At 48.3% G+C, this 144,179-nt stretch overlaps 1 protein-coding gene across 1 annotated transcript; it reads left to right on the forward strand.

Moving 5' to 3' along the window:
• Positions 1 to 42,969: 42,969 nt before the first annotated feature.
• On the forward strand, positions 42,970 to 107,450 carry LOC115395480 (polypeptide N-acetylgalactosaminyltransferase 10). The gene is made up of 12 exons (XM_030101047.1): positions 42,970 to 43,128; positions 71,729 to 71,831; positions 73,089 to 73,227; positions 77,152 to 77,318; positions 87,437 to 87,622; positions 88,512 to 88,695; positions 94,326 to 94,443; positions 96,929 to 97,036; positions 100,932 to 101,153; positions 101,270 to 101,386; positions 102,955 to 103,104; positions 103,350 to 107,450. Exons 1-12 carry the CDS (start codon positions 42,970 to 42,972, stop codon positions 103,512 to 103,514), a joined length of 1,818 nt encoding a protein of 605 aa, XP_029956907.1. The 3' UTR covers positions 103,515 to 107,450.
• The last annotated feature ends 36,729 nt before the right edge of the window (positions 107,451 to 144,179 follow it).

The raw sequence follows: 144,179 nt of genomic DNA on the forward strand, positions 1-144,179 counted from the left end.
GCTCAAAGTTGCTGAAAACACCAGTTTTTTTTTTGATAAATGGATGTTGAGGTGGAACTCCGTCACTGTAAACATGGATGCAGTGGAGTTCAGGAGCAGCAGAGAGCTGGAGGAGGAGGAGGAGGGATGGAGGGAAGGCTCATCAGGGACAAACTACTGGAGACGTCACCGTCACAAGTTTTCCGCCCTGATACGATTTTTCAGATTTGCGTATCAGCTGATCCCGACACTTCATTTATTTAACCAGATAAGTTAACTGAGAACTGATTCCATTTTGCATAATGACCCGATCAAGAGGCAAGGGAAGCAAGATGAGGGTTCTATCACTGCTGTTGCTATAGGTTAGGGTTAACCCTCATGGTCAGGGTTCCTCTGGCTTGGCTCACTGGTTGCCTCGCAATCAAGTTTTCGGTTTGATTCCACATGTTGAAGTGTCCTTGACGAAGACACTGAGCTCCACACTGCCCCCCAGTGGATGGATTGAGAGCCTTGCATGGCAATGTGATTCGCAGTGGTAAAGCGCTATATAAGTGAAGTCCATTTTGCATTGAGTTTTATTTTGAAAAATACCTCAGATTTCTCTCCTGAAGTTACCTCGATCACAGCTTGTTTTTCATCCATCGTTCAGCTCTTCGTCAGGCCTCTTCACACCCCGTCCCGCCGGCTGGTGGACACATTCTGCAGCTTAGAACTGGTCTTAGAACTTAGAACGGCTCCTGCACTCTCAAGGTAGCACGGGGAATTAAAACGGGGAGCACTCTCAAGAAGAAAAAAAACAAACTACAGCACCACCTGGTGGCCCGGCATGTTAACTACACCCTGCCCATTGTTACTGACGCCATGTGAACCGTCGCCTGGGGGATCGGCTCCACCGACACGTGACTCAGAACTGAATCAGCTGCTTTTCTGTCAAAGAACTTTAAAAAACTCTGCTCCCAAATTTGCCATAAAAACAAAGTTGTGTTTATTATCACCGCGCTCCAGCTGGCCTGTTGTTCACCGTCGAACAGCAGCGAAGCCAGCGACCATCAGCCCAGCAGTCATTTCACATTTCCACTTGGAGAAGAAGAAAAGGAAAAGGAGAGGGAGAAAGCCAGCAGGAGGGTGATCCAAGAGTATTAAGTGCTCATGAATAACTGTCTGTGCCAACGGGCAAAGATTAGCAGATAATGTTTTCATGTAGCAGCAGGGAGACGCTCGCTCTCATTGAGCGCACGGCTCAGCCTTGACAAAGCGCCGGCGTCGAGGCTTTCGGGCAAATTTCTCCGCTGATGTACAGTTTGGAGCTGTTTTACCCACAGAAACTCTCTCTTCTAATTGTTTAGAGCTGCTGCAGCAACAGAGCACTGTGAAGACACACAATGAGAAAAATAGAGGAAAAACAAGAACTTGAACTTCAAATTTGACTGATTTCAGGGATTTGCACTTTCATTTTTGCACTTTTTACACTTTTATTTTGTGACGAATGTCCACCCACGTGCAAGCCTGAATATTCCCGACCTGACTGGAACAATGCCGTCGACGCACGTGTGCCATCAAAGCCCCGAGTGCGGCGCCGCCGATCGCTCCTGCCACCTTTACAAAGAACACCGTGTGTGAACTACAAAACCAGCTGCATGAAAGAAGCTTTTCTCGGAAGTCCCGGCGCTCACACAGCCGCTGAAAGATAATTGAACCCTTACATAAAGACCGTGTCTTCTTTCTTTTTTTTTTTGTCAGGTATTATTTATTCATATGTGACGACAAAATATACATGAATTTACATGTCAGGTACCCGTAATGACGACTACATGAAAACGGCATTAGGAGAGCAGGGCGCGAACCCGTCAGAGGTAAATCCAACGCCGTGAATAAAACATCAGCAGTTTCACTTTGTTGTTCAAAGGTCGCGTCTCGGCAGAGTTACGGGTGAATACGCTGAAAGCTCTCTTTAGGCTGTCACTTCTCCATCAGCGCCGTTATTCTCGACTCAAGTCACAATCACAACTTTTCTCTCCTGCTTTTCCTGCTCGCTTCTTTGAGGCCCCGTTCCACAATAATCCCTCGGAGGTGTTGTGGCTTCAAAATGCACCCGCGCTTGAAGTTTGTCTTTTTAATTAATTCAGAAGGAAATACCTGAAAAATATGAGCAACCTCGAGGAACCTAATAACGACGAATTCAATGTTTAATTAATCCCAACCTTCACGAGATAATACAAAGCCAAGAGAGGAGGGAAGAGGTGACATTACATGACATTAATTATACAAAACAGGATTCGCACCATTTCCATTTGGTTGCAGATGATAAATCCTTTGAAATAAGAAGGAAGCATGGCCTTTTTAATTTAATATTATGAACATTTGTTAATGAAAAGTCCTCGTATTGTCTGTAATTTCCTTCAGAAATGTAAAATAATGCTGCAGTTGTTTATTTCCTCTTATGTAAAATTCATTCAAAGATGATAGAGAAACATTTAAAATTCTTCTCACGTTGGCCGCCTCAATCACGGCATCTATCCCGAACGCCGAGGCCATCGTCATTTCGCCGTCAGCGGCCATCTCCAGCCGCGCAGCGGGCGGACAGTTCGGCCGTTCGATAATCACACTCCCGGATCTGCTGGCCAGACCCTCCATCCTCCGGGATTAGCGCTGACGACCCAACGGGGAGTGGAGCAGATAAAGCAGCTCTGAGTCTGAGTCTCTGTGGGCGGAATCAAGGGATCGGACGGGAATTGGCTTGGCTTGGACAGTTTTCTGTTTGTTTTTTGGTTTTGTTTTTTTTTTTTCAACCCTAAGTTTTCTTTATGGTTCAGTAACAGTAATTAACATGGATCTGAGTTTGACCAGAACCAAAACCTGCAGCTGTAGCTTACTGGATGTTGCCAGACCGGAGACAATATCAGACAGGAAGCATCAGTAAGAGACTGGCTGTGAGGGGGTCGGGGTCTCAAGGTGAACTCAGTCTGAACAGGGTCCAGCAGAGTCACAGGGAGATCCAGCTGATCCCAGATGACTGGAGGACCAAGATAAACCTCACTCTGGATGGGTCGAGCATCCATCTCAGGCCGAAAAGACAGAATAAATCATTGTTTGGAATTAACTGAGGAGCATCATTATGCTGGGGACCAACTTCATGCTCAGTGTGGCTATCGGTAACAATGGATGATTATTAAAGACAGCTCATAATTTTTAAAAGAATTATGATCTGATATACATCAGATAACCTCAGGGCAGCACCTGTTATGTGGAAATGATAGTCAGTTGATATTAGTCTCATAAAATAGGTTAAATTACTAATTTGGGATTTAGATTAACGACTAGATTATTCACAGTTGTCAAATTTAATAGCAAAACCTGAAGGATTTTGGAGTTCTTGACACAGAAGTCGACACTTCATTCATAACGGCCTGTTCTGAGTCTTCCTTGCTTTACGCTGGATGCTAGCCTGCTCTCTGTTCGCTGTAAGCTAGCTTCTATGTCCTGTGGTTTGAGGATTAAGCCTGCTCTCTGTTGTTAGCTCTCTGTTGGCCGTTAGCTCTCTATTAGCTGTTAGCTAGCTTCTATGTCCTGTGGTTTGAGGATCAGGCCTGCTCTCCGTTAGCTGTTAGCTCTCTGTTGGCCGTTAGCTCTCTGTTAGCTGTTAGCTAGCTTCTATGTCCTGTGGTTTGAGGATCAGGCCTGCTCTCTGTTAGCTGTTAGCTCTCTGTTGGCCGTTAGCTCTCTGTTAGCTGTTAGCTAGCTTCTATGGCCTGTGGTTTGAGGATCAGGCCTGCTCTCTGTTAGCTGTTAGCTCTCTGTTGGCCGTTAGCTCTCTGTTAGCTGTTAGCTCGCTTGTATGGCCTGTGGTTTGAGGATTAGGCCTGCTCTCTGTTAGCCTGAGCCATTAGCTGTTCTGGCTAACTGGCTGTGTGGAGGCTCTGTGCTTCCTGAACACCCACCAGACTTCAGGAAGCCGAGACAGAATAGAACCCAGGAACCGAAGCCACGTGCTGGAACAGAAGACACCATGACGGGGCGGGGGGGAGCAGGGGTGCGTCCTGTGGAGGGCCAATCAGCCTTCAGTCAGTCTTGAGGGTCTGGTTTGCGGTTTCTGGCCCCCCAGCTGTGAGCTTCTGCAGCCAGGCTGGAAGGTGCTCTCAGATGTTCTGGTTAAAATCGTGGCAGATGAAAAGCTTCTTTCCTCCATGAATCCTAACATCACTCTTACGGCCTCAGTATGCTCCCCCGTCACCGCGACAGCGTTCCTGCGACGGGCTACGCCGGGGCTTGACGTGCACCTCCCGAAAATCATGACTTCGCGTCAAGGTGACGCGTGGTGACGTGAACTTCGAGGGCTGTGATTGGTTCGCTTTCGCGTTGTTTATAGAATAAAGTAGAACTCACCCGGAATGCCTTTCTGATCCGAACAGTGCTTTGGGAGAAATTTAGATCCAAAATTGAGCGGCGCACATCATCCCTATACTGTTAGCAGTGTTAGCACTGTTAGCAGACGGGGCTATGTGTCGAGCCGCTTCTAAAACGGCTTTAATCGTCCAAAAGCTCATTAGTTTCACCAATATTTCATCACGGTCCGCTCAGCCTCTCCTCCACCACAGCCCAGTGTCCAGATATGTCATATATGCAGATATATGTTCGGTAAATGCACGCGTGTCTAGATACGTACATCTAGAAATCTATGTCTATAGATCTATGTCTAGGTAAAGTCGGAGCTACGGAAGCCGCATTGTTGTTGTGACTGCTAGCGGCTTGGCAGAGGAGGGTGTTCCCTTGACGCAGAAGCAAGATATGTTCAGTGGCGGCGTAGGGTTGCCGGCTTAGGAACGCCGTGGCGGCGACGGGGGAGTATACTGAGGCCTTTAAGCATGTTCTCCGTTCACACTGCAGGCAAATGTGACCTAATTCTGATTTCCAGCAATATCTGAAGATGAAAAGGCTGAGAAAATGGTGAATTTAGTTCACCTTTCAGTTCACATAACCCCTTAGCCCCCCTTAACACCAGTAAGTCCACAGCTGTCTGTGTCCACGGCCGCGTGATGAGGACATCGTCCCTGTTTTCCTCGTATCTCTGATCTGTAATCACAACTTTGATCTTTTATCAGAAGCCCAAAATAACTCCCCAAACTCTTGTTTTGCTGCAGCCTGTGTTTTCCGGGACTCCGGCGCTGGGCTGTGTTCACCGTGACTCCTGCCTCTAATCACACGTTGCTTCCAGCGGTTTCCAGCTCCCTCATTAGCATTCGAGGCACCGCCGGCCCTTCCCGCTCCTACTCGCACTGCTGTCGTCTTCACTGTAGGATATGATACATAATGTATGCACTCTACGACTCCCCTCTTACCCCCTCTCTACCCCGTCTATCTCCCCTTCCTGAGGTCCAGTGAGAATAATCAGGTAAAGGACTCAGCATTAACACAGAGAGAGAGCAAATCCTTTCTGCTCCCGACCGCTGAAGTACCCACAAGTGGCAAAACGGCCCTTAATCAAATGTTGTTTATGTCAACAGGAAGAGCGCCGCGGCGACGTGCCGGGGATGAAACCACAAGACCAAATAATGAGGAACACAGCAGGCGGTCATCAGAGACATGGAGGCAAACCCAGAGTGCTGGGAGAGGGAAAAAGAACTCACCCAACCATGAGAGGAACGTGTCGACATGTCACTTCCTGAAACACTCTGAACTTTGACCTGTCAGGTGAAAGACCATAACTTCAGAAAATGTTAACATTGAAACAGCAAGGATTTGAAAACGAAGAAGTGAGCAATTTGAAATTAAAGGGGCTGTATCCTGCTTTTTTAGCTAGTCCAAACCCTAGAAATGGCATTAACATGGTAATAGTTTATTTTTGGCGCTAAGGAAAAGTAATTTTGTGTGAAATAAAAGATTTTCTGGGGCTAATTCTGAAACCCGGAAGAGAAAACGCTCCGTTTCACTGAAAATCCCGCCTCTCCCCCTGTGGACTTTGACTGACAGCTACTTCAACCAGTCAGTGCTTCAAAACAAATACACTAGCTAGCTTTAGCTCTTTAGCTCTGGCTTCTCCACACGCAAAAACGTCTTTTCCTGTGAGAAACTCACCAAGCGCAGACCCTCCAGACCCTTCAGACCCTTCAGACCCTCCAGACCCTTCAGACCCTTCAGACCCTTCAGACCCTTCCGACTCTTGCTCTTGCTGGACTGTTGCTTTCAGACGATGGTCAAAGTTTATCCTCGAAATCGGAGTTACAAAAAGCAGCAACGCTGATTGCCGAGGGCCTGCAGGAGGGAGGCTCAGGGGAGCCATCTTCACCGTGTGACGTGAACGTGGGAAAACAGAGCGTTTTCACGGTGCGGGAGGGGCTGCCTCTCTGAGCAGCACAAACACTGGGAAAGCTTAAACACGCAGGCACGGAGGGAAAAAAACGCTTTGGGGGAGTTTTAGGTGAGTACATAACTATATAACAAGGTTAAAACATACAAAAAGTGAATTTTGCATGATACAGCCCCTTTAATGGCAGAAGAAAATGTTTTCATCACTATTAATTCATGTGTTTATTGTCAGGCTAAAGTTCCGTTCAGTTCTGACTGCAGCTCCAGAACATTCCATACGTTCTGTTACGTCCTGCTGTGGAGTCAGATGAGATGTTCTGGTGTGGCTACGGTTCACATTGAGCAGTTTGTTTCCTTTTTGAAAGAGTTTTCAGTTTGAAGACAGTTCCTGCTTTCAGCCCTGATCGAGATTCAGCAGAACAGATAACAAACCTCTGTGTGGAAAGTAATTAAACAATGAGATGAGAAGATGAAGGCTGATATAATCTTCTGATTTCACCCAAATTAATAACAGTGTCAATATCTGATTCAGAATGGAAAGTTCAGTCTGAAGATGAGGCCTAAAAAAACACGTGGTGCATCTATAAAACAGAGCAATGTTGAGTTTTGAAGAACTTGTGGCACTAAAACTCGTCTCACATCTGTCTCCTCTGCCTGAGATGTACCTCAAAGACAATTAAAAGAAATAATGTTCCAAATTATCCTCAATTCAAGTCTCAGTGCTCCCTCCTCTTCTGTGCCCACTGATCCTCATCCTTAACTCCGTGTTCTGGAAAGAATGCGGTGCAGGATGACTTCAGCTGCACTCTGAGTCTCTGTCAGACCTTAAAGAGCGACGCTGCCGTTTGTTTCGGGGGACGTTCAGCAAGTCCTTGACTTTCAGTCCGGTCTGTCACGTCAGATTTTTCTTCTTTCTTCTCTTCGCCTCGACTCCATTCAGCTGAGGAGGAATTCCGACTGCTTCGAGTGTTTCAACCACTGCAATTGTTAATGTCATTAGTTTAGTTTCCTAGCAACAATGAAAAGACGCCGCTGGTGCTTCTGCTCGGCAGGTTCGTCAGAATAAACACAGAGCGGTGCGACTTCGCCTCAGATCGAAAAATCCATTCTTGGTTTTCCTCATTCCTCCGCTGTCTCTGACTCCATGCTTCCCCACTTTCACTCGGCTCCTCTGTAAACAAGCCTCATCACTTCACCGCAGCAGCAACAACAAAGCCGCACAGTCTGCAGAGATGAAGGAATCTGGGTTTAAGAGCAAAACGTGAGCAGTTTGAAAACGTCCCCAGGGCGTCTTTACACTGGATTCTGAATCAAACAAACACAATCGAAGGTTCCTCCAAAGATCGATTCTGTCAACAAGCTGACCGTTGATTTAGATGGAAAAAAGAAAACGGAATATAAACTTTTATCTTCTAAACACTCTGCTCCCATTTTCGATTTGAAAGGAAAAGTTGCAGGAAAACAGTTTGAAAATTAGAAATATGTATTTTCATGGATCTGTTCCCAAACTAAGGGGCATCCCACTGAGGTTCCTCTGAGGCATAGCTCAAGCTCAGCGTCAGACACGCTACTGAAAACTGATAATGGAGCTGCTTGATTTGTGATCACAGCTGATTTGTGAGTTGGTTCAGTCTCAGGCCTGGTTTAAAACATGCTTTCAGGTGAAACTGGAAAAGTTTTAATGTGTTTTTGGTGTCTGTTTACACGACAATGATGCTCGAAGCCACTGAAAATGCAGATTTTTGAAAACATGCTCAGTAGATGACAGTAACAACAATGGCGGCCTCCAGAAAGTCTTGACTCCCAATCCAACTACATCAATTTGAGCATTTCTGCTGTTTCCATGTACATATCTGTCGTTTTCATGTGACACTTTTCTGAAACAAAAACCAAAAACGATGCTTTTTAACTTGAGAACAGTCCCAAACGACAGAACTACGGCAGCACAGCAGCAACCGGTGAGCCAGCTTCACGGCGGCACCGCAGTCTTCCTGTGGACGTTTCAGCACTTCTAAGTCACCGAGTGTTTTCAGATTTATTCACTCTGGGAACTGGCATCAAAAAGTTGCAGCTTGTGAAATATGGATCTGATGAAAAACTTGTGATTGTGTGTGTGTGTGTGTGTGTGTGTGTGTGTGTGTGTGTGTGTGTGTGTGTGTGTGTGTGTAGCAGCTTCACAAAACCTGGAACCACGTCGGGGAAACAGACGATCTGGGGAGGAATGGAGGAGGAGCTGGATACTTTCTGGAGGAAACGACGAGGACGGTCTCCAGGTGTGCCGCTCCACCCGACACGCTGACTCCGCCCACACAGAGACTGAACAGAGAGGGAGGGGAAACAGGGAAGAAAACGCCACAGCATGCAGAGCAGCAGACTGACAAAGGTTTCTGGTTTCAAACTGTCTGCTGGTGAAGAGTTTTAAGAGGCTTTAGCATGTTTTTGTTTTGTTTTGATGGATGGATGCATGATCGATTGATGGATGGGTGGTTGGATGGTAGGCATAGGCGGATCTAGGGGGGGGCTACTTGGGCTCAAGCCCCGGATGTTTTGTCAGGAGCCCCGGATCGCTGATCCGAGCTGGTCTGAGTATTATGTGCAGTACTGGAATTCACCAGAGAGTGGCAGCATGCGCTGGAGAGCAGCCGGCAGTCTGCCGCCTGTCCAGAAGAAGAAGCCTTCACGTCTATGCGCGCCAGTCGCTGCTCCTTGATTCTACTGCTGACCAGAGTCGACTCATAATGGATGTCTAAAGCTTTTTTCTAAAAAGCAGACCTCGCCACCAGCAGCAGCAGCAGCAGCAGCAGCAGCTGCTACACGGGTTGATGTTCCCGGTTTGTGAAACTCTGACTGATTTTGCTCGCTGGCTATCAGTATTATCAGCTAATAGGGCTTGGGATCACGCTTTGCATTGTGGGGAGTGGCAGACATGTTGGCCGCTCACGAGTGTAAACAAACACATAACAAACCCAGACATGAGCAGGAGAAGACGTACGATTAGAGCTGCAGAAAGCAAGAAAAATGCTGAAATGCCGAAAAGGGTCGGCTATATATCAACTTACGCTTAATAAGGAAGCCAGGAGCCGTTATCTTGAAAAAATCGCAGTTATTAACGGTTTGAACGGTTATCAACTTACTGTATTTTCTTCGGTTGTGTTGTTAGCTGAGGTCATTTCGTTCATTTTGACAGAACTGCAGGCTGCATGTGTTACGAGACACTTCATTTCAATAAACACCAAAAAAAAACAAAAAAAAACCCCCAAACAACTGAAATACATTTCAGTGTGTTTATTTAAAGAAATAGTGGGTAAGGATACCACAGACATTTATAGCTCCAGTTAACAGGTATTTATTTCAGCACACTTGGGCTCATGTTTGTCAGCGAGCAACATACAGTAATTATCTTATCAAGGAAAGTCAGATCCTCATCCTTGCAGGGCAAAACCATGTGAATTGTTGCTTTCACAGATAGCATAGTGTGTTTGTTGCGGATGGTTCCGGTTACCCTTCCGACGTGAATGAGGAGGTGGGCAATTTTTCTGGTGCTCTCCATCTGTTGCATCCAGCTGACAGCGGAATTTTGTGAAGACAGGAATCTTTACCTCCGCGCATAGAAGTCCCACATTGGAATGCAATGAAAGGTTAAGTTTGGTCGTCTTACAGCCGCAATCCAAGCGAGACGGCGAGATGTAGTCAGAAACTTGTTCTCCTTGATGGCCCTTCCAAGCAGGAAAGTGATAAACACAAAGTCCGTTTTGGATCTTTTTAACCTGGCGATCTTGTGTGACAACACAACAACGTCTGGGCAGGGTTGGAATTGTAGATTGAAAAAAAATAGCGAACGTGTCCGCACGAGCGATGACAGCACGTCTGTACACACTGCGCTCGCGGTCCAAGTAAACAACGGGAGAGAGCGGCCAACATGGCCGCGACTCCAAGTGATGACGTCACGATCCCAGGCCCTATACCAACAACAACACAACCGCACTGAAAATGAAAGACAGCAAGATCAATGTTACATTCCAGGATCATGAAATATGAATGAAAAGTATTACTAGCAAAATGATTAAAGTATTCATTGTGCAGAAAAGTGCTCCCTGTCACTGCTTTGCCATTATATAGGATGTTTTTGGATTATTATACTGTATATTACTACTGCAGATGTTTAAGCTTGTTCTAATTTTAGCTAATATGTACACTTCTGGGTGGTTCAATCAACAGTTAATCATGATGTATTTTCCAGCTAATCCAAGGGAGTTTAAAACAGTTCATTTATTTAAAGAAGAGGGAGAATTTTCTAATCTCATCAAGAAACATTTCAAACATTTAAGCTCAATATATCAGTATGTTTCATAGGTTTTATTTCTAAACATTTTTATTTATTTTGGTTCATGTGTGAGTGAAGAGGAAAAGACAGGAGATGATCCTCTTTTAACATTCAAAAAAAGACATGACAAGACATGAAATTCTTGAAAAAAACTCTGAAATATTGTATTTAAAGAGTAACAGAGACAGAAGAGAGGAAGGAGTGAAAGAGTGAGGGGGAAAATGAACAGGAAATCATAGAAAATGTGCAGAGAAAGCAAAAGAGAAGAGACAGGAGGATTGAAGACAGGATTTGAGGACAGGATTGAAGAACAGAGCAGTAAAGGACAGCAGAGGTGCCAGCCAGGATCACAGGGAGCCTGCAGTAAGGAAATAAGGTATTTTATTTCTTTAGTTTATGATCAGTCTGAATAACTTTTGTATTTTAGATTTTTTTTCTTTCAGTGGACATGAGGCATAAAACAATGACTTCAAGGCTGCTGGTGGTCAGACATTTGCAGGGTCTGATTTTTAAGTGTTCTCTGTGCCTTTCTCAGCTTTCAATTGGTGGTAAGTTGATGTAAAAAAATAAATAAATAAATAAATAAAATAAAGACAGTTTAGTATGCGTGGCACAAAAAATGCCGGAAAAAATGGATCGGCATCTGCACCCTCAGGGCTAAGCCCCTGATCTCCTAGAATCCTAGATCCGCCCCTGGTGGTAGGAGAGATGGACGGGTGATTGAATGGATGCTTGAGGGATGGATGGACAGTTGATGGATGATGGATGGTTGATGGATGGATGACAGATGGATGTTGGATGGATGTACAAATGGAACTAGACGACAGTGTTACTACAGAGTATTTTGTATCGGGTCCAGATGGGAATAAAAACCTGCCCTTGTGTGCAGAGTCAGCATGTTCTCCCTGGGCGTCGGGTGGTTTTACTTCCTCCCAGTAATCCAGGAAGTTTGAATATGTGACAGATGAATTACTCGTCCGCTGATCCTAAACACTGATACGAGGATGATGGATGGATGGATGGATGGATGGATGGATGGATGGAAGTGGAGGACGTGTCTCTCAACATGTCCGTCTTCTGCCGGGTAAACCGAGTCCAGCGCTCAGGAATCATCTGCTTCTCTTTCCTGTGGCTGTTGCTCATGGAAGCCGCAGACAGACTGAACATGTCGTCTCCGTCACCGTTTCCTCCACTGATCGTCCCTCCAGCAGCCACATGGGAAGAAGGAAATAAAACCTGCAAGAAGCACCGGTTTTATTGTGCAGCCGTGTCCAGAACACACTTTCTCCATCTATTTCTTCAGTATTTGATTTTTCCACATCACGGAGGATGATCAAAGGAAGAATAAAAGGAGAGTAAAACGTGGGCCGCTCGGCCGCTCGCTGATGAGAGGCTGCTCTGCAGATGCGCCGGGCTGTACTGTAAGTCGAGACCGGCTGTGAATAATGTTGCATTTATTATGACCGAACGCGCAAAGCAGCAACAAAGACAAAGAAATAAATCTTTCATGAGGATGCGAGCCGGTATTTGTGGCTGCAGTTTGAATGAAAAGACCGAGGAAATAGGTGCGTCCGCATTTAATTCACTTTATGTCACTTTAAGTGTTGGAAAGTGTTGAAAAATGCACATTCTGAACTTCTGGTTTCCACATGGAAACTTCATCAGGATTTCCTCTGGATAAGATTTATTATGACATGGAATCATTTTCCTAAACACACATTTTCTGACTTTGTGTTTTGTGTTGTTTTGTTTCTTTGACTCGACGATGCGGGACCGAACCTGAATCCTCCCTCTCTCTAAATTTATGTTTTGAAAAATGTCCTGTTGTAAATTCACGCTGCATGACCGGAGTTCTCTAATCTAATCTCCCCTCCGAACGTTATAATTCAGCCCCAGACTCCCAACACTGTGCGATTCATGGCCGAGATAACCACAACAACAATAACAACGACGGCAACAACAACGACAACAACAACAACAACAACAACCGCCACAAAGAAGTGTATCGTCTCACAGATCTGCTCGCTCCGCTCTTGGTTTATTTAGCTAAATAAAACATCCTGTCTTTATTTTGCTGTGAAGTCAGAGCGAAATGCCGCTAATGGCAGCGGCGCCGCCCACGCAGCCGATGGCCTCTGCGACGCTCATTAGCATTCAGTCCACGGCGACGAAAGAGAGATGGGGAGGGGGGGGGGGGGCAGAGAGCATCAACAAAGACTGAGTGAAAAGGCAAATTGGAGGCAGAATAGTTTAGCAAATGAGACGACGATGAGCGTCTCAGCCGTGGCCAGGCCTGCAGCCTCGGAGAGATCCTGCGGTTCGCTCGCTGCCGTTCAGGAGGAAAGCGCGCGCGGTAATGACCGTCAGCGGGACGAGGACGCCGCCGCGCCGCCGTCTCGGCAGCCTCCGCCGGGCATCAGTCACTTCCAGGTAATGGAAGGGAGCAGAGGAGAGAGACGTGAGTCTGAGGCAGTCGTCAGAAGACACTAATTTCCACACTAATACTTGGAAAAGCCTATTTAGACGACGTCGTGAGCAAAGTTTCAGCAGCTGTTGTCTCCACATATCCACGCTTCCAGCTCTGGATCAGGTTTTACATCTCGGTGCGTTCCCATTGATTCAGGCCTTGTTTACTCCATCAGGCCCCGAACCGTTCTACACCACAGACCAGCAGGACGGCGGACAGAAAAACCTGAACCAGAGCTTAACTATGCATGGCTGGGGATTCTCGGTTGGAGCAATCAGACTCTGAGGGCGGAGGCCCGCCGTGTCGTCGCTGATGGAGCGTCCTCCAAGGTGGGAATGCTGACTTCGGTCTGCCTCGGTGCCGCCAGAATGCAAAAACCTCGTCTCTGCTCAGGCTAATCTTTAACTCGCTGCTTCGCCCTGCTCCACCCTCAGCGGGAGCCCTGTGGCAGCGTGGAGGGATAAGGAAGCACAGAAAGAGAGAAGGAAGCTCCGCGGTGGTCGGAGAAGCTGGATATTGTCACTCAGTGTGCAGCAGAGCTTTGCTTTCAAACTCAGCCTGCGTGGAAATTTCTTTTTCTAAATACCCGATCCCACCAGAAGGGGATAAAGACAGTCTGCCATCGTCTGAATTCCAAAGTTTTCAAACTTTCATATGTAGAAAAACTCCTTGAAGAGGATGAGGTGAGGAGGTTTAAGAGAATTCTGCTCTGTGTTTGATTTTAAAGCTCAGCCTGTCTGTTTATTCATCTTCTGCAGCAGTTTTTATGTAAACGAGGGTCACAGAAACTGAATAATGAAGCATCTAAAACACTTCCTGAATCAATTCATGGAAAAAAAAGAAACACATTTTCCTCTTCAACTTAACATGCCAGCTCTGCCTGGTGATGATGAAGCATTCAGTTCAGGGTTTTCGTCAGTGAAAAGCATCAGCATCGCCAGGGTTCAAAAGGAAAACTTCCTGGCATTCACTTAATTAACTCAGGTATTTAAAGCCGGCGGTGCGGTCGTTAACCTGTAAACTCAGCTGCTCTCCGGCGGCTCCGCCTCCACACACTCAGCCTCCGCTCCACTGATCGGGAATACAGAACGATGTGTGGAACGAGCCTCGCTGTCATTTGCATGTCCAGGTTGGACCTGCGCCGGACCGTCTGTCCTGCTGCTCCGCTCTGGGCGAACCACGAAGACCTCCCCTCTGTCCACAGCGGAGGGACGGACGGAGACTCTTACTCTCCTAACCCATCAGTGTGATATCGCAGTAGTTTGATTATAAACAAAGTGTTATTGGAGGAGTTTACCTGAATCTGTGGATCTCTTTCACCTCTCACTCCACTGCGAGCAAAGCACCAAAACACCTGCAGTCCCGGATGGTCCCGGGGGGCCTGGGAGCGATGGAACCGAATGATGGAAACAACAACAGGAAGAGACATCCCACTTTAGCTAAACTAGTGTTTGGCCGAGCCGTGCCTGCTCTCTCGCCGCCAGGAAGATTGCAACAAATGTAAAGTGGGAGAAGATGAGGCTGAGCTTTGCTTTTCCCTCCGCCTTGTTTCTCCAGAGTTTTCTGAAGCCTGGCTGCAGCAGCAGGCTGCTGGCGGCAGTGAGCCGCAGCTGAAGGTCAGACGCTCCTCTGCTTTTACCTGTCCATCAACTCTTTCAGCTGCAGTCACTCAGGAAAAATGCAAAGTCAATTATCTGACCTGGTGAGATCCAGACGCCATCACACAGTGAACGGCTTCCACAGACTGGGAGAGCTGCTCCAGGGCCCGTGACACAACGCTCCAGGTAAAAATGGAGTTCTCATTTCTGTTTCAGAAAATCTTTGTTTCTGGAAATGATGTCGGGCCACTAGTTGGTGCTGTTGGTTGTCTTTTGTAACAAAATCACGCACACAGAAAACAAGACGTATCAAATCTCAACAGTGGAAAACAATAAGAAGGAAGTCATGTCAGCCTCCAGCCGATGAAAATCAGTCACCACGGCGTCCAGGATGTCAGCGTGTCGTCAGCCTCGTTTCACAATAAGATACAGTCATTTTCTCTGGGCTGTCAAGAAGAGTTGATTAAAAACCTGCCATACAGTTATAGCTCGTTTTAAACCTGGATCCTGGACTGGATCATTGGTCCTGGACTGGATCGGGGTCCTGGACTGCAGACTGCGGTTTTCAAGGCCCAGCTTAACAGCCTAAACCTGTTTGATGTACAAAGTTTTCTGTGGAGTATTTTGATAAAATGGTGCAATATTTGGGTCTGTTGTGTAAAAACCGTGTTCCAGCTGACAGAACAAAGGTGTGAAATAGAGAATATCATCTGCACTGCTACATCCTGATGAAACATCTCAGCCTCTTTTCTTGTTTTTCCTTGTTAGAAACTCGAATTGTGAATCGCTGAAATATTGTAAAACCATTAGGAGAGAGCGCGTTGCATCACGAGCCCTCCAGCTACAGCTGTTACCACCAATTTCACAAAGAAAGCAGCGTACGCTCCCACCCAATTTAAACCGCGGCAGACTCACCTCACAAGGCCAAAATTACTCATCCAAACGTTTGAAAAGGAGGCCGGCGGTCCTGCTCTCACCTGAGCTGAAGGGCTTGTTGGAGGCACCAGGAAGTGCAGCACTCGTGCAGCTCTGATTGAAACATCAAGCCCGACACACTCCGCTTGGAATTGCTTCCTCCTTCGGGCTAATAATGCGGATCAGCCTCCCAGCTAAGGAAGAACCCCTCAAGGCCTGTGATTTACTGTTTCCATTAGCTGCAGCGCTGCTGCGTCCTCACCGGAGATTCACGTGGCTTCAGCTCAGCTCGGCTCGTTGTTCGGAAACATCAGGCATCTTACGTTCATTTTCTTTTGTTTTCTTGAATAGTTCTCTCATCAAGCTCCAAACTTCCATCATTGAATCAAATTTTACTTCCTGACCTTGGGTGATTTTGATTTATTTCATGCAGAGAACAGGAAGAAGCCTGATAAAAGAAAATCCTAATTAAAGCATTATAACCAAACTCCATACAGGCGACCTCTGACCGAGTCAAACCGCTGAAAGAGGAAGACAAAACAGGACGAACCTCCAGAAAGACCTCCAGAGAGTCCTGGGACAGTTTACATGTAGACATGAGGAGACGGCAATGTTCTAATGTTCGACTGTTATGTTAAAAAAAAAAAAAAAAAAAAAAAAAAAAAAAGGCAGAGAATGTGTGTAATATTTTTGCTGCCTTGTATTGTATTGCCACTTAAAAAAGATTAATAATAAAAAAAAAAAAGACATGAGGAGACGGAGATTAGCATCACGGTGTGTGACATAAACGCCATTAGCATTCTGACTCTCTCGCTAGCTGCTGAAGCTAGCTAACAGTTAAGGCCCGTCCATGCTTCACATGTCCGCGTGGGTGCGCGTTGTCCGCGTTGGTCCGCGTGACGTAAAAATCGTCATGAATTCCTGTCCGCTAGGGTCCGCGCGGACCGGTCCGCACACGTCCGCGCAGCAGCCAGAATTTGAGACCGCGTTGCGCATTGCGCGCAGGTCGCGGAAGTGTACGCATGCGCCAGAGCGCCATAGCAAACAAAACATGATGGTAAAAGTGAAAGTAGACGGAGCTCCAGCCTGATGGCTCCACTTAAAGACACGGAAAGAGTGAAAAACTCGTGGAAAGAGAGAGAGACTGTCTGGAGGGAGGAGGAGGTCTGCAGACAGAAGTGAAAAAGTAACTAATCGCTCCGGCGCTGCCCCGCGATTCAGAAACAGAAAAAAAAAAGGCTAAATAAACTTTAATACTTAAAGATAATATACTGACAATGTATGTGCTTAATTTTCTCTAAATAATCCGTAATAAAGGAGCAGATAAACAGTCTGTAGTGCGGGAAAAGCTTGTCGAGGTTGCGTGGATCACCGCGCCTGCATGAGACGCGCACAGCTGAGCTCAAAATGTAGCATGGGACAAAGCGCGTCCGCATCGGTGATGCGCGGACCTTCCAAAGCGGACGCGGAAACGCGTACATGTGAAGCATGGACGGGCCTTTACCCAAACATCCCCTGGAGGCCGTCATGAAGTGAAGTTGGTTTAAATCTGTGAAACTGAAAACTAGACAGAATATTCTCATATACTGATAAACAAACAGTAACATCGTAGCATTAGCATGTTGGTGCTAGCTTTAGTCCTGCTAGCATCATGTGTGCAACCTGTGTTGTTTTTTCCAGGATTCAGATTGGCGAGCCTGGATTTCCGTTTGTTGTTATACTGCCCCCTACAGGTTCATCAGGCTCACTGCAGCTCTTTCAAGGATTTATGCAGGTCTGTGTGAGTTGATTTTTATTTCAAACATAGAAGGAGAAATATCTACTTTTGTAGATACCCAGCTACTTGTAAATGCAGGAAAGATCTGAGGAAGATCCCAGAACAAGAACAGTCTCAAAGTCACTGTTTCAACATATAATCCACCGAGTCCCTGACAGCAGCTCAAGGAAACTCAACGAATGATATCAGTCTGGAACTGATCGAGCGGTTTCTTTCCTCTGTATGTTCAGACTGTTCTGTGTTGACTCCATCTGCAGGCTCTCTACCTCCACCCTCCTCCCCTCTACCTCCACCCTCCCGCTCTCTACCTCCACCCTCCTCCCCTCTACCTCCACCCTCCTGCTCTCTACCTCCACCCTCCTGCTCTCTACCTCCACCCTCCTCCCCTCTACCTCCACCCTCCTGCTCTCTACCTCCACCCTCCTCCCCTCTACCTCCACCCTCCTGCTCTCTACCTCCACCCCCCTCCTCTCTACCTCCACCCTCCTCCTCTCTACCTCCACCCTCCTCCCCTCTACCTCCACCCTCCCGCTCTCTACCTCCACCCTCCTGCTCTCTACCTCCACCCTCCTGCTCTCTACCTCCACCCTCCTGCTCTCTACCTCCACCCTCCTCCCCTCTACCTCCACCCTCCTGCTCTCTACCTCCACCCTCCTCCCCTCTACCTCCACCCTCCTGCTCTCTACCTCCACCCCCCTCCTCTCTACCTCCACCCTCCTCCTCTCTACCTCCACCCTCCTCCCCTCTACCTCCACCCTCCTGCTCTCTACCTCCACCCTCCTGCTCTCTACCTCCACCCCCCTCCTCTCTACCTCCACCCTCCTCCTCTCTACCTCCACCCTCCTCCCCTCTACCTCCACCCTCCTGCTCTCTACCTCCACCCTCCTGCTCTCTACCTCCACCCTCCTCCCCTCTACCTCCACCCTCCTGCTCTCTACCTCCACCTTCCTGCTCTCTACCTCCACCCTCCTCCTCTCTACCTCCACCTTCCTGCTCTCTTCCTCCACCCTCCTCCCCTCTACCTCCACCCTCCTGCTCTCTACCTCCACCCTCCTGCTCTCTACCTCCACCCTCCTGCTCTCTACCTCCACCCTCCTCCCCTCTACCTCCACCCTCCTGCTCTCTACCTCCACCCTCCTCCCCTCTACCTCCACCCTCCTGCTCTCTACCTCCACCTTCCTGCTCTCTACCTCCACCCTCCTCCTCTCTACCTCCACCTTCCTGCTCTCTACCTCCACCCTCCTCCTCTCTACCTCCACCTTCCTGCTCTCTTCCTCCACCCTCCTCCTCTCTACCTCCACCCTCCTCCCTCTACCTCCACCCTCCTCTCTACCTCCACCCTCCTGCTCTCTACCTCCACCCTCCTCCCCTCTACCTCCACCCTCCTGCTCTCTACCTCCACCCTCCTGCTCTCTACCTCCACCCTCCTCCCCTCTACCTCCACCCTCCTCTCTACCTCCACCCCCCTCCTCTCTACCTCCACCCCCCTCCTCTCTACCTCCACCCCCCTCCTCTCTACCTCCACCCTCCTGCTCTCTACCTCCACCCTCCTGCTCTCTACCTCCACCCTCCTCCCCACCTCCACCCTCCTCCTCTCTACCTCCACCCCCCTCCTCTCTACCTCCACCCTCCTCCTCTCTACCTCCACCCTCCTGCTCTCTACCTCCACCCTCCTGCTCTCTACCTCCACCCTCCTCCCCTCTACCTCCACCCTCCTCTCTACCTCCACCCTCCTCCTCTCTTCCTCCACCCTCCTCCCCTCTACCTCCACCCTCCTCCTCTCTACCTCCACCCTCCTCCTCTCTACCTCCACCCGCCTCCTCTCTTCCTCCACCCTCCTGCTCTCTACCTCCATCTCTTTGGTACAGTGGTGTGTGCTGAAGCTCTCACAGACCCTCCAGTTTCCTCTTATCAGTCCTTTGCGATCTAATCTCTCCATCGGCAGCAGCCCAGCTCTGGGTCCATGAGGCCGAGACGTGAGGTGGGAGCTGGACCTTTATCACCGCTCACAAGCTGGACGGACGACACACAACTCCAACACTGGAATGGCGGGATGTACTCTGGGTTTGCATGTTTAAAATGGGCTTAAACTTCACTGTTGAACATCTTCTGCTGTCTTTTCAGACTCTTCTCCGTCACTCTACTTTTTCTCAAAGTTTTGATTTTGGTGACTGAGCATTCACATCTTTTGCTTCAATATGTATGCAAACCGATAGGGATGAGTGATTGCTGAGCATATTAGCATGGTTTATACAGAATCTGAGCGAAAGGATCAACGTACAAGAAGATTGAATGAACTAAAGACTCAAGACTATATTGTATCAACACAACTGGGTTTCAAATGTTTAAAGTTCCAGTCCACGACATCAGTGTGTCGGCGTTCGCCAGACTTCCCTCAGTAGGTAAATCCAGTTTAATTCAGTTTTATTTATTTAGCTCCAAATACAAAACAGTCAATCCAAATCTCTTTTACAGAGCAAGAAAAACGACAACTCTGCATGAGCAAGCCGAGGAGAAGCAGGAGGGAAAAAAATGAGACTTTCTGCAGAACCAGACTCGAATGGGTCCTGATACCTCAGGTTGGAAACCATCTGTTCGAACCAAAAAGCTTAGCTTTAGCACTGAGAGAACAAATCACTGTTTTGTCTGCTGGTTAAAGCTAAATGTTTGGGCATTCAGTCTTTCTTTCACAGACCCACATTGTCTCCGTACACTGCTCACTATGCACAATTGTGTAGACAAATCCTTTCTAAGTCAAGCATCAGTGTCCATTGTGCCTGAGTGCTATTGTCAGCCTCGACAAGCGATGAAATGAGTATTACACCAGTGAAAGGGAGAGGACCTCCGCGACAATAACTGCTGCTGCTGTGTGACAATAATGAGGGATAATGGCCGGTCCAGCTCATCCAGCTCATCCTGCCTGCTGCGTTCTGGCCCGAGCAGCAGGTCCAGAGGGATGGAGACCAAAAACCATGATGGGGAAACACAGAGAAAGCCTAATAACTGTTAATGCCTCTCCTTGTTCTGGACAGGAGCTAAACAGGCTAACAGACCGACCTGAGCCAAGTCCGGGCATAAACACACAGCAGAGGGAGCGCAGAGACAATTACTGCCTCGCTCACAACAGAGTCACATTGGAAACCCGGCTGCTGCGCAGGAGCTGCAACACGGACCGACACAGACACGTGGTGTAAAGATGGAGTTTCTGAAGCTGTTCTGACCCGCTGTGCAGCTGACAGACATGCCTGGAGTGTTATGCAGACTACTGGAAATTAGGGATTGTTCAGAGTGACTGGTTGTGTTTCCTTTGTCAACCTTTATTCGCCAAGTTCCCATCATGGCGGCCTTTATCTTGGCCTCTTGAGGTCTTCTCTGTGGAAGATACTGGGACTTAAATACCGTCTCCGTCTCCGAGCTCGGCAGAGAGAGGGAGAGAGACGGAGGTGCAGGGGGAGACGATTGCTCTCAGGTGTGAGTAGTTAATCATCTCTCCCTCCTCCCTCTCCCGGGGCTTAAAGGAGTGCTCCAGAAAGGGAGTGAAGAGAGCCCAGAGAGAGAGAGAGTGTCATGGACGGACGGCCGGAGACGTAGCTGAGACGACGGTCCGAATCGCGTGGTGCTGCCGGCAGCCAGCTGTTCTGGTTGCAGCCTGGAGGGGAGGCTCTCCAAGGCTGAATCCCATTTCACCCCTTAGCCCTTCCCCTTGGCCCTTCCCCTTAGCCCTCCGCCTATGAAACGGAGTGCTAAGGGGTAGGGGAGAAAGTCAACCCCTCCGAATTGGGACACCCCTCCGACAATCGCGTACGTCATCAGTAGTCGCCGCTGCCGATGACGTAGGCAGATGCGACAATTATCTGCCGAAGAAGAATGTTTTTCTTACATTTTAAAACTTTATTAATTGACAAAATACTGACATTTATGAACGTCTTTCGTTGCGGACGCCGCCATCTTGCCGATCTTGGAAGGCTTTCTGAGAAATCTGTCATCCAGTGGCGATGGTGGCGAGGGGCGCTTGTTTTGTTCGCCTGGACCGTGGGGTTAGTTCACTTCCGCATTGGCGGGGGCGCTCGTTTCCCACCCGCGCATTCCAGGCGGGCCGTGTTGAAGAAACCAGTTTATTGAAAATAATCGTCTATCTGTTGTGTTTGGAATGCGCCTGGAATGCGCGGGTGTGGAAACGATCACTCCAGTCAATGCGGAAGTGAATTAACCCCGCCCGCAAGGCATGATCTAGGCTGAAAGAACAAGCGCCCCTCGCCATCGGCCGATACCCCTCCGTTTGGAGTGTGCCTCTCGAGAATCTCCTTTTGGAGGGGTGACTGGCCCTCTTTCTTGGCCCTACCCCTCCGTCATAATGACAATTGGGACACTCCTACCCCTCCACGTGAACGCGCAAAACGAGGGGTAGGGCCAAGGGGAAGGGCTAAGGGGTGAAATGGGATTCAGCCTAAATGTTGTTGTGACGAATATGAAATAAGGTCCAGATTGTAAAAACGACCGTTCCCCTTTAAGGCACTTTCACACCAGCAGTCGAGGCCGGCTTTACGCAGGGGCAAGAGGGGGCAGTGCCTCCTCAAATAAATGTTTTGCCCCCTCAAACCAAAATTGTAGAGGTTGAGAATTTTTAATCGACTCACAGAATTAATACATTACAAGTTGACAAAACTATCTGCAGCAGAGAAAAATCCACCGAAAACGAGAGACAGGCAGTATAGTATCAGTGCGCACACACACACACACACACACACCTCCTCGCAGCCCTCAGTAAACATCCAATCACCGTTGGGATGAAAATGAGCCAAGATGTAGTGGGACAGTGTGATATCAAGCTTCAGCCACGGAGCGCTGACTTGGAAGAAGCAGCTGCGTTTCTCAGTCACAGCAAGCACAGAGCTGAGTCCACGTCCACTGAACGTGACAGACTGAAGACAAATGGACGGTGTTTGACAGACACCTATTAAAGCCCCGCCCCAGGCTGGACCTCTGCACTGCTTGGTTTCATTTAATCACAGCGGATTTTACAACGCCAGCTTACTCACTTTCCAGTCCAGCTTCCTGCAGCTCACAAGAGAAAGTTGATGCTGTGTAATGCCTCCGTTTTTCAGAGCGTTTAAAGTGTAGCGCTGCTGCTGCCTGTCGCACCATGTTCCACAAGAGAAAGAGGAATTTGGAGATCTTGACCCACGAGAAATCCATAACAAACAACTTGGACATGGATGAGTTTGTGGGAGTTTTTGCAAAGGGAAATAGGAGACTGTGGAGAGAAATGACAGAGTCGTGGTGGGAAGAGATTTTTTTTAACTGTTCAGTTGCAAACAAAAAAAGCCAAAAAAAAAAAAATACAAAAAGAAAGAAAATATGAAATGTTCTGTTCTATATCTGTTGTTTTTTATCAATTAGACTGGGAAGTATTTCTTGTTAATTATTCATAAGACTACCTTTCAGTTTTGTAAATATTGATTATAGTGCCCCCTTCGCATTTCTGACCACCCCCTCTTATATGCCAGCTTAGAAGCGGCCCTGCCAGCAGTGTGTGAACCAGGGTTTGTTTCGCTGACAGTCTGCTTCCTTTGGGCAGGTTTATTAAAGCTATTCTGAACTCTGGACCAAAGAAGTAAACTCTGAGCCACCTGAAAGGGGGAGGGATCTTTGCTTTTGGTCCAGACCAATCAATCAGCTGGGTTTTTACTTCACCAAGTTTTTTTTCCTCTCTGTTAAGTGTTTGTTTTGGCCCACTGGAGCAGATGTGTCGTCCAGGTGGGTTGGTCCTTTCTCAGAGGTGCAGTGTGAATGCAAACTGAACCAAAGGAGTGAGTTCTGTCAGTGAGGAGTCAAGCAGGACGGAGACCGACCACTCTTTTCGTGACGTCACCATCACTGTTCTGTCACACTCACCCCTTTACACCAAGCTGGCTCCAGGTCTCGTTCAGATCCAGAGCCTGATTAGCACCACTTCTCTGTGTTTCCAACTCCAGGCCCCCGAAACTGGTGCTTAGCGAGCATCCACTCTGCTGCGCTCGAGCGAAGTACCCGGTACGTCAGGGCCCAGGGGCGGGGCTATCAAGACCAGTCAGACCGGCGGAAACGCAGTCTTTTAACGTCCTTGTTTCCATGGAGCCGGCATCGATGGGTGAGCCGCTCCGTATGCGGTGACGTACTGACGTTTTATGATGACGCAGTGGAAAAGCAACCGATTCTCAGCAGGTTCCAGATTTGAACCACATAAAGCCCTGGCACCAGCGCTGAACCAGCACCAGGATGTAGATTCTTCCAGATGTTTCCTGGTTCCTGCTCTTGACTCACTCTCTAATCAAATATTTGATGGCATCATTCTGAGGTTTGCACGTCTTTGCTTATGGATCCATTTTGAATGTAAACATGCTTTAAACAGACGGAGGAAATATCAGCGATGTCAGTAAAAAAAGAAAAATCTCATGAATAAGACATGTTTTCTCCCCGAGTGCGTCTTCCTTTCTTTGTTTTTGTTTTTGAAGTCGGTGTGCAATAATCAGATAGCTGCAGTGGGTGTTTGACATTCAAGTGTAATCACAGCAAACAGTGAATTGTTCCTTTGAAAAGCTTCATTTCACAGCGAGATATTCACCTTCTGAAAACGAGACGCTCGCTCCAACAAAATCTTTTTTGGCAGGAAAGCAGAGCTCTCCGTGGCAGCGATGCTGAAGTGATTTGGAAAGTGGGACACTTTCCTCACAGAGTAGTAACACTTTCAAAGTCGCCGTGCTGAACTGTGGCGTCTGGAGCGGCGTTCGCTGCTGAAGCTCATCACTGATTCAGAGCGGGGTTAATTTTCACCTCTGCAGGAAATCTCAATTCATCTTTCAGATGTTTAGGAAAGTCATGAAAAAAATAACATCAAAACTAGATAATAATTTGTTATATGTTGCTGGATCAGGCTTTTTTTAAACTAAGGCCATATTTAAAGCAGCTGTGTGCAAACATCAGTAAGAACACTATGAAATATGACCGAAACCCAACCGGAACAACAAAGGCTAATCTGAATCTGGTTCTACTGAAAGTGTCCTGTGTGTCTGTTTCTTCAGGTTTCTTCATGTTGCTCATGTGGAATTGTTGTTTTTTCTCTATAAAAGTGGTTTGAAATGATCGTGTTGTATTTTGTGTTTTGAAAATTACATATTTTGGATTTTGTTTCTAACATCTCCACTTCGTTCTCATCGTTCCGTGGAAACATTATCTGGAGGTGGAACTGTTGACTTTTCTAATTCTCTTTACGTTTCACTTCATCAGGGGCGTCTGGTCATCAGAGGCAGGTAGCTCACGGCGCCACCCGGAGTCACCCGGAAGGACTGCCAGCAAACTGTGTTAGAACTTACAACTACTCACGTTGCTGTCATTAAGTAGATTTTATGGCTCATTATTAGGGTGACCATACGTCCTCTTTTCCCCGGACATGTCCTCTTTTTACGTCCTGTCCGGGGCGTCCGGGCGGGTTTTTTAAATTCAAGGAAATGTCCGGGTTTTACTGTTTCTCAGCACGTGAACGTAAACTGACCAGCGCTTTGCACACGGCACTATGATACTTTGTTGCGCGACGTCATTACCGAGAGGCGTCTTGTGAGCCGATCTGCGCCGCGCGCACACACACACACACACACACACACACACACACACACACACACACACACACAGACGGAGCGGAGAAGACAGGGCTTCAGACAGCGGAGCGCTTCTTCTTCTGTGGTGTTTAACGGCGGATGGCACCATTTCAACAGGCGCATTAGCGCCTCCTATCGCTATAGAGTGGGATCAGAGAACTATCTAAATTCTATTTATTAACCCCGTTAATACAAAGTATGAGATCAATGCATTCCGACTGTTTACTACACTATTTATGGAGAACTGATGAATTCCTTCTCTACTTAATTCAACAGCGGAGCAGGAAAAAGACAAAGCTTCAGAGCAGCTTCTCAGATGAACCGCAAAAAAATTTCCAACATACCGAGATGAAAAATAGAATGTAGAAGAAAAGCAAGATGAAGAAAACAATTACAGATTAAAAGTATATATCTTTTTTGTTTGTTAAGTTAGTATTTTGTTGAGACTCTTATATTCTTCTATCTTATTACAGTTATTAAGAAATATATTGTTGAAGCTGGATTTTCTAACAGAAGATTCATATTTAGAACATTATTTAATATTTGTAAAGAGTCTAAGAGAGCTATTATTTTGTTACAAGTTTTTACATTTCACTTTATTTTGTTAAAGCTAGGGTAGGCGATCTTGGAAAACTAGCATGTAGCATGAACGTAGCATCTCCCCAAGGCTCCGCCCAGCTCCCACCCCATTGGAGGAGCTCCCGTTGGGAGCGAACGCACTAGCGCGCGCGTGAAAGTGCCACGCACACGGAGGTTGTGATCGCCTCCAATGTTATTAACCTTTCTGACTGCTGCACACAACGCGCACAGGAGCGCAGCGCGCCGCTCCGCTTCCTTCTATTTTTCACGCGAGCCGCGAGCGGCGAGAGCGCCTTGGCAACGCGCTCTGAACCAGGGCCAGTGCACGCCATTGAAATGTACGCGCAGGGGGCTGGTAGAACGGCGAAGGGATTTGATTGGTTTCTTAAGAGCGGTCCGCGCCTTACGATTGGTCGGAGTTTTTACTGTCCTTTGGCCACTACAGTTGTCAGTTTTTTTCTGCACCTTTTTCCGTCCACATAATGTATTGACTTCTCCCAGGGGGCGAGGAGCATTTCACTCAGTATGACAAGAAGTGCTTTTGGACAACATCGTCTACCCTAGCTTTAAAGAAGTTAGTTTCGCATCATTTTAGCTTAATAAATCATGTTCATCAACCTCCGAGAAGCCTATCTGAATTTGTGCCTCCAAGCCCCCCCCCCCCCCCCCCCCCCCGGTCCTCTTTTTCGAAATTCAAAATATTCATTTCATGAGTACTTTTTAAGTTTTTAATTTAACTCATACTTGAGCACAAGTTACATCATATGATCTACAGAGTTGGGTATGTAACGACAAGTAACGAGCGTTACAAGTAGTTAAATTACTTTTGATGGGAACGAGTAGTGTAACGGCACTACTCCTTCTAGATTGGCAGTTAAACTAGTGTTACAAATAAAATGCTACGATCGTTACTTCTACAATGACTGCAAATAGAGCAACCAAAATATTATTACTTAAGCGGAGCTCTTTTTTATCTCTTCCGGGTCAGGGCTGATGGAACCGTCAAAGTAAATCTGTGCCCCACTGACAACACTGCACCCCCTCCGACTGTAAATGCCCCTTTTAAAGCAATACTCTAAAGATTAGGGACCCACGCCCTTTCCCTATCATTGACAAAGTTAGACAAGCTCATAAAAACCTTTTTTGTCGCTGGTCCAGGCTGGTTCAGCTGTTAGCATCGTAGTTAGCTTAGCTCAAAGCTTAGCCGGAAGTCAATCAGAGCCAGACTGACGAAAGTGGACAAAATCCTCCTTCCAGTGGTCCAGGGGACGGCGTGTTAGCACGTGAAGTAAATCCCAATGGCTATAAAACATTTTAAAAGACGTGTTTTCTTTTCAATCAATTAAAATAACGTTTTGATACACAGACCTGCGCATGCGCAGTGCTCTGCAGAAGGATGTACCAGAGCACAGCTCCACGGAGCACTATGCAGTAACGAGTAGTGTAACTTCGTTACTGTTTCCATGGAGTAATCAAGTAGTGTAAGGCACTACTTTTTTCAAAAGTAACGAGTAACTGGTAACTCTTTACATTTTGAGTAACGGACCCCAACTCTGATGATCTATGCTATCTACTAACTTTTAAAATCAAAACTCGCTACTGAATACAGTCGCAATTTGAATTTATGTTCAAACCTTTTCAGCTGCATCTTTGCAGCGAATAAGTCCGTCTGATCAGGCTAACTGATCCGTGATGTACAGAAAGGAAGCTCCGGTTTCTGGAGCTAGCTTAGCCTGTAGAGACGTTCTCTCTGAAAGCAGCATGCTGTTAGCTTCACGACCACGTCAGTCAGCTGTTAGCTTAGCTGTTCGCCATCATTGTAATTAGTGAAAGAAACTGTATCAGCAGACCGGAGTAGCGCTATCGACCCTCTGCGGAGATTAAAGGAGCCCTGGACACATCTGGTGACATGCTAGTTCATTTAGTTTAGCCGCTACTCAACTTTCTTTCTTGCTTCCAGACGTGCACGGCTTTGTTCTCATTGGTCGAACACATCGTCTCAGCTCCAAAAACTCCTCGCTGTGTTTTCCACTGGCTGAGCAGGCCAGGGGGCGGGTTTGTGTTTCCATCTCCACGCCTCCTTCATCTCCTCCCATATTTTTATTTTTACCCCACCAACACCTTCCTCTTCCTCCACCAGGCATAATTAATGTCTCCCACCGCCTGCTGCTTGCACAGTCTGATGGTTTGAGCCGGAGCGAGCGGCGCCGAGGCCCGACTCAAACTCCCTGCCTCAGCAGAATGAGATGGAAGGCGAGGAGTCGGGCGGGAGTTTGTAGCTCCGCTTTCTGGAGATTTTGCTCCGTGCTTTGTTTTCGTTGAAGTCAAGCAGATCATTCGTTCACTTTCATTTGCTGATAAAAGAAAAACAACATCATTAAAGCCGTTCTGGTGAGTTTATGAGACGATCGTCTGCATTTATGGGACCATTAAAGGTAGAGCGTGAAAAATAACAGAGGAAGAATCAAAAAATGATCAAGGTCTACAAAAGTTGATTTTATCGTGTCTTACAAAGGATATCTTTAGTTTTGTTCTCCCCAGCAAAGGCCTCATTTTATTACCCTTCAGGCAAGACAAGGCTAATTTATTTCTATAGCGCCATTCAGACCCGAGGTAATTCACAGCTTTGCAGGGAAATAAAGGAAATACATTCAAACACGGCGACGAACAGTTTAATCTCACACAATTCACAGAAAAAACCCATAACACTGATTCTGTGAGGATTAAAAACACCGTGTAAGCTGGAAAAATGACACAATTAACAGTTAAAATAAGACTAGCAGGTACTTTAATAATGATAATTGATGGAACATGCAGGATTTGAAGTCTCTCTTTCACAAACAGAACACACATTTCAGGTGAGAACGCATCGTTTTTGCATTTTGTTTCAGGAAATTTTCTTGTTTCTAAAAATGGTGTGGATAGCAGGTTGTTGTGGTGTAAAGGGGGCCTGATGTACCCAGATCCAGATGTGTAAACAGCTGTGAAGTCAGCGGCTGTTTGTCGACTTGTTGATAACGTGTGTTTTCCTCTTGTGGGCTGAATTAACGACTCCAATTAATTCCACTGCTGTACTTCAAGCGGTAAACGATTATTTTTGACGTCGCTAAAACCACCAACCTCAGATGACTCGGACTGAAGCGCGGCGTAAATAATTCGGACGCCTCGCTGCCGGTCCCACTCTCCTCCGCTCATTCATCAAATCTCATTATTTGATCAGATTTACAGACGAGCCCCGTCTTCAGATTCCCACATTTGCAGCCAGAAACGGCTTCAAAGTTTAATTCCGACCAGACAGAAGTTTGTACAGCGCTGCTCAATTATGTTTATCTGCCCCTTTAATCTCTGTTTGTGTTTTACTCCGCAGCAGGCCGATCAATTCTGCATGATTTCTTTCATGTGGATCCCTTTTTACTCAAACCCAACAACTGCATTAATGCGCCGAGCTGCTGTGGAAATCTTCCTGCTTGAGAGGGAATTATTAATCGGACGGCGGCTCCTCCTGTCAGACGTTAACTGTGCTGTTTGTGGACGGGCTGGGTTTGCCTCGGCGGCGCCGGGCGGACGGCAGAGGGAGGAGGAGCGCTCCTCAGACCGGCTCTGGACGTGTCCACAGAGGACGGACGGCGTCTCCGCCTCTGCAGCGTTTTGGAAACAGCAGCCTGGAGAAACGTGAGCGGCATGGTGCGCTCGTCTTTCTAACCCTCCTGAAACCTCCTGCAGAGCCCATCCAGGTGTCTGGCTTCAGCAACCACACGTCAGCAAACGTCTGAACCCAAGCTGGGAAACACCAGGCCCGTGGACCAAACCCGGCCCGTAAGAGGCTCCGATCAGGCCCAACAGCACAGCCATGGAAGCTAGCAACCTAGCATTAGCATCAAAGCCATGCTGTGACACAGCGAGTTTGTCAAAACACCCATAATGCAACAGCTGGAGGAGAGGGTTTGATTAAAATTGGTTTTATGTTGAGATTGGAGTCAATTTCTGCTGCACTTGTTTGATTTTTGTCAAAATATTGTGTCAGACCACAGCTTGTTTCTGCTGTTTCCATGGAAACAGGCGTCATTTTCGAAGACTTCAATGTAAACATTTCCACATGAAACGTTCTCCTGTAAACGGCGCCTCAGATGTTTCCCCTGGCTGTTTCCTTGTGTGGGTCCTGGTGCTGGACGCTCAGCTGAGTTATCGGCGGTCCTACCGTCCGGAGAGAGATTCAAACGGACAGGAAGCGGACAGACGTGACTTTCTGCTCATTTATTTCATCCAGTCTCTGATCACGAACCATCTCCTTCTCCCCGCAGAGCTTCATTTCTTTTTTCATGAATTTATGTCTTCAGAAATGTAGGCAGAGGATAAAACAAATATTTATTCATTATTTTCGTGAACTTACATCAGCTGTTTAGAACTCAAGATTCTGGTTTTTTTTTTTAGTTAAAAAAAAAATCATATCTCTAAGAGCAGCTCACATCAAAACCCTTAATTATGGCAAAAAGCCACAGAGACGCTTCACTTCTGCCGATCAGCGCTGGAAATGAGAGCGCTCGCTTTAGATTCATCTCAGAAATCCACAAACATGGGTTGAAAGACAGGATCTCCGTCCTGAGTGGCCTCCTCCGCTCCAAACCCGGCAGGAGTGTTTAAAACCTGAGCTGATCCTTCAGTCATGTGGCGCTCGTCTGTAAGTGCCTTGTAAAAGTTTCAGGAGCAGCAGCTGGAGGGGAGCGGCGATAACACCGAGAAGGGCGACGATTATTGAGTCCTCCGTCAGCCGTTTTCCCTGCCTCAGCAGCTCGCCGCGAAGCGCCGCGCTGAGGCGTTGTTTCCATCGATCGCCCGGCGGACTCCCTCGCTCGCTCCCGGGCGGCTGCTCCGTCTCTGCCGCCGCCGTCGCACCGCTGGGCGAATCTCAGCAGATGCTCCAGGATGCTGGTGAGGTTGCGAGATCATCCTGTATTTGGTAAAATGATGTGAGCCTTCACTTCCAGCGCTGTGCCTTCATGCTCGGACATGGCTCTCGCCGCCTGACGATCCTGTGGTGAATCCCGGAACCTCGAGTGTGGAGCCTGAGGACAGCGTCCACAGTCGCTGCTGAGTCAACCCGTCCTCGTCTGAGTTCGGCTAAACTTTTACAGCTTTCATATGTAGATGAAAAACTCTTTCGTGGTGGAGGGTCAGACTCCTCATTATTGTCTAAAGAGTTGGGAAGTGGAGGATGCTAGGAACATGTTTTCTCGGAGATGCTGCTGGAGCGAGGACTGAAGAGACTGAAGCTAATGGCTGAGCTGACATTTCCTCGGAACGCCGAGACGCACCAGACCTGACAAACAACCAGACGCCAAATGAGCCCCGACCAATGAAGAGAGTGAACACACAAAACACACTCAGCCTGGCTGAGCGGAGTGTGTGTTGCTGTCATGTGGAAACCACATTCAGACGTCACAGTCCTCTGTTGCCTGGCTCTCCAGTCGGGGTAAATGACCGTCCAGATGATGAATGCTGTTGTCATTCCTCCACAACACTGCAATTGTGCTCAGAATCGATGTGGAATCCCCCGGAGGCGTGTCCCGCTCTCAATATCACCGCCACGCACGCCGCGTGCACGGCGACCACGGCCCGGCCATCCCTGCGACGCCTCGTTCATCATTGCACGCCGCCGTGAAAGACGGCGGGGGGACGGCGACTTTTTCTCACCTTGAATTACATGTGTGCCGCAGGTTTTCTCACGCCTGAGGGTTGGGAGTGAGTCAGCACATCACTCCGGGTGTGAAGGATGTTCCGGCTTCTGCAAAGCTCCTTAACGTCACATCAGAGACGCATGGCGTCCTGCAGCGTCCTGCAGCGTCCTGCAGCGTCCTGCAGCGCACGGCGTCCTGCAGCGTCCTGCAGCGTCCTGCAGCGTCCTGCAGTGCTCTGTACAGCAGTCGGCATCATTCATTGAAGACTGCTGAAGTCCAAGCTACCAGGATGGAGTTTAAACAGCTGGTATTGTGTTTGTTCATAGGGAGTGTGTGTATGAAATTACGTATTCTCGCAAACCCAAGTATTTCCGAAAACATGAATCTACTGATCATCCATCCATGAGCTGCTGCTGTTACAATAAATCATATAGAATCCAAAAATATTATTTGAATGAAACACTTTGCTGAATAAACAAGAACAACAATGAAGTTATTTCTACACTGTGTGTGGCGTCCCACAGGGCTCAGTGCTCGGACCACTGCTGATATTCACATTTATAATGTTGTGGTTTCTGAGCAAAATGTGCAGAAACATCTGTCCACATTTATACTATCTGCTAGAATACAAAAGTACACAAGTCCAAACAGATATTCAAGTTTCTGAGGATAATTTACAGCAACTTCTGTCCAAGAGCGCCGAGCACTGGGCCGCTGCGCAGCCTGGAAACATGAATAAATGAGTAAATTATTATGTATCGCTATCTTAATCAGTGTGACGGGGTCAGCAGTGGTAATGAGAATATGGAATTCAAGTCTTTTAGACACCCACACAATCCAGAGGAAAGAAATCAAATGTAAATTAATAATCACTTTGGGGAAAAAAACCTCTCTGTGTTTAACCCGTAGTTAACCTGAACACAAAGAGCAGCAGATCCTCATTCAGTCCAGTGAAATAATCCACAGTAACCTTACATTTGAAGGCTTTTCCTCTGAAGGTGAACTGACGCTGCTGCCGGAGCCGTGAAGCCATGTTTGCTCTCACTCTGTATTTTCTGTTGATTTTTAAAGAGCACCTGTCTCTCCTGCTGTGGGATTTTACTCTCCGGTGTTTATACTTCCTTCCATGTCGTAAAAAAAAATAAAAAAGTGTACAGAAAGCCTGAGATGAATACAGAAAAGCAGCTTTTCTCAGCTTACAGCACGCAGAGTTTACTCTGGCTCGCAGAAATCAGCGTGGTTTCACCGAGCGCAGCAGCTGATTCCTGGCTGCCTGTGATGGTTTGATGCTATGAGGAGCCCGCCGTTTAAACCTGCTCTCATTAAAAACGACTCGGCTCTCGCCGGGGCTGTTTGTGTTCGGAGACGTGATGAGAGCCTTATCGGCGGCCGGCTGCGTGGGCTGTTTGTTTTGTTGTGTGAGGGGCCAGTTGGTGGTCCGTTCCTTCTCACCGACGGAGTTTCTAACGTCTAACCCACCCACCGGAGATAACAAGACTTGAAGATTCGGCGGCGCTACCTGGCTGTGGACGACCCCACGCTCACAGAGAGAGAGAGCGGCAGAAAGACACGGCTCTTCAGCCGGAGACTCCTCTCTGAGAGCTGCAGCTCTGAGCGGCGCTGAGAGGCTTTCTTGCGGGGGAATCCTGCGGCGTCTCATCAGTAAAGTGCACAGGCCACGGTCTTGTTTACCACCTCGGCCACTGTGTGCCGGGAGGCCGAGGGAGGATTAAAGATCTGACGGCGCTCGGTGAAGCTTTTCTTTTAACAGAGCATTCGCTTTCTGCTGAGGAGACAGGGAATGGATTTTCCAGGGTTTTTTTTCTCCATAACCCAGAAAGCAGCTGGGCTCACATCAGCTATACAGTCTCATACATTCACTGAGTATTCTGTAACCTCCAGTTGTGGTCAAAAGTGTTTAAAATTGAAGCTGGCACAAGAGATTTTCACATTAATTTTTCTGCGATTGTAAATGTAAAGCTTTTCTGAAATGAAAACACAAAAGCCAAACACCATTTCCTCCTAAACGGGGCCTGATGAGGAGCCTGATGAGGCTGTTCACCTGACTGGCCTCCTGAGAAGGAGACCCCGAGGCCCCAGGCTGGCCCCGGACTCTCCGAAGAGACTCCATCTCGGTTTGGTCTGGCATAAGACTCGGCCTTCTCCCAAAAGAACATTGATTTGTGGGCTGCATTGATCTCCATGCTGCCACTGAGATGCCGTGTGAACTTGAGGCCGCTGCACTCTGGGTGATCTTGGGCGTCCCAGGTGAATGATAACGGTGAAGGACTGTAACGATATCTGTGGTCCTGGATCTAAAGCGGTGATCCTACGCCGCCCTGTCAGACTGGTTCAGAGATGGCCGTCATCCTGGTCTTACACCCAGATAACCTGAGATAGAATTCTGACTGCTGCTGCTGCGACTGATGGCAACTAACAAACCAGTAAGAAATGCAGCATGAAATGATGTACTGATCACAAATGCTGGCTTCCAGCTCGTATGAGCCACGACGGCATCCAGATTCTCCTTCAACTTTATGGGGATTTCTCTCAAAAGACCAAAATGCCACAAGGAAGACGAATCTCTGCATGTTTCACTCGTTTTCTTCTCCATGAATGGATGATGCGTTTGATGTTTCATGCTTGTGTGATCATGTCGACGTTGTAGACTGCCATTCAGCTGATCAGTCACAATCAATCACTTCATCCCATGAAGGGCAACTCAGTTTCAGCAGATCGCAAACCAACAGGTCACATTGAAACTGACATAGACATGCATGGATGGGTGGATGATGGATGGATGGATGGATGGATGGATGGATGGATGGATGATGGATGATGGATGATGGATGGATGGATGGATGGATGGATGGATGGATGGATGATGGATGGATGATGGATGATGAATGGTGGATGATGGAGAGACTACAGATGATGGATGGATGGATGTGTGAACTGTAAATGGATGGATGGATTTATGGACTCTGAATGGATGATAGATGGATAGACGGATGGATGGATGGATGGATGGATGGATGGTTGACAGATGGATGGATGACAGATGGATTTAGCTGGTGCTCTTCCCTCAGTGCTGCTGGGGGAGCGCCACCCGGCTCCCAGTGGAGGAGCAGCAGCTCTCAGCAGTGCAGTGGACGGGTAAACGTGAATGGGTGAATGTGGGCGACTGTGGAAAGAACCTCAGTGAATTCAAACTGTGAAGTGGATCCATCATATACGTTTCTGTTAAACACAAGTGCACACAGATGACTGCTCACGCAGCACATTCACATCCTGACTCACGTCCATTTATTACTGATCAGAGACCAACGACATGCCGCTGCAGCCAACTGCTTTCAAAATCTCAATATTCTGTTTTGGACAAAAAAAAAGCACTTCTGGATTCTGCAGAAATGCTAGAAAGCTGTGCACGACAAACATTTCCTTCAAATCAGATATTCAAACAGTGAAGGACACAAATTTGTTCTTTTTTTTTCTTTTACAGCCTGAAAGTGATGAGAAGAAAAAAAAACCCTTTCATTTTTCAGCTCTTCATAGTTTCTGTCCTCCAGGACACATGTCCAGGCTCCAAAATCAGCCCGAATACAACATGGTCCCTTAATACATCCACACTTCTTCCGTGGCTTCTCGGAGCTGCGGTGACAAGTTGAGCATTATATGACGTCCCATGAGGCTCGGGGAAATGGGCCACGCTGCAAAAGCAATATACTGCAGCGATGAAGACATCAGCGATAGCTGCGGACTATCAGAGCTTATAGCATGCCAAGGGAAATGATTATGGGATTAACATTTTGAGAAACTGTGCTTCAGCTTCATCAGAGAGCCAGACGATTAAAGCAATATAAAACCTACAACAAGGAGTGACAAGGGAGGGAAATTAAAAAGCTGTGGGCAGTAAACGTTCCCAGAGAAGTTGTGGGGAAATGTCTGGGATGGAGGAGAAGAAAGGGAGGAGAGAGGAGAGACATGCTGGCCTGTGAGGGAACGGATCCAGGAAGGACGACAGCAGAGCGACTGGGAATGGAACCCATCACTTCCTCCCACACAGATTTTCACAAACTGCCGCCGTGCTCAGCAAAGAATCACAGTTTTACGTCTTTTCATCACAATTTCTTCAAAACAATTTCAGCTAAAGAGAAAAATAACTAAAACAAAAAAAGACGGAGCCTGTATGCCAGCTGTAAATCTGGACCAGTCCGCCCGGACCGCCGCGTTCCATTCAGACAGAAGACATTGAACGCAGCACGCCGGCCACGGGGAGCAGATGTTCCAATCTCATCAGACGCTCCTGCTGAAGCTTCTTTATTGCATCAATATCGAGCAGATTATACGGGTTTAAAGGACAGGTGGCCGCAGCGCCGCACATCTGGGAGGCTTAAAACGCCCCGCTCAAGGCCGCCGCCGTCGTTAGACACTGTCCCCACGTCTGAGCATGCAGGGCCGCAAACATCCTCTCCAGGAACATGAAACCTGACTGGAAATAAAGACCTTCATATGGGAAGAACCGGCGTGGTAGCAGGCTAGCATGAATCCGCTACGTCACAGTTTAGTATGTATCACATTAAAAGAGTTCCACCACTTTTAGGTAATTTGTTGGAAAATCAATAGACTATTAGAAATTTCAACCTTTTCCTGACTGGTCTGAACCCTCTTGCGGGCCAGTTTTGAGCCCCAGGCCTTATGTTTGACACCCCTGTGTTACAGATTGGAAGTGATTGTGGTGGCGCCATGCAGCAGATCCTACGTTTTCGTGATCTGCTGTAATCTTTCAGCTCTCTTCAGCCTTTCTTTGCCATATCCTCATTGTGAAAATGATCCTCATGCCCTGCCCGGTAATCACAGGTTAAATAAATGAATTCAGAGTTGATGGCTGACCTGAGACAAGGCCGATACACTCCTCCGCCCAGCATGGTTGGACTCTGTCTTTGGGATCTTACAGATTGTGGACGCCTTTGTGTCGGTGTCTGTATGAAAATGACGGGATATTTCCAGTAAAAACACCACAGAAGCAGAAAAAATGCTCCTTTCAACCCTCCTTCGATTTCCAATTTCCACGATTCTGGAGTCAGAAAGCTGAAGTATTGTATTTTTGTCGGCGCAGACTGTATTTTCTGTGGACTCCGCCTCACGCAGACTGCAGCTGAGGACGTCTCCGGACTGCCTTCCCTCCGGGAGCGTACTTAACATGCTGCGTCGGTAACATGCTTTACATTTCAGCGCAGCGCAGCTGTCAATTATGGAGTTATCATTGATTGGTTTCCGTGGCGGGAGGGAGCGGAGTCCTTGCTCCTCACGGCGGGGATCAGAACGGAGCATGTAAGACATGTTCAGTCACTCAGTGGCAGCGGATAATGGAAGCATGCTAGTATCGGCTGCTTTATGACAGGTGGAAGCTGTCTACACTGCAGATGAGGTGGAGTCTCCATCACCTGCCAGAGGAGATGGTCCACACACACACACACACACACACACACACACACACACACACGCTTTCCACACACAGGTGACAGGCTGCACAGCATCCATTTCTACTCATTAACCAAGCTAGCCAGCCTCTCTCCAGCTGTGCTTTGCCTCACAGGCAGCCGTCCTCCGAGTGAGGAGCCTTGCTGATCCTGATCAATGATTAACATCAATAAATACACATCCGTTCAGTGTTAGTCAGTTATATTTCAGAAACCCCGGATACAACTCAGTCATCTCAGAAGACTTTTACTGTGAAAAACCAACAAGGGTAACCAGTGGAGATGATGGGAAAAAAAAAAACCCCTGCAGAACCAGAAGCGGACACTTCCTGTAGAACCAGACTCATTAAGCAGGGTCCAGATTTGCCGTCACATTCCTTGTTTTTTCCATCCATGAGCTCAGATTTGTAAAATAACGACTGAAAGCCTTTTAGCGTGGGGCCAGCTATTGCTCCTCCAACAGGAAGCGATCGGGATTCTCTTCTGGATGTCTTGATTGAAAACTGACATGTTCTACTGGAAGAACGAGGCTTGAGGTAAAAAATCACCCTCCATAAACTCTACATATCCTCAGAATACAGCCCAGTAACCTTTCTGATCCTCGGCTGCTCGTCCACAATCACATATCCTCACACCTCAGTTGACGTGTTTCAGCTCGTATATCTAGCTTCTTTTGAGTCTCGAAGATCACAGAAGCATTTTGGGTGGATTGTGGGTCTGTACATTATTTAAGGGGCGGAGCATCCATTTCCCATCCTGACCAGGTGATTTCCAGCGGTGGAGTCTACCAGCTCACCACATTTTAAAGGCCTCCTCAGACTGAATGATCCGCGGCGAGGCGGCAGGTCATTGTGGGCAGAGATTATCCACGTTTAAAGAGTGGACCGGTCTGCCCGGGCGTCCCTGTTAATCCCGCGCTCTCTCTCTCTCCCTGGACTCGACCGCAGATAACGCTCATTCCTCTCTTGTTCTCGCCGTCGGTGCTGGTCTAGAGTTGTGACAATTCAATCACTTCGGCGTCTTCCGGCATGAATTATGGATGAACCCCAACCTGCGTGGCGGATTTCGGTGGCTGGAGCGGCCGCCTCACTCCAGAGCTCCTCCTGTTCTCCTCTCAGGCTCTGGGTGGATTTCAAAAAGGTCAGATAATAAAAAAATCAAGGCAGTTAGCCGTGCATGGGGTTAGCATGGCGCTACTCCCCCGCTGGCAGGCCGCTGACTGACTGCTGCGAGCCCAGACCCGTTAGCTGCGCTCATTCTGGCGTCCAGGCCCTTCCGATAAACAATTAGCGAGCGGCGGTCCACTTAAGCAGACAATGCTCTGACGCCGGCGCCCGGGTCGCAGACAGAAAAGCCGACGATTTGTCGAAAGATGTTTTCGTGGATAAACTCGTCCGCGGCAGTTCGGAAACATTTCAACAGCGCGGTCCAGGGTCACAGGCCTCTCAGTAATATGAAAGCAGAGAGAGTCTGAAGCAAAGCTTTTTCCATGAGCACTCCGAGGGAAGCATTCACCTGTTTGTTTTTACCTTTAACTTTTTTTTAGTCATACTTGAAAAAAATGAAGGTTGAAGTTAAATGACAGGCGTCAAGCAGATTGTAGCAACTTTAAATACCAAAACTTCAGAGAAAAACCTTTCTAGATAACAATGTAGTTAGCAGGCCAGACCACTAGTGGGTGCTGTTGGTTGTTTTCATAGTGGTGCATCCTAACATAATAAAATTACATGTGCAATAATTGAACAAAGAAATTGTTGAGAAAATATGTTTTCAGTCATTCAAGACATTTTCCTGCTGGCAGAAAATTAAGAAAGAAAAACAAAAAAAGGAATGCACTTCCCAAACTGATGATTAGGGCTGCTTGGAAGCAGTCAGGTGGGGACAGAAAACATCCAGTGGATTTCGTTGCATTTGTGTGGGCATACATTTTGCTGTGAACCCTGTTCTGCTGTTAAGACGCTTGTGAAATCACTGGTATTCTCTTAAGTGTCATTACAGGCGCGACGCTAACGGGGAAATTAATACTTCCAAAGAACACGTGGCAACAAAGAGAGGAAAATCTCCCTGAGACGTGCACATAAACGCACGGATAGACAGCTGGCTAATACTGTGCAACTGTAATTATCAGGGCAAAACACAGAGAAAGAGCCCAGGAGACGTGAAAACCCAGCAGTTAGAGCGGACCTGCTATTTCTGGAGCATTCAATCTGCACCTGTTTGTACAGAGAATGTAAACAGCCCACCTGGGATGATTGCTCGCCAGCGGAATTATGCCACCATTGTCCGTTGATTCCATTATGTCTGGTGGAAGTATGGAGAGGAGCAGCCAGTGATTCATCGGTAATGATTTGATGCCAGGCTTCACTGGACCGACGCTGGAAAAGACTGATATCATTGTGCAGTTTGTCACGCCGCCTGACCGGGTTCCCGCGTCAAACACAACTCATCTTGACAAATGTGTCGCCGGAGCTTCACTTGACGCTCAGGACCCGGTGATTAAAAGTCCAGCGGTGGTGAAAAGTGGGAGCTGACAGTTTGATTTAAAGGAAATGTTCACAGCTTTCTGAAGGCCTTTTGAAGCCGGGGATTCTCCTGCACTCACTCCTCATTTTGGCACTTTAAAGTTGTGCAGATTGAAATGAATGCTTTTTGTTGGTCTCTTTTCAGATGCTCTGTGGACGCACTGATCGGTGAAGTCAAAACGCACCGGCTCAACTTTGTATTGTGGAATTCCCAGTTGTTAATATGGGAGCATCCAACGACACGGCCCAGTCACAATCTGCAGCATTACTGATTTTAAAGGCTGAACTGTCTTTTTACATTTTACAAAGAAGTGAATCTGCACTGTGTTTGAGAGTTTACATCAAAACTGGCAAATGATCACAATGCAACTCAAGCTCTTGTGTCTTTTCATTCTTTCAGAGGGACTTTGAACGTTTCACCTGCTTTCTTACCGTTAGTTTTGCATCTTGTGTTCTCTTCACTGTTTTGAATGTAGTCAGACCTCATCAGTCTGCTCGTCTGTCTGGTTCTGTCCTCTGACCGCGCTCTGGCTGTGTGATTTCCCCTCATTGCAGATTATTTTTCACGTTCCAGCTCAAGCATCTGATGCCTTTTCATTGTGTCAGCCGCACACCTCTGTCTTGACTCGCATTGATTTTTGCCAGACTCCTTTTAAATCCCCTGAACTCGGCAGGTTGCATGCAGAGACACGGAGGCAGCGGCGGTTTGCTGTTTGCAGGCAGCAGGTATAAAACTGATGCAACGAACACGGAAGGAAAACAAAGTCAGCAGGCACAAAGGAGGACATCACAGTCCGAAATGAAAGAAGCGTCTTATCGTCCCTGTCATCGTGTTCAGGTTGTGTTTCTTTGATAAACTGGACGTTATTTGTTCCCTGGATCTTCACTGGAACCAGTATCACGTTGTGCAACAAGATTATGTGTGTGAATAAGAAAGGTGTTCCTCATCTCAACCAGTTGAGTTTATAATAGAGGGGAACCAGGAAGCAGGACTGTGACACCTGGTGTGCAGGAGGAGTTCCTGGGTCTCGCAGCCTGGAGGTGGAACCTGTGGGTCAGCGTTCTGCCGGAGGGAAGGAGGCTCCTCCATGAGGCTACTCTGCTCACATGTCCTCCGGGGTGTTTTTCCTCTCGCTCCTCGGTGCAGTGCTTTCCTCTTTAGCGGGCGGTGATGGTGGATGTCGGTGTGCTCTAGTCTCCACCACACTCTGCTAACAGCCTGCTTCAGTCCCCCATTATACCGCTGGCTGTGTTGACGGTCCCTGAAAGGCCACTGGAAATGTGTATATTCAGGTATTCAGAGGTGGAGCACGTCTGCGATGAAGAGGAGGACAGGAGGTGGCTCTTTCTCTGTGATCGCTGTTTTTCTTGCACCAGCCCACAAATCCTTCCACATCCTGAGTAATGAAGACTGTTAAAAAAGTACTAACACACACGGTCAAAAGCCATTCTACCGCAACCTGTTAACTCATAATGAGACATTCTGCCCTCCAACATCTAAAGATGTGTCTGGATTCCCTCCACTACTCGTTCCACATGGAAAACCAAAGTTGGATTCAACAATCTGATTCAATAGATGAGCTCAATCTGCCACAGACCTCTGACGGCCGTCTGATGTTTCTGATTCAAAAGCTTTGGTTCTGTCCTTAGCCCCATATTGCCTGTCTCCTCCTGATGGTACATATACTCCGTAAACACATTATACAGGTTCGCTGCTATGTGGACGACACTCAGCTCTATGCTTCCACCTTTCTGGGGTCTTGATTAAATTTCCTCTTCAACCAGATCAGGATCAACTCTACATTATGAAGCAGGCTGGATAAAAAGTCTGATCCATAACGGCTTCACCTCCCAGCTTCTAGAGGTGAAAAACTGGTGTTCTCATCTGTTGTCAGATATTCCAGCACATGTTCAGAAGGTTGGTTAAAGTCCAGAACTCAGGGGGGTGAGGGCCGTCTGGGCAGCAGAGAGGCGGAATCCCACCTGAGAAGCCTTGTTTTCCCATCCAGGCCACCTCATTTTCTGAGCTGCCTGCGCTGCTGTAAATCCAAAACAGAGTTTCCAAACTATTTTTCTCCCTCAAAGAACCCAGTCGCGCTCATCTCCTCAACATTTCCAATCAATACTAATATAATGGAGATCGTGGTCAGGCTGGTTAAGTCATTTTATTGTGAATGGAGCAAGGTTGAGGGGTTTACAAAGGTTTATTACAAAATGAGTCTCGTATGTGCTTCAGGCATCAACCAGATGTGTCGACAAAAGCAAGGCCACACCATCTCTGCATTCTGCACTGAGGTCCTTCCCTGTGACAGGACTGAAAGCAGGAGTCACCACCGTTATTCTGCGCTGGCTGCCAAACACAAAACAGCCGCCGTATGCCTTTGTGCATTCAGACTCTGCTAAAATGGCAAAGAGCTGCTGCGCAATCGACTGTAAACAGGTTTGGAGGGAAATCAAGCAGAGGACCTAAGAATCTACGTTTCCATTGTAGAGATATTTAATTTATTCACAGTTTCCTCTTTCTACTACAAATGATTATTTTTCCATGGGAATCCTTCCTCCACTGGCACTCTGCTCATACTGCAACATTTCCAAGTGAAAACGGAAAGCTTTCATTCCACTTTGGGGGTTCGTTATCACGACGACATTGTTCAAGGTCACTGAAAACACAACTTTTAGAAAATGCTCCATATCTGTAGAATCTTTTTTATGAAAAAGATGCTATTGTGCTGGAGTGAGCAGTTCAGACAATGAAGATGGATTGCTCTAACTTTAAAGCTACCAAGTCTGCGAGAATCTGGAGTGGAACCAGGACCATCAGAATATGGACTGGAATGAGGACCAGGACCAGGACCAGGACCAGGGGGACAGGGAGTGATGACACTCTGGAGGAAAACGCTGCTGTTATTGTCCATCTGTGGAGCATTTACTACAGCCATGGTGTGAATGGCTGTGAAGCAGAGTTTCCCAAAAGTTTCTATGGTGACTGTATTGGAGCATTTTCAAAAAGTTGAGTTTTCCTCCATTTCCATGGACACAGTGTTGGAGCATATTTGAAAAGTTGTTTCCCACACAGATGGAGTTGGAACATTTTGAAAAAGTTGCCTGTTCCCCCATTTCCCAGGAGGTGGAGTCTGAGTGTTTTCAAAAAGTTGCATTTTCCACTTGAAAACTTTGCCATGTAAACATGGCCGAAATCAGTTTTCATCTTTACACTGTGACCGATTTTCAATGGATGCACAAGACTCTGACAGTAACTCCTGCTGACTGCTGCATGAACCAGTAAATGGCGACAGTTTAACTTGTTTTGTTTATTTTTTTTTTTTATGTGAAAATAATATCGATTAGTTAGAGGAAAGCCTGTTTGTTATTTCCGTGATGTACCTGAAGGCATCACTGGCAGTCAGCTGGCCTCCTCATAACAATCGATCAGTTTTCCTCAATAATTAAAAATACTTCATATTCCCCCCCCAACCCCCCCCCCCCCCCCCCCCCCCCCCCCCCCCCCTCCCCCCGCTCAGCTCCGGGCGCCTCGCTCCCTCTAGCGGCCGCGGGGCTCCGGGGCTGCGGGGCGGGCAGCGGCGGAGCGTCACAGCGCCGGAGCGCGTCCCCTCGCTCGGAGTTGAAGTTGTCTCCGCCCGGCTGCGCGGCGGGGTTTTCCGGGGCTCTCGCACTTGGTTCCGCCGCCGCTGCGCTCGCCGTGCTCCGCAGACATGAGGCGGAAGGAGAAGAGGCTGCTGCAGGTCGCCGGGCTGCTCGTCGCGGCTCTGCTCTTCCTGCCGAACGTGGGGCTGTGGTCCCTGTACCGGGACCGGGTCTTCGACAACTCTCCGGACGCGGTGGAGGGTCCGGGCGGACTGCCGCCGGTACAGGTGAGGGGGGAGCGGGGCCGAGGCGGGGGGAGACGGCGGGGCAGGCGGGCAGGGAGCCGGCCGAGCGGCCGCGGCGCCGTCCGGAAAGCCTGCGAGTTCGGCGGGGAGAGTCTGGCGGTGTGAGCTCCGCTTCCAGCCGCATTCCCGCACTGAGCGGCCGGGCGGAGTCCAGGCGAGGCCGCCTCGGAGCGGCGGGTCAGCGGCCGCCGGGAGCCGGGAGCCCCGAGCCCCGAGCCACGTAGCTCCGCTCCAGGAAGTTGAGTCGCTCCGAACAGACGGTCAGGGTCCAGGATCCGGTTCCTCTGACTCCGATCAACAAGTCCAAACTTTACAGCCCCGCAGGGGCAAATGCAGCATGCTGGTGGTTTATTCACTGGGTTTGTGTTGTTCAGCACAGTTACACACACACACACACACACACACACACACACACACACACACACACACACACACACGATCTGCTGTGTATAATCTGCATGTTGAACATTAGAAAGTCCTCAAAATGACCAAAGCTCATCCAGACCCATAGCTGTGTTCAATATGAGGATATTGAACATGTATTCCTGGGTAAATACAGGTGCGTGTGCGTGTGTGTGTGTGTGCGTGTGTGTGCATCCTGATGGACCAACACTACAGCTACAATAAGGAAGTAGTGCAGCTCCATATAACCTGAGATCCGTGCAGGAGTCCAGACTTCAGATCCCCTCAGAAGGAAATCCCGTTTGTTGTTTTTAACTTGTTGACTTATTCAAACTGTGTTTGTGATGTTCTGCACAGTTACACACACACACTGTCTAGATTTGCAGCTGTTTATGTGATAATCTTCACTTTTAGTGATGTTACTGTCAGAAAGTTTCAAGGTAGTTTAGCTTGAAACGCCTTCAGAATGAAAATCAGTTGGTTGTTTTCAACCTGTTGACCAAAGCTTGTGTGATTCAGCAGAGTCACAGATATAGAAATGATGCCCTGCTCTTTATTGGTAAACATTTATGTGGAGGTTAGGTAAATACTGGGAATTCATGATATATCAGCTGTTATTGGCCCTTTATTAGTATGTCAGTACCAGCCCCATCAGTAAAACCAGTCCGATGCTACCAGCTAACATTCATTTCCATCTTTCTGTACCTCAGTGTGTGGGTTAGAGTCGATTAAGTTGAGGAATGTGCAAAATCAAGTTCTAGTTCAGTCCAGGTTCTGATCTCTCTGCTTCAGTCATTCCAGATGTGAACTGAAATGACTTGTATTGGTTTGAATTTTACAAAAAAAACAACTAGTATACAAATCTTTTTTTTCTGGTTTCAGTGTTTTAACGTTACTTTTATAATTCAAGTTGTTAAAATTTCCAAGTTTTATTATTGAAAGTGTCGTCAGGACGTCTTTTGATGAAATTGGTTTAAGTTAGAAAAAGTTGTCAAAGTGTTTAAATTTGAGATTTAAGATTAAAACCTTTAAACTGAACTCTCATAGAGGAAATTGAAACCACTTTGAAAGTTAACCTAAAACTAACTGTGCTGTTTAGTTATTACATTTGTTTTATCTCTATAGCTTTGGAAAATAAAGGATATTCTTTTCTTTTTCATATTCAGTGTTTACATGGCTTTCAGTAAACTAAATCATCGTAGAAACCTGGCTTTATACCAATATCAGTAAATACCGCAGTATATCGGTTATCAGCTGCAGTGAATACAGATATTTTTACACCCTGTTGGGCCGTTTGCTGCTGAGCGAGTTCACAGCCGGGTGGAGCGTTACCGTCATCCAGTCGTCCTGTGAAAAGGATGTGCTGCTGAAGTACGTTTTAAAGAGTACTTTGTGTGTTTCTGAGTCGTTGTCACTGGAGCCAGGGTCTCTTTGGGGCAGTCTGGTACTAAAGTTTTGAAAGACGGACTTGAGGGGGTCGTAAAAGACGCGGTGGGACCTCAAAACGTGTGTGTCCACTCAGGAAGTCCACAACGGGAAGCCTGGACAGATCAGAACATGCTACTGCTGCACTGACATAAACTCTGTGTGTGTGTGTGTGTGTGTGTGTGTGTGTGTGTGTGTGTGTGTGTGTGTGTGTGTGTGTGTGTGTGTGTGTGTGTGTGTGTGTGTGTGTGTGTGTGTGTGTGTGTGTGTTTACGCATAGTGTCACACTGACAGCCACCATTAAGGATGGAAACTCTATAATAGGAGGGTGTCAGCGTCTTTTCAGCCGAGGGGCCACTTCCAGCGCCGTTTCGCCCTGAATGGGTCGGATTGGTAAAACTGCCACAAACAGCCTTTAAATTTAAACTCCTGTGGTTTTCTTTGGTGTCGCGCAGAATGCATGTGGGGAAAATGTCTGTATTACTACCATAGTTGATCACAATCTTAACATAGAGGCAATTTTTGTGATACAATCTGGTGTAAAATATAGTGAAATGAAAAATAATTAAAAAAAACCTCCTTCTTGCTGTTGCATCCTGCATGTTTTAGCAAGTTCACACTGACTGCATGGCTTTGAGGAGATTTATTAGAAAGAAATCCACGTTTTCTTTGAAATGTGTGCAGTTTTCTTGGTGGTTCGATGTCCTGGATTGGAGTTCTAATTAGTTGCTTGTTTGTGTTTTTGCTATCACTTGCTCTTTCTTAAATGTTTTCACAGTTGATGGAAGCAGAATTGGTCACAGTTCAGGCCTTCAGCTTGTTGGAAGTCGCGCATATCGATGTGGTGATAACGATACGTTTGCGATCCAGCCTCAGTTCCAGCTTGCAGGCGCGTTCTGCTGTTAATTCAGTCGTTTTCATGATATAAAAGTTGAAGATGCTGGCGTCTCGGAGCAGCTCCTCCAGAGTTTAATTGGCTGGCGGGAGCCAGCCGGCGATGGTCGTTACAGTAACTTCGGGTTTGGCATGTTTCCTCGCTAAATTAGCTCCAAGGATGTTGGTTATTTCGAGTCGTTCTGTGAGGGCAGAGGCCGGGAATGCACTCTTGGTGATCGCTGTAAAGTTTGAAATCACATCGACTTTGAAGAAGTTGTCATAATGAAGCCTTTTTGTGCTCACAGTTTGGAAAATAAAGGCAAAGTGGTGGAGGCAGAAGACGCATGTCATTTTTAGTCTGTCTTTGATAAATCTCGGCAGTAGGCCACCGCGAATCAGCTGTGCGGCTTCAGAAAGCTGTGCCGTTGTGACAAGTGAAGGAAACCGGTGGAGGTTTTCCTGCAAAGTGGTTTGGAGTATTTCTGTTTGGTCCAGTCGAAATCGGTCCAATTTGTTGACATTTCCTCTTTTTGTCTGTTTGGTTGGACACGTCAGATGTCTCATTCCTTTAATTGAAGGATTGGAAACTGGTTTTCCAGCTTCATGGTGAATCTGCTCGGGGTGGTGTTGACGTTCGCCTGCATTGCTCAGTCCCTCACGGAATGATGGATGCTCAAATTCCTAAATTTCACATTTTCAGCCTCTTGAGAAAGGATGTGTTCCCCCCCCCCCCCCCCAAACAACACAAAGTTCAAATCAGGCACGGCATTCGGGCTTTATTAAAGCAAAAAACCTCTCAAAATGCCTCCAGCCAGAACAGACACTTCAGCACCCAGATGCAGTAATACTCGGTTAATACTTTAATGCTCTTTGTTTTTAACTTGGACAAAAAAAGAACTTCAATTTTCTACCAGAAGAGAAAGGAGGAGACAATTCTTTCTAATCTCCGTCTTAGTTTAGGTGAAGCAGCTCTGCAGCGAGTCTTCACGGCCCTAAACAAGTTTTTTAAAATCAATTTGTCTGAGGAGCAGACGGAGCGTTTTGGCAGCGGCGGGAGAAAAGAGCCTTTAAAGAGTTTTCACGCTCTGACGTGCGTTTGCTCCCTGGGGAAGGCCTGCCTGCAGCTCCGGCTGCTCGTAAACGGCTGGAAGGTCGGAGGAGGACCAGGGGAAAATGGCTGAGGCTACATGGTTAATGTTAGTCCACTGAAAGCCCCGTACGACCCCCCCAGACAATGGCAGCCACTCTAATTCAAATGAGCTGAGATGGGCTGAATGAAGGCTTTCATGATGTGTGTGCTGCGCCCGAGCATGCACGTGTGTGTGTGTGTGTAAAACCAGAAAACTTGTCTGACTGGATGAGTTGCAGACGTGTCCTAAGCCAAAGCCTCGTCATGTCAAGTCTTTTCTCTGACAGTGAAATAAACAAATTATAAGCATGAAATGGCCTTTAAACGATGATTAATCAGTCCAGCCTGAACCTTTCCGCTCCTCTGAGCTGTTTGTTCTCTTGTTGTAGAGCCTGTTTGTGATCCACGTATGCAGATGACGGTGTACTGTGTGTTGACTCTGTGGAGCGCAGCAGGAATCCTCCTCAGTGGTTTCACTTTACTTACAGGTGCAAATATCACAAGAGTATTTTTTATTGTTCCTTGTTTTGATGGAGGTGTTGTTTTTTTTTTTGTAAACTTGTGAAGTTGAAACAGATCCGTTTTTGGTGCCACAGCACAACAAAAGTTCCATGTTTCACTTAAAAGTGTTCCGTGTTAAAAAGATACAGCATGAGGAATGTTTTATCTGGACGTGATCAATGGAGATGAGTGAGTTGAATTCCAGCAATCATCATTTAAATTATCATTGTTTTCTTGTTCAGTGGATCTGTTTGTGTTAGAAATCACCAGTGAAAGAACAAGAAACACAATGTTGTTGTTTTCACTGTAATGTCCGGGTTAATTGGAGGCGTTTCTCTGTTCAGGCCAGCAGGAAGGCCGGACCGCTCTGGCCGGACCCTCAGTGGTGCTGGATCCCCTCAGAGCTCTGCTGGAGATCGAATCAAGAGACCAATAAACTCAGACCTTTCTGCTCAAATCTCCACGAATTAGTTTTAAAGTTTTCATATCTTGAGGGACGGCGTGATGTTGTGAGCGGGTGTTACAGGACGCCTGTACGGGAGAACAGCCGTGTTACACATTAGCAGACTGTGATAACAGCCGTCGACCTCCGGTGCAGTCTGATAAGAGACGCCGACGTTAGACAGCAGAGAAATATAGTGAGACCAGGGCGAGCTTCGGTCCGCTAGCACACCTGAGTCATGTTTGTGTTTGAGCTCGTCCTAATCGGGACATCCTAGAGACGGAGCTTTGGACCTTTTGTTGTCCGACACATGAAATGCGAGTCGTGTGAGTTTTATTGGCGTGTCTCCGTTCGTCAGCAAACACGGGCCGGCTCTGGGCGCCCCTCCCACCGGGACGGTGACGGAAAGGGAATTCGCACGTTTTCCCTTCCCTTATTAAAGGTTGGCCCGCGGAAGGCGAGGCGGCTCGGCTTCCTGCCGCCTGCTCCGGCAGCTCGGGTTAAGTGGAGGTTAGGGAAGATGAGAGCGGCGAGCGGAATTAATAAAACGAGGCCGAGCCGCCCTGCTGTGTTTCAGGGCTGCGCCGCCGAGCGAGACGAGCCTCTGCCGGACCGGGGCCTCCGCCGGGCCTCTCCCGGGTCTCTCCCGGGCCTCTACCGGATTCCCATCCAGATTAGCATTTAGCATACTGGGAACACATGATGTAATGAGCAGCGATCACTGCATCATTTCCATTGATCAATCAGGACTTCACAATTGTTTCATGAGCCCTCTCTCTCTCTCTCTCTCAGTTTCAGCAGTTCGTCTGAAGCACCAGCGTGAAACAGAAATCCAACAATCCACCATGAGTTAATCATTAAAAATGGATGAAATGCAGTGAACGCTGCGCTAATTAAAACCTTTTCAAACATTGACACTCAGGTCCGCTGCTAAATCAGAGCGGACTACAGTCTGCATTTGAATCAGTGATGATATAGAAGCCAGGTTTCTTCCAACTTTAATATGCAGCTCCCCAAATATTTGCTCCGTTTGAATGTAAAGAATGGAAAACAATCAGTACACGACCCACAGCACAGCCGTTCCCATGCAGACGCCAAACTTTTCTGAGCTGGAAATGCCAGAGCGATGTTTTCCCTGGAAGCGCTGCGGTGCAGGTGGAGCCTGGAGAGTCTGGAGTCTGGAGTCTGGCCTTTCTGTGCAGCGTCCAACTCCCTTTGGGTTTCAGGTCAAAAGACGAGTGAAGGCGTTAGTCTGCGGCTCCTCAGCTCGTTGGCGGCGGCATTTCAGCGTAGCTCTTGGATTGGAATCGTGGGCCGACGCGGCAGGTTTGCATTTCGTGATTCTTGAGGGTTTTCAGAGTAATTGGAATCTATTCAGGGCTCCGTCATTTCCCCCTCGTCTCGCTGGCTGTGTTTTCGAGCTCAGGTATTTCTGACTGCTTTGCATCCCAGCAAACCTGTGTGGTGAAACATTTGTACCATCGCCATGGCAACTGGCAGCCCCGAGCGCTCATCACCGGCATAACTGCAGACTCAACTTGGTTTAAACACATTGATAAAATCGTCTCTCTTTTTTCTGGCCTCGTGTTCTGTTTCCAGCTGAGAACGATATTGGAGGAGCTGAAGCAGCGGTCGCTGCTGGACGCTTCTGAGATGAACTTAATGACCTTCAGTGTGGATAAATCACTTTTTCTCCGCTGTGCTGCCACTGATGTATCAGCCGTACGCCGTCCTCTCATCCTCGAGATTACCCTGTTTTAAAGAGTTTTGATCATGCAGTGCAGAACTTGTGGCAGCTGGTAGTGAACGTGCAAACCTTCCCTTGCGTTGGGGGTCCGTTTACACGGCAGCGGTGCTCGTTTGTCCTCGCGTCTCTGGGTCGGGCTGATTGCGGCAGTGAGGATGAGTCAGGATGTGGAGGCGCGAATCGACCCGGTCTGCTTCATTCAGACAGGTGAGAATCCTCCGTTAACTGGATGTGGTCGGCTCGGGCGAAAGCGGAGAAGATGAAGTGTGCTCTTGAAGAGAAAGTTGGCCAAGATTCACGGCGCCGCCACAGAGAAATGAGAATCGTATAGGGCCGCATTCAGGAGCCACGCTCGCCATAGGCTGGATTACTATTCATTCATCACTGAAGGACCTTGGGTAGCTCTGTTCTGACATGTACAGTACACTCTGTGAGACACACACACACACACACACACACACACACACACACACACTTGCATATACTGCTTTTACAGTCAGTCGAAGGTCACTCGGTGACAGTCTGGTCTTATTAATGAGCAAAACTCAAAGTAAACAAGGACGTTCGCGCTGAACGCCTCGGGAATGTGAACGAAAAAAAACAACATACCACACAAACATCTTTTAATCTTTAATTTCTTCCTCGCAACTTGGAGAGTTTTTGAAGCAGAGCCGAGCGCAGAGATTACCCGGGAACGAGCCGGTTTTGTGTGTAAACGGGTCTGATTGTGAATTCCCCGGCTGTCTGCGGTTGATGTATTCCTACCCAACAGTCACAATGCAAATCAGATATTTATTTGACCCCTCTGTCCTCCAGGCCTCCCATGGGCCTGAGAAACGCATTGAAAGTCTGACATTTGTCCTTCTGGGGAAAATAAACAAACCTTTGATGCGTTATTCATTGGTGTGTTATCTCTTCAAACACATTTTGAGGAACACATGTCGGCTGTTGCTCGGCGGCGGCGGCGGCGGCGGCACGGAGACGTATTAAGACGCAGGGGAAATAATTTAAGGGAGTAATTTGGTTTCCAGGCCACGGGGCGGTGATTAGCCAGGCTTGTGCTTTCATGGCAGCAAACTGTCAGAAGAGGTGACATCTCTGCCAGACGCTACAGTGAAACGTCCAAAGGTAGCCGAGTGTGAAGAGTCGCGTGTCGCTGTTCAGCTGTGTTTGAATAATCATCAGCTGTCACAGAGCGATGTTCTCTGAAACACACGATTAGTTCCCGGTGTGGGTGATGGGGTCTGGTGGGGGAGCTGCCTCCGTCGGTGGAAACCAGAGGACTTGAGGTGTCTTCGGCGCCTGGTGCTCTGGTTGTGTTCTCATTATCGTGTAGCAGACACGGTGATCTTGGCCTTTAAACCTTGAGATTGTCTGTGGAGCCACTGGAGAGGTCGTATCGAGTGGTTCTTGGAACAAGTCAAGGTCCGTTCGAATGCGTTGATAGAGGAGCGAAGGTCTTTTCCCTCGCAGCTCCGTGTGACAGACGGAGCGGTTGAGTTAGAACGGATTGATGCTGAAAGCTGTTACCAACGTCAAAACCTCGTTTCTGTGAGTTGCATGGATTCAGAAACAAACCTGAAAGACCAGAGTAGACATAGGTGGAAGATTTTGCCCTCCGAATCAGGAAAAACAGACGAGTGTGATGAATTGAGTGAGTTTGACTGTGATGCCGTCCTCTTCTCCCGAGCTGAATTTCTTGGAGCCGGTCCAGCTGAAGTGTGTCCAGCCGTCCGTTACGGCCCGATCCCTGATCTTTTCTCCCTCTCGTTTGCTATTCTGCTAAACACTGGAGCCGAATGAGAGGTTTAACCTGTGGTTCTCTCAGAAATCTCTGCTTTGTGCTCTGTGGACATCATGTGGGAGGGCGGGGGTGATTTCAGAGCACCCGGCATCCTCCAGGCTGCGCCGCTGGGAAATCTGAACCCAGAGTGCACAGAGACAACACTGAATCTGAATGAATTCAGACTGCCCTCACAAAAAACCCCAGCCCTCGCAGATTGCTCCACGCATGAGACCGTCCTCCTCCAGGCTCGCTTCAGGATTGGGAGTAATTTCATGAATTTCCTCATGTGGCAGCAAACAAGTGTGGGAAATTGAAGCTCTCTGCAATTACGGGGAAATCACATCAGCCCCGCGAATCCGGCGAGGTTAAGAGTAATTAGAGAGGCTGTGAGAGCAGGATTAAGACAATTTAACATGGTTTATGATAACCGATGTGAGAGTTCATTACCGAGCACGCAGCTGTGTGTTGGCTTCCACTGAAAATAATCATTTCTAGCAGCATTAACAATGTAAATGCTGAGATAATTGTAGAGGTTTCTCAAACAACGCAGCGCTGATGGAGCTCACCTTTGACCTCCGTTACTTGTCGCAGCTGCTTGTGGATGTTGGCAATAAAAGCCCCGCCACTTCTGTCCGACCCGACAGTGGACTGACGCGCTATGACTAACACCGCCGCTTCTGGTAATGACACGCTAGGTGCTGATGACCGAAATGTAATTAGCGGTACTGACTGAAGATTCTGAGCCCATTACTGCTTATTTTGACTCTAGATAGAAACGGTTGAACAGCTGGGGAATTTCTCTGCCTTCATAGGCCACACAGTCAGCCGATTGTTAGCTTTAGCATGATCTGACGCAGACGATTTACCGGTTTGCTGTTTCTGAACCCATTGTTAGCTTTGATTACTTTGTTAGTTTTGTCATTCGCTGGACCAGTCGCCTTCCAGTCATGTTTTATTGAGCTCTTGTTCTTGTTTTTCTGTAAGAAAAGTTTCTCGTTTGCTGGCAGCGACGCCATGCCAGGGCACGAGTCATGAAACCACACACAACCCGCTTTTTCCACGCTTACATGGAGTTGAAGCCTTTTTTAAAAAAGTAGATTGGAGAAGCTGTGAGCGCCGTCGTCGTGTAAACAGAACCTGAAACACAACACAGGCTTTCCATGTACTCTAGTAAATGCTTCCTCCGTCCTCCTGACAGCAGTGACGCTTTCCTCTGCTCCTCGTGTTAAGTTGTTGAGTTTAGGGTGAAACTCACCCCTTCATTCGTGTGTGGGAAGACAGATGCATGATGGGATTGGGTCACAGCGAGGCAGTAAGTCACCCAGTGCTTCAGCTCCTGATGGAGTCTCACTGAGCCGAGGGCCGGCGAGGCTGGGAAATGAGATCTTATCTGTAATGTGTTAAGCCTCTGGAAGGAGGGAGACTGAGAGGTGAAAGTCATTTACAAAGACGAGCGGAGTTCCTGCTGCAGACTCCCGCCGCTGCTCCTTATCGGAGGGCGCTTCGGGGGGCGGAGCCAGCGGGGTAAAGGAGGTGTTTGTTCACAGGCCGCTCTGCCGGGCAGCGCCCCCCCCCCCCCCCCCCCCAGGTTCCTCCTCGCACAAGGCGGACGTTGACTGGCTGCTGGCGGCGGCGCGGACTGAGCGCGTGCAGAGGCTGCTCGGTATGCCCGTCAGGACCGCCGCTCGCTGCCAAACGGGGGACAGGTGCAGCAGACAGCCTGTGGATGCAGAGCGAGGAGTCGGGCTTTTAATTACAGCCACGTGGGTTATGAAGCCGCTTTTTTTATGTTCAGATGATTAAGCTAATCCCTGGATGCTAATTTGAGGCCGGCGCTTTGCTCCGCTGTGGAGAGGCTCCCAGAGAATAAGATGTTTTGTGCTGAGTGTTTTAAGCAGAACTTCTTTCATCAGGATTCGGTTTCATCCATCCGGACGCTCCTGCCAGCTTGTCGGTTGTTTCTCTGATCGCTGGGCTCGTCCTGCGGTATTCACACTGATCTGTCCATCTATTCCACATGTTCTGATCCAGTGAAGACCCCGGGGACAGATTATCAGTCCGTCGCTGAGACAGAACCACACACCGTCCTCTGCAGCCAGAACATCCATGGTTCTGATCGATGTGACTGGGTCCCAGTCAGAACACCCTGAGAGGAAGTTAATGGCGTGTTTGTAGAGCAGTTTAAATCCAGGACTGACATGAACACTTTCTGCTGTTTAAACCTCGGCTTTCTGTGTTTTTCCCTCCTATCAGCTGACCAGTGCTCATGAAAAGTGTTTCATCAGAATCTTTCCATCTTTTGGGGACACTGAAAGCTTTTAATTCATTACTGATCCATCCACCAGACTGATTTTGCCATCTGTAGAGAATCCCACCTGCACGGAGTCAGAATAAATGGAACAGATTTGACTTGACTTCACAAATTATGGAGGATTTTTGAACTTGAATCGAAGGCGATCAATTATCTTATATGTTCACAGCCCTGTTAAAACTCTGAATGAATTAATTACACTTCAATCAATCCTGTGTACCACAGATGGACTGATAGATACGTTATTGATCCCACATGCAACAGCAAAACAACAGAACGTGAAAAAACAGGCAGGTCGGTCACCAGGTTTATTCTAACACTACATCTTCGTACAGATTTTAAGGTGTTGTTGTATTTCTTCCTTCATTTCGAGCCTTTCAGAGTTCCAGCCGTAGAGATGCTGCCTGTGTTGAGGGTCGCTCTGCCGCATTACACGTCTCACGCCGATTTGAAGTCCCTCCGCCGGGTTCCTGAGCTTCTCTGAGCCCCGGTGCTCCTCGTTATCGGCAGCCGGTAATGGCGGTGAAGCGCCGACTCAAAGGTCACCTGCGATCACCCGGCGGCGAGGAGTCATTACTGTACCTCGTCAGCTGGATTCCTGAGCGTCTCCGGTTGGGCCTCGGGCGGGCCGGCGGTGTAATTAACGGCCAGCTGGTAGACGGAGCTCCTGCTGGTGTCGGGTTTCCGGCGTTCGGTCGGAGACATCTTGTTTGGTGTGTTCGCACTCGACCTCTGACCTCTGAGGAGTGGATCCTGTTTGATGTGGGGAGTGTTGGTGGAGTCGGCAGCGTTTACAGCCTCGGCTCCGGGCTCCGTGTGACGAGACGCTCCTGCCAGGCTGCACGCCGGCCGACCAGCCGATCAGGACGAACCGCCGTCGCGGCCGTTAAATCAGCCGAGCGGCGCGGGGAAGCGGGTCGGGCCGAGCGTCCGCGGCAGACGAAGCGTTTAAACCCGAGGCGGGGTTTGTCCTCCTCACGCCGCCGTGTCCATCGGGCGGCGAGCGGCGCCTCTCAGCCCCGCGGTGCGTTCACACGCTCCTCCGCATTGTTGGCTTTTCCCCCGCTGGGCGGAAGCACCATCCGCTGTCTCGGTGTCGACGGGGGAAAACCGCTCTCTGCCTTCTGCTGATGAAAGAGCCGGAGTCGGCCGGCGGAGGGAAGCTGGATTTCAGCAGCAGAAACATCATTACTGGGCTCATGACTGGGTTTTACAAAGCTTTTCTGCTTCCTCATTACATATGCATGAAGAAGTCTCCACACGGCCGGTGCTGCGGGAACTATGAAAATCCTTTTCTCTCCTGAAATAAAAGTAATCTGATCACACTTCTGACAAATAGTTCTAATTTTTCCATAATTAACTGATGCAGAATTAAAAACTCACCGATTCCAGCTGGATGAATGAGATTATCTTTAGTTTGTGACTGTTCAGGAGAAAACTCAACGTTCAAGGGAACATTTTAAGAAAACTGAACATTTTAATTCTTTTGTCTGCTTGAGCTTCCACTCAAAAGTTCCACCTTGGGAGCTTTTTCCTGCAGTGGCTCTGAGCAGAGTTGTCGTGTAAACAGAACGCAAAGAAAGTCTCCCGTTTTCACTTTGAAACGTTGTTTAAACGAGGCCTAAAACAGACATGAAGCTGAAAGCCTCGTTTATCAATCTGCTGTTTACATGATAGCGGTCTTTTATTTTGCTAATGGCGTCCGTGATAAACACACATTCTGCTGAGACGGTGGTTGTGTATTAAACGGCAGTAGAAGCGATTCATAGCGGCGTATCGTCACCGTTCATTTCTCCATCTGCTTTCAGTAACAGCTGATGGAATCTGAGCGCCGGAGCGCTCGAGCCGAGCAGCCGGGTGGCGGAACAGGTGCCGCGTTGGAAATATTGTCGCTGGTCCTGCCGTAGCGTGATTACCCAGAATGCCTCACGCGCGTTGCCTGTGATGAGGAGGGCGACGGAGGCTCCTCCGTCACCTTGGCGGCTGTTGTTCGACTTCCCTCGCCCACGCTCCTCGCGGCCGCCGTTTCCCAAGTTTCCACAACCGAATCAGCGGCGCCCCGTTTTCCTGTGAAGTGCGACGACTTTGTTTCGTCGCTGACAGCTCGCTGCGCGATAGATGGCTCCTTTTTAGCTCCGGCGGCTTCAGAAGGGGAGGATTTGAACCGAGGCGCTCACTCCCACGTCCTGCTCCTTTCAGACGGCAGCCCCACCAGCGTTTCTCAACAGCTGTTTGAAGATTGACGCGCCGTCTCCGGGAGAAATTGCTGCATTTCTTGCTCTGGTAGACCGTGGTCTTCCTCACAGGAGCAGCAGATGATGCCACCGTTGGAGTTTTACGAGGCTCGGATCATAAAGAAACGAATTAAAAAGAAAATACACGCCGCTGCCTCCCCTCCACCTGCCTTCATCTGGGAGTTTTTTTCCTCTCTCGTAAAAATATTTTCATTCAGATTGATGACAGACACAAGCTCATGTGTGAAAGTACAGGCTGTGTGGGTGAGTGGAAGCAAAATAAGATATAAATGCTCCAATTAAATTTCCGTCCTCCGGTTGGAGGAATGGCTGAGGTGGTGGCTGATGCAACGGAGGAGAATTGGGGTTTAAAGTGAGCGCTCAGCGACACACACACACACACACACACACACACACACACACACACACACACACACACACACACACACACACACACACACACATCGCTGGGTTTGATTGGAATAATTCACTGAGCTCCTCTTGTCTTGTTCCGTTAACCTGCTGCCTTGTTATTTTCACCCTGCTTTTTCCTTCCACAGCAACACGTTTTCGTCTAATCTGAATCTTCTGTCCTCTCAGTTCTGTCTTGTTTGTCTTATTTTAGGAAGTTTTTTGTCTTGTAAATCTTCTCCGACAAACTAATTGACCACCTTGGGCGTTGAAAACGAGTCTCTGTGAAGGAAGCTAAGTCATGATATGGCTTCTGAGACGTCCGTGGTGGGTAGCCCCCCCCCCCCCCCCCCCCCCCCCCCCCCCGGCAAACGAACCACCGCTTAGTATTTTTGACAGTAGCTGAATACGATGGCAGAGAACAATGCCTGAAGCACGTGACAGGTCCCAGCTCGTCGGAGTCGCACCACACTGACACCAGGCTCCAGCTGTATTTAGCTCGGTTGGCTAATTCAAAAGGTAAAGACGGTGACAAATTGATGCAGCATGTATGGATTTCAATAAAACAGGCCGAGAGCACTCCGAGGAGAAGCCCAGCAGGCAGAGACTTCCTGTTAGCAGATGCCTCCCCGACGTACGCTGCTGCTGCGTCTCACCTTGAGTGGTGGAGATATATCACCGCCTATAGACCTTGGCGGGTTGAGTGGTAGAGCAGGTCGTCCTCCAGCCTCAAGGTTTGTGGCTCGGCCCCCGACTTCATCTCCATCGCCGTGAACGCACACATGACCTAAAAACGTAAAGCAGCAGCCGCATAATCCTCAGTGAAGTGTGTTTAGCATTAAGTTCAAGACAGCCTGTGCTCATCCAGCCGCACAAGGCTGGGTGAAGGTTCAGGAAAGGTGAGCGTGTGTGGGTTTCTTATAATACAACCAGCTGGACCTCTGCCTCCTCTCAGGGTCTATTAGATTGTGAATTTTGTAGTTTCAAAATGTAATAAAAGGCTCGTCTGAGCTCCTGCTGTCTGACTTGGCAGAAACAACTTCTGACAGGAATTCAGTAAATTCTTTGACTCGGTGTCCATTTTTCTTGTAGCGTGTCGGAATGTGTTTGAGAGCACTGCTGCTTAGAGATCCATTTCCTTTTCTGACACAACACGCGGAAAGACCTTCAAGTCAATATCTGGTTTGCTGAAGTGGTCATAAATTATGCCGGCTCTCCAGGAAATGTGACATACCGCAGATTAATTGGCGAGTCACTTCAGAAGCAGCTCGGAGGAAATGTCAATTGCAGTTGTTGCTTTTTCCGACCGAGGCTGATGAATGTGGATTCGGCTCGGGATGACCAGAAACACCAAAGCTTTGTCATAAGACGTCAGCACGCTGACAGAAGAGTCGACAGGTGTACCCTCATATCAAGATTTAGGCCCGATTCTGAGTGGAAACTCATGGTTTGAGTTTTTGTTTAAGGAAAGTTCTGCGTCTACTGAGCACGTGCAGCAGGGCTGTTTGCCTCTCCGGTGTTTCCTCCGCCGTCAGAGAGACGGGTCCTGAGCAATTTACGAGTTTTACCTCGGAGACTCTTTTCATAATGTGGTGTTTCCAGTGACCCTGAGCCTCGTCGTTGCATAAACAGATTCCTTAAACAAAACTCAATGTTCGTGTTTTTGCTTGAAATTGCATAAACGGGGCCTCAGTTGCAGGAAAAAAGGATCAATGAACGTATGTTTTATTCACGTCATATCTTCTCTCTGAGCGACCCTGCCCACTGCACGGGGCTCTGCCTCGGGGAGAAGAGCTCTCACGCTCCCGGCTCATGCTCTTCTTATCCCTCGCTTCTTTTCTGAGCTTCAGAGACGATTTATCACGCCGGCTGAGGCTGGATCGGCCAGCTGCATGTTAAGATCTGGGTGGCACCAGATCTCCGGACGGGCTTTTGAAACCCTAAAGCTGTGGTGGAAAGACATTGCAGTCGGTCGTTACATGATTAGTCTTCACTGGGGATGGGTCAAATCAAACATGGATGGAATTATAGGTAAATATTACATATAGCTGTAATTACAGGGGTAAACGAGATGACCTGTGGTAAACCAACCAGCTGACTTCATTAGCTTAATTAGCTTGCGACGTTGATGCCAGTGACTCTTCAGTGCCAGGCGCTGGGTGTTTTGCTACAGCCTCGTGAAGAAGAGGGAATCAGCAGTGGTGAAGTGGTGCTAGGACGTAAGACCAGCAAAGTGAGGGAACTTGAAAAACTTGTGTTGATTGGATCTGAGATAATTAAACCGAGCCAGTCTGCAGCCATTAACGGTTAACTGGAGCAACTCAGTGTAGTGTGTTATTCTCTCCTTCGTACCCTGAGATAATCTGGCCGTAGGTTGCTCCTCACAACTCTCTAAAGTTGGAAAATTGACCATTAAGCTCAGATTAGTCTAAAGGAATTTAAACACATGCCTGCTGTTTTTCAGGCACCACAAACAGAATTTCAGTTCCTACTCCGACCCCTGAAACAAATGAAATCCAGCACAGATTCTACAAACTTGGCAGGAAGCTTTGGGTAAGGCTCACCAGAGGAAAGAGGAGAAATGTGAGCAGATCTATGAAGCGTGGCAGCTTCTCTTTCTCTGCGCCCCTGTGGCGATGCCGGCTGCAGGTCGGAGGCTCTGTGTTTATGGGTTGTCTGGATATCTGGCTTTGGTAAACACAGTATTTCTCAGAGGTCCTTGAGGGTAAAGATAGGCACATATAGGCTCCCTCTCTCAAGAATCACTGCACTCGGTAAGCAGTTCTTCAGGCACCATTATATTTTTTTGTGAATTCAGGAGAAGCTTGAAATTATTTTACTTTAACAACAGGAGGGATCTTTCAAAGGTCAAGGTTGGTTTTACCTGACGTTATTTCACCCAAGAACCATAAATCTCTGGAGGCTAAAGGTAAGGATTTCACTTCCTGAGGCTTCAATTCAGCCCATCAAACCATCAGCCTAATTGTGTACATTTCAAAGAAAGCAGATTTATTTTACACACTTTTTGAAGAGGCTTGCGCTCTCATGTAGGCTCAGCTCCATAACAAATGTCTTTATCAGCCAGGTGAGCGGCTGCTGGTGGTTTTTCTGTTGCGTGCAGCAGACTGGAAAACGTTGGTGGATGAACTGTTTTGTCTAATTCAAACCGACCTCTGAATAGTGTGGGTTTTTTTTTTTTCACAAAGCCTTGCCTCTCTCCGTTTTGTTTCCCATGCTGCTCTGCTCTCTGCTGAACTCCCAGCTATCATACTCCAGCCTGATTGTCCCCTCGTTGACAAATGTTGATAATTGCCTTCCAGTGGAGCTGTGAAAGCCCCCCCTGCTGAGCCCATTGATTCGCTCCTCCTGGCCATTGGTGGGAAGGAGCAGCGTGCCTCGGGCTCTCCGGCTCGGCGCGGCGAGGCGGCTGTCGAGAGACGTATGGAGGCATGCTTTGCAGGATTAGGTCCGCTGAGATAACTGATTTGCTGATCATTATGTAAGCCACATCTGTCCTCTTGTCTGCTCGGCGGCGCCCGGCCTCCCACGCCAGCCGAACCCGGCGGCGGCGCGAGGAGACGGGGCTCCGACTTCTTCCCATACACAGGAAGCCAGCGGATGTGGGTGAGCGAGGGAGGCGGGAAGCCGAACATGCTCCCGGCTTCCCGTCGCAAAAACATGAAGCAGATAATGGGGGGTAACCAGAAAAATTATGTTCCTGTAATGACAGACAGATTGACCTGCCAAATGCCTTCAGCTCCAGCACAGACAGCCGCAGAAAATCATGGATTTTTCTCGGAGCTCCAACTCGGACTGGCTTTCTGGAAGGAGTTGTTTATTTTCTGCCCATTGTTCAGTCTGTGGACGCTCAGAAACGACTGAAATGGTTTTTCCACATCTAAAAATGTCAGCCCTTCCATAAGTGGTAATTTTGCTCCTACAATTTAGAAAGTACCTTTCATTTTCCCCATGATTCTAATGGTCCAGCCTCTGATATTCAGCATAACATCCAACATATTGAAACACACCAATGAGCTGACGGTGCAGCATGGCGGTCTTGATGTTCCACAATGAACCGTAGTGTTTACAGCGCCTCACCAGGGACTCTCTACCCTGACAGGATCCAGAGTGGTCCCTCTAACCCAGACCGCTCAACTACTGTTTGAGCTCCGTTTAGCCTAATGTGATTTTTGGAGTGAGAAATTCAAAATTAGAAGCAGAAATATTCTTTTTTTTTGCGACAAGTCCAAAATATCTAATCTCTGACTTGACATGTAATCGAGATGAAATTATCACCGTCTCAAAAATCAGCAGGATTCTGCTTGAAACTAAAAATGGTGACATTATGAACCGAATCAATTGAAAACCTAATAAATTCATTTTGTTTATTTTCGCCTCCTTAGCACTTTGTTCTGCTTTTTGGTGCCGTCCACAACAGCTTGCACTCCTCCGACTGTATGGACGACACCGTAGAGGAAGCTAGCCTATAGCGCACCTCGGTCTGTTGGCTCGCACCCAAAGCTAAACTTTGCAGACTCTCTTTGTGCCAAACTGCTCATTATGACCAGATAGTTCACACTCCCAACCAGGTGCATGAAGTTCTGGTCGATCCTTCTAAGCCAGCTTTGCATTATCAGCTGCTTTTCGGCACGTGCAGCCTGGACGCAGAACACCATGAAGGATGGAGTGTGTGGAGGCTACACACTGCCCGACGCGACGAGCACCGCACACACATATTAGTCTTAACTCTGCAGCTTTTCACAGTTTCTGAGGGTTTTACTGCTTTAAAACTTTGCAGACTTTTCTATGGTAATATCAAAAGAATTGCCTTTGTGCATCTTCTCAGAAAGGCTTTGAAAACCTTGAAATGGGAACGACTGAACTTGACTTTTTATCGTGAAGCCTTGCTGAATAGCCAACCTGAAAGAAACATTACCGGAGTCAGGGCCAGAGAGACTTCTATCACTCATCCTGACCTTCCATAGGCTCTGAAGCGGCGTGCCACTCGTTCAGCAGACACAAGGTTGCCTCCACAAAGACATCCAGCTTGAGCGGCACTAGAAGACGCTCTGAATGGACCCACAAATGAGCCTGCTCCCTCCACCTCCCTTCGTCTGAGCGACAGACTCCTCATGGAGGTTTGAAAAAAGGAGCCCGTAGAGGCTGTGATGAATTGAAGGCTCCTGCAAACATTCATCACGGCACACCTCCTCCAGAAATGTAATTTCACCTCTCGTGTTGACTGAACGTGTTTGTGTTGGTGGTGGCGAGCGCTGGTGTCGCTCCTGCTGCTCCTCACATTTCATTTTTAGTTGAGCTGTTGGTGGAGTTTTTAGGGCTCTTGATTGATTTCCTTGTTATTCATTGTCCCCTCCTTCGGAATGGCTTGTTTGATGATGAATTAGATGGAGATGGACGTTGTACGGCTAAACAAAGTCTCATAAATCCCACAAACATTTGGACGGAGCGCTTCCCTTTTGCTTGGCAGCAGACTGGCTGTAGGTATGGCGAGGCCCGAGATAAACACTGACTCACTGTTTTTCTGCACAACAAACACCCCGCAAGAAATAGTGAGTGGGGTGGGGGGGGGGTTGGAACCATCTCAGAATTGCCAATTTTTGTGCGTCTACGTGTCGCCCATCCAAGACGTACGAGCAGCTCGGCGCCTGCAGAAAAGGCGGAGAGGCGGCCATCTGTCATGGCCCTTGTCCATCCCTCTGCTGGTATCTGTGGCTGCGGCAGAGCCGAGGATCATCACTCATGTTGGGAGACGAGCGGCTGTGTGGCTGCGTCTTCCAGGGAGGGCTCAGCGCCTCGGTCTCTGCCCAGAGAGTCCTGACTCCGGCGGTGCCAGATCCCCCCGGGGAGGGGGGGAATCGGATTTCCCAACAGCCTCTCTCTCTCTCTCTCTCTCTCTCTCTCTCTCTCTCTCTCTCTCTCTCTCTCTCTCTCTCTCTCTCTCTCTCTCTCTCTCTCTCTCTACATCTCTGTATTTCTCTGATGATTGAGAAAACAGCAAACAACTGAATGGATTGAGCTGTGCACTCCTTGCCAGTCACTGTCTCCTTTAATGCTGCCAAAATGTTATTTTTTTTCCTTCTTTCTTTCAGGAGGGATGAAGATTTTGTTTCTTTTTTGTTTTCTTTTGCTTTATTTGTTGAGATTTTCCTTCTCATTTTGTCTTCCTCTCAACGCCCATTACTCTAAATCCTGAGTCATCCACATTCAGAGTGCCGTTTGTCTGAAGACAGATTCCTCTCTTCAATAGAAATGGCATTTTTAAAGCTACAATGAGGAAAATGATGAAGTACAAAAGGAGCGTTTTACTGGCGGACGGTTATTGATTCAGGAGCTGTGTTTACATGGACCACAACTAACCAGATTAAACTCGCCATCAGTGACCTGCACGCTGGATTGATTCCCACTGTGGGGCTTCGGTGCACTTTTTTTGTTATTTTCTTTTCATGACCCCTCAGTGCTTCGTGAAAAGTGTTAAAGTCAAATCTGCCACATCGCAGGAGAAAGGCTTCTCTTCCTGTCTCTTCCCGGTCCTTCACCAAACAACGACCGTCATTCTTTGGTGAAGTAGTTTCAGAAGAAACACAGCAAGCTGGATTCATCTCGCCACGGAGCCGCGTGAGGGATCGTGCGTGCATGTGACAAACGGCCAACATCAGAGCAAAGCCTCATGGGATCGATCCATATCTTGAGACGCTGTGTGAATGGGACGACCCTATCGATGAACGCATCGGTCTGATTATTTTCTTGAATTGTCTTCACACCACGTCCCGAGCAGCTGCCACTGCGGCCGCCGGCCGGACGCTCACCCGGAGGCCTGTCGGCGGCTGACGGGGTACAGCGGTCCGGTGTGCTAATTTTAGAAGGTGTGGACTGCTAGCTTGTGTTCCCGCCTGATGAGGTCGGACAGTCGGGGCAAATTGACTCGTCTGTGAAGTGGTTTGAGGGGAGGTGGAGGTGGAGGAGGCGGAGGCCGAGGTGAAACGGGAGAGACGGGTAATTGTGTCTCTCGGGGGTTGAGGTGGATCTGCCTGTGATCTGCCAGAGCGGGAGGAAGTGGAGAAGAGAAAGAAAAGTTTCCTCCTCTGGCTCTCGGCGGGAGAAAAGAAAATGGAGAAGTGAAGTTTTGACCCACGGTGTCCTGATCCGTCCCCCTGCGAGAGCGGCTGCCTTCCCGTCCGGCCGTCCAGCTTCCCCCCCACCGCCGCTTCTTTCATCTGCTCTGCTTTTGCCACAGAGAAGTCGTGCCTCATGAAATTCCTACGTGTCAAAGGCGCTTTTCTTTCCAAAACAGTATTTTAACTCCACCAACACAGGACGCCTCCTGCTTTTCAAGCACTGGATCATACAGCCTGGTGTGTCTCTGGAGAGGCTCCATGGAGCCGCTCCAGCTCCAAGACCTGATGGATGAAGTGCAGCGAAGCAGAGCGACGAGTCCCCCAGTATGTTCCTCCATCTTCACAAAGACGCGCCGAAATTCTGCCTCAGGGAAGAAAAGACTCTTCCTCACAAAAGAAGAAGCCTCGTTGGTTTGAACGACGCCTGGTTCTAGGAACAGATTCAGAATGTAATTTCTTCCCATTGTTTAGGAACAATTCCAAAACATTCCACTGCTCAAGAACAAGATAAAACTACCAGCAAATACTGTACTGTGGCTGGATTTCCACTACATATTCATCTTACATGTCACGGTTTAGCAAAAAAATAAAATAAATAAAAGGAGTTTCCTGGCTGCTTTGAAAGAAGGCTTGAATGGAGAATGTACCCACTGCAACGGCCCTGGGTGTGCAGCCTGGGCGTCCGGCCCCTGGGCATCCGGCCCCTAGGCGTCCGGCGTCCGGCCCCTGGGCGTCCGGCCCCTGGGCGTCCGGCCCCTGGGCGTCCGGCCCCTAGGCGTCCGGCCCCTGGGCGTCCGGCCCCTGGGCGTCCGGCCCCTGGGCCAGGTTTTCAGTGTGTACCTTTGTACCTGCATTTCCCTGATCAAGACAGTATTCCACTCACTCTGCTGATTTCAGCATTGCAACAAAGAGTGCAAACACACAGAAGAAAGGAGCTTCCAGACTAATCTTGTTGCTGCAACCAGGACTTTATTGCCGCCGCCGCGGCGTTATTGCCATGGAAGAACCAATGTTTTGCAATTCACTGAATCCTAACGTTTAAACACAGTTATTAGTTACACAGTTAAAAAGCATCAGGTTTACACTGAGTAACAGGCCCCTCCTTTGTGTGCTGGATGCGGACGCAAGCGGCTTATCTTGCCCCACACTTCGTTGCACTCTTATTAACCTCAATTCATGGCTCATCGTAGAAGTGCTGTTTTAAATAAACTTCTTTTTTTCCCCCCTGCTCAGGAGTGGCTTACCGCCTCTCTGTAGGTGGTAAAACGCCGAGGCAGCTGCTCATTTTCTGTTTCTTCATAGATATCTGGGCAATATCAGCAGTTTGATCAATCAGGAACGCTTGTGGACGAGACAATCAGTCTGTCGTTGACTGTATGGACTTGACGAGCAGAAGATTTTACCTGTGAACCTCTGATGTGTGTCAGTGAAGTCTCAGCTTTATCGAAGTGCTGCTTCGTGGTGGTGCTACAGGCTCACCAGTAAATAGTTCTTTTCCACATGCATGAAGCGACTGGTAACAACGGTTTACGAGCATTTAACCATTTAGTTCATTACTACCGTTTAATTCCATTTAATACTGATGCTTACAACCGTTTGCCACCATTTAACTCACTAGTTAGTTACTTTTTACCACTTACTATGCTTTACTACTGTGTACTTGTATTTACTACCACGTCCTACACCCACTAGTGGCCCAACACGGTAACTGCACCCTCTTCTGTGTTTCTGCTGTTTTCATGGAACACTGTGGGAAATGCTGAACTTTCCTGAAAGCGGTTCTGATCCTGCAGTCTGCTGGACGTTAAACCGAGAAAAAAAGTCACGGGGAATTTAATTAGGTGGCCGTTTGCTCGACAAGAAAGCTCCGGTTTCTACCAGGTGCCCACTTCACACACCGAGACTTAATTCAAGTCTAAATGTTAAACGTGTCAAACAACATGAAGGGGGATACATTTGTAAGTGAACGGAACAGAAATGCAGCTTGCAGCGCGCAGAGACTTGTTATTTCTCTGCCTTCTATCACCAGAACCTCCAGAGCGATCATTCATGGGTGACAGCAGAATTACCAGGCAGTGTACCTCAAAAAAACCAAGTGCGGTCCGAAAAGCTTGTGGCCGTCGACTCGTGTCTGGAGCCGATTTCTGCTTTTCGTAGCATTGCGGCTTCAGCAGGCCGAGCCGGAAAGCAGCTGGAGTGAAGCCAAAAACCGTGGTGGGTCGCTCTCTCTGCCTCGAACAGCCAGAAATATAACAGAAATATAACAAACCCCAACCGAGGAGTGAAACGGCGACCGCTTGCTGCACGTCTGATGGACAGTTCAAACCGATACGAGGCCTCCGCCGTGGGTTTGAGCCCGTAGAGAACCGCAGAGGGCGGCGTGTCGACGGTGCGTCACCGTGATGTCCAACAGCTGCCAGCAGCCTAAACCCGCCGCAGCATCAATCCCACCGAACAGCAAATATAATCTGCTGCTGGGCAGATTAGCGGAGGACGGCGGCAGCATGGAAATGAGGTTAGGCAGCCAGCGTTTCAGAGAGGCCCGCCGTAATCTGCAAATCCCCGCATCCAGGTCAGCGGGAGGAAAAGTGACAGACCGCTGACTCCCGGCTCCTCACCCGCCTCGGAACGTCCCCGTTCAGCGGAGCCCACACTCCGAGCGCGAACATATCGTCCTGACTCAGCACTCATCCTCCTCATACGCAGGGAATAATGCTAATTCCTCTCAGACGGGGTGTGTGTGTGTGTGTGTGTGTGTGTGTGTGTGTGTGTGTGTGTGTGCTTGACGTTTTGACTTTGTGTGTCTTGCATTTGGGTCGTCACAAACTACAGAAAATTACAGCGTACTCTAAAAAAAAAGAAAAAAAAAAGTCCAACTGACTAGAAGATTATGTTCCATGTTTTCCTTCACACTGTGTTCATGTTTTAACATCAATAGCGTCTCTAATTAGGTCTTACCGACTCGTGTTGCGTTCCTGGAAACAGTCGCTGTAAGACCTCTCGCCGCACACGGCCTCGTCCGCCGTCCTCCGGGACAGGCGTGTCTCGGTCTCGGCTGACCTGATGACGATCCTTAAAGAAAAGCCAGCCCGGATCTGAGCTCCACCCTGGGTTCTTTCTTGCGGTGCAGGTCCATGTCGTGAGCCTCGTGGCACGCCTCGGCGTTTCATCACTCGGGTGGTAATAGCAGCCAGACTGCCGCGCCCGGCTTTGTCTTCCCTCACGCTCTTTTCCTATTGTATCTGCGTCGGTGTGTTCGTCATCAGGAAACTGAAGAAAACCAACCGGCTGCTTTATGAGGAGCGATTGTCTGGGCTCCAGCAGACTGGAGCTGAGGTGTTTTCTTGATGGTAAACCCAGTTGCGTTGGGCTCTGTACCAGCTGACGGTGATGGTGGGTAGACCAGGTCCCAGGAGTTCGTCCTCCTGAGCAGCTTTCTGAGTCTTTTGGGGGAAAGTTTGAAAGGTCTGAACTCCGGTGCCTCAGTGGAATCCTGATGCCGTCTGTGTTGTTATTACAGCACTTTGTACAAATCTTCTGAAAGCTCTGCCACAGTGCTGCCTGGAGCCATGAATTTTATCATGACATAACTTTGTATTTATACCCAGTTTTCTCACTTTGCGATGTTGTAAACAAGTGGAACTCTGAGACAGTTTTTCTGAGGACGTCTGTGGGTATACGCTCCGGCGTCGTCTTCTTTTAAATGAGCCCAGAAACAGCGTTTCTTCGAAACAGTGGCACGTAAGACGACTATTTCATGAAAATCCACCCATAGTATCGTAAAGTTTGCATTATACATCTTAAAACAACAGATGGAAGTGCTATAAGTTATTCTTCATGCATCAAGCTCTAGATCTGAGCTGTCAGAGTGATTTTCGAGGGACTGCATACAGTCGGCCAAACCAGTGGAACATGCTGGATAGCTAGCTTTCCTGCAGCATCACCAACATCTCAACTTGATCTCAGTGTTATGTCCTTTACTTTTCAGAATGTTTGGACAAAAATTCAATTGTTGCTTTTCGGTTTGGCAAGATTGGAGCCTCTTGTGGGCTGGTTTTGGCCCACAGACCTTATGTTTGACACTCCATATCCTAGATGGTGTTGATAACGAATGGCGTTACATTCAGTCATTCCATATCTGGTATTTCAGTCCAAGTCTGAAGCACCGAAGCTGCAAAATCAAGATTAAAACAAAACAAATAGAAACATTAAGAAAGTCAACATCTGCTCCAGCTGCTGCTGCGAGTCAGAAAACATTCTGTCTGGAACCACCAAACAAATCCCAACGCTGGTCTTAATTTAATTTATCAGTGATTATACTGCAGAACATCATGTCGTGTTGAATTTCAGATGGCAGCAGACTGTGTGTGTGTGTGTGTGTGTGTGTGTGTGTGTGTGTGTGTGTGTGTGTGTGTGTGTGTGTGTGTGTGTGTGTGTGTGGTGTGTGGTGTGTGTGTGTTACCCTCCACCAGTGCTCAGACACGCCGGCTAATTGGCCGAAGACGACGGATTCGTGGCCGACACCTGAGCTCACACACACACCTGGACGGCGGCGACACACACAGCGTGCTCACATCGTGCAGCGACGCTCTCAGTCTGCCGTTTTTATGAATCGGTGTCCGAACGCCGAGCGACTCGCGGCCTTTTGACTCCAGTGAAACAGACCAGTGAAGGGCTGCACTGAATGTAATGAGGGACGGCGGCGGCGTCCGGAGTGGAAGGAGGCCTGGTTCCGTTAGAGGAAGACCACAGTCTGCTGCTGAGACACAGACTTGGTTTCATGTAGCGAGGCGCCGTTGTCGCTTTTTGAATGCATGAATAATAAGCTTCAGCTCCCGGCCCATAAGTGAAGGAGTCACATTATTACTACTGCAACAACACGGCATCAACAGGGTGAAACTAACCAGTCTCACCCCGGGATAACCCAGCCTGGCTCCCGATGAATGGGTGAACAATCCAGCGCTTAGTGAATTCTGCTTCACAATGAGAGGAAGAGCCCGCTTAGGGTTGGGTATCGTTAAGAATCAACAGTATCTCTAGTTACATCGATCTGATACTCACAGTAGTCTTATCCGCACTTCTTTTTTAGTTTTGATTTTATTTACGTCTTTAATAGAGCTGTCAAAAGATACATTTTTTTAATCGCAATTAATTGCTTGATTTCCATAGTTATCCACAATTATTGGGGCTTTGAATAGCATTGTTTAAATTGTGCTGTATAGCATTTCAAGGCAGCTTTCAGTTCAACAGTTGAATTTAAATTCCTTGTTGGAGTTTCAGCATGACGACTTTCCTGCAGCCACTGGTTTCTGACCAGAGCGTCTTGATCTGGAATCAAACAGTTTCCTTTTTCACCTTGTTGGATTTTCTTTCAAAATAAAGTGAAATGTAGACCAACTTAATACAATGTCTACGTTACAAATACAGTTTCCAAACTAAAAAAAAAAAGCACTAAAAAAAAAATCTTTAGTCATTCCTACATTAATTAGTCCCGAGTAATGTGATTCACTTTGACAACCCGAGTATTTAAATAACATTTTTTATAAAAAAAAAAAAAGAGTATCGAAAGTTTAAAAAAATTTAAACTTCAGTTAGTGACTTTTATTTTGAAAAAATAAAATCCGTGCTTTTTTCCAACATTTAGTTTTGTTTTTTTCCCCCTGCATTGTTAAACCTTTGTTAAGGCGTTTTCATTCACCGTCCTGCTGGTCTGTGGAAAAGTGATGTTGTTTAAAACTGGTCTGTGCTTCAGAAACGGCTGTTCTAACGTTCCGTTAAAAGAACCGTTACTGTTGGAGCTCATTGATCCTCCGGCATTTAAAAACTTCCCCCAGGCCTCGTTCAGCGCCGCGGCTCGGTCCTCTTCACCAGTCGTACTTTAACCATGTTGAACATGAAGCATCGCTGGTTGCATGTAGCATGTAGCATGTTTTGTTGTCAAGGTCATCAATAACACGATTTTACCCAGAAAGGAGAAGTGAGTAAAGCCGTGTTGTGGAGATTACTGCCCAGGATTACTGTCACTGCCCAGAGAAGCAGGGTATATCGCTCCTTTGAAGCAGGGCTGCTCTGGACGCCCCCCGCTGGCGGAACGGCAGGAAGCGTCCATTGTGATGAACTGATGGGGATTGTTTAACGGGGAGTTGGCAGCGCTTCATTAGCGGCTCAGGTAAAAAAAAGAGAGAAAAAAAAAAAGCTGGTGGAAAAGCACTCGCTTTCAGCCAAGCCTGCTTGACCCATCACTGCTTCTGGCAGTTTGGCGCGTTTCCACAGAAAAAGCCTCAGCTCGCCGAGTCCGTTTACTCGTCTTCTCTCGCTTTTTTACACACAGCCTCCATCTGTTCCCCGACTTTATTCCGTCTTACTCTTTTACTGTCGGTCTCAATTACCTCCCCTCATTTCGGCGTCCGCCCACATTCTGCCTCCACAAAGTTAAACATGTGCACATATTAGCCAGAAAGTTTCCCCGTCTCCTTGTCTTGTTTTTCAAGGTCTTGTTGAGCAGCAGGAAAAGCCCCAGAGGAATATCATGGCGATGTGCGCTGAAATTTTAATCAGGAGGAAATGGGGCGGCACAATCTCGCTTCTTTTTAGTATAAATGTGCACAGATGGACTCTTGCTGCCTGTCAGGTCCGTGTGTGACGCGGGGAGGGTGTCTGCTCCAGAGAGAAACGGGAGCTGTGGGGTCACGGGGGTCGGGGAGAAGCGAGGGAAGACGACAGGAAGCAAAGAAAGACCAAGACGATCTGCTGGGATTTTCTTTTTTTATTTCATTCAAGGCCTTAAATCTCAGTGCGCGCTGAGGACAGTCGTTTGTCACACCAGCAGGCGGAGGCCGGCCTGCCGGATGGAGGAGGAGCGTCCGTCGGTGCGTTTGGATCAGGACCAGCAGCTTCTAATGTCGCCGCTGACATTTCCTCATCTCGGGCTGTCGTCAACCTTACCTGCATGGAGACGTTGGGGCGTTGAGTGGAGTGTGTGTTTTGGCTTCAACGGCCTCCACTTCCGAACGTCGCAGCCGATCCGTCAGATATCGAGAATCCTCATGCGCGTGGCGGTCGCTTCAGTCAAAGTCATACCACCGCACATGAGTTGATCACGCCGGGTCGTCGTCCGCCCGGCCGACGGCGTGGTTAATAACCCGTGGTATATCATGCAGTCGGTGGTGCCATTTGTTACCAGAGTGTTTCACTAATTGCCTCCTCGAACGGAGCTAATTATGACTCCATTGTGCTGTGATCCTGTAATTCACGGCGCCGAGTCACTGGAAGTTGCCGAGTGTTCAGAATGAGTAAGTGGCAGAAGAAGCGGCCTCCGACTTTGTATGCGCAGCGGCGGCGTATATCTGTCTCTACGTGTGTGGTTGTGTGTGTGTGAGCAGAGTTGTGTATCACAGCATTGATATTCTACTCACAAGGTTGTCAAGCATGAAATAGAAGAGTACACTTTTTGTGGATAAACTCTGCTAGAGAGCGGGAGTTGATGCTCCGGAGAAATCGGCCCGCCGACACGGACGGCGACGGGAGCGTCTTAAAGGCCTCCTGAAACAAAAAGTACATTTCCACACTTTTTATCTGGCGTCTCTGAAATAATAGCTCATTTAGCACCTGAACTGTGCCGAGTAATTCCCAGAAAAAGGTTGATATTTGATCCGATTTCTGCCTCGTCTCTTCCTGGTTTATTCTGAATTACTGGATTTTTCCGAATGCTGCTTCTGACAGTAAGATCAGATCCAGAACAAGGATCCTCTAATTTCACACACAATATGCAGACCTTGTTTAAGTGGGTCTTTACTAAGTCTTACTGTGCTCGTCGTCTTGTTTTTAGAGACTGGGGTGATGTAGATGTGAGATGTTGAGCAAGACACTGAACCCCAAACTGCTCCCGATGGCCGAACTGAGCGCCTCTCAGTGGCAGCCGCCTCCGTTAATGGGTGAATGTAGGTGTAAATGATGTTGTGAAGCCTCCTGAGAAATGGCTGTAAGTGAGGAACTGGACTCCAGGGACCATGATGGTGTCTCCTCAATCAGTCAGAAGTAGAAATGCTAACTGTTCCTGCGAGGCATGTTCAATGCGTCCATGCCCTTCTCTGACTCACTGCTGTTGTCCTTTAAAGCAGATCAGAACTCCGGAGTGTGTAAACGTAGCAGCGTCCGTGACGGTCCGCTTGTTTCTCCACAGATGGTGAATCGGCAGGGGAAGGACGCTCCGATGGGACGCGACGTCACGCAGAGGAAAGACTGGCACGACTACGAGGCGATCCGCCGAGACGCCGCCCGATCCGGTGCGTCCAGACCTTTCAACACTCCTCTTCTCCGTGAGCTTTACCAGGGTTTCTGCCCCGCAACGACAGACCGCGATCGTAGATCCGACAAGACACCACAGCGAAGACGAACCCTGATGGACGCACGCTCTCATGGAAGCACACATGAAGGGTCTTAAAATAAACCCGGGCAGTTTCTGGGTTTTTTAAGAAACCTCGTAGGGCCTTTTCAAGCTAACACTGAAAACCTTCAGTGTGTTTTCGGTGTTTGTTTACATGTTAACTGTACTCAACTTGCATTTTTATTTGAAACGCCGCTTAAACCAGGCTCAGTAGGACTGGCTTCGTAGTCTCCAGTCTCATTCCACAGTTTTTCATGTAAAGATGGCAGAAAGTCATTGAACTTCGCATTGATACATGAGTGTCTCGGCTTATCAGACATCATTGAATCTATGAGTTCTTCATTTTGAACTCTGCTGTGATGGCTTCTCCTCCTCCTTTATCCGAGGTTCAGTCCTCCGTGCTGAGACTCTCCTGGAGAACTGGAACGATCCAGATTTCATTCTGCAGAAAACCGCTGAGTTTTAGACCTCATGTTTTACCTCATTCAATCTCATTTAATCTATTGAAGTCTTTCATTTTGGCTCCGCTCATGAAACATTGATAAAGTTTAAACATGATTTCAGTGGCACTGATCCATTTGATGCCATGTAAAATTTTCCGTTTTCACTTGAAAACATGGTGCAAACAGGGCATTGTGACGTGGAGAAAGGGGAAGATAAAGTCACTGAAGCTGTCATAGCAGCAATGAACAGACCATTATCCTGAATGCTGCAATGAGAGACTATTATTCATTTAAAACCCAGCCGGCAGTTCTCCTTATCAGAGGTGAATTCCTGGGATACCCGTCCCAAAGGTATTATCAGCGTTATTTCCTCTCTATTGAGTTTTCCCCGCACTGGCTTTTCAAAAAATTCTTTCAAACGCCTTGAAACCCGTCTGCCCTCCGAGAAAAAACCGCTGTGGCGTGTTTGCTTTGGTGGAACATGAGGATATTTTTGTTGGAGCGGTGCTCTTTGTTCGGGCTGTTGAAGAACGGGAAACAGTCGCTGGCCGGCTCGTTGTGGGCCTCAAGGCGCATTATCCCTCCTTCACGCAGTTTAAACCTTGATTCTCTTAATGATGTTATGCCAGGAAGTGGGGCCACAACACACACACACACACACACACAGTTCTGGTTTTAGAGTAGTGCTGATGCGGTGTGTGTGTGTCCTGCAGGTAACGGCGAGCAGGGGAAGGCGTTCCCCCTGACGGACGCTGACCGGGTGGACCAGGCCTATCGGGAAAACGGCTTCAACATTTACGTCAGCGACCGGATTTCGCTCAACCGCTCCGTCCCCGACATCCGGCACCCGAAGTGAGTTCCGCCGGTCCTCCAGCGGCGAAGTCAGGACTGAGGCTGGGAAGACGTTGGTGATCGCCATGACTCTAGACTGAAACTGGAGTTATGTCAGTCAGCTCGTAGGTTTGCACAGATTGTAAAAACTCTGTAATCTATACAGAAGCTTAATACTCCAGATCTGCCCCAAGACCAGGTTTTCAAGGTCCTAGTCTCAATTTTGGCAGCTTGAAGTCATGATCTCAGGATGTTCTGGTCTTGGTCCTGGTCTCGATTTAGTCCCTGCCCCTTAAAAATCTTGCTCATGGTCTTGGTCTTGGACCTGGGTTGTTCTTGGTCTTGATTCAGTTTTGTCCCGTAAAATCTTGGTCTTGGGTTACCAGTGAAGATAGTCTTGTAAAACTCACCTTTTTTGCTCGTAGCTGAGTTTATGTTTGTGAGCCGGTTAACTCCTTCAGCTCTGTGTTTTCTGCTTCGTCCGGATGGAACCGATCTGAGGTGTTAGGACAACAGGGCCGATATCAGGAACGTGGTGTTCTGCCGTACTGTGAAATGACGACAAGAAGAAAATCTATCCTCCAGCTGTAAAAAGGGCCGAAGGTTTCCAATAACCTCAGGTCAACACTGCCATTTCATCCACTACACATAAATAAATGGAGCGTGCGCGTCTGTGTGAGCGGATTCATCTGAACGGGGCAGGACCGGCGCCACGGCGGACAAAAGTATGCAGCTTTTCTTTCTGGCCAAAGACTGCAGCAGGTTATTTCACAGATTGGCACTCCATCAAGTGTAGAGGAAAAATGAATCACCTGCTGCAGTCTTCAGTTGGATTGAAAACCTGCAGACTCCGAGCCTTTCGTGGCAGATGGCGGCTGTTCCCACTAAAAACAGGCTTGGATATTGGATGTGAGGGCGGGCCGGCTCCAGGGCAGCAGGAAGGAGCCGGGGCTTACGAAGCTTGATCGTTTTCTGACTGCTCATGAAAATGTCATTTCTGCTCATGTTTGGGCCACGTCGGGATCAGCGACGGCGTTCTGCACGAGTCCAAAGAGCCTTAAACCAAAATCCAGAATACGCTCGTCCCCAGGGTTACATGGTCTCCCTCACTCGTTTCAAAACGCTTCATTGTGTTTTCATTTCAGAAAAATGCCGTGCTTCAAACGTTCTGAACACAGTGTCGTTAGCATGACGGGCCATGAGGTGGCGCTGTTGCTTGTTCTTGTAATGAAGCTGCCCATGTGCACGCAGACGATAAGGAAGTCAGAATGTCTGTGAGTGCACGGACGTTCTTCTGGACAGAGGATGAACTGGAAGTGCCAGGAGAGTCGGGGCTGGGGGTCCTGGCGGTCGTGGGGTTCATGTTTGAAGGAAGCTGGCTTCCCTGTGAACTGCTGAGCCACTTCCTGTAGGTTTTGCCACTGGTTCTGCTGGTAGCACAGACTCCAGCGGAGAGCGCTCTGCGTTGCAGTGTAAACGGGCCATTGGCTGCAGACCTGGGGCAGCTTTGACTTTAACAAACCCACAGGAACACAAACGACCAGAAGTCCTGGAAGGCCTGAAGGCAGAGCTCTGGAGGCTTTCTTCAGCTGATTTCACGGAGCTGAAAGCTGAAAGCAGCCGTGTTTGCAGGACTTGTTGTGCTGTACGACTTGAAAGAGGGAAAAAGAAAGAAAACATCCCCAGTCTGAAATGTTCACCTGATGAAATCCCCGAGCAACGGAGAGCGAGCAGCAGCCGGCCGGCCGGGCACACAGGGTGAACGTGCAACAAGGAAGTCTTGGAAAGACGTGATCTCACGTTTCAGGAAGGTGTGATATTCACTTTGAAATCGGAACGTTTAATCACGGCGCGGCAGCAGAAACTAGAGGAGACCTTTCCACACCAACGCCTCTTTCCTGAAAACTACAGCAAAGCATCAAATGTGACAAATCTGCAAGAAACGGTGAATTAACCGCAGAGCAAATGGAAGACCACTGCTTTCTCTCTTTCTTTCTTCTTCAATGTGTGGCCGTGTCAGCCCAGATCATCCTCCTCCTGTGGCCAAAGTGGAGTCAGGAGCGTCTTTTTTTAAAGCCTGAAGGTCTGTTCCTGCAGCAGTGAACTCAGCCCGGCGCCGAAAACCCGTGGAACCTGCAGGAAGTGTCCTCTGAGTCTGGTTCTGCAGGAACTGTCCTCTGAGTCTGGTTCTGCAGGAAGTGTCCTCTGGGTCTGGTTCTGCAGGAGGTGTCCTCTCAGTCTGGTTCTGCGGGTTTCTTCCTGTAAAACGGTTTTTCTTTCCTTCGTCCACTTGTTCGTGTGGAATTGTTGTTTTTCTCTAAAAATGCTGTGATAACGTGTTTTTGGCGCCATAGAAATGGAGTCTAACTGACTGAAATTGGGTCTGGGAGTTTCAGGATGGTGACCGTCAGTGGTCGTAATGATTTGGCTGATCTGTGCGGTCTGGTCGCGTCTCTGTTTGCTGGCCTGGCGCTGTGGACGTGTGACGCCGGTGTACATTCAGCGGGACGTGGCTGCGGGGGAACAGGGCGAGCCATGTGGGCTGGCGGCGGACGGCTGGACCGCCTCCAGCTCCACTATAAATACCGGCAGCAGGCCCGGCGGGCCCGGCTGACCCCGTCCGTCTCAGATCAGCCTCCAGCGCTCTCTCTCTCTCCACTGACAGCAGCCTTGTTTTCTTCTCTTTCTTCGCCGTGGCGTTCATGCGGGAGCCGAGGTCTCCTCAGGACGGCGCTTCATGTTTCCTGAGCGTCCTCACAGCTGCCGTCACACGTCCCTCACCTCGCGTTCGCCGGGTCCGTCGGATTATCGCTTCGTCGCGGGGATCCGCGGCGCCTCCTCGTCGCCGTGCAGCTGCATCGGCGCACGAGGCGAGCGATCAGCGCTCTGCTGCACGGATTTTAAAGTGTTTTCCAGGCTTCCAAGGTGGAACTTCTTGACAACGCTTCGTTTCTGTGAAGACTTCCGTTTGATGCAGTCACTCCTGCAAAAGAGGCCAAAACAAGTACTGAGTGCAAATGAACATACTTTCCAGAAGTCTTACCTTTTTGTTTGAAATGTGCTTTTTTTTTAACATAATTTTGGCGTTTTAATCGTCTCTAAACCATCATCATCAAATAAAGGCTTGAAATATGTCATGAGCCTTTGTTGTATATGTTCATCATCCAAATGTAAAACATGCAAAGTGTGTGTTTTTGCTCTATTCAGAGGAGGAGGAGGAGGAGGAGGAGGAGGAAGGGGGGGCAGACTGACTCCCAGGCTCTCAGGAGCTGATTGACATGACGGAGACAAAGCGAGACAGTGTGAGGGAGTGGGAGCAGCGAGACGGGCCTGGGAGATAATTACCGTCTCTACAGATTCCCCTCCTGGTCTCAGAGGGCGAGCGAGGGGGAGGAGGGGGGAGGAGGGGGGAGGAAGGACCAGCCAGCAGGTGGTATGCTTCATTAGATCTTATTACAGAAGCAACACAGCGTCGGGCCGGCGGCTGCAGCAGGTAAAGGGCATCGTCACGGGGTTCAGCAGATTCACTCCCCCTCCGTCAATTAGCATCTCAAGCCTTTAAATAATGAGTCCAGCTCAGAGACACTCCCAGTCCACGGCCCACATCTCCAGGAAATCTGTGGTTTTTGCTTTAGCGCTGCTCAGGCGTCGCTGTTACGGTTCTTTTTCATCTTATTGGCCTGTTTTTCTTGCCTATTTAGTCTTTTTTGAATGATATATTTTGAATATGTTCTGTTTGGTTTATTTTTTCTGGGTGATGTACATCTACTCTGTAGCTTCACTGTTGTTTCTACGTTCATCAGATTTGACAGTTAAGTCGGCTTTCAGCTTCTTGTCGCACATTCAACCAGTGTTTCACTGCGAAGCTGTAAAGGAGGAGATACTGCGCAAGCTTAATGCCATGATGTGCTTTTCCTGTGTGTGTGTGTGTGTGTGTGTGTGCAGCTGTAAAAAGAAGCTGTACTTGGAGAAGCTGCCCAACACCAGCGTCATCATCCCGTTCCATAACGAGGGCTGGTCGTCTCTGCTGAGGACCGTCCACAGCGTGCTGAACCGCTCTCCTCCACAGCTCATCGCAGAGGTCATCCTGGTGGACGACTTCAGCGACAAGGGTACGACACACACACACACACACACACACACACACACACACACACACACACCCGTGCACGAGTGTGGGCGTTCACTTTTTCCTCAGATTTGTTGCTGCTTAACTGAAAATTCAGGGAATCGATGCTTCTTCGCTTCTTTAACACCTGAGTCTGACTCCTTCTCACACATAAACACATAAACACACACTAACACACTGACCAGCTGCTCCTCTGCACACACACACACACAGAACCCTGAGTCGACCGCTGGCCTCCATGTATGTGGAGGAAGCGCTGAGTCAGGGTTTCTCAGCCGTGTGCCGCCGGCCGGAGAGCGCCTGGCAGCGGCGAGCTTCCTGCTTCGCTCCTCCAGGTGGCGCTTTTCCTGTCTCACGTGGAGACGCCATGACGCTCTGCGTCGTCGTCCTCGGCTCTCTCACCGCTGACTGAGAAGATTAACATTTGATGAGATGTTTTTCTCGTCTTCATTAGCGCCCGGCGTCCTCGGCGCCGTCTCAGGAGCAGCCTCCTGCTCCCTCCTTTCCTCCCATGAATAATGCGTCCACACCTGACGCTTTCTGTTCATCTGCTGTGGAGGAAAGTTCGAGCGGTGACCTTTGACCCGGCGTGGGCGTCCTGTGCTTTAGGGAGAGCTGGTCTGAGACGGTGGAGGATCGCGAGGGTCGGAAGAGGCTGTTTATTCCCGCCGTGCTTCGCTTCCCTCTGCAGCCTGCTGTTTGTTCTCTCTCCAGAAGGATCCGTCAACAAATCTCACTCCTGATTTTACTTTATTTTAAACTGAATAATTTTTCCAGATCAACTGTCTGAAATGTTTTCATTATTCCAGCGATGTCCAATACTGTATTTTCTCGTCTTCGGAGCCGCTGCGGGTCCTGGAACTGGGCCGTGCTGTGAGCTAACGCTAGCGCTAGCTGCTGCTCTGGGTCAGAACGCTCTCCAGCGGAGTGACGGCCGGCGGGCTGGAGCTCGCCTCGGAAGTCGCACCGCGACTGTTGTTGCCAAACTCTGCCGTCTGTTGAAGGAAGTGTGTTCACACTCCTCCTGCTCAAGCTGTCGCCGTGTGTGTGTGACGCCGCGAGGAAAACTCACCTGTGATTTCACACACACCGGATTCATTCTCAGTTCCGCCCACGAACACACAGGACCAGAAAGAGAGCAGGACGACAGCCCATAATATTTACATTCATCTGTCTGCTGTGTGTGTGTGTGTGTGTGTGTGTGTGTGTGTGTTACAGTTCACTGAAGCAGGACTGACTGACTCAGAAAACACTAAAACCTGCTGCTGCTGCCTTCTCTCTTTCCTGAAGGTCCTCCGTCTCATCCCTCTCTCTCCGTCTCATCCCTCTCTCTCCGTCTCATCTCTCCGTCTCATCCCTCTCTGTCTGTCCCTCATCTCTCCGTCTCTGCTGTCCGTCCCTCTCATATCCGATCTCTCGTCTTCTGCTGTCGTGTTGTTTCTGTCATTTCCACTTTCATGTTTCACACATCTGACTGCTTCCTGACATCTGCTGTGTGTGTGTGTGTGTGTGTGTGTGTGTGTGTGTGTGTGTGTGCGTGTGCGTGTGCGTGTGCGTGTGCGCGTGTGTGTGTGTGTGCGTGTTCTAATGATGCTTTCCTCACTGATATTCTATAAACTCTCCTCCTGTTTTCATTCGGTCTTCCTGTCTCGGTCTCGTCACATTTTGTGTCTTTCTGGATTTCCTCATCGTCTTTAATGGTGGACTCCGTCTGTTTGTAAAGTTATCTGTTTTAATCATTCATCACATTCCGTTAGGTTGAGTCTGGAGGTGAAACAGACTGGATCAGCCTCGTGTCTGGGTTTGAGCAGTGGCAGTACGGTGCTGGTACTACCTCCCGTAAGGTCAGGGAGTGTCCGCCGCTCTTCATCCGTCCTTCTGCCTGCTCTTCATTTTCCCGTCCTGTCTCCTCCTGGACGGCCATATGTGGGATCAGTGGGAGTGATGTCTGTCTCTCCCGGACTCGGATCAGGTCCTCGGTCTCTCTGCGGGTGGCCGCTGTTCCTGTTGGTCGCCGCGTCGCTCGTCTCCGGCTAATCTTCACCGGCCTGGACGAGTCTGATCAGACGGAGACGGCTGGCAGCGAAACGTCGGCTTCCGCTGTCCGTCCCGACGGATTCCCAGTCTCTTTACACCACAGTGGAGCTCAGAGTCTCTGAAACGCTACTTTTTCAAAATAATTCCCAAGGCGGAACTTTTTGAAAACCCTCAGGCTCCGTTGACTTACACAACCGCCGCGGTTCTGCTAACGGGTTCTCTCTGATTGTGAAGGGGTTCCATTGTTAATGTTTACAATGTATTGTTGTCTGCAGTGTGTGTGTGGTTCCATTAGAAGAACAACCAACAGCACCCACTAGTGGCCTAACAGGCTCCCTACATGGTTTTCAAAACATTTCCTTGAAAACAAGAAACTTTTCTGAAAGGAAAACATCTTTTTTCTTGGAGCGTCGCGCCAACAGGGCCTCAATCGGATTCCTCTTTTTTTTTTCTTCCAATATTCCCCGCTGACATTCAACAATCATAACAGTGGAGATCTATCATAAGGAGCCATTCCTTTCCTCCGCTGCAGCATCAATAGAGGATAATGCGATGGAGCCGCTGCAGCTACCTGCTGGGTTTTGATTAAAGGCTATGACTGAAAGAAACACCTCCTTCTTTTTTTCTGTGATTTCTGTTGCTCAAATATGTTGCTTCTAGCCCCCAAAATGAAAGCTTTCTTCTGCGGATGAAAGGAAAGCATCAAATGAGCTGTCATTTCCTGCGTCGGGTTGATTACTCAGCGCAGGACCGCTCACACTTTGTTGGCAACCTGGTAAAAAAACAACCGGGGTTTCTGTTTTTCTCTGTTTGGTGTTAACCTGAATCAAAACTCACAGAGCTAGTGGACGAGTTAGAGGAGGAAGATGCTCTATAATCTGGATGTTAGAGGAGGAAGATGCTCTATAATCTGGAGGTTAGAGGAGGAAGATGCTCTATAATCTGGATGTTAGAGGAGGAAGATGCTCTATAATCTGGATGTTGGAGGAGGAAGATGCTCTATAATCTGGATGTTAGAGGAGGAAGATGCTCTATAATCTGGATGTTAGAGGGAGGAAGATGCTCTATAATCTGGATGTTAGAGGAGGAAGATGCTCTATAATCTGGATGTTAGAGGAGGAAGATGCTCTATAATCTGGATGTTGGAGGAGGAAGATGCTCTATAATCTGGATGTTGGAGGAGGAAGATGCTCTATAATCTGGATGTTAGAGGAGGAAGATGCTCTATAATCTAGAAGAGGAAGATGCTCTATAATCTGGATGTTGGAGGAGGAAGATGCTCTATAATCTGGAGGCTACAGGAGGAAGATGCTCTATAATTTGGAGGCTAGAGGAGGAAGATGCTCTATAATCTGGATGTTGGAGGAGGAAGATGCTCTATAATCTGGATGCTAGAAGAGGAAGATGCTCTATAATCTGGATGCTAGAAGAGGAAGATGCTCTGTAATCTGGATGCTGGAGGAGGAAGATGCTCTATAATCTGGAGGCTAGAGGAGGAAGATGCTCTATAATCTGGATGTTGGAGGAGGAAGATGCTCTATAATCTGGATGTTAGAGGAGGAAGATGCTCTATAATCTGGATGTTAGAGGAGGAAGATGCTCTATAATCTGGATGTTAGAGGGAGGAAGATGCTCTATAATCTGGATGTTGGAGGAGGAAGATGCTCTATAATCTGGATGTTGGAGGAGGAAGATGCTCTATAATCTGGATGTTGGAGGAGGAAGATGCTCTATAATCTGGATGTTGGAGGAGGAAGATGCTCTATAATCTGGATGTTGGAGGAGGAAGATGCTCTATAATCTGGATGTTGGAGGAGGAAGATGCTCTATCTAACATTCCAGATGCCGACTGCAGCTCTGAATGTTTTCATGATCTATGTAATCTGTGTCTCAGATCTGATGACTTCCAGAATGTTTCCTAATCCCTCGTCCAATAGAAATGCTCAGTTAAATCCACAAGTCCCGCCCCCATCCCACGGATGCAGTTCAGTGTTGGAGGATGTTTCCATAGCAACAGATGACATGTTTGTTTAAATATCTCTCCAAAATCTGATTCAGGGATTTTTTTTTTGAAGCTGCACGCTCCAGCCTTATTTCTCTTTTTTCTTTTTTCTGGTGGGTGAAGTCGTTTCCTTTCATTTGTCTTCTGTGGCATATTGTTGCGCTCAGACGTCTTCACGGCGGAGTGTGATTAAAGTGGGGACAGTGCGAGTCCAGAAGCATCCATCATGGTTAACTGAGCTCGGGGACGGAGACGGCCCCTCTCAGCAGGACCACCGCGGCACGCCTCCCTCGCCGTCACCCTCCTCCTGATGGATGGCCTGATTACTCCCTCCGCCGCCTGCTGGGATCAATTAGACAGCTGTCTGGGAAAAACAGTGGAAACAGATTTATTTCATGTTCTAACGAGAAAAGACAAAACAAGATGGCGACTGTAGCCTGTAGACTCAGCTATGGAGATTTAATCTGGAACTATTCTAACAAAATCCTCTCGTAATCCCACTGCGTACCATCAGGTGGTGCTATCGTCCGACAGCAGAAGAAACAGGAAGTGATTGTGAAACCAGTGAGTTGAGATTGCTGGACGCAGTGTGTCCGCTGGGGGAGGTGGAGTTCTTCTCCTGGGTCCCTCCAACAGGAAGAGTCGTGTGTTTGAGCTGAAGCGGTGACTTTGAATGGCCTCTCTGTGTGAGACGGCGTAACTTTACTGGATCTACAAACCATCTGCAGGAAAAGCCCAACACATGCTCGCTCTCTATCCAGCCCCGCACCCCCCGTCTGCACAGTTCCCTTTTTTTTTCCCAGTCAATGCAAGAGGGATTTTCAATTCAATTAACCTCAAATTACAGTGGATCCAATATGGCATCCAAATCTTGTCTTTCCAAGGTGCTGGATTACTTCCCAGAAGTCTTGGCGCCACACCAAAGCACCAAGCTGCTAATTTATTCCTCCAAAATATTCGGCTGCTCCTGTGAACTCCATCGCACATCCCTCCCCGTTCCAGCCCGCTGCCAGGCTGGGAACATCTGAAGCGCCGCTTTTTCTTTTTTTTTTTTTAGGTTTTGTTTTGTTTTGCAGCCGTCATTAAAAACGCGGAGGATGCTGAGGGAGAGTCTGTGATGAGAGAAGCAGATTTTTCATCCCCTAAAGCAACACACCCCTGTTTTCTCCTCATCGCACAAGACACACACAGCTTAAACGGCGGCTGATCAGAGATGGATTACAGATGTGCGCTTTGCCGTCGCGTCACGAGGTGATGAAAGCGAGAAAAGAGAGACGGGGCGAATCATTCCATGTGTCTGCCTGCGAGCTCAGCTCACCGCGCTCCAGAGCCGCTTTAGCATCGCTATCAGAGCAGCAGGATGCATGTTTACACCTGCGTTTGGGTGTTTTCTCTTCCAGCTCCCTCGATTTGTCACCGGAGTTCAGATGCTTTTCATTGGGACCAGCAGAGGGACCGATCTGGCCCCGGACCACCCCTGATCTGGCCCCGGTCCCACCCCGGCCCCGCCCTGGTCCGACCTGCCTGATGCCCCGTTTACATGATGGCAGCATTTAGAAAACGGCGTAGTTAGCAGCGCGGTTTCTCTCCGTCTGCGCCGCAGACAGACCTTTGTTCTCCTCGCCGCTGAAAGCCTCTTCTTTCAATTAGCAGCCTGGACTGCGTCTGTGCTCACCAGGAAAAGCTGCTAACCCACTGAAACAAGTCCTCTGCTCGGAAAGTGCCTCATTTCTCTCCCCGGCTTTATGGTTAACTTGCTTTTATGAGTGTTTTGCTGTTAAAACTGAAGCCATTAAGCTGACAGAACGCCGCCTCTTCCCTCTGTAATGGATGCTAATGACGATCCTTTGAGAGCCGATTCTGATTCTCAACATAAACTTCAATTAGGCAGAAATAATAATAAGGATAATAATAATTTAAGGTTTTAAGGAAGACGAGGCGCGATGTGTTTAACGTCTGTCAAGTGCTGATAAAACAGGAGGAGGGAAGAAAGGAAGTTATCCTAAAAGACAACATTGCCCAGCATGCCGTTTTCTTTCCACCTCTGGACCCTGGACCCCCGCCCCGCCTCTCCTTCCTCCAGGTTGTCATTAGAGCGTCCCTCCCTCCGTCTCGCTCATCGTCTGGGTGTGGGTGGATGCAGACGGGCCTTGGTGGGTTCGGCTGCTCCGTCACCGAGCCGCTGTCAGCCGCCTCATTAGCGCCGTCCGCAGGGACCAGGCGTCCGAGTCCGTCCCGTCCACCGAGGACGACTCGTCGGTGATGGCAGCGATCAACGGGAGCCGTCTTTATAACGGAGCTGCTGATCGGATGTTTCCAATAATCAATCAGTGGACAATAAAGTCTCAAGACCAAACATCCTGACTGATCCAGTCACTCCCGTATGAAGCTGGAACGGTTTCAGAAACTGACAGTGTTTTGATATTCAGCGACATTTTTTTTTTTCCATTTTCACTTCAACTAAGAATTTTCGTACATTTTCAACATTAAGTAAACAATTTAGTTTGTTTAAATAAAATCACCAAAGTATGACTGAATTAGTTTCCAATATCTGTTAATTTTATTTGATTCTATTAATCTGTCGTAATCCCTTGATTAAGAATTACAAAAAAAAAAACTTTATTTATCGTTACGGGTCTTAACTTCAGTAAAACTCGTTTCTCTGTTTTATTTCCTCGGCCGTCCGGCTGCTGAGAGGCTGAGTGAGGAGAGTGTTCTCTGGATGAAGTTTTCTGTTCCTTTTCCGGGAGTTGGCTGACTGTCAGGCCTGCACTCTCCACAGGAGGCGGTTATCGCCGCGCTGACATTTCCCACCTCTCTAACGCATGAAGACGTTCTTCAGACTCCGGCTCCTCGTCCCGATCGGAGGCTGAGAGCCGATAAAACCGCCTCATTACAGGCTTCTCTTGAACCTGCGCCCTAATCGCTGCCCTCGCTCGCCGCCTGGAGAAGGTGCCTTCTGCTATCGGGCCGTTCGCAGCTCACGGCCGACCCGGGAAGGTCAGCCTCATTACCCGGCCCGGGTTGACGGGGGTCACGGAGGACTTGATAGACTTTAAGGTGCGCGGCTCTCGTCTGCTGCCATTCGCACTTCATCTCGCTCCTCTTCCTCTTCAGAGACGTGGCTTCCTGCTGCTTTCTGCTTCACTTCGTTATCTCCACGTTGGTCCATGTGACGCCGTGTCCCCCGTGGTCTGCGTCCTTCCCCTCACAGTCCAGTCCAGTCCAGTCTCGCCCTGATGAGTCACACCACAGCGGTTGTCCTTCCCGTCCCGGCTGAACCACCTGTCCGGTGACTCAGGTCGTTGGACGTGACCCAGCCGTCGATACCGTCTGAGCCCATAATCATGTTCTGGATTTCACTTTCTAATAATGACTAATGTGTTTGCCGACACCGGCCTGCTCTCATTACCGTGATTTATTGCCCCGCCGGATTCTGGCAATCCAGAAGCGCCATATTCCAATTTCTCCGGGTTTGAATTAACCGGTGGTAATTAGACGCTGTAACCTTTGCTGCTCCTCTTCTCCGGCTCTGAATGTGCCGTACACGCCATGCAAATGTCCATTGTTTAATCCGGCCGTCCGTCATTAGGCGGGTTGTGCGAGTGTCGCGGCGTGCGGGCCAAAGGTCCGGCTTCAATCAGCCCCCCGCCGGTTAATGGCTAATGGGCTGATTTATTGCCGCGTTCTGGAGGTGAGGGCCGGCCTTTTCCTCTGATATCCACACTGACCCTCCAGAGCCCGAAGCTATTGTCCCCCGTCTCAGCCGGCAGCGTCTCGCCATGCTGTGAGTCACTAGTTAGTCCACAGTGTGGATCCAGGACGAACCGCATGGACGTGGTTTTACTAGAGTTTCTTTAGAAACCGTGTTTGAAGCAGTGTTTCTGCCGTTGCCGTTCAGAAACGTTTTTAGAAAGAAGAGGAATGTGTTGAGCTGTTGTAAAAGGGGCCTTAGTGTCTCTGGAAGGCTGGATTAGCGTCCTGGGGAGTGAGCCGTCTCTTGTTTCTAATTGGAGCCGGACCACTCGAGGCAGCGGCGGTGGAAGCTCAGCCGTCGGAGAGCTGGGTGACAGCCTGACAGACAGCAGCCCTCACTGCGCTCTTGATTACTGCCCGCCTGTAATTTGCTTTGCTCTGCTTTAATAACGTGTGATGGGATCCGCTCTCGTCCGAACGCCGGTCTCTGGAGGCCGGAGCGTCGCCGGGGCTGACTGGAGGAGACGGGCTGTCATTTACTGCAGCTCATTAAAAATAAATCACCAGCGAGAGGAAAGAGTGCGGAGGAGGGAGCGGGGCTGACGGCCAGACCCGCCGGGCCGGGGCTTCTGTTGGTCCTGGACTCTCCGGCCGTCGATCACGTCTCAGAAGTTCGTCCCCCAGAGGCACCTGGGAGGAAGGATGGAGGCAGAGATCAAGATTAACGCAGGAAGCCAGATAAAGACGTTCGGCTCGGCGCATCAGAAGCTGCAGTTTAGGATGCCGCCTTCCCTCCATCCTCTCTCTGATATGCGCCACCCAATTAGCCGTTGGGGGGGGGGCTCGCTGTGTGACAGTCGGCCATTTGTACCACGCTCCATCGACAAGGAACACTGACAGAGCGGATATTTTATTAATGCCGGGACTCCTTCTGTATTCTAACAGTGGCAGCTTCTTTCTACTCCTTTGCTTGTTCCTCTTTGTTTCGAGATGGCCTGGCGATACGAGCGCTGAAGAAAATATGAAGATGATTTATAGACGCGATTTGGTTTTACTGGACAGTCTCTGATGGTAAAACGGCGCTCAGGCTGTTGGCGTGACTGTGCGGTGGCTTTGAGGCTTCATGGCCTGCAGAATATCACTATCAGCAGTTAAAACACAATCTGACTGATCGCTCGGGCTCACAAAGACTCCAGTTTGTCTTACTTTGAAAAGCAATTATTAGACTTGGGAACCGAATTAAAGGATAAAGCTGCCACTATCTTATCTTTTAATTATTACCACACACAAAAAAAGAGAAACCAACAAGGTTTAACAAGTAAAAGACACTTTATTGCTTCTGAGAATTCAGTATCTGCAGAGACTTTTGATTTTACAAAAAGATATCGCAGTGAAAGAACAAGCAAACCAAAACACCAAACTGTGCATCTGCTCTCTGTTAGAAGACTGCGTCTATTAAAATCAGCCAGTTCAGTTCAAACTTTATTTGTATAGCTGTGAATGCAACACTATTCCAGGAAAAACTCAGAGGAGACTTCCTGCAGAGCCAGGCTGTGCTGGAGCCAGTAGAGTTGAATCGAATCAGTCCATGGACAGTATGAGATGAAGACTCGGTTGAATCTCAGCAGACGTCATCCTGACATCGCCGTGGCTCCACGGTCAGTTCATGGTCCTGTCAAAAGTGAGCAGGAAGATTTACAGGCTGCGTTTATGCTGGGATTGATTCCTGCGATGACAGATGTGAACCCAGACTGGAGCCGTCCGTCTGGCTGATCTCTGCCTTCTTTTAACCTTCATCAGACGGTGGTTTCTCACCTTCAGCTGTATTTGGGTACGTACCAGGCCTTGTTCGTCTGGCGTTGGACCTGTACGAGCTTTATCAACATCCGGCTCGCCGTGAGCCCCCCATGTTCTAGCGGGATTCTCTCACAGGGCATTGTGGGTTTTGGTAATGTTATCATGTTTTTTTTTTTAAGACTTTATGGCCTGGCATTAGGAGGTGCAGCTTTAGTTGTTTTTCTTTGCTGTGTTTGGCTCCTTCCTCTTGAGGGGAACATTCCGTCTAATGGCTGCAGTGAAGCCGGTGAAACGCCGAGGCTTCCCGGTCCGGATGAGCCGGTGCTGTGAAGATGTGCGTCCTGCAGGGGAACATTCCAGGTCTGCAGCATGTGGCGGCGGCAGATGTCTGCTTTGATAGCGATCGCTAATGGCTCGGTCTTCTTTGTTCCTGCAGCGTCGCCATTTGTGAAGCGGCGCCCGGTCCGTGCCGCCGGTCCCCGCCTCACCTGATGTGTTCAGCCAGAGGAAATGAAGAGGCTTCACGCCGACGCCGCCTCACACCCTCCGCTGTCTTCTTCTGCTTTCAGAGCACCTCAAGGCGGCGCTGGAGGAGTACATGATGCGGCTGCCGAAGGTCCGCATCCTGAGGACCAAGAAGAGGGAGGGCCTGATCAGGACGCGGCTGCTGGGCGCCGCCGCCGCGAAGGGGGAGGTCATCACCTTCCTGGACTCCCACTGCGAGGCCAACGTCAACTGGCTGCCTCCCATGCTGGGTGAGCGACAGAGCGGGAGCTCCGAGTCAGGACCAGACGTGGTTTTCAGCTACAAGTTCCATCATTTTTTGACCTAATCTCATGAAACCAAAACCTCACTGAAACTCAAACTGTCCTGAATACAGTCTTTACTAGCTGCGGGTTCTCATTGCAAGAGAGTCGAGCAGCTAATTAGCATTTTTAAGTCGCCTCCAAACACGGTCAGAATGTCATTTTTAAGGTTTAGAAAGTTCCTGAACAGCTCAGAGTGATCAGGGAACACCTCGGTAGACTTGGTGGCTGTCACGGTGTTTATTGGGCGTGAGGGATGACATGGAGCTGGTATCAGTTACTGAAGACGTTGAATAAAGCCTCCTGCAGCTCCGAGTGATGTATGTTTACCGTCATGTAGCGCTCGTTACGGAGCAATATGTGGAGTGGGTATCTCACTCATCACTCATTCATCACTCTGAAATCCTTTCTGTCAGCATTATTAAGGCCATCCGTCTTTACATGTGTCCATCGTCCACTAGCGCTTTGGTCTTTGGGTTATTAGCAGCTGTAGAGTCACCAAATCACCGACTGGAGCAGGAAGACAGACTTCCCTGGAACCCGGAGCCCGTGGATTAGAAGTATGTAGGGACTGAGGAGACGAGGAAGACAGAAAACCCAACAGGAGAAGTCCATTTTCAGGCCCAGTCTGACATTTCAGATGAAGGTATCGGCTGACGTGCTTTGAAATGTCAGACGTCTTGGCGTGTCTGAGCTGTGAAAACGGCGTTTCCTTTGACGCCCGCCGTCTTCTTCAGTTCAAGAAGGTCTCTCTCTCTCTCTCTCTCTCTCTCTCTCTCTCTCTCTCTCTCTCTCTCTCTCTCTCTCTGCATCGCCTCCTCCATCTGCACCTCCTCAGATCGAATCGCCCAGAACAGAAAGACCATCGTGTGTCCCATGATCGACGTCATCGACCACGACAACTTCGGCTACGAGACGCAGGCGGGCGACGCCATGCGGGGCGCCTTCGACTGGGAGATGTACTACAAGCGGATCCCCATCCCGGCCGAGCTGCAGAAGAGCGACCCCAGCGAGCCCTTCGAGTGAGTCCAGCCCTGTCCCGGTTGTGCCGGTCCCTCGTGAGGCCCGGTTTGTGCCACGTTTCAAGTGAAACTGCATCATGTTCACTTGAAAAACGTCTTTTCTTTTCGTGTCAGTGTTTTGGAAACGATGTCGATTTCCAGAGAATCAAAGTAGACGGTGAGGAAGCTGCAGTTAGCATGCCGCGCCGTGTCGGACTGCTAGCAGTGCCTGGTCGGCCCGTTCAGGCCGAGACGGTATTATTTATCTCGAGACTCTGATCCTGATTGGACGGAGGAGATCCTGCCGTGGAAGAAGACGGCTGGTGGCTTCAGATTCTAGATCTGCAACTCGACACAGGAATGGAAGATAACATGTCTTAGCCGTTGGTGTTTTTTGGTGGTGATTTCACCTAAAATGAAGAATTGAAATAGAAAAACTAATATTGTGAATAACTGAACTGTGAAAAGGGAAAGACAGTGGCACCGTGTCGTTTCATTCATCAGAAACATCTTGACGACCGTCCTGAATGATATTAATGAGCGATCGTTATAAAGCTGCAGACTGAGTGCTTTTTTATTATTCCCTCAGGAGCATTCTCAGATAAATAGAACTACGGTAAATATCATTACATTCAAACAGGTTGAACCATATGGTCGTTTTCAACACTGTACTCTATTTTTTTCCCCCCAAATTTCACCTGTTTCAACATTTTTTTAATAAATTTGTCACAAATGGAGACAAAGCGGTGCGGCTGATCAGACACACACACACACACACACACACACACACCCCGCTGCCACGCCGTCCTCACATGTGAAGGTAACCTTACACTAATGGACGTCTGAATAAATAAGAATGTGTTTGTGATGCCAGACGCTCCATTTGTGAGGCTTGAAGGATGAGTAGGGCTGCATTTGTGGGAGTCCCGGTGCCAGCGGCGTCCGGGATGGCGGGGTGGGGGGGGGGGGGGGGGGGGGGGGGGGGGGGGTACAGTGTAGGTGAAGCCAGGGCAGGTTTCTGCGATACTGGAGGATAAGCAGCTGAAGACAGACGGAGCGAGCGGCAGAACAATCAGAATCAATCCTCATTTGGTGAATTAGCCTGCTCTTCTTTAGCCCAATGAAATGACCTTCATCAGAGCAAATCCAATTTGAGTCGCAAAGATTTTCATTTTCATTCTGATTGACATTGCTGCAGCGGAGAATGAGGCTCGGTGGGACGGCAGAAATCCATCTCCGCGGTGTGTGTGTGTGTGTGTGTGTGCATGGTTTTATCCCCTCTTCTCTTTTGTCGGTACCGTCACCTCTCAGTTCTTTTCATTCTCACCCCCCCCCCCTCACCCCCTCCTCCTCCTCCTCCTCTGGGCTTCAGCCTTTCATTCAGGCTTTGACTCACCTCCCTCAAGGTCAGCAGCCTCAAACAGACACTCTCAGCTCCAGCTTCTCTAATTGAATCTAAATTGTAAGTAAAACTGATGGATGGCTGAGTGCAGGGAGCCACGTGTCAGCGGCACAGGAAGTAACACGCTATCAAGAAACTTCTTCCTTTTTCACCCAGTATCTTAATGTGGTCATCCAATCAATCAGAGGCTTTGGAGGTAGCATTAGCATTAGCATTAGCATTAGCATTAACATGCTAGTCGCTGTTGAGTGGAGCTGCTCCACATCTGACTAACAAATCGTGGTACGGTAGTTCAGATGATGAGAGCGAATATGATCTGAAATAATTCAAGATTTCAGAAACTTTATCGAACCCCAGTGGGGAAGTGTAGTCAGGTAATCACGAACATTTACGCAGATGATGTCGCCTTTATGCTTTGGAATGAGCTCTGCCAGATAACAGTGCTCTCTCTCTTGCCCCTGCCTGCAGTTTGTTTGAGTTTTCCTTCACTTTGTGCCTTCGGCTATCGGGTATAAAATAATCACATATTATTTTAGTCTGTTGTTTACATCTGGGTTAAAAATAACATGAAAATACATCAGATTAAAACATAAATACTGGTATTGGTGCTCGGTGTCATCAGGAAGCTAAAGGTCAATACTTGCACTCCTTTAGGAAAGTGTTATTGATGAATCCCTCTGAGAGTGTGAACAGTGTGCTGTAGACACACAGCTGTGTGTGTGTGTGTGTGTGTGTGTGTTATTCAGACGACCTAAATGAAGGAATAATCACTGCTCGGAGCAGTAACTGCAGTTTCCAAGAGGAGAGTCCTGATCCTGAAGAACTCTGCCCTCCTCCCAGGACGCTGTGACGGCGGCTAAATTAGCATTTGCTTTAAGAAACTCTTAATAGTTGAGAGAAGAGTACAAATCCGATTGCTCTCCACAGTTAAACACAGGGCTGCTTTCCGGCGGAGCGTTTTTCTGGTTGCGGTCTGAACTGTCGAGGTCAGTGGAGTCGATGCTGGTCAATATTAATTCAGTGGAGCTGCGCGCCGCCTCAAAGTACAAGTCTGGCTCGTACTGTGGAAATCCAATTTGCCACTGTATTTCCAACGTGATTTTCTGCTCCAGAAAGAGATAAAATGTCACGTCGGAGCGCTTAGGGGAGGTCGTTACAGAGTCGCCCGCCGTCTCCCCGCCGCTTTCTCCTCTCGCAAACTTTGGCTGCACTTGTTTGTGGCGAGCGTCCTTCAGGTCGATGTTCATCTTGTAGCCCACGGTGTGTGTGATCAGGAGGCGCCGGCGTGGGGTCCCGACGCCGCCAGATGGTCTGACGCGGCACTCTTTCACCGTGAGTGTGTGTGTGTGTGTGTTTAGCGCGGCTGGGAGGCTCAGCGCTGCCTCCAGGTAAATGTCAGCGTCAGCAGGCCGACGCCGCCACTTTGCTGACGCCGTCAGTTCTTTTCACATTTTACTCGCTGCACTTTTTTTTTCTATTTTTTAATGCAAGCTGGAACGTCTTCCTGAGTGGATGTTTATGTAAATGGTTTTCAACCTGCGGTGCGGGCCCTGTTCTGGGAGCGCGGCGAGGCAGTGGCAGATCCCAGACCTGTTTGAGCCTCGGTCCTCCCCTGCTTCATACGGAGGCATTTCCCTGAAATGATGATAATGACAGTACCTCCCGTGTCTCTGTCTTTTGTGTGAGCGGCGGCCGCTCCAGCGCCGGAACGCAGCCGAGCGGCCGCCCAGCGCCGCGGCGCCGGCTCCGAGGTGACTTTGGGTCGACTCATTATCATTTTAAATTGGCTGCTACGAGGCTGCAGGTGCTTCTCTCTGCCGATGAGCGCTGCCTGGCAGCCTGACAGAAGAGAAATATTTAGCTGACATCTGTTGTTTGCGGAGCGGTTGATGGTGAATACTGACGTGAACACTTCAGCCTCTCCAGAAAGCAAAACTCCTACGGCTCTGTCAGATGGCCGGGAAGGGAAATGAGAGATTTGGCAGATTCAAGCAGGGATTCAGTCAGATTCAGTCAGACTGACGTCGCTGTTATTGGCAACTGCCCCCACCTACCCCGTCCTGCCCCCTCCTGCCCCCTCCTGCCCCCACCTACCTCCAGTTACCCCCGTCCCCCCCTAGCAGCAGGATCAGTGATGGGGCGTGACGGTAAAAGCTTCCTGTTGGTCAGGAAATGAGCAGAGCGTCCTAAAGGAGGCTCAAAACAGGTTTAATCAACCTGAAATTCAGAAATCACCCAGCATGAGTGCGTCCCAGCTCGCAGATCGCCACTGCAATGAACACAATAAAATGAATGACCGAGTTTGGTTTGTTAGTCTCCTCGAACCGGCAGAACGTTGTAACCTCAATAGAGGTTAGATGATTTATGGGAAAAAACTGATGGAGTTAATCCCAGGAAAGAAGCGCTGGTTTTTTCCCCAATAAAATGTAATCCCGGCGAATGGGAATTTAAATGCACGCTTTCAAAATGAAGCGTCTGTTCGCAGCCCGGTCCCGTTCCAGATCCAGTAGTCATCCCTCCAGAACTTCTTCACCCTTATTTTATATGTTCTACATTCATTGTACCGTTGAGTAAAAATGGTTTTTATGTTTTTATACTTAATCTGCTTTATTTGATGTAGGTCAGTAAAACGTTGAGCTAATCTCTGCTTCTACAGTTGTAGTCCAGGTTTTTATTTCCCCCCCATGCCGTCCAGCTCAGCTTCATAGATGTTTTGTATTTCTGGGTTTCCTCTAAACACACCGACTTCCTCAAGCGGCGGTGTTCAAACCGTGGCTCGGGGGCTGGATGAGAGTTTCTGCTGGTGACCAGAAGCGACGGCGTGATGAACCACGGCAGCTCGGAGCCGAAGCTTCCCGGCCCGCGGCTCTGCGCTCTGGATGTCTTCGCTGAGCGGGGGAAGCGTTGGACTCCTGTCTGAACGCCGCCCGGTCTCTTCTTTCCCGCGGCAGATTGCCTTTAGCTGCAGAGACGACGTAGAAACGCGGCCCAGCAGAAGTGTTGCTGCCCTGTTAGATTGAAGTGTAGCTGCTGCCCTGAGCGCCGGCCCAGAGGGGTGTTGGTTTCCTCCCTCCAGTGAGCAGGAGCTAACTATCTCCACCCCGCCGTGCTAAGCTCACACTCTCAGCGGACCGTAGCCTCCATCAGCATTATGAACACACACACACACACACACACACACACACACACACACTCACGGGATTGGTTTAATATTCTGTTTTTTAGAACTCACATCTGACGAAGATGTTTGTTTTTGTATAATCTGTCCAGACTATTCTAAACACGTCTCACATTAAATCACACAGAACGAAACATTTGAAAATTCCTCAGTCTCAATCCCCACGTCAGAGTTTTTACTGGTAATCTGGAAATAATACTCAGTTCATACATAAATATTTATCAAACTGTCTACCTTTGTCTCATTTATAGATTAAATTTGAAGCAATATTCACGTTTTCTTCAGTTAACTTCACTCATAGTGGAGCTGTAGCAGCATTCAGGCGTCCCTCAGTGACACCTAGTGGCCGTACCTTGTATTACGTGTTCCTCCTCAGTGGTGATTTATTTCTTGGATCGTCACATCTTTAACTGCATGTTGTTATTTTCTGAGGACACATTCTAAAGTCCGGGGCTTCTGGTCCATCTGATGGTCCATCTAAATTTTTTTTATCTTGCTTTTGTTTCCTTTATTTGTACCAATCTGCGTGAAAACTGCTCTGAATAAAGTTCTTTCAAACTTGTGGAGCTTTGTGGCGGATTGTTAAAACTCTTGTAAACAATGACAAAGATTTCTCTTTTTCTCTGAGCTTGGGTTATTTTATCCTCTGCTTTGTAAAAACTTCTTTCTCCAAAGTTCAACTGATTAATGATTTGTTTTTAAAGACAAATAGTAATACATAATGAAAACTTTGGTATTCTAGATAAACACAGAACTATGAAACCAGTGGAGCTGGACAGGTGGGAGACAGTCGTTCTGAACAGTGCATGAGACGTTTCTACAGGATTATTGCAGATTATTATATATCGTATAGTTCCATTTAGACTCATTTTTAGACTGTAAATCACAGAAGATGGCTGATTTTGTCAGTTTTACACTTTTCCCTTTTAAAAATGGCTCATAGAGGTTGGTATTTTCTTATTTTTGATTTTAAAAGAGTGAAAACTGGTTCTTGAAAAAGTCCAAAGGGTTATAATGTTCCACTCATAAGGATTTTACTGGGATTAAATCTCTGATCTCCGTGTGGTCCAGGTCTCCGGTGATGGCCGGCGGACTCTTCGCCGTGGACAGGAAGTGGTTCTGGGAGCTGGGAGGATACGACACCGGCCTGGAGATCTGGGGAGGAGAACAGTACGAGATCTCATTCAAGGTGAAGGAAACCGCCGTCATCCTCATAAAACCCCTCGCCGCTCCCTGAGACGCTCCTCAGGAAGGAGCTTGGCGTCCGGACTCAGGTGTGAAAGCATTAATGAGTGATGAGCGTGCCGCGGTCGGAGGGACGGGGGTTGATGGGACCGTCAGGTTATCACCAGCCTAATTGCATTTGATCGTTTCCTTGTAAAAAAGTGGCGGTGCAGCTCCGGCTGCAGCAGATGGCGGAGGCAGCAGGTTAGAGGTGAGTGATAAGACTTTTAATTTGGCCTGAGCTGCAGCTCCTGGTCCCTCCCGCGGCGAGGCGGCCGTCTTATTGCGCTGGAGTGTTCCGGCGCGGGGACGAGCCGAGCAGAGGGAGGGCCCGGCGTGGAGCAGTGGATTCACTCGCTTATTTCCCCCCGGATCGTGTTTGTCCAGGACGGAGCGCCGCGGCGAGCCTGACAGCCGGTAATCGAAGTGAAACAGCAGCCGGCTGATAACCGCCCCGCGGCGCCGGGGAGGGGGAGGGGCCTCGGGGTCAGCTGACCGGGCTGCTCGCTGGTCAGACCCTCTGATAGCAGGAAATGTGCTGAGCGTCAGTCAGGAGGTTTAGCTTCAGAGGAGTTTCACATTTTGAAAACAGAAACACTGAAAAACCCTAAAAAAAGAATTCAAGGCAATAAAGACGAGAAAAAAATCCTGAGACCCGGCTGACATATCGGTGTGAAAGCTCAGAGGGAGTTCGTATAAATACCCACAATGCATCAGCTCCAGGAGACGTTTTTAGGACCAGAATGTTTCAGTGAAATCATCGTCTTCTTGAGATCGGACTGACGTTCAGTAGAAATCACTCAGTTTTGTGAAAACACAGTTTAAAGTTTGAATTTAAAGCTCATTAAGACAGTATTTTACTCCCTGAAGCTGAAAACACGACTGCTGAAAAGGTTTGAGCTGCAGAGAGCAGGAGCGGAGGTCAGCAGATGAATCCTCGTCACCCATAATCCTCCAGGCCGGCCTCCCCAGTGACCCCCGGCTCTTTTCATTAAGTTTGAATTAAAACGTCCTCCAGGCTGCAGGCCTCAGCTTCCCGCTCAGCAGCGTCGCAAATCCAATCCCAGCCTCTGCCATCCATTCACTCTAGAAAACACATGGGTTCAGTGGACAGCGCCGCCCTGCTGGCCTCACAGAGGAAGGATGGCCCCGTCCTGAAGCCTATCGGAGACGGAGTTAAGGCCTCAGTATACTCCCCCGTCGCCGCCACGGCGTTGCTACGACATATATGTCGTAGCCCTACGATGGGCTACGCCGGGGCTTGACGTGCGCCTCCCGAAAAAAGTGACTTCGCGTCGAGGCGACGCGTGGTGACGTGAACGTCGAGGGCTGTGATTGGTCCGCTTTCGCGTTGTTTATAGAATAAAGTAGAACTCACCCCGAATGCTTTTCTGATCCGAACAGTGCTTCAGGAGAAATTTAGATCCAAAATTGAGTGGCGCACATGTTAGCAGTGTTAGCACTGTTAGCAGACGGGGCTATGTGTAGAGCCGCTCCTAAAACGGCTTTAATCGTCCAAAAGCTCATTAGTTTCACCAATATTTTATCATGGTCCGCTCACACCACTCCTCCACCACAGCCCAGTGTCGCCAGATATGTCATATATGCAGATATATGTTCGGTATATGCACGCGTGTCTCGATACGTACGTCTAGAAATCTATGTCTATAGATCTATGTCTAGGTAAAGCCGGAGCTACGGAAGCCGTTGTTGTTGTGACTGCTAGCGGCTTGGCAGAGGAGGGTGTTCCCTTGACGCAGAAGCAAGACATGTTCAGTAGCGGCGTAGGGTTGCCGGCGTAGGAACGCCGTGGCGGCGACGGGGGAGTACACTGAAGGCTTTAGTCTCTCCGTCTGGAAACCAGACTGTCAACTCTTTCCATCCGTCATCAGTTCACCGTCTCATAGAGGTTCTTTATGTTCCTGTTTTCTGCTCATTCATATGAAGCATGTTGATATAATGTTTGCTGGAGCTCAGCCGGCCAGAAAAGCCTGGAAAACATTCAGAATGACGATAATCTGCTGCAGTTCTGCTGAAACTGGGTCCGAAAAGAGAAAGAACACTGTTAATCTGAGGGCCGACTCCCAACGCAGGACAGCGCCACATTCCTTGGAATTTTGTAGTTCACCTGTTGAAAGTCACGTCACTGAGGCGTTGTTCAGCGAGGTGACGGCTGAGCTGCACGGCGGGGCAGTGGTTAGTGCTCACACTGAACGAACCCCGGTTTGATTCCTCCTCAGGAGGATTAATATGTGATTGAGCAGCTCAGCCTGTGCCGGACTACTGGATGGAGAAGCAGATTTGTGATCTGGACCGGGTTTGATTTCCGCAGCTGTAGGTCCCTGACCTTTGACCCCTCTGTAGACCTGTACCTACAGGACATGAAGCCCCGTGTCTCCTGACCTCTGACCCCCCACTGCAGTCCTCATGCCTCCTCTCTCTCTCTGCAGGTGTGGATGTGCGGGGGACGGATGGAGGACATCCCCTGCTCCAGGGTGGGACACATCTACCGGAAGTACGTCCCGTACAAAGTCCCCGGCGGCGTCAGCCTGGCCAGGGTGAGTCCCACAGGAAGCGCCGCCTCCACCGCTCACCGATACTTTTGATACATAAAAGTTCAAATAACGCAAAGACAGATCATTTTTGAAAAATGACTTTTATTTCTAAAAAAAAAAGAAAAAGCAGCACAGCCACTATGCTTCAGTCCAAAACGACAACAGTCTGAGTTTAAGATATAGCAAAAGGGAAAAATAAAACAAGCAACTCTTTGAGTTTTACACTTTTTTAAATGAAATTAAGTGCAAGATAAAACAATTTCTGAATTTTAAGGAGTTTTTATATGAAGTACAAGATGTAAACAAACAACTCTAAATTATACACTTTTTTAAATGAAATGATTTTGATGTTTTTTAAAAGAACTAAAGTGCAAGATAAAGCAGCTTTCTAAGTTTTACACAGTAACACTTTACTTGAAGCACCCGGTATAACATTAACATTATAAGTAGTTATAAACACTCATAAATGATCACAATGCTTTATAACTCACTATACAGCACAGCATTAGGGTTAGGGTTCGGTCCTGGCATTGTGATCATCTATGAATGTTTAGAACTATAGCTACACGTGTTATAATAGCATTATAATACTTTATAAATGTACTTATAATGTGTTATACAGGGGGCTTCAAATAAAGTGTCACCTTTTACACTTTACATGAACTTAAGTTCTTAAATGTACTCATTTTAATGTTTTTTTATGAACTAAAGTCAAAGACAGAAGAACCCCTGAGTTTTGCTCGTGTTGTTTGTACTAGAGCTGCAACTATTACTCGAGTAACTCGAGTACCTCGAGTACAACTGGACCGGGCCGGACCGAGTCCTGACACCTGTCCCGTCATGACTTCCTGTCAGCGGGGGTCGGCGCTGCTCATTTTGTGACGGCGTTGCACGTACGGGCCGGTCGCGCCGGTATGCGCATGCGCCAGAGCGCCACAGTAAATAAACCATGACAACCTCTGGTCCACCTGCGTCGCCCTGAGGCGGTTCAACAAATTACTGGTGTTAAATGAACAAGATGGCGCAGCTCCTCTAGCAGAGTCTGCGTTCTGCAAGGCTCGGCTCGTTTTCGCTCATATAAAAGAATTTCCACACCGGCGAAGTTTTGGTGAGACGAGCAGCCGCTCTGGATTCATTCCTGTCGTCTCTGCTCTGGATGTGACGCTCATGGAGAAGTCAGCCCGCTGCAGTGTAGCGCCACCTCCCGGCGAGGAGGGCTTACTACACCTGGGACTTCCTTGCCTTGAGTGTCGGCGACTGGTATCAGTAGCCTTCATGAGTAGTGGATACTGTGACATAAGGCCTGTATCGGCCCAATACCGATACCTGGTATCGGTACTCGCCCATCCCTAACTGTTCCTATAAAACAGTACCTATGAAATGCTAATGCTAATTTGTCTGAGCAACACGGCTCCTGCTTCAGCGAGGCAGATGGGAGGAAATCGGAGTTTTCCCTGCAGAAACGGCGGCCGGGCCGAGCAGAGCGGCCGGTGTTGACGGAGGGCGGAGTGACGCGGCGAGACGCGCCGAGCAAATGTTGACGCAGACGGGAAACTGTTTCAGCTGTTTGCTTTGGAGGAGAAACTGTAGAAGCTCGTCTGCCAGGAGAAGCGGCGCGACAGACCCGGGGCTGGAAATAGAAGAGGAGAGGTTTACAGGGAACGCTGAGGAGGCGTTCCGGCGGAGCTTTTGATGCTCGGTTCAGAGATTCTCGCAGTTTGTGTTTGTTCTGCTCAGAGGAAGCTACAGACAGGGTAACTACGGCCACACGCTGCTTTCATGCTCACTTTCCACAGCAGCTGTGGGTTTTTACTAGAGAGCAGCTGAGCTTTCTGAAATGACGAGTTCCGCTCAGCGGACGGCTGCTTTGACCGATCCGGACTCCGGTCCAGACTGTCCCGGGACCTTCCTCCAGCTGCCGAATCAGTCCAGCAGAGCTTCAGAATCAAGTCCTCTGAGCTTCTGTCCGTCCGGCCCGTGTGATCAGAGGGAGACGGAACCTGTCGGCCGCCACGTGGGACGTCGCGGAGCCGATCCGGAGCGCCGCGGGCTTCAGTCCACCGCCCCTCCTGCAGTTTGGCTGCAGGCGACGAGCCGCTGCAGGAAGTCTGAGCGCGTTTGTCGCTGGAAGCTCTTTCCTCCCGGGCTCGGAGGATTTGTAGTTCTGCCTCCCTGCGAGGATCGCTGCAGGTGTGTTCTCGTTCCGTTCACCTCCGAGGCCGACGCCGCCTGCGTTCCCAGACACGTGCACGCCCCTCAGAGACCAGCCCTTCTTTTGGCCCACAGGCCTCATGTTGTCATGTTGAGCTCGTGTTGCGGACCTGAACCGGGATCGACCCGCCCTGTGTTTGCAGGGAAACGTTCAGATCCACCCTCCTCTCTGTGTTTGGAGGCAGATCTACTGGAGCCTCGGCCTGAACCTTTTCCACGCGTTAGCGTCTCCATTATCCCGTCGTCTGCGCCGCCAGAGGCTGGCAGGCGCGTATTTAGCTTCCCTGTATCCCGCATTCGTCACACGCTCGGCGTGTTAAAGATTTCCCACTGAGGGAAACATTCACATCAGCGCCGCCGCCGCTCCGCGCTACAAAAAGAGACTATTTTCAGAGAATTATGGCTCATAGTGTTTTTTTCTTCTTTCCTCTGGATGCTTGAAGAGGAGGTTTGAAAGCCGCCTCTGTGTGGAGAAGCGCGGATCGTCCTCGGCGTTCTGCTGCAGCGAGGCTGCTGCACCTGTTTGGCTCTGGGGATCACACACCCTTCATTTATCTGATCTCACTTCTCTCCAGTGTTTCAGCGGCGCCGTCAGAGACCTAATTAAACCCAGCCACTTCCTGAGAGCAGGAATATAAAAGAAAGCCAGCTTTTTCTGTAAATGAGCTCCTAATTCAGCTCGGCGTTGTTTCTGCTCTCATGACGAGATACTTTTCCTTTCTTTGCTCCGTCGTGACGAGTCCTGGAGGAAGACAGACGGCCGGACTCTGCTCTCTACTGAGCAGCTTTGATCATTTTGTCATGTCGAATCAGTCCAAACATGAAGGATGGAGGAAGTGTGGGGGGGTGGGGGGGCAGGAGGAGGAACATGGAGGAAGACGCAAAAGGAGAAATCATTTAAGAAGAAGCAGAAAGAGAAGAAACGAGGTGGAAAAAACTAAAAGGATTAAAAAAAGCAAAGAAAAAAGAGAAAATTCAAAAAGGAGGAAAATAAAATGAAAGCAATGAAAAAATGAAACAGCAGAGAAAATGAAGATGAAGAAACTGTATTTGTTAAGTCTGCTCAGTCTTAAAAAAACCACTGAAAAATCAACAAACAATGACACTTAAAGGTTCAAATACCTGCTGATGATTTAAAGTGTGAATCTAAAAACCATTCTTGTTTCACAATAACAGGTTGATTTATGAAAGCCCAGCATGTTTGGACAAAAACATTTATCCAGTGTTTCTGTTGGTCGATCCGTTGGATCTACCCAGAATTCAGGTTCTCACCTTTGACCTGAGAGGATTCAACAGATTTTACATGTGTCCTGTCATGATGGTCATGTTTGCTTTGATTCTTCAGACTGATAGAGGTCAACAGACGGCTGCTTTGGTCTTTAACTGTAAATGGAAACATCTGGACTCAGTCCTCATGGCTTTTAACACCTTCTGGCATCGGTACTCGGTAGTGATGGGCAAATGAGGCCTCATGAACCACTGTCATTGTTTTCTGAAGCCGCTAGATGGCACTCTAGGTTTAAAATATAGGCTGATGGACTGACAGTGTGCTCTCAAACTTTTCTTGAACAGATAGCACCACCTAGTGGCTTCAGAAAATGAAAACAGTGGTTCATGAGGACTCTGCCCATCACTAGTGCTCGGTATCGGGCTGTAGCTGAAGGTCCTGAACTCCCTGTTCCTGCAGAACCTGAAGCGAGTGGCCGAGGTCTGGATGGACGAGTACGCCGAGTACATCTACAAGCGTCGGCCGGAGTACCGCCACCTGTCGGCCGGAGACATGACGGCGCAGAAGGAGCTGAGGAACCGGCTCAACTGCAAGAACTTCCGCTGGTTCATGAACGAGGTGGCCTGGGATCTGCCCAAACACTACCCGCCGGTGGAGCCCCCTGCTGGAGCCTGGGGGGAGGTGCGGTCTGAAACGCCAAACACTGCAGGCACCTGAACAGCAGATTGCTTTTCTCTTGTGGTTTTCGTCACAGGTTTGTGCTCCACTGAGGACTTTTCTCTGTTGTCTTCATGCAGATCCGTAACGCCGGCAGCAACTTGTGTCTGGAGAGCAAACACTTTGTGTCCGGGACCCCGATCCGCCTGGAGAACTGCCTGAAGGGCCGGGGCGAAGTGAGCTGGGGCCACGGACAGGTGAGCAGCTGGTCCGAGTGAGAAAGAGACAAATGGCAGAAACAGTGCTGAATGTGGGCAGCATGCCAGGACGCTTTCATCAAGTTCCACCTGGGCAGCCTCTCCAGCAGCGTGGTCATGTAAACAGAAACCCAGAGCACCTCAGGAGTTTCCCATGTTCCTTTCAGGACGTGTAAACGGTTCCTAAATGTAAAGTACCTTCATAAATCACCTGTGGAAATGGTTGAATGTGGACAGTGAGGAGGATTCTAGTAAATCTGTGTTCTTTGTTTTCCTCTTGGAGTTCAGCTGGAATCATCCGTCAGAGGAAACCGTGAAGAGCTCAGATCTCCTCTGGAGACCAGCAGGTGTGAAGGAAAATAGCCTCTCAGTCTCAAGTGGAAAGCTGAAGCACTAAGCTGAAGTTTTCTAAGCGCAGCCTCCAGATTCCAGTGGTTTCTCCTCTCGCAGAGTCCCACTCCCACAATGCTTCACTTCGTTTGTTCCGGCCGTGTGTTTGTGTTTGCGCCGGGCTCCTAATGCCAGCTGAATGGACCGAACGCGGCCTTTTGTTTCCGCCGCGCCGACACTCTAATTGCTTTATTCTGAAGAAGCATTGTGGTTTAATTTGTGTCACGCTGGCGAGCGGCGCTCAGGCGGAGCCAGGAATGGACTGGCTGTAAATCACAGGACGCCGTCTGGCAGCCGTCCCCCTTCAGACCGCCTGAGAGACGCTCTCTCCCAGGATTCACCTGGAGCTCTGACATGCAGACAGCAGAGCATCTTCCTCCACTAACTGATGTGTTACCAGCTGATCGTAGTGACTTAACAGCTTAGTTGCTCATCGTTACTTTAAAACCTGCAAGATCTCAGTGATTTTCACAGCGCAGATTATGACAGTATTTCCATGTTGCTTTTACAGTCTTTTTTGGACAGAAAGCCTTTATATATATTTTCTATATTTTCACTTTATGATAAGATAGATAGGTATTGTGACGTGCTCATGAGATGAACCATCCTTTCAGGAAGACTGAGTAATAATAAATCAGTGCGCTGGTGGAACACAACACAGAGGAAACATCCTCCAGACCAGGGCTGTTCCTGCCAGCAGAAATACCTGTTTTAATTTAATACTCAGTGAATATCTGAAAACTAGCAGTGAGGCTCAGGCCCTCATGGCCCGGAGGTGGAGGATGGATTCAGAGAAACCACCGTGTTTCACATTGTCGGAGAAAACATTCCAATTGTCCTCATTCTGAACTGCTGGGTTCAGCTTCAGTGTGTGTGTGTGTGTGTGTGTGTGTGTGTGTGTGTGTGTGTGTGTGTGCGCGCAGAGCTCTCCCCCTGTGCATGACCTTGATTGTCAGCCTCCTAAATAACAATAAAGGATGTGCAGCTTTCAGCGTGTTTCATCAGGAGCAACATGAACTCTTCAGCCTCTGATCTGGAGTTTGACGAGCGAACGCCGCTCATTCCGCTCAATCAGACTTTTTATTATGAGCCTGAAAGGAATCAGGAAGTGATCTGGGTTTGTCGGAGCAGGGCCGTCTGGGCTGTTGGGCCTCACAGGGATGTTCTGCTCCCTGCAGGTCTTCACGTTCGGCTGGAGGGAGGACATCCGGGTGGGCGATCCCATGCACACCAAGAAGGTGTGTTTCGACGCCGTGTCCCACCACAGCCCCGTCACCCTGTACGACTGCCACGGCATGAGGGGCAACCAGCTGTGGCGCTACAGGAAGGTGGGTCGGGGTCCCGCTCCGGGGCGCAGGGGCGTCGACATGAACGGGAACAACAGCTGGAAGGTTGATGACAGGAAACAGACATTATGCAGATGATGTAGTGTTCTATGTGCTGGGAGTTCACCCCTCTGAGCTGTTTTTGCAGACTTTGGTTGGTGTAATCAACAATTTGAGTTGAGATGATGTTTCAGATGAGTCCTCGTCCGTCCTCCTCTTCATCCGTCCTCCTCTTTCTCGTCCTCCAGGACAAGAGTCTGTACCACCCGGTCAGTAACAGCTGTGTGGACAGCAACGCGGCCGAGCGCCGCCTCTTCATGAACACGTGCGACCCGTCGGCGCCCAGCCAGCAGTGGCTGTTCGAGAGGACCAACGCCACCGTGCTGGAGCGCTTCAACCGCGGCGGACACTGAGGCCCGTGGACCGGGACCGGGACCGGGATCTGCCGCTGCTGCTGCAGGGCTTGGTGGTGGCGGGGGCGCTGTCTGGGTTCGCGGGGGCGGAGCCTCTGGTTGACGGGTGTCTTTTAAAGGGAAACGCTCTGGCGGGGTCGCAGCAGTGGCTCCATCACTCCTCCTGCTTCACTTTCTTTACATTATCACTTCTTTTTTTTGTCTGGTGCCTCTCCACCTCTCTCTCTCCATCCATCTACCTCCATCTTTACCATCCAGCACCAGGTTCATCAGTCTGCCTCGTCCTCCTCCTCCTCCAGGTGGTGCAGTCAGACCTCATATGGCCCGAGTCCTCCACCCAACAGCCACACAACACAAACTGAGTCTTCAGTTTCAAAGCAGTGATCATCTGAACTCAACACAATCTGTCAGAGTGGAGCGAAACTCAGATAAATTAATGAATCTCGGTCTTTATCTCCATATTATAGATTGACTGTATGCTAGACTGTGTGGATTCCATCCTGGGAAGGTTTTTGGTTTTTCCGTGGACTACAGAGATGTAGATGTCAAGTTTTATTGGAGACGCCAAAGTTCCTCTCTGGACGCTTATTTCAACATGTTTGTGTAAAATACAGGGAGAGAAGACGCCGTCATGCTGGTGTTTGTAGTGCTCCAGTGGGACCACGGCGATCTGACTGCACCACCGGGGGGGTCGGTGGGTCCATGTGCCCCCGTCCCCCCCGCCGCCGCCATCGCCGCCGTCTGTACACAGTTCATCAGTCTCCAGAGCGAGCCGGTCACACCCGGCCGGCCGCCGCGCGGCGCGAGTCTTTCAGCAAACACCGCCGCATGACTGGCCCTGTGACTGGCAGCCCACCTGAGCCACAGCGGGCCGCCTGATTGGACGGCCGCCCTGCTCACACAGGAGGTTAGGGGATGAGGAGGAGGAGGAGGGGCAGCAGGAAGAGGAAGATGGAGTCTGGGAGTTTAAAATGCATCAAGCACTTATGGAACGATAAACTTGAATGAAATCGTAGTGCCTTGTTGGTGGGCGACTAGGGTGTGTGTGTGTGTGTCCGCATGTGTGTGTGTGCGTGTGTGCGCATGTGTGTGTGAGTGTAACACATGTAGCTGCTGGCTGAGAAATGAGACTTCTAGTTATTCCGACTTTGAAAGGTTGAGGGAGAAAACCTCTGTTGTGTTGTAATCGCGACGCCGAGCTGTTGTTCAATCCAAAGTACTTCAAAGGGAACGGGAGTGAATGTCGCTGTGTAAATCCTCTTTCTTTCTTTAAATGAAATGTTCTTGTTTCTTTGTTTCTGTGGGTCCTGATCCTGTGCTCCAGATCCTGTTCTGGGATGTTCCGGGATGTTCTGCTCTGCTGCTCACACCTCTCCTCTAATCCGATTTGGTGGAAGCCAAACAATGTGCGGCGTGTCGTATTGTACTTGGACACATGCTAACAGCCGGCGCTGAACCACAACGCCGGGTTTCATCCCCTTCAGAGCTCAGGTCCTGGTTTTATTTTGTTTTTGTCGGGATTCTTCATTCCTAAAGCTACGTTTTATCAGCGTGTTGCATCATCAAAGGTTCCCTAATCATCAGGAGATTATCGAGGACTAAAAATGGAACAAACTGATCTAATCTCATCAGATTTATGAGAAAATATTTTATTTTCAGATAAAACTCATCCACATCCAGAGTCAGCATAGAGTAAAGCTGCAGCTGATCTTTATTTTCAGCATTTATGCTTACTGAATCCTTTTATTTAAAAAAAAAAAAAAAGAAAGAAAGAAAAGAAATAGAATTTGAGTGAGGTTTTGTAGTTTTTATTATCGTCCCTAACGTCAACACAGTACTTCAGCCGGCCACCAGGTGGCGAGTCGGATCTCCTTCTCCACTGTTCCTGCAGAGAATAAAGTGTCGTCAGATGTTTCAGTCAGAAACCGAAGATGCACAGAAATCTGATAATAACCACTGAAGGATCACCAACTTGGCCCCTCCCACTCTGAGCCCTTTGCCTTTAGCCCCGCCCACATGCCAAACCCGACCAATCAGAACATGAACAGTTTGTGGTGTGGTTTCTGTGCCGTCTGTTAACATGCAGCTGCAGCCTGCGACTCGGGGGCGCTTCATTTTACATTTTTCCTTTTCTGCCTTCAGAGCTGAAATACCTGATATTTTTTTTTGTTTGTTTGTGCGACTTGAACGAAGCAACATGTGAACAATCAGTGACTTCATGAGCAGATCGACTTTCTTTTCTCCACTGTTTCCGTCCTGGATCGTCTTCATGGCTTCCTTCCTGTTCGATTGCTGGGAGTCTCTGCTGTACTCAGATTACAGCTTCACGAGGCCGGGTTTTGTGTTGTTTTTTGTTGTTGTTGTTGTTGTTGTTGTTTTCGGGTTGTCCTTTGGGTGGTTTTCGTTCTTATTGTGAAGGATTTTCTCGTACAAACACTGTAATTGTGGACAGACCTGTAGCCGTGTGGATCCAGAAAGCAACATGTCGGGTCGCAGTTTATTGAAGGACCTGAAGGGAGACTTCAGCAGTTTTGCACAACAGTTTTTGTACGTCTGGAGCATCTGCAGAGCTCCGGATTTTAAATAGAAAAACATCAGAAAACATGAGGACAGATTTCTGCTGAGTTGTCAGGTCTTACCTTTATTATTATTAAGGTTTTTTTTTTTTTAGAAATAAACCCATCAAACAGAGCAAAGGGAAGGAAAGTTCATCTTAATTTTATCCTTTCATATGAGACAGATTCTGCTGACTTCAGAGTTTTAGCTTTGATCTTGGTTACTATTCATAAAGAATGTAAGTATTTTTCAGTCATCAGATCATCTCCTGCCCTCTAGTGGTCAAAGTCTTCATACCCCGGACTCAAATCTGCACGTGTGAATCTGAATAGATTATGTTTCCAATCTCTGGCAGACTTTTAAATGTGGTAGAAAGGTCGGATAAATCACTACTAATTCACCAGAATAGCTCAGAAATGCTCAGCAGGTCACTGAGGAAACAATCAGTCCAGTGAAAATGCGAGGAGCTCGGCATGTTTTCACACAGGGTGGGCCCGATTTGGAGCACAAAGACTTCAACGTCATCTGCATAAAGGGTCACATTCACGGTGAATCGTGTTGTTCTCACAGCACTAATAGAAAGATGTTAAAAATCGATCAACTCATCTTTCCAGATCGTCTTTTATTACTATTTACAGGGTTTTTTAGACTCACGTTTTAATCATCATGTTTCTCTTCTTCACACCAGTTCAGACGATGCTATCAGTGACAAGCTAAATGATGAAGAAACTGGAGTTAAAGAGGTTTTTTTTTTCCTTTTTCCACCCTCTGTCAGATCTTTCTATTTAAAATCCAGCTCGAAGCAGAGCTGCAGAGAAAAAGCCGGAGCTGATCTGGTCTCCAGAGAAATGACCCAACGTGTTGCCGACTGCATCCACTGAAGTATCGTTTGTTAAATGAGCCTTTTCCCTCCTCGTCAGAGTACATTGTACCTTTCCGTTGCACATGTGAAGTGTTTGAAGTCTTAAAGGTGAAAGGTCACGCTGGCTTCGCTCCCTCCGATATCCTGATGAGGCCTCTGTGATCGTTCTGCCTTTTAACCGCAATATATTTGAATTTCTTCATGGTTTCCAGTCGTTTCTTCTTCCCCCTGTGATGAAGCTGTAGACGGAGCGGTGTGACTAAATCCACTTTTATAAGAGCGAACGGTTCTTAATTGGCCGTCCTGTCACACTGTGTGTGTGCGAGTGAGTGAGTGTGTGTGTTTAGGGAAGTGTACATTTTGTATCTCCGATAGAAAAAGAAAAGAATCTGAATATTTTTTTCTACTGACAGTGCACCTGTAAAGTGTATTTAGTTATTTAACAGACTGTACAATTAAACTGGAATTGTATGATATTTTTGCTGGAAATTGTAAAATAAAAGGTTTCTATATTTGGATGAATGGTCTTGTGTCTGGTTTCATTTAAAGAATGGTTTTCTTCCCGTTTTAATCCAGATGAATGATGGATTTCCTGTTTTATCCTCTGAAAGTCTGTCAGATTAATGAAGTCGGATCAGATCAACATTATTGATCTGGAAAACTGGACTAGCAGTTACACTACAGGTATGTGAAACGGAGGACCATGTTCTACCTCCGATGGGCCTTTTTTCAGGCCTGGAGCTGCATATTTAACATCCCTGATCCAACAGAACCAGTATGAGTGAGAACTTCAGCGTTTCAGTCGTGTGGAGGAAATGGTCCAAGGTGAGAATGAGCAGAAAACTCGCTTTACTTCGCTGCATTGATTAAAGAAAAGGTCAGAACATTTATTTTTAGCGTCATCGCCGCCTCTGAAATACTGATGCTGAATTGATTTTCCTCCTGATTGATGAATGAGCTCCATTATGATTTTCAGGCGGCGACGCGGCGAGCTGGACGAGTCTCTGCTGATTCCACATTGATCCTCAAACTGCTGCTGTGTGCAGGAGCGACAACAACATTCATCACCGTCTCTTTATTGTTCAAAACAAGCCGAGCTGGGACTGAAGGCTCGGCTGGGAGAGCAAGACCGTCAGCGTATGTAAATTATAGTTCAGCTTCTGGCGAGACACTGGAAAATGAGCATGACGTCAATGTGAGACGTGAACTTACTCAGTGGATCTGCTCCTTTATTCTACGGACTTGTTACTTGATTGAGAGAGAATTAAAGCAGCTGATGCTCACAAATATCCAAACTGAAGCTGCAGAACAGGGTGAGACAAAAACCTGGAAAATTCTGCCAAATAAAACCACCATGAAGCCAGCCGTAAGTAATCCCAAAACCCTAACAGTTCCAGTCTGAAACCAGCCCAGACGCAGCCCCGAACCAGCCTGACAGCCCATCAGAAGATCTAAACTCAGCCCCAAACCTGTGAAGATTCACCGGAATAAAACAACCAGCCTCAATTAAAACCAGCATGAAACCAGATCTGATTCCAACTCACACCAAACCCAACCGATCCAGTCCGAAACCCAAAGAAATCACATCCCAAAACCCCAAAAACCTCCCAAAATTCAGCTGAATAATAATACTGCCTAAACCAGGCCTGAAAAAAGATTAAAAAAAAAAAACAAAGTCCAAACAAATTGAGTCCATAACCAGTCCAGTGTACCCGATTAATGATTTAACCTCGAACAAATCCACATCAAAACCCAACAAATCCAAACCATCCAGCGTACATATTAACACTGACCTGAATCCAGCACCAAAACCAGACCACAATCTGTCCAGACGTCCTGCTACTCAGGGACCCATCAGGGACCCATCAGGGACCCATCAGGGACCCATCAGGGACCCATCAGGGACCCATCAGGGACCCATCAGGTCCTGGTGGGTCCCTGACTCCCGGAGAGTCACAGTGTTTTGGTTTGTGGAGGAGTGACTCCCCAGGGTCGTCCTGAAACCAGACCAGAATCCCCCCCCGATCGCCACAGCCTCCATGAACCAGAACTCAGCCGTCGCTCCGCCATGTTGGATTTAACCTGCTGTGCATGCATGACGCCCAGCTGCACGTGAAGAGTGGCAGTTTGAGTTTCTTTGACAGCTTTTCAGTAAATCCGTTCACTGTAATCATGTTGTTTGGTGCAAGCATCGGTTTTCAGCTCTGTTTAATTGTTTTTTCCACCCTGAGAAAGTTTTTAAAAAACTCACATCGGACTGATCTGCTGAGTCTCTGAGGAGGCAAAGCGAGATAAAATCACACGCCAACAGAAACAGAAAGTGCAGAGAAGGACGGGTGAGTCGAGGAGGCTCGGCCTCTTTACCTCCAGCTCGGCGGTTTGCGGCACCGACCTGAACCGACGGCGACTCGTGCAGCACAACGACAACAAGAGAGGATGTCACTTCGCCTTTTCTGCCCGGGCGTCCTCCGACACGGCGTCTCAGCTCCACGCCGACTCAGCGACGGCTGCCAGCCGTGTGGCGAATGATGCAAGGTTCTAGATTTAACCAGGTCAGGCTGTCGTTCCAAATAAGCGCTCCGAACAGCGGTTTGGTCTGCGAAGGCAGAGGACGAGCGGAGTGTGTATGTGGTCGTTAATGAGACAGACGGAGAAAATGAAATGAACGGAGACGGAGACTTCCCTGGATTAAAGTTTGTTTTAAGTGATAATCAGACAGCGGAACTTGATATTCTCAAGCCTTGGTAAAGTCTGTATTTATGTTAAAGGGTGGACCATTCAGCCATGAGAAGCTCAGAAGAACGCCGGTTTGTCACCAACACCAGTTCAGATCCACATCAAATCTTTACATCAGCTGTTCAATTTGTCTTCCACTCACACCTAGTGGCCATGAAAGGAACTACACATCAGCAAAAGTCACATCTTCCCACAGATTCCAACAACTGCTTTCCGTTTTCCAGTCCAGCGTCTCCCGTTGTCCCATCGCACTATGTCACAAGTCGACAGTCATGCTTCCTGTTATATCTGGTTCCATCTCGTCTGCATCATTGTCTTAATGTTAGCTTTAGCATTCGTGACTGCTTTGTCAGTTTCTATGAATGTGTGTAGCAGATACCAGAATCTGAAATTCTTCCTTGACCTAGTGAAGCTCTGAACGACCAGACTGTCCTGCGGCGTTCTCCAGCCCTGTTCCTGCAGACCCCGGTCCAGCTGGTCCAGCTCTCCCCCTGCTTCAGCACACCTCAACCATTATATCCAGGTGTGCTGAAGCAGGGAGAGAGCGAGAACGAGGTACGTGACGTCATGCGGTGAAATGTGCGCGGGCTTGTAGGCGCTTTTCCAGCGCTCCTGTTGCTTTATGGGAAATGTATTCCAAAAATCAAGTCATCCATTCATTGCGGCCCCACGGTCATTGCAGCATCTTCATTCCAGACATAATATCGACCATGCTGGATTAGAGCTCTGCAGGAACAGGAACACTGCTCCACTCTTAGAGCAGAACAGCAGAACATGTTCAGGTAGAAGGGCTGCAGAGCTGTCAGGATTTCTGGTTCTACAGAAATGAAATGAAATCCCTCTCCATGTTGTTCGCTGTAGTTTTCACCTGTTTTTTCCGTCAGCTTGCTCATGATGGCATTGTAACGTGAGCGGTCGCCTGTCAGCCGCAGACCAGCGTAACGAGGGCGAGTCGCTGCCGCCGCTCGTCGTCAGGCGGCTTCATGCTTGTTGTCACCTCCTCATGCAGAGCTGCACACTCTGCACATTCCTCCGCGGCTGTCACAGTCGTGTACGAGGCTGATAACGGCGGCAGGACGCGAGCACGCAGGGAGGTGTGTGTTTCTGTGTGTGTGTGTGTTTGCACCAATTGCATTCTGCATGCAAACATGCGAATGATATGATAATCTACAGGCGCACACAGATTTCAAAACATGTACATGTATCAACACACGCTGCTCCCCAAGCAGGCCTGACCCATTTTCCTTCTATAGGGGCTAAAGACGAGGGAAAGACGAGAAACATCACAGAAACAGAGAAACATCCGATCCATGAACACTCTGCAGGGGCTGGCAGAAAGAGGAGGTTTAAAGCACAGAGTAAGTCTTAAAAAATCTACATTAAATGTCTCGTGTCCAAAAGTTTAATGACAAAATTGAAAATCACATTTTTCTTACTTCCTGTTTAAAATAATCCCATATCTCTGTTTTACATGTGTATTAATGATAAATTACATGTGTAATAATAATAATAAATCTTCCATCACTGCCTTAATTCCATAATCATTCATTTCAAAGGAACAGGATGTGACCAAATACGGTCATTTCCTCAATTAAAAGTTAAATGGTTTTGATAATATTCATCAACAGATCTTCCATTCAAACCTGCAGATTCTGGTTCTGCAGGTTCCTTCCTGTTCAAAGGACGACAACTGATAAGTTACATAATGTATAATAAAATAAACGCTATTTAACCTGTCGTCAGCCAAATGGCCATATATGGTCACTTCCTGTGGGGAGTTTGTGGAGCTCATGATTGTGTGATTAGAGGAAGCAGTGTGGATGTTTGTGATTCAGGATCTCAGCTCGGCGGCGGCGCTGAGTGAAACCCCGTCTGTCTCTCACACCCACAACAATCACCCTTCTTCTCTATCTGCAGCCGATTCAGTCTTTCCTGTGGCCTCTCGGCGCCGTTTGCTCCACTGAGAGCAGAGAACGGCCTCATTTCCTCCCCACTGCCGACTTAACACCTTCATCAGCCTCCAGACGGACCGCGGAGTTAGCGGCTTCAGACGATTCAGGCAAATTTCACAGAAAATGGAAATGACCTTTGTTTTTCATGATTAAAGCTAGGGTCGACGATCTTGGAAAACTAGCATGTAGCACGAATGTAGCATCTCCCCAAGGCTCCGCCCAGCTCCCACCCCATTGGAGGAGCTCCCGTTGGGAGCGAACGCACTGGACGCGGAAGTGACGCTCGCGCGGAGTTTGTGATTGCCTCCAATGTTATTAACCTTTCTGACTGCTGCACACAACGCGCATAGGAGTGCAGCGCGCCGCTCCGCTTCGTTTCGTTCTTTTTTTCACACGAGCCGTGAGCGCCGAGAGCACCTTGGTAACGCGCTCTGAACCAGGGCCAGTGCACGCCATTGAAATGTACGCGCAGGGGGCTGGTAGAACGGCGAAGGGATTTGATTGGTTTCTTAAGAGCGGTCTGCGCCTTACGATTGGTCGGAGTTTTTACTGTCCTTTGGCCACTACAGAGGTCAGATTTTTTCCGCACCTTTTTCCATCCACATAATGTATTGACTTCTCCCAGGGGGCAGGGAGCATTTCACTCAGTATGACTAAAAGTGCTTTTGGACAACATCGTCTACCCTAGCTTTAATGTTTCTGACTCTGAAAATCAGGTTGGACCAAAATATTTCTGCTTCTGCGTTCATTCACCTGAACAGACAGCATGGTGAGGGTCTGGCTAGCTGCTGAAGCTAGCTGTCATCCAGCTAAACTGAATCACACTCGTTATTTTTACATTTCTGATACTTATCTTCTGCCTCTTTAGTGCTCAATTTTCAGTTTCGGGACAGTTTGTATTCTTCTCCTGGTGTCTGATTGCTGCTCTGATGTGTTTCCCTTGTTTCTGAGTGTGTGATCGTCTATACCTGCTGGCTGCGGTGTCAACCGGAGCTTTTCCTGCGTGTCTGCTTTGTGTTCCAGGGTCGACTGTGATTTCTGAATTCGTCCAGCTGCAGACTTTTCTCTGTTTTTCTCAGCTGCCTGCTTCACCAGCGCTCCAGATGAAGGCCTGCTCCGTCCTCGGCGTCCGTCCGGGTGCTGCTGAGGAGCTCCTGCAGGTTCAGCCTCTTTGTGTTTGAGAGAGAGAGAGAGAGAGAGAGAGAGAGAGAGAGAGAGAGAGTCTATTGATTGACTTGAAGCTCACTGATGTGCTGTGGGAGGACCAGGGCCACGAGGTAAAAACACAAAGCGCTTTACATCCAGTCGCCATATATTATTCATCCGAGTCAAGTGATGCAGACCCACATCCGACTCTCCTCACTGCGTGTGTGCGTGTGTGTGTGTGTGTGTGTGTGTGTGTGTGTGTGTGTGTGTGTGTGACCTTGTGAGTCAGTGCGAGTGTGTGAGCGAGCTGTTCTGTTTTCACACTTCAAAGTGGTCTCTTTGTGTCTCTCCTCGCAGACAAAACCCACGTCGGCGCCCGGCAGGAGCCGAGCCGCATTAGGCCCCGATATGAACTATCACACAGAGGGAAATCTGAATAAAACCGACTCATGAATAACTGAAATATTTCATGCTCCTGCTCTCCTCTCTCGCCCCGTCGGCTCGTCTTTTCCCTGGTGTTGCATGAAAGCTGAGGGAAAGTGAGCCGGTTCAAGTCTGGGAAGGATAATCAGATGGCGGCGGCGGCGGCGGCGGCGGCGGCGGCGGCGGCCGTCTGATTGGTTTGATATTCGGCTTTAATCACACAGAATGTTGGATTCATTATTTAAACATTTCATTCTTGCTTTTGTAGCCGCGGCCTCGGAAACGTTGAACTTTGGGAGCTGTGTAATTAACGGACGGCCACGCTGCGCTCCGGATCCACAATGGCAGCCAGCGATGTGTGGGAGAGAGGGAAAATAAAAAATCAAAGACGAAAACCAACAGATGTCTGGAAATGATATCGTGATGGGTTTCTGCCTCTAAATGTCAGCGCCACATAAACAGAGAGGAGAAACAGATTAAAAAGAGGGAGAAGGAGACAGATATGTCACAACACCGCAGCGTCACTGTTATCCCCCGAAGATGTGTAGAAACCGGCGAAATGAGAAAGAGCTCCCGATACCGCGCCGACGTGACGCTTCCCTCTGCTTTCAAGACACAAAGTTGCTGAGAAAAGTTTCTCAAAACAGCAATTTGAGTCCAAGTTAATCCACAACAAAGCGGGACCTCCAGGCTTGGCTTCTGGTTTTCTGCTGTTTTGTGATTCTTTTGCGTTTCTGGGGTCAATTTTCTTTAAATCCTGCTGTCTTTGGATCCACTTTTAGCCATTTTTCTGCTTCTATTCATGCTTTTGGTGTTCATTTCTTCCTCTTTGGTGTAATTTTGCTCTTCGTTTTCACCATCTTACTGTAACTTTCTGGCATTTTGCTCCTTGTTTTGATGATTTTGTGCTGCAGAGCTGGACTGATGGTCAGAGGCTCCGGCCTGCTGCTCTCCTCACACCTCCACTGATTTGGTCGATTGGCTATCAGTATTATCACAGATGAGAAGACAGATTGTTTCCCCGTTTCATTGATCATTTCACTTTGCTTCTGAAGGTTGTGGCTCTACATCCCATCACTGCAGCCGCCAGCTGAAACGCCGCTCACGTCCTGCCAATCGTGCGCAGCCGTCTATATTTAGGCGGCTTTGGCCTCGGAGGCGACAGAACCATTAATCCCGGCAGCTGCGGCGCCGCCGCTCATCGCCGGGGTGTTTGTGTGGCTCGGGTCGGCCCGCCAGCCGCCTCTCAGATTGATGCAGGAGCTGCTGTCCAGAACAAGGACAGTCATTATGGTTATTAAGGATTGTGTGTTTTCCATTGTGCCTCTTTGTCCCTGGCAGCTGCCGGCGGAGCCTGAACGCCGCGGGCCGACAGACCGGCCGCTCCGTCCTCTGTCCTCGCTTCACCTTCCGCTCTCGCCCAGCCGAGCTGCAGTCCTGCCGGGATCGGCGCTGAGAGACACTTAATAAACAACCGTCTGTCCTGCACGGATTCAAACTACACTGAAGGTCTATCCCCCAGAGGTAACAAGATAACCAACCAACCACAGATCATTCCGTCTTGTAATTCCACTTTCGGCCTGAAGGTGGAGCCGTTTCGAGGAAGAAAGGCTCGCTGCTGCCACCCGGTTAAAGGTGCTGTAGGCAGGATTCCGCATCTCCGCCATCTTGCTTCGGGTTACCTAAGCAAGATGGCGATTTGACCCATCTACGATGGCGTTTTGAAACCCAGCACAGCCAATCCTGTCCTGTTTTCTCTGACATCACGCCCCCACGCAAGTTAAGCCCCTCCCACAAGAACGTGTGACGAACGCCCCTCGACCAATCACGGTTAGAGCCTCAGGGGCTCTTCTGATTGGTCAAAGATACCTGGAGCTGTGGAGATTCCTTTTCAGCTCAGAACAGAGACAGATGGAAACGCTGCGCCCTCGCGGTAGTGCAGTTATGCTACACTCCTGAAGGATTATCAATGGATACTCTAACATTTAATCCAAAGGAAACACAGAAAAATTAGCATTGACTAGCAAAATCCTGCCTACAGCACCTTTAACCATTTTAACCAAAAACCTTCATTTTCTCTGCCGTGACAGCAGGTAGCCGGTGCTTTACTGAAGCAGTGGACAGCTCTGCCCCCTCACAGTGAGAATACTCGAGTTCGATTCTGCTCCCAGGTCTTTATTTTGTCGAATTAGCGTGTTCTCCCTGCGTCTCCTCCTCCAGGTTTGAATTAGTGATAAGTCTGCTTCCTCTGCCGGATGTAGAAGCCGATTCACTGTGCAGGTGCAGACCTGCTGCTTCTCCTTTAAAATAGAGCTGTATTATCAGTCATGTCAGCCGGTTAAGAGATGTTCAGATTTTTATCTTGTTGCAGAGGTGAAATATTTCTGTGCAGAATTCAACCTTCAGCTACTCTTTGTAGATTTATTCAAATAACTCGACGCTGAAAGGAGAAAAAAACTGTTTTGTGACTGAATCTGGCGAGTGAACACTGAAGTATTTGAGTCATTATTCTCATTGAAAAACAGAAAATAAAGATGAGTGTGGTCACTCATTGTGTGTCTGAGTATAAATTAGCATCATGTTCACTTGAACATTGTGTTGCGTCACAAGATTATCATTGCAGTGCAGTTTTCTGTGTCTGTCTGGTTTATTAACAGAACGCTCTGTGGTTGTTTGTTGGTGAGCAGCGGAGATGTGTTGTACAGAATTTTGACTTATTCTCATTATTGTGGAGAAGAATTTAATTTTAATTCACGTGAGACTTACAGCTTGTTGTTTTCTGGAGAAAGTTTGAATTCCACCTTGTTGTGTCTTCTTGACCTGAATCCACCTGACCTGAGTGGATTTAATGAAGCGTTGAAGTCTTCATGTGCCGGAGGAGGGGCGTTCGCTGTCCGTGGTGCTGAACTTCATCTGAAACCCTGGTCTCTGCTTCGGCTGCTGAACTCTCTCTGAAACCCCGGGTGGACACATTTATCCTTTAGGAGCAAGCGAGCAGAGCTGCTTTGTTTATTTTGAGCTAAAAACTGAGTATTGATCACATCAGTAAAGGATGAATTTTCTCTTCTTTTGCGCTCATTTTTCTCAAAACTGAAGCATCAGACACATAAAACTAGTGGAAATGTTTTCAGGAAGTTGAAGGTGTTTTTGTCTAAATCATACAATATATAGAAATACAGTGATAATCAATAAGAAATAGGAAATGATGTACAGGAAAAAAGTGAAGGTTGTTCCCCTTTAACATAATTTTGGAGATGAAAATGTGTAAATTTGTGAGACTCAAGTGTGACTTTTTTTTAACATTGTCCATAAATGGCATAAAAGGTTATTGGAGTGATCAAATATCTGTAAATAACACTCGTCAATATCTTACAAAGGGTCAAGGATTGGGATCATTATTCAGAAATGGAGAATTGTTATTAAGGAAGGTTTCAAAACCTACTTTTTTAAAAAAAAAAAAATGTGTGTGTTTTCTAAGCTGCTGCATCAATAATGGTCCTCTGTGCACATCAGAGAAAAACGGAAATGATTTCTAAAACATTCATATCAAACAATCCGGTGGATTCACCATAAGAATATTCTGTAAAAATATCTTTAATTAGAAAAACAGTATTTCCTGTAATCGGTTTTAAGGAACAAGAAAAAGCTGGAAGTTACCGTAAAGTACTGTACTCTAAGTTTTATTGTGAGAATTCAACTCAGTTCAATTCAGCTTTATTTATAAAGGTACCAACAGTCACTCTGAGTCGCTTTAACCCAACAAAATTCCTTGTGAGCAGAAAATCTGAAACCGTTTCCAAACCCAAACCTTCTCTTCCGTCAGATTTCATGGAAATTAGTGTGAATCCGTGTTTAACAACAGGCGGCATCGGCGCTGCAGTGTGGGACTGTGTTGAATTTTCACCCGGGCGTCTGTTTGTGCGTCTGCTGCTGGAAGAGCAGGTGAGCTGCCTGCTAATCAGTGTGTTTGGTTGCTCCGTGAGCCTTTTGAAATGTGTTTTTCTGAGTGAGACCTGGCCCGGCTCTGCGCCCCGATAAAGGGCCAGCTGCCGCCGCCGCCGCTGCCACGTGGCGCCGGACCAAGGCGGCTGCTGGACGCAGAGATTAGAGAATAACCCAGTGATAACTGGACCGAGAGCACGGACACACACCGCAAGCCGCTGTCACGGCAGGAGAGGGAGGCGGGCTGGAAAAAGAAGTAATAAAAAGCTCAAGCAGAGTCTGGAGGAGGCAGCTGGACTTTCAAGTGGAACAGAAACGCAGAGTTCAACAGGAGAAAAAATATATATATCTGGTCTTCTGCTCCCATGTTTGATCCTCCAGAGCTGGTTTACAGCCTCTATAGCCCCTGAAATTGCCTGAAACACAGACCGCGACCCCCGTCTGACCTGGGATCAGCCTCAACGTTACAGTGAGGACAAACACTCACAGCACAGCTCGGCTCCACCACGAGGAACATGGCTTTTGGAATTTTGAAAACCTTTGGAAAACATCAGTGATCTCTGCTCCCTTTATTCTGGACCCAGTCCTGGTCCTGGTCCAGGTCCTGGTCCAGGTCCTGGTCCTGCTCCAGGTCCTGCTCCAGGTCCTGGTCCTGGAGCCGTTTCGGCTTCAACTTTCACCTCAAGAGACGAGTTCGGCTCTAATTCTGTCCATTTCTCCAGAGACTCTACGTCACTCTTTCCTTTGTTTCGTCTTTCGCCTCCATTTTTCCTCTTGTCATTAACAGTTTTACTTTAACCTCTTAACCTTAACAGTTCAGGGACCACATTCGGCCCGGTGTCATCTTGAAACAGAGACTTAATAGCCGTTAATTTGTGTTGTGGTGCAGAATAAACATGAGAAACCTTGAAATTATTCCTGAAAAAAAAAACATTTTCAACACAAAACCAGCTTCACTGCTGCTCTCAAGACTCTTTCTTTTTCGGATTAAATTGAAATTTAATTGAAATTTCAAATTCTTTCAGTTTGCCCTCTTTGGACTGAAGGTCCTTGTGGGCCAGTTTTGCCTCACGGGCCTTATAGTTGACAACCCCGCATTAAAATGTCTTTTTTGCTGATTCTCCCTGAAAGAATCTCCTGCACTCATCTGATGTGTAACAGCCTCGTCTGTTCTGGAGGTTTTCTGGAAAAAGATTGTCCCATTTTCCAGACACAGCGGCGTTCTTCCACAGTGAATACATGTTTTTAAAAGAAACTGTTTTGATAACAACTCCTCAGCGGCGCCACCAGGCTGTGAATCGATGAGTCAGAATGAGACTGGGAGGCGAGCAGATAGCATCTCCACCGTGCGCCGGCGTTTCTCCGCTGTTCTAATGATTTGCTCTGCAGAGGGAAGCTGCCTTCACGCCGCTGTGGAATCTGAACGGTGAGCGGAGGGCGGTGAGTCCCGTCTGGTCTCTCACACCAAGGAACCTGCACACGCCACGCAGGGCCGTGAGGAGGCGGAGCTAAGCTGTGAACTCTGGCCAAAGGTCGCTCACACACTTCAATTTTGACTATGGGTGATTTGGAGTTTCACGCCTGTGTGTGTTTGGACTATCGAGGAAAAACTCTACAAAAGGCCCGATTCAAGAGGAAACCCGTCGTTTCTGCTGCCTGTCAGAAGAAGATAAAAACGCTGTGGTGGTTTTCTACTGACAAGTTGCATTTTTTCATGTTTCCACATTGGAGTGTTTTTGAAAAGTTCCACCTTGGGAGCTGTTTTCAAAAAGTTGTGTCTTCATTGTCTCTGAGCACCGTTGTCATGTAACCAGACGCCCAAAAGGCAATGGAAGTTTTCTCTTGTAAACAAGGCCAAAGAAGCCCTGGTTCAGGACTTGAACCAACAACCCTGTAATGCCGAGGCGTCTGCCTCGACGCCACAGACGTCCTGCTGGTCCGTGGTCTGTAGACTCAGGGTTTGGTTCCAGCAGCTCAGACTGGAGACTCGCTCCTTACCTCTCCTAACCGCTAGTGCTAATGCTAATGCTAACATCAGCCACAGCGGGGCGTCGCTGTCAGAACGACTTATTGTTTGTTGTTGTAATAAAACCCACAGATGCTACAGAGAACAATACAGCAGAGACATTGAACTGTTTAGTGATTCCGTCGTTTCCCCGTTTCCATGGAGACGGACTGTTCTCAGACAGTTTCAGCGACTTGAGCTCTGCTGTGGTGTAAATCCAGTAACGTAGAGCTGAAGTAGCAGCAACAGTTACAACTATCTAGAGTTATCACAGGTATGCTAATGCTAATGCTAACGCGAACGCATCTTTTAGGGTTACCAGGTTAGTTCAGTATGAATGAGTCGCCTCTCCTCCTTCAACGACGCTGTAAAGTGATAAATGATAAGAAAGCACGGAGTCTTCCTTGAGGGGTCAGAGGAGCTAAACGTGCCTCACCTGACGCAGCGAGCGCCCCCTGCTGGGGGTCAGCGGGTCACGCCAAGCAATTTTCTGCCTGACGGACACATAAAGCAAAGTGCAGCCGACCTTCATTTCCGCCCGCTCGCACTCGCTGCTGATGACTTGTTGTGTGGCTTCGCCGCCGTGGCGCTCCGGGTCCGACTGCCAGTCAGACCTGATTCACACTGCGCTCGCTCTGGACGCACGCTGAGCGTTCTGTCACTGCTTCCTGCTTCTGTTCTCAGTTCTTTTTACCTCATTTACACGACAAGGTTCAAATGAAAGCAGGAAAAAGATGCGTCTCACGTTTTACATGCTGACATCCTGGAAATGGAGAATAACCCCACTCCCAAAACACAACCAAAGTTTGGTATTTTCCCGGGAAATGGTCGTCGTGGAAACGGGGTGTCATGTTCCGAGGCTGCACATTTCATCAACCGCCTTCCACTTCTCCCCTCAATTAATACCTTCATGAAAACATGGCTGACGCTGATAGCAGTGCCTGGGATGAAGACAGCGGTGACGCCGAACGCTGTGGGAGCCGCAGAGCTTCCTGAGCCGATCCGCCCGGGATGCCGAGAACAACCTTTAAATTAATGTGTTTTTCTCTCACGTTTTCTGTATTTGTGTCAGTGCTATTAGAAAAACCCAAATATTATCTGTGGCTGAATTAAATGCTCGTTTTACAATAATCTTTAATCTCCTTTAAATCTCAGTTAAGTCTGATAAAATTCTGCGATGAATTAATTTTGTGCAGTGACAATGTTGTAGTTGTACCATCGTTTGTGGGCTTTTTGTGTCTGATCACAGTGTTCTTTTTAATAATTTGCCTCTAAAAACATGATCTTACTGTTTAGTTTTTCTTCCTGGTTTCTTTGTTTCTTGTCTAGTTTGTGTTTTTGTTCTAAATCCAGTTTTATCGCTTCGAACTCCAGTCTTTCACAGCTGGTTGGACTTTCTGTGCTTTTCTCTTGATCACACTCTGTGATCCATCCTCCATCCATCCATCCATCCGTCCATCCATCCTGATGACACTCTGACTTGCATACAGGGTGAGACAGGAATCGAACCACCAACAGTGGGATTCTAAACTCCAGCAGCTGCTCCCCATCATGCTCCACAATGTTTCCACTGAGTAAAATAAATACATGTTTTCCTTTCGTTCAGTCTCTTTATTAAAAACGGAGATATCAGCGACCCGGCTGCTGTCAGTGACGTTTCTCCAGTGGAAACCGGCTTCATTCTGGTCGTCAGCTGTCGCTTCGCTGTATAAATGAGCAGAAATGTGTGGCTGTATGAATGCTGGGTTTGGCAGTTTTCTTTCCAGCAATCTGTCCGAATTCTTCACTTCTTCACTTCTGAGACTTGAGAGTAAACTGTGAAGCTGGTGTCTGCTGGGAGTCGTGTGGTTGATCCACCGCCAGGAAACATGTCCGCTCTGTTGTCTCACATGTTTTATCTCCTGCTTCTTCTGAAGCCACAGTCTCAGTCATCGTCTTTGATACTTCTCAGCGTTAGCTGTCAGGAACAAAATTCATGAATTTATCCAAACATAAAAAAATCCACATCAGCTTTTATCTGCATTCATGATTTGTGCATCCTCCCTGCAGCGAGCTGCCAGTGGCGCGCCACATGACGAGCCAGAGCTGTGATCAGACGGCGCCGACTCGCTCTGGAACACTGGACCTGGCTCCAGACGCTCCTCGGTTTTTGGAGATTTCACGTGGGCAGCGGCGCACCTTGATGAGTAATGAGACAGAAACCTGAGCCACGAGAATCAATAAGGACTGTTTCCCCCTCCTATCTGTTTAATTTGGTGGAAGAGCCTGGCTCTTCTGATCAGCACTTTCAGAAGCCCCGGTGTTTGTGAGCTACGCACTGCTGGCTGCGATAAATTCCAGGTAATAGGTGCTGTAAGTGTTACTGTAAAACTGGCTGCTGTGAAATAGGAGCTGCGCAGAGACAACAGTGACGGCATAACTCTGAGTTATTGCATACAAAGTAAAAGAGTTCAGCTGGAAGCAACATGAAATGGCATTTTGATGGTGTCTGGCTGCTGCGGTACAGAATGTAATGAAGGGAAGCTGAATTGTGCAGCGGGCCTGGCCTGCTTGAATTAATCACATCGTGGGGGACACAGACACACACATAACACCCTCCATTTAAGGCAGAAAATCTGCCCCTCCCCCAGCAGCTAAATCAATTTTACAGCACATTTCCAGGTCTTTACTCTTTCAGTTATCCAGCCTGCTGATTTTTTTCCACAGACATTTCATTAAATCTCTGCTGATATATATGTGTTTTTCATATCTTAATACATTATTTTCTTGCTTAAATGCAGGATTGCACCACAGGCCTTTCATTGGAATTAAACTTTTTTCAGGCCAAGGAGACGTTGAAGGAGGCAGTTCTACGGCATAAATAAGAATGAGATTTATTCTGGATTTACGCTGACGCTCTTAAAACTCTACCAGGAGGAGTGAAGACACGGCGCCGGGCTGCGTCCTGAAAATACACTTTGCAATCATTTCAGCAGCTCTGTCTCACTCAGACCGCGTCCACGAGGAGGACGAGACGCAGAGAAAAGACACCATCATCCAGGGACCGACTCAGGACCAGGACCAAGACAAGGCCCAGACTCCTGTCTCTGTGTCGACGTGGCCTCAACCCGCCTGTGTTTCTGAAACACTTTAACACCGCTGAAAGAAAGTTCTGAACATAAATACCCATAGTTAGAAGACTGGTCTGTCCAAAGCGCAGAGTTAAGTCGTTCCATAAACGTCTGCAGCAGCTCAGGAAACGGCCATTTAAAGACTCAAAAACAAATAAAATGAGACTTAAAATGACCCCTGAAGTGAGATGGGTGTTCTGTGCTCCGGTTCAAAGACGAGCAGCCGCATCCATTCTCAGCCAACGACCGAAGATCCGACTGTGAAGTAAAGAGTGTTAAAGTGTCTGAAGTGATGAAAGCATCAATTACAGCTCCACAGCGCTGCTGAGGGGGAAAAGGCTTCACTCAACAAACAGGTAGAAACTTTCACCGAGGAAAAGAGTCACGCGACGGCGCTCCATCCCTCCATCCCTCCAGTCCTCCATCCCTCCATCCCTCCATCCCTCCAGTCCTCCATCCCTCCATCCCTCCATCCCTCCATCCCTCCAACCCTCCAACCCTCCATCCCTCCAACCCTCCATTTCTCTAGCCCTCTATCCCTCCAGCCCTCCATCCCTCCATCCCTCCATTTCCCCAGCCCTCTATCCCTCCATCTCTCCATCCCTCTATCCCTCCAGCCCTCCATCCCTCCATTTCTCCAGCCCTCCATCCCTCCATCCCTCATCCCTCCATCCCTCCATCCCTCCATTTCCCCAGCCCTCTATTCCTCCATCTCTCCATCCCTCTATCCCTCCAGCCCTCCATCCCTCCATTTCTCCAGCCCTCCATCCCTCCATCCCTCATCCCTCTATCCCTCCATCCCTCCAGCCCTCCATCCCTCCATACCTCCAGCCCTCTATCCCTCCATCTCTCCATCCCTCTATCCCTCCAGCCCTCCATCCCTCAGCCCTCATCCCTCTATCCCTCCAGCCCTCCATCCCTCCATCTCTCCAGTCCTCCATCCCTCCATCCCTCCATCCCTCCAGTCCTCCATCCCTCCATCCCTCCACCTCTCCATCCCTCCATCCCTCCAGTCCTCCATCCCTCTATCCCTCCAGCCCTCCATCCCTCCATCTCTCCAGCCCTCCATCCCTCCAGTCCTCCATCCCTCCAGCCCTCCATCCCTCCATCTCTCCAGCCCTCCATCCCTCTATCCCTCCAGCCCTCCATCCCTCCATCTCTCCAGTCCTCCATCCCTCCATCCCTCCATCCCTCCAGCCCTCTATCCCTCCAGTCCTCCATCCCTCCATCTCTCCATCCCTCTATCCCTCCAGCCCTCCATCCCTCCATTTCTCCAGCCCTCCATCCCTCCATCCCTCATCCCTCTATCCCTCCATCCCTCCAGTCCTCTATCCCTCCATCTCTCATCCCTCTATCCCTCCATCCCTCCAGCCCTCTATCCCTCCATCTCTCATCCCTCTATCCCTCCAGCCCTCCATCCCTCCATCCCTCCAGCCCTCTATCCCTCCATCCCTCCATCTCTCATCCCTCTATCCCTCCATCTCTCCATCCCTCTATCCCTCCAGCCCTCCATCCCTCAGCCCTCCATCCCTCCAGCCCTCCAGCCCTCCATCCCTCTATCCCTCCAGTCCTCCATCCCTCCAGTCCTCCATCCCTCTATCCCTCCATCCCTCCATCCCTCCATCTCTCCAGCCCTCCATCCCTCCAGTCCTCCATCCCTCCAGCCCTCCATCCCTCCATCTCTCCAGCCCTCCATCCCTCCAGTCCTCCATCCCTCCAGTCCTCCATCCCTCCATCCCTCCAGCCCCACCACGGCTTCAGCCAACATCTCAGTCTGCTCTTTACTCGTTCATTTCTAACGTATTAAAGCTCACACTTCCAAGCAGAACCTGTTTGGAGAAGTGTTTAGTGTTTGACTCAAGGGCTCTCCACAACGCTGTTTACCTCGGAATAATAAACTTTGTTTATGGAGAGCGTCTCCAGAAAAGCTGCTGAGTGCTTCAAAATAACAGCGTTAAAGTTGGAATCAATCAAAGCAGGAGAGACGAATTGTGGAAGACTGTTAAAAACTTTCTCTGTTTTATGATGAAATGTGTTGCATGGAGAGATTTCGGTTGCTTAATTCCCCTCAGGAGGTCATTATGGAGCGAAAACACTGAAAGCCAAGCCCAGTCATCAGCTGCATCCTTTTATTGTTGTTCAGGAGAAACTTTCCTGAAGCCAAAAAACAAAACCAATGCAGTTTCACTTAAAAGACATGGTGTAAATATGGATTAGCAAGTCAAACTCAGGGTGATCCAGGAGTCCCTGTCCTCTAGACCAAACTTTGAGAAGGGTCGTCCTGTGGAAGGACAGTTGTTATGAAGAGTTGTACTCCACCGCTGAATCCAGGATCCAACGCTGCTGATCCTGAATGGAGAGACGAGGCACTGTTTCCAGTGTTCTCATCCCTCCTCTGCTGCTCGCTGTGAGAACAGAAGATGGAAAACAAGACAAAAACAGCCGTAAATTCAGGACGGCTGTCTGAGTCCAGCCCTGCTTACTGCAGCGGTCTTAAATCTTTTTAATCAGACTCGAAGTGGATGTGAGACAGTAAATATCACAGGACAAAGAAGATGGTTAAAAAAAAAAATAAAAAAACATCTCACGCTGGTTTTATAGTTTGTGGATCAGGTGGAGCGGGATGTCTTCCAAACTCCTCAAGCCATGAAAGTGAAAACGAAGTCCATTTACGACCCAGGAAAGAAATACTGTGAATGACTTTCAAAGTAAAATCTTAGCGAATGTTCACGCTTTAACTGTGTTTTTCAAGAAATTTGGAATTATCTGAAATTTTGTCTTGAGAATGCAGGAAGTGAGGCATTAAACTGCTGGTTGGTTGAGAGAAATTGTGACATTGGCGTGAGTTTAGAGTGAAATACACAAATGTTTGGGACGTGGGTCAAGGGTGTGCAGCGTAAAAAGTAACCATGATTTCATTTTATTTTTTAGCAAATTTCGTCCGAATAGCGGACATAAAACAACCCGGAGAGCTGAGCTGAGATCAGTGACGCTGACATGAAGGCTAGCTAACTAGCATTAGCGTCAAGGCTGTGCTGCCTGGGGGAGTTTGGAAAAACATGGAGAATGCTACAGTTTTGTTTTCGTTTATTTTTATTTACTTTGAACATTTCACTGGATGTTGCAGCAGACTGTATCAGTAAAATTAGCTTCATGTTGAGACTGTAGTCATTTTCTGAAGCGCTTGTTTTGCTTGTGAGATTATGGATATTCTCATCTCACTCTGCACCTCAACAAATAAAATAAACATTTATTTTGGCTTTATTGGTTTTATTCGTTCCTCTTTCACTCACTTTGTATTTTCAGATCCAAAGGGAAGCTCTCCTGTATCCAGGGACGGCTGGTATAACTGGGCTGGCAGGGCTGAGCCCTCCCAGCACAGAAAGACAGCTAACACAAAAAAGATGAGAAAATTATTTTTTAAATAACTTAAAACAGATTGTTTAAGTTTAGGTGAAACCGAAGGTAGCAACAGCACCAATCAGTCAAAAGGAAAACATGGAATATCTCTAAATTAGCTGATTTTTTACAGCCCAGCAGATACATTCATTTCGTTCTTGTCAGTGATTGACAGGTGTCATGTCCCGCCTCCTGTGGTTTACTGAGCATTTTGGGCTAACTTCAGTTAGCCCACAGCCACTGATTTTTGACCAATAGCAGCGATTTAACGCAGCGGGGCTGCTGTTGGTGCCAGAGTTGGGAAGGAGGTAGAAAAAGTTCAGCTATGGCAGCGTCAGCATGAACCAGGTGGACTATTTGCTTTGGATAATCCAGTTATTTGGACCGATTGAACACACTTGCCACGCTGTCTATCGAGACGGAATTCATCCAAAAATTACCAGACTTCAGCGACATGGTGATTAACCTGTTTGCATCCCAGAAAGGGGTCGATGTGAGCTTCTTTTCAGATAAGGTCGGCCCATGTCGACCTGTTAAAGGACTGTGACGCCTTGTTTTCGCTGCGTGACGGCGAGTTTGGCTACATGTCACCAAACAGCTGTAATAAGACAGCTGCAGCAGGCTGTCTGTGGGCAGTTGCTGAAGTTGGGTTGGAACACGTCTGGAGTGTGTAAATGTGTGTGACAGAAAGAGAGAGAGAGCGAGAGAGAGTGGATGTAGAGCATTAAAAAAGTACAGTGTTCCTGTAACTGATGTAACTGTGTATCATAGGTGATGTTGCTTTTGCAGCTCTGTTAACTATTTAATCGGTATTATGCGAGCATTTGTAGCCCCCCCAACAAATTTCACCACCAGCCGCCACTGCCTGTATCACACTCACAGCTGGCCTCGCCCTTGAAGCTCTCCTTTCCTCCTGCGGAGTGTTTTCATGCATTTGGCGTCAGTCGTGGGTCCCAGCAGAGTACATGTGCCGAGGCCGGAGATGTGCTCGCTGGAGGGGCTGTGGACGTCTTTAGCTCACTGACCTAGTTGTGTAAAACACCGGGAGGGTAAACGCTCCCCATCCACATCCCAAACTTGTCTCCTTCCGCTCGTGGAGTTCTGGTGGCTGGCGAGGCCGGCGGGGAAGACGAGACAGTCTGGAGGAGCTGGAGCGTCGTCCAGCAGCCAGAAGCAGCGATGGACGAGTCTGTCTGTGGGAAGAACGAAGGACGAGAGGGACGGTGCCTTCAGGGGAGTCAGTTCATTCCATATTTTAATGCATTCGAAGTGTATTTGTGGCAAAACCTCATACTGCTGGACTGAGTTCTTTATTCATGAACAATGAGAAAAGATTAACACTGATACTCTCATTATCGATGGTTTCTTTCAGTGGAAGCTTCAGTTTAAAGGTTTAGTCCCGGATGCTCACATTCACTTGTAAAAGTTGCATTTCAGGACAAATTCTGCTTTCTTCATTGTTGTATTACATTTTTGTTTTACAGAATTGTTGGATGTTTGGGCTCAGAACCACGGAAGCCCTAAAAGGACACGATTAAATACTGTTTCGCTTGACTCGCTGCTCTGCTGTGCACTGGAACGGTGAGTGATTGTCGTTAAGTAATCGAGTTTAAGCTTATTTCTGTGTTTCTTTGTGCTTTTAGACAGTTCCGACTCAGAGTTATGATGCACATGAATCAGAAACTGTCTGTAGTTTGAACTCGACTGTGAGGAACTGGCCCCTCGGCCTGTGGGGAGTCGTGGAGTTGAGGCTGCGCTGCCCTCTCACAGCAGGGCTGCTCCGGTGCTGGGCGGGGCCTCCGGTCCCTGGCCTGAGGTCCAGCCCCTCCCTGTCCGCTGGCGGCTGCTGTGGCTACCGGCTGGAGCCCTGGCAGAGCTGCTGCCGGGTCGAAGGTCCGAGGAGCAAGAGAGAAGCAGGAGACGGCGGGGTCTGAGCAAAGTAAAACCACAGTCTGTCTTGCTTCTGCCATTCTCAGTAACATCAGTGACTCTCCAAATCGCGGCCGTCACTCGTCTCCCGTTGTCTACCTGCTGCTGACGTCCTGTATTTCTCACCAAATCTGAGCTTGAGTCTGAGGACTGGTTCATCGGACCTGACCATCAGTACTGGTATCGGTATCGGTATCGGTTCACTCCTAGTGAAAACATCTGACTCCAGCTCTCCGGTCTACGACCTCAGATCACTGGAACGTTTGCATAGCAGTTTTCATGTTGTGTTTTTTTCACCTTTGCCGGCATGGCAGCCCAGATAACCAGCTTTAGAGGGACACATGTTGGGAAGAACTCATTGGATTTATTTTCTAGTATGTCCACGCTCCGTAGTGTCGCTCTATTACCGCTGTCAGTGTGAAGAAGAGAGGCAGATATCTGAGATTGACGTGCAGCTGTTATTTTCTCCTCTTCTGTTATTTCACCGCCAAATCCTCAGCAGCTCCGGGAAAAGTGAGTCTTTATTTCATCATGTGAGAACAGACGAGGCTCACACCATTAACCATATCACACACACACACACACACACACACACACACACACACTCTCTCTCTCTCTCTCTCTTGATCCTGTCAACCATGTCCAGCCGCTCAGGGTGATGATGCAGAGGAAGAGGAGGGCCGCGGCCGTCCTGCTGGAGCCGTGAGCTGATTGGCTGAGCTCCATGTCCTCCGCCGGGGACGCTCAGGCTTCTCATGTTCTCCACGACACAGACGGAGAACCTGAAAGAGGACGGAGGTTTAGCTCCTGCAGAGGGTTAATCCTATTTCCTGTTTGGAGGATCCGTTCTGCAGACGGTTCAGAAGGGCTCCCGTTAGTAGGTCAGGGATCTGGGAGGTGAGGGGAGATTTCCGGAACAGTGCTTCTCCATGTTTTCCTCTCCGGTGAAAGAGGGAGGGCTCAGGTCATCACCACATTTCATTTGGTTATGAGTTTAACTCTACTGGACACAGTGAATCAGAGTTAGCAGCAGCATTCTCTCCTTTCCTGAATAAACAAGCAGACAGCGGCTGCAGCGCTCCAGCAGCTGAGGTCTGGCTGCTGCTGCTGCTGCAGAGGGATGCTGAGGCCGCCACCGACTGGCAGCAGCAAGTATTCAGCGCATGAATAATCTGTGGAAACGGTTGTTGTGCGAGGCTCTTCTTCTGCAATCAGACCGACTCAGACGACTTTGGAGTTCTCCAAGTCTCCTCCAAATTAGATCCCAGGGACCACCTGGATCTCCGGAGAGCCGGGCTGCTGCCGGGATGCTAATTGGCTCTTGTCTTCCTCGCTCCGTCTCTCCCGTCCCTGCATCATCTTGTGTGGGATGATCAAGGTCTCAATTACGGCGGCTCGGCGGCGTGCGGGAGCGCCGGCGCTGATAATGACGCTTGCTTACCAGAGTTCAAACGCAGAGAGGAGAAGAGAAGCGGAGCTCATGGTGGAGGTGCAGGGCGAGCTGCAGAGGCCTGTAGAGGTCTGGTCTGATGAGCCAGCGTCTGGACTCAACAACCTTCAATCCTTCACTGATCGCAGTGCAAAAAAAATGAAGGACAAAGACTTAAATGTTTAATTTTTAGATGTTGACGATGCCTTGCTCTGTTTCCACACGTCAGGCACATTTCACTCTGTATCACTACCGTCAACATGAAGCCCATTTTAATGATATGAAATACAGGGAAATGTACAAAAAGCTTCTAGAGCTGTTGAATGATGGCTGTTTCTCACTGGTGATGGGGGTTTGTGACTGGTTGACTCTCAGCTCTCACCTCTTCAGAAAAGTTATTTTTGTTGCATGTGAAGTCGCCGATGGGCTCCGTCTCTGGAGAGCACGGCTGATGGCCGTTTGATGGGATTCAGGATTATGACCATGGTAGGATCCTCCACAATGTCAGACACTTTTACTGCTCGCTTGGAAACAATGAAAACCTGACTTTTGGCTGGGATTTTTAAAAGACTCTCACATGACCCAGATCAGATGAAACTGGGACATCTTGCTGGCTCGCTCTCTGGTTTCCACCCCGGCCTGTGCTGACTCGCTCCATCTGCTGACTGACTACCTGAGTCCTGAACTCTGTCTGTCCCTCACTGAGACTGGAAACCTGCAGCTGTCTCCAGAGACCTGTGTCTGGGTCCGCTGTCGGTGCTCACTCCTCACAGGAAGCGAGTTGTGTTCAGCTTTTTGCCATTTCTGTGGAAACAGACTGTTTTCCAAATGTTGCCGTTGAAATGAAAAATGCATGAATGACCGTTGGTCGCTGCACTCCTTTCTCACACCATTATCTTTATTTTTTTTGATTATCAGTTTAATTATGAACTGATTCACTGCAAAACCACTCAAATTTTACCCCCAAATATCTGATATCATGTCCAAATTGAAGCTGGTGCAAACCACTGCACCACCGTGCTGCTCACAGTAGAAAACTCTGAGAGGCCATTAAGCAGCATTTTGCATCTGAAAGTGTATATTTTCCTGACTTTTATAGACTTTTTCTTTCATTTTAATGCAGACAGTCTCCAGCTCTGAGGAAACAGGGCAGCGGCGAGCCTAACCCTGAGCTCTGAGGACACCTAGTTAAAATTTACTGTCAAAAAAATGGGTTGAATTCAAAGAGATGGTTTCCACGAGGGAATTGAGAAAGTGTGCTCCCTCTCGTCCGGCAGCCGTTCTGTGGATGTGGTGGACATGTGGTCGGCTCTGCGAGCGGTTCGCCTGCTGCAGAGGAGGACGGCGCCGCCGCGGCCATTTCTTTACCTGACATCATGTTTATGCTGCAGGCGGCTGCATTAACAGAAGCTTGGTTCATGTGCTGGTCAAACACAATGCTTTTAACAACAGCACTTCTTCTAAATGTTTACTCTGAGGCTGGAACTGCTTCTGCCTGCCAGTTGCATCATTTTCATCCACTAAGTACAATGTCTCCTTTGAAAGAAGAGCAACTTTAAAGCGATCACGTTCTCCTTTGTAAGGCAGTGTTTCTATCCGTTAAGCCCTCTGAGGCAGACTCTGGACGCAGGTGAAGAAGGATGATAAAAACAAACTTTAAGGGCGATACAGAGGGAGGAGCAGTTTGAACCCGTGACCCAGAATAATCGCTTTAGCAGCACGGCTGTGTGAAGATGGAGCACTTTGCCCCCAGCGCTCATCTCTTATCACTCTGCATATCAATAGTTGGTGTGTTATCGTTAAAAAGTAGCCTCTCGTCAGTTTCCATGGTTTTTGAACGCCACAGTGACGGCTTCTCTGGGTTTCTCCGAGGTTTCATCTGTTTACAAAGACTGCAGGTCAGAGAAGTGAAGTCTGGGAAATGAAAATACGACAAAATACACAAACCATGGAAGGTGTTTTCCACTCAGCTCAACCCCATCCATCTCCTCTCCTCTGGCGTCCCGCAGGGCTCTGTCTCAGGTCTGTCTTCTTCCTCCCCCATGGCCATGTTTCCTGTAAACACGATGCTATGCAGACGACACTCTGCTCTGCCTTTACAACAATCTGACCTTCATAAAAGTATACAATGTGTGCTATTCTCCTCTTCGTTTTAAATTGTGAAGCACTTTGAGTTGCATTGTGTGTGTGAGAAAGGGCTGAATAAATAAAGACATGATTCATCATCATGACAACATTCATCTGAGAAAAGTGTTCATTTGTTTGTTTATTGAGGCTCTTTCAAGCAACACAACATCAGTTGAAACGTGAAAGAAAAGCTCCTCTGTAGAAAGATAGAGCAGTGAGACTTTACTTTTTACTTTACACACTAAAACTGCAAGAATATTGAGACAGATGTCCAAATTCTGAGTCCAAACTGCTGCTCGTGACTGTCACTGAAGGAAACCGTGAATGGTGGGCAACAAATGGATCCGTGTAGTCATAAAGTTTTACGCATGTCTGAAAAAAATGCAACACACCCTATTATTTTCACACATATTCTCCAGCAGAGTCTCATGATCCAGAAGATCCAGGAGGATCACAAGGATCTCATGGGGGATAATCAATGATTTCATTAGCTGGGTAAAATTACAGCTTTTGAACCTGTCTGACTGTCAGCAATCACGAGACAACTGAAGCGACTGCATTTCAGATGAAAATGCATCATTTATGTGTTTTCATTTCAGAAATGGCAGAAACGCTGTAAGCGATGTAGTTTTCATGCGGGGTCAACTCGTGCTGAGAGAAGAAGAGCAGATCAGCAGGTCGTGGCTGAGGAGCGGACCGTCGAGCTCAGGGACTTCCTCAATATGGAAAAAACAGACAGAATGAACCTTTACTGAGCGAGTCCAGACCAGGAGCGCAGTGTAGTCACGGTGTTGTGTTTCCCTCATTGTGTGTGACTCGCCGTGGAGGTGCGATGAATCTCTGAAGGAGCTTTGTTCAGGTGTGGAGCAGCCTCCGTCTGCTGGTTTCCATGGTAACCGGCTCTCCAATGGCGTTGGTGGTTGCTTTCGAGTCGATGTCAAAAATGTGTCAGAGCGGCTGTGGATGGCAGCCCGCTCGCAGCCGGCTGCAGCTTCTTATTAGGAAACTAACAGCACAAGTTCTTTAGTACTGTCAAAACAAGCAGCCTGTGGTTATACAACCGGAAAAGTTTAGAGGAAAAACTTTAGGTGACCTATTGGAGGTGCTTGAGTCTCTACTTAACTTTAAAAACAAAAAACAAATAATACAAAATGAACCCAGACAGATTGGAAAAACAGGGTCAAAGTCAGCCCAGCTTGTAATTTTCTAATGAAAGTGCATCTTTCTAAATCTGAACCTCTGAGTTGGGTTCAGATTGATTTCTGTTGGAGTTTATAGTCTGCAGCAGACCAGCGAACATCGTCTGTAATCCACTGAAATAATCATTTTCAGAGCTTCGGCTGGACCTAGTCAGATCTCATCATGAGTCCGGCCTGCAGCAGCTGCTTTCTCTCTCTCAGGTGTGTTTGACCCTGGATGCCACTCCAGCATCCACACACTGGTCATCATCAGTGAAATTACACATCATTTTTATAAACCTTATAATAACCAAATCAAGCCGCACATGGTCGTCTGTCTGCTTTAATTAATCAGCCAAATGTCATTATTCCCAATTAACCACGCACAGGCAGAAAATTGATTTCCTTGAAATGAGTCTTTATGGAGATGAAGCACGACTGTGGGTGTGTGTGTGTGTGTGTGTGTGTCACCTCAGATTCATTAAAATCCAGGACTTCTTTGAGGGACTCAACAGGCTCAGATGATTCAGACTGGATTTAATTATCAGAAGAGGAAACAGTGCTGTGTAATTAAAGCTCAGATTTTGCGGCGTGTCCTCGGTGAACACAAAGACGCTGAAAACAACAGGAGCACGGCGCAGGCATCGGCCTGGTTTAATTCCAGTCATTTACAGTAACTCTACTCACGAAGCATCGTTATTGTTCACACCTGAACTGATTATGTTAAATATATTTTAGCGATCGAGTTTTTGAAGTGTGACGTGGGCCTCCACAAGGGGGAGCCAAAGAGCATTGAGACGGATGATGGGATCAGGTGGATCCCCGGGGTCATGTCGATCTTTTAAATGTTGGTCAAAAAACACGGGAGAAAATTAATTGTGCATGAAGACACTTTATTTGCTGCGAATGTGACGAAGACGAGAGAGAAACAATATGAAATGATAAATTAACAACGCCGCGGATTCTGCCGTCGGCGCCGAGGAACCGCTACAGCTGCTCACTCCGTCAGGTTTCTTCGCGGAGCCAGATGCTTGGGAGCGGCGGAGGTGGCAGCTCTCGGGGGTCTGGAAGCCAGAAGCTCGCCGGTTGTATTCCCGGTGCTGGCGCCCTGTCCAGATGGCGTTTTTCATCAAAGCGAGCCCTCTAATTCCACTCCTCATGGCTCACATCAGTACCTCCAGCCGCTCATCAAACGGGGTTCAATGATTTAATAAAGCAAAAAGTTCTAACAGGAAGTTCACTTCTCACTGTTTCCATTCGTTCTTCTGCATTTTCCACACTGTAACTCAGATTTAAATCCACATCTACACTCAGCTCCTCAACAGACATGAATACTTCCTTTGAATGATTTACACACAGAGAAATAATGAAGTAAACTCAGTGGAACAGAGTAACGCTTTACTTCAGAAAGCCAGCAGAATGAAAGAGATGAGATTTGTTCAAGATCTTTGCTTTATGTAACACATACAATCCAACAATGCAGGCTTGGTGTGATAATGGAGCCTGTCAGGGATCAGCGGCGGCGGCGTCCTTCACTCTCACAGCTGGATTCACGTTCGTCTCTCTCCAGAAGGCCTGATCCTCCCAGCACCGCCGGCAGAAGCAGGCAGGCTCATTCACAAGCTGCAGCTTCGTTTCTCTGCAGCGGTCCGTTCCTAAAGTGGTGGAGCTGCTTCAGATTCATTATTTACTCTGTTAAAAAAAACTACATGGCTCTCGGCCTAAAGACACGCCCGCCGTACCCAGCAGCATCGGCTTTATGTAACAGTCGTTCTGCGTTGGGTCCTTGAGAAGCGGGGCTACGCAGTTCCCTGGAGGTGCAGCATGAGAAACGGTGACATTTGGGTTTCCTGCCGATGCGCCGGCTGACGCCAGCGCGCCTCGGCGGCGTGCGCAAACTGTTTACGCTGCCGGTGTGATAGAGACGCCAGGTGCACACGTCGGTAATTGCTTGAAAAACACCAGATGTTGATCCGCGCAGCATCAAATCACCCAAGGTTATCAGAGGCAGCGCCAGACCGGGGGTGATTGCACCAACAGCCGCCGAGTCTCTGATGTGTTTACTGCAGACGTAATGGGAAAAAAAAATTGGAGTCCTGAGGTAATAATTTAAAATCAGCAGCGCCTCCCAGGTGGATTAGGCAAATGAATAAATATCTCCTGCCAGACTCTTCAGAGCTGCTGTCAAGTTGTCTGTCAGCTGGGCGTCTGCGACGTGGAGGCTTGTAGGCTGGCGCTGCCAGATGGGAGGAAACACCTGGCAGAGAGACGCCCGTCGGCGGATTATCCTCAGTGTCTCACTCCCTCACTCCTATTGGCTGCCAGCGAGGCAACAAAGACGAACGAGCAGGTCGGATCCTGACATCAGGTCGTCTTCACTGTTCTCACACTGAATTAAAACTCCTGAAAAACTGATTAACAGGAAGATTCATTTTCCTCATTATCCACCGTTATTCAGCACAACTCATGGTTCTCTGGTTCTAGAGTCTCCTCTGAGTCTGGTTCTGCAGGTTAGAAGTTGTTTTTTGCTGTTTGCTCATGCAGAACAGTCGTTTGTTCTCTGAAATGACTGTTTGTAGCAGGAGAAGTAAACCTGAACCGAATGTATCTGAGTTGAATTAACGGTCTTCTCCGCCCACGCCGAACTTCAGTCTCTCCGCCATTCATCTCCATCGCCGGCGCCACGCTGAGCTGCACACAATCAGCCGTGCAAACACAACCGTGAAACTAAAGAAAAGCATAAAGGAGCGTGATGACTGTACATTCTGTACTGGAGGCATTTATTTCCACGTCCTCAAAGCGTTTTGTCAACTTTAGAAACAGAGCCATGATGAAAACAAAGAAAGTCCAGAGAGCACGTCACTCTGTGCAGCTCTTCCTGAGCCTTGTTATTGTTTTGTGTTAAGTAACTCATTTCACACATTGTAGAATGTGGAAATCCATTTTGACCATATTTGACTCAGATGCATTAAAAACCCCAGTTACCTTCAAACTGAACTCTGGTCACTTTGTGACAGTTTTGTGGCGTGACAGTCGTCGTCAGAAGTGGAAAACACAACTTTTCTGAAACGCTGACACTGCTAAACCTGACTGCTGTTTTTATCTTTTACTTTTTGCTGTGGAGCAAACATGAAAGACATGATATTCCTACAGACAGCAGAGCTGTAATCATGTCCATTTACTTTGAATATCGGGAGGATTTCAGAGCAGGTTTAATTATCTGAGGAAAGTCACTTTAAAAAGTCCATTTCTCCGTCCTGACAGTCTCTCTCTGCACGGCGGCCGGGGCGGAGGTTGTTTTCCGGGGATTTGTTTACGCTGAGCGGCTGGTAAACAACAAAGCCGAGCAGGTCAGATCAGCCAGGTAATAATGTGATCAGCCGGAGCGCCGAGCAGCTGTTCTACATGACGGCTCTCCACCGCGGCGGCCAACAGCGCCTTCCCATTACCGCGGAGGAGGATTATGGAGAGCACATCTAACACACCGCTGACGGCCGGGTGTGTGTGTGTGTGTGTGTCTGGAAGCCAGCTTGACACCTTAACACAACTTTGCATCCCTTTGTGTAATCAAACTTTCCTGCTGCAACATTTTGTCCTGTCCTTCATTTTGGATTTAAAGCCTCAGTTTGCGTTCAGGAGTGTGAACGGCTGATGTTAAATTCAGACATCCAGCAGAAAACAACAAAAACAAGATCTTCAGTAGTGGTCTGGACACTCTGGAATCTCATATGTTTCATTTCAAACCACACATCAGACTTTTTGTTATTATTACCTCCGCCAGGAGGTTATGTAATCATGTCGGTTTGTTGGTTTGTTGGTTGGTTGGTTGGTTGGTTTGTTAGCAAGATCCCGGAAAAAGTAAAGGACGGATTGCAATGAAACTTTGTGGAAAGGTGGGTCTTGGGCTAACTTAGAATTGATGAAATTTTGGTGAAGATCCAGATCACTGTCTGGATCCAGGAACTTTTTAAAGGATTCTTTATCATTGAGAGATAGGGAGTCTTTCACATGGTTGGGCAGGCCCGCTGACAGGGGGGACAAACGCCTGGTTCACAGGACGCGTCCCGTCCGACGCAGAAGTGGGAAATGCCGCGCACCGACTGTCAGATCGGCGCCCTGTTAACCGATCTGACGGTTCATACAGGAGACGTAGCGGCTCGCGCCGTGGACCGCGGCGCTCCGCTCCTCTCTATTTTCTCCGTGAGCCTCGCACCATGGACGGCCAGTTGTAAAGCTGGACAGAGCAGATCGCACCACACAGGAAGTCTGGAACGGAAAATACGAGAGAATCCAGTCAATTTTCAAATTAAAATGAAGTAAAATAACATAAATTATGTTGCTTTTCGGTTTTCCTTTTCAGATAAACACACACACACACACACACAGGGAGAGAGGGCGAGAGAGAGAGGCACCGCACGCTGCAGCGCTCGGCTCCGATCACTCCCCCGTTCACAATGTTGTGTGATTATATCTGGTGTTCTTATGGTTGTTGGTGACTGATTGGAGCTGTGGCGGAGGCCCGCCTCTCTGAGTGCCAAATTCTAGTTGTTTATTATTCTAGAGAAAGTAGGAAATTACAGGTTGTGAACTTCTATTGACAATAATCGATATACTGACGAACCGTATGTTAAAGTAGTGCTGAGAATTCACGCCTTGTGGCAGGTCTTGGTGTGTTTCATCTCCTCACACACTCACTGTCGGTGCAGGACCAGCCTGACTGAAGCCGCCGCTCCACGTCGGCTCTTCACTTGCTGGTCCGAGTCAGAGGCAGAGCAGAGTCCGGCCAGAGAACGCTCCCTTCACATCAGGACTACTGCGGAGGAATTGAGTTTGTAGGTTTCTGCAGAACCTGGCTGTTTGGTTTTGTTATTGTGGATCCGTCTATAAATGTCTATGTATTTACATTCCGTTCTTTTCTTTGTTGTGCCGTCATCGTGCGCCACATCCTGGACGTAAAAAGAGTTTTTTGTCGTCCACGTGTGTGTGGGGAGCAGAGCTCTCAGCATGGCGGCTCAGCCCGGCCTTTGAAGAGCCACTCTTGGAGCGCGCTCTCATCAGCGGGATGAATCCGCCGTCTGCAGGCATGAATCAATGCTCGCACACGGGCGTAACAAGGCTTTTAGTCTGGAGCGTCTGATGTACAGCCTGCGTGCTCGGTTGTCAAATGGACTCTGAAGACACGTTTTCTCAGCCGGAGTTTGTTTTGTACTCGGGAGTGATGAGCTTTTTATTTCAGCGCGGTCCTGCTGGCGGCGTCGGAGGGAGAAACGGCGCACTACGTCTTGTTTATGCCGTAATAATGAAGCGATGTGACGGCGCCTTCGTGTACGCAGTCAGGTGCATAAATAAACATCTTCCCGGCAGCGGCGGCAGCGGAGGAGGAAGTTTACACCTTGAGGATGAAGTGCGGAGACGGATCGTATCGACCGACTGGAGCTGCTGAACCCGCTAATGCTCATGTGAATTAATGGGAGCAAATCCCTTCAGCCGGCTTTTCAAAGGCTTGTGGGAAGCCTTCTCCGAGGGGGAAGATGTTAGAGCAGAAAATCAAGGCTCAAAGTTTCCAAAAGACGTGTTAGAAGGAGAATATTTCCACGGCTTGCTTTGTTCCATTTCCTGGACTGCAAAGATAAATGCTGCAGGAATTGCAATTTTGAAATATTAGTATTATTAAAGAAAACTGCTGGTGTTTAACAAACATCTTTCTCAAAAAGCCCACAAGACGCCTGCAAACCATCTAAAAATGGCCAAAAAATTTCAAGGAAGTCATTTTTTATTTTGTTTTTTTTATTTTTTGACAAATTTCTTGAGCATAGCAGACACAAGAAAACACTGAGACTCTGGGAATTACTGCTAGCAAACTAGCATTAGCATCAAACTCATGCCATCAGAATGGGTTTCTTTTTTTAAGAATACTGCCACAAATATAGTTTTCTTTTACGTATTTCAGTGTGTTTTGCACCAGAAGGTTTCATTAAAACACGTTTGATATGTCTGATTTATAACATGGATCCTGAGGCGCAGGTCACTGCTGGAACTCGCTGTGGTTTGGATTTTGTCGTCCTCCATGGAGACCTGATTGTACGATACTGACTTCCTGGCTTCTCCCGTTCGCTTCAGTTTCTTCGACCGGCTGGTGCCTGACGGTCTCACTCAGGAACGATTGGCAGTATTATTCCACAACTTCCCCTTCCTGAGATTATTTTTTCTCATTTTAGGCAGAAAAACGGAATAAACACCAGAAAGGAAGTGGAGCATGCCCGACATTCAGATCTCCTCCGACACGCTGTACAGAGTGGATCTGGGCACTATGTACTTTTCAGAAGTAGTTTTTCCTCATTGAAAGTTGAAGCTGCACTCGCCCTGCCTGCACCATCTGCTCTGTTCAGGGCTCTGCCGTGACAGAACATGAAAATAAATGAAAGCCACCAGTTTGGCTGTGATCCAGAGCGCCTTACAGAACCATCAAGCGCTCCCGTTTTAGCTGAAAACCTTCCTCCTCCTCCTCCCAGTGGCGTGACGCTCGTCATATTGGAAGTGGTCAGAATTTGATTTGTCCCTCCGCTGGCAGTTTATTCATTAATGTCTCAGATGCAAGCAGCTTTAAATTTCCCGTGTTGAAGAAATCCCTTGAAAACAGCTTCTGTGCTTCATTTATTCAGCTGGGCGCCTCTCTTTTCTTTAGCCCGGTCCTCGGCCGCTCTCCTTCTTTGAGGAATCCAACATTTTCCCCTTTTCGGTATGAGACAATCCGCGGGGTTAATAAGCGTCACAAGGTGCTGCTGGGGAATCGATAACTCGATAGTAGGTGGTCAAGACAAAACAAGGTGTCCTCCAGCTCGGCGGCGGCCGAGGTGATTGAATCTGACGTGTTTTATTACGAGTCCTGGCACAGCGCTCCGCAGGGCCTCGGGGCCTTTCACCCTAATCCCTCAAGACAAATGCTATCTGTTGGTGAGCTGATAAGCCGGCTTCACCTGTGCATTAAATCAGCCGCCCTGCCGGCTCCCGGGTGAACCTGAGGTCAGCCAAAATTTTCACTTTCTGGATGAAAGTGTGTTTTTGAGTTTCCTCCATGTGTGAAGCACCCGAAAAGTTTTTTTACTTCTTCTTCTTTTTGCATGTTTAATTCCAATGAAGTCTCCCGCTTTCTCCAGTCAGTATACGCTCATGATATCACGGGGACACTTTGTTTTCCCCGTCTGTCTGCGGCACTTTCTCAGGTTTTGTGTTCAACCTGGCCGCCTGGAACACAGAGGCGGCAGAGTGTTTTTCTCATCAGCTCTGGACATTACGACTCACGCTATCAGCTGTATTTATGAAATGCCAATTGCATTCAGACAGATGGATGAACAAATGGGTTTAATTTTGAGCCTGGCGCAGGCTGGAATCTGCACCTTCGGGGTAATAATTCAGTCTGGGCGCCGACAGCCGCAGACAGATCCTTTGATTTTCACCCGGTTTCATTTCCCCCTGTTCATTTTCCAATTAACCAATCCCAGGTCTACCTGCGCAGTGGGACGCCGGCTGTAAATTATTTCTCCTTTTGCTCCAATTTATCACCGTAAATGAACACGGAGAGCAGAGGCGGACAATTCACACGGCCGTTAACAACAGAAGGAGTGAAGGAGGAGCTTGATAACGGCAGAATGCCGCCGCTTTCATCCAAAAAATAAATAGGGTAGTCAATAAAATAATAACATTTGATAAGCATGAAATAGCAGAGCGGCAGCGCTAAACCGAGCTCCGGGACGTGAACGACGAGAAAGAAGGCAAGTCTGGTTCCAGCCGGGTGACGGCAGGTCGCCTCACACTGCAGGAGACACCGGAGAACCGGCAGAACACACATGAGAACCTGCATAACTGTGAGGCTGGAAAGCCCGGCGCTAACCAGGACGCCGCCCTGCAGCCCAGAGGCCGACCGAGAACCGCCGCGCTGCTTTTGGACAAGTATGAATTTATTTACCTCCATCTGAGTGATTTCCACTGCAGCCCTGAAGAGAGGGTCCAGATCCTTCTCAGCTGTAGCCTGAGAAAAATAGAATAAATTAAGATGAGAGTCAGAGCTCGTGCTTTGAGGATGTTTGATTTCCAGGTTGAGCTAACGAGCTAGCGCTGCTGCGCCGCGTGTCTCTGCTGATTAAACTCCCGGCGTCGCACCGTCCCTGTCCTCCAGTCGTCTGGACAGTGCTGTGAAGAGCCGCTGACCTGTCCAGGAGCGTCCGGCCCTCGCCACAGCGTCCTCCGACGACCCTGAGCAGGAGGTCAGGGTGCCGCCGGAGATGGACGGATGGAAAAACCACAGCGGAGTCCAAACGGTGGCGCGGAGCAGCGGAGAGGCTTCTAATGAGGCAGAAAAACAGCGAGGGAGCAGAGGTCGAGTGGAACGACCCCGAGGAAGGGCGCATGCGGCGTCCTCCATCTGGAGTCCGTCGCTCCGTCTGCGGCCGCTCACCTGGAAAGCTCGGCCGGCCGCTCGGAAAATTCCTGGTCGCCGCTGCGGCGAGGATCGGCCAGCTCGGACTGACAGGACAGTTAATCCGCACGGCGCCGCTCCTCCGGCCTGCCGGCCGGGAAGAACTCCAGGATTACCTCCTCATCCTGAAATACACCAGGAAGCCGCAGAATATCAGAGAAATGAAAAGACTGCCGGTCTTTTCTTCAGTGCCGTCCTCCTAAAATTATCTTAGAATTCTAAGTATCTTTGCAAACTTTGTGATATTTCCATAACTCCTGCGTGGTGGGTGATTGGTTGCGGTGAAATAATGCTGTGCACGGTGAAAGAAAAGCATATCTTCCTCGCTTATCAACTCAATTTGATCCACTAACACAGCGAGGAAGTCTGCCTCTCCCCTCAGGAAATGAGAGCAGATACCAGCACCGGCGAGGCGGACAATCTGATGGTTTCTATCAGATGTGATGATAAAAGTAGATTCTCTGCGAAGCGTTTTGGAACTGCTCAGGGAAACCCGCTCAGACACGACGGCATGGCCTTGACCTCTGAGACCTTGACCACGTCAAGGTCACATCCGGAAAACTGAAGAACTTTGAATAATGAGATGGTTTCATGGAAATGGGAAACTGCGGCGGTGCTGTGGGGGACGGACTAAACACCGGAGTCCCGGTGGAGACGGGGAAACGCTGCTGCTCCTGCCGGACGTCGGGGAGCTTTCATACGAGTCTCCGTCCAGGATCGGACCTGAAAACAGAGTCGAGTCTGATCCACACTGACAGCAAACAAGCAATCAGCGGTCAATGAGACGCTGACGGGTGTGTGTGTGATGAGGAGCGCTGTTCTTCGGAGGTGCAGACACCGTTTACCTTCCTGCCAAACGAAGCGAGTCTCATTGAAACCACAGCTGACTGAGACCGAGCGGCTTGAAGTGAACCAGTCGTCGCCTGCTTCAGCTCCCAGAGCCGGGTTGAGGCGGGGTACAGGTGTGACGGGCTGAAGGTTAAGCAGTGCTGTAAAACACCCCTTCATGCATGTTCCACTCATTATATATGAGAATAATCTGAAGAGCTCAGACTGGAACACTCTGTTTTATTACAACTATACCATTCATAACATCTCCATTCAAACTTTATGTGCTTTCTTTCATCAAATGAACAATTCATTAAGTCTTCAGCATCCAAGCTCATCTTACTACACTGTAAAAAAAAAAAAAAAAACTTAAAAAAAATGGGAATTTTCTGGCAGCTGGCGTGCCAGAAAAATACCGTAAAATAACAGAAAATCACTTTCTCATAAAAATACCTTTTTCCGTGATTAAAATACAGTTTGTATACTTGTAATGTTAACAAGATTTTGCCTTAATTTACGGTTGTTTAACGTTCATTTACAAACATTTAACGTTATAAAACAAAGAAGTTATTGAATGTGATTCGTCTTTCAAATGAACATGAATGTTTTTGGATCATGGGAGGTAGCTGAGGAACCCACCCACATACAGGGAGGACATTCTCACTCCTCACAGAACTGCCTTAAGCCAGGACAGGGATTTGAACTCACAACCTTCTAGATATGAGGTAAGAGTGTTTATCACTGGGCCACCATGCAGCCCTGGCTGAAGATATTAAAAGGGACGAGTGAGAGGTTTACTTTCACCATTAGTTCTGTATTTTAATGATTACATATAATCTTAATGATTGTTATGATTTTTTGCTCTTCTTTTTTAGGAATTGTGTAGTTTTCATTTTACAGTTTATTTCTTTAAATAATTGAAAAATATTTGTGAAATTACAATATTTTAACTATTGATTTGTATGTCATTTTAAGTGATTTCCCCCTTTTTATAGAGTTGTAAAGTTGAATTTTACAGTTTACTCCCTTAAATAACAGAAATATATTTGTGAAATTACGATACGCTTGTTAACGTATTTAATGATAATTATCTGCATTTCTAATTGCATTTCTTTGTAAAAGAACAGAAATATAGTGTTTATTTACAGGTACAGGGATTTCTTGTTATATTACATTTGACATGTAAAATCACAGTTTATCTTTGTGAATTAATTGGCATTTTGAAATTACAGAAAAAAAATTGTAAAATAAACAGTAAAATACTGTCATATTACTCTTGTTTTTACGGTGTAACAGACTTCTGTGTCAGGGAAATGAAAGGTGGACATAAAACAGTGCAGCTGCAGCGTGAGGCAAAAGTTAACGGTGCTTCATATTTTTCTTGTTCACTACGGTATTAAACTTATTTACAGCCGATATTACAGACATGCGTGGTGTTTTTAACATTTCATGCCTGCTGTTTATGTTTGTATTGGTTGATTCGGTAGAGGAACACTGCCCGTCTCCACATACAGTACATGATGTGTTTCTTCCACTCGCTCTAATCACTGCGCAGCAGTTAAATGCTGCAGAAGTCCGAGTGTTGGACTGCTTAATGCAGACAACATGCACTTCCAGCCCAATCATCCATGTTTCTCCAGTTTCTTCGTTTCCTCACGCTGCACAGGCCTTCCATCAACCCGAGCTGAAATCATTCTTTAACTGTGTTCACTCCCAAAATAATGTATTTTATGTGGCAGATTTTCACTTAAAGTGTGTATAAACATATAAAGAAATCAATAACTGATCAATTATTGCTGAAGACAGGTGGATGAAGGACATGTGAACTCCACGGAGAAAGGCTGGGACTGGAACGCCTTCCGCTGTTCGCTGAGCGCGATAAGGGCTGCTCCACTGTGCCAGCCTCTCTGATATACCGGGCCCTTTATGGGTTGTTAGAGCTGACATGTTGGCAAACAGAGAGCTATTTACACATTTTGTAGACACGGCGCAGCACCGGTATTGATCTGGAGTTTTGTTTCCAGCTATTTGATGAATTTAAATCCGATATTTAATCTTCTCGGGGCTCTGGTTTTCTCTTCATCAACTCTTCAGATACAGAGGAAATCTGTCTCCAGACAGTACGAGTTGTTCCTCCTTTCTACCCAGATAGTCACGACTCTGATCGTCAGCAGTCTGAGTGGGCAGCCGGCTTATCAAGGCCTGTTTGCTGAGATCTGCCGGCAGCTGCAGCGCGAGCTACAGAGGCTGAGCAGACACGGTAAAATGCAGCATAAAGTCAAAACAATTAGCTAAAACGGGTTTTAATGGCAGCGTGGATCTGCGGCGTGTTGAGTAATTCGGTAACTTCACTGCTGCGATCGCGCTCGTTCGCACACACACGGCTCTCTGATCACTGATCTAAAAACAATATGGCCCCATTTTCTGAGACTGTTAGACGATTTCACAGCTGAAATTGGGGAATGATGAGCAAAGAATTGGAGGGAGAGGTAAATCACAAGGAGCTGTGAAGCAAAATCACACGAAGCTGTCAACCACACACACACACACACACACACACACACACT

This window comes from Salarias fasciatus, chromosome 10, assembly GCF_902148845.1.
Source record: "Salarias fasciatus chromosome 10, fSalaFa1.1, whole genome shotgun sequence".
Taxonomy (NCBI): Eukaryota; Metazoa; Chordata; class Actinopteri; order Blenniiformes; family Blenniidae; genus Salarias; species Salarias fasciatus.

Coding starts and splice junctions, on each gene's coding strand:
- LOC115395480 (XM_030101047.1), top strand. CDS start 42,970: ATGAGGCGGAAGGAGAAGAGGCTGCTGCAGGTCGCCGGGCTGCTCGTC. Junction 43,129..71,728: donor GCGGACTGCCGCCGGTACAG/GTGAGGGGGGAG, acceptor GTTTCTCCACAG/ATGGTGAATCGGCAGGGGAA. Junction 101,154..101,269: donor CTGCTGGAGCCTGGGGGGAG/GTGCGGTCTGAA, acceptor GTCTTCATGCAG/ATCCGTAACGCCGGCAGCAA.